Here is a 121,896-nt window from a genome sequence, read left to right as displayed (position 1 = left end):
ACTGAACGTACTACAAACCCTGAATAAAGGGAGCTCCAAGGGTTTGCAATTTCCCAGAACCTGGTCCCAGCCAGCCTCCCCAGCCATCCTAGATTCTCCATCTGCAAGGAAGGTCCAATCGTGTTTCAATCACTGCCCAATGACCCTCAGTGCAACCCTGTGATCCTTCCCCCCCCAACTCAGGAGTCCCCTTCACTCTGCCTATACTGTACTGTCTCATTACAGCTTTGACCAATGGCTGGAAGGCCTTGACACCAGAGCTTTCTATTTGTCCGCCCTGTGAGTGTGGTCCGAGGGCCCTTTGTGCCTAACGAGCAGCTTCGGATTCCACTTTGATTTGGGACTTCTACCAAAGCAGCTCCGGGTCTCGATTTGGCACTAATCACTGGGCCATACGTGGCCTTTGTGCCCTCTTTATGTGCTTGTGGCACAGGATAGACTCCACCTCAGTCAGTGTATGACCACTGTAGCTCACCCAACTAGGCCAGGGTGGCCTGTCACAAGTGAGGGAGCAGTGAGAAATCCCAGTTTCCTTCGGAGCTAAACTTCCCAGATAAAGGGAGTGAAGCTGCCCTGTGCATTAGGCTCATCGGCCTTCTAACATCCTGATGCGGAGCAAAGTCAGCAGAGCCAAGAAAACACTCTGCATAGGAACTAGAACAATGGAAATGGAAAGAATGACATACCAAAAAATTAAAAGTGCATGTAACAAGATTACAGAGATCCAGTGAGATTCGAAGGAAGAGACATTCCCAATCCCACCACTTCATGGAGTCGGGAGGCCCACAGGTATCATATGCTGCACATGGGTTTGGATTTTCTTAGTGTATCAATCAATGCTCATTTTTTTCCTCTTAAAACAAAACAAAACAAAAACCCACCGCTATATTTCATATGGGATAGCTCTTTGGGAAGGGAAGCAGGAAGGACACATGGGATACCACAGTGATATAAAAAACAGAAAACATCAATAAAAAAGAAAAAAAATGAACTATTTCTTCAAAACATCAGGGTTGGTTTTAGTTGTATCACTGCTAATCGAATTCAACAATTCCAGAAAGATTTATTAGAGGCACATTATGCATAAAGAACTGCCTTAAACATCAGGGACCGTTCTCTTGCTCAATCTTGACATCCTTCCAGTGGCCTGGGAAGGTACAAATGGGAAATTCCCATGATTCCAAATTCAATTACCCGGCATCCAAATGCCCTCATTCCTGTTATATTTGCTTGTGCAAATACTGTAGATTAGTCAATTTGTCCTCATGCTATTGAAATTATATGTTCTTTATTACTTAGTGGGGTTGTTTTTTTTTTTTTTTGTCGTTTAGAATCCCACCCACATTATTAAGGTTTTCCTGCCTAGTAAGTCATTCAACAAGCATTTATCGAGTGCTTACTGTTTTCCAAACTGGATTTGGAATACAAATACAAGTAGATGAAAAAAAAAATTTTTTTTGGCCAATCAACAAACATTGTGCCAGGCACTGGGTTTATAAAGAATGGGTTAAATACAGTTCCTGCCCTTAAGGAATTTACATTCCAAAGGGGAAGACAATATAAAAAATATTCATCAAACATAGATATAGTGTCAACAGAAGGTCATTTCCAGAGGGAAGACAATGGAAAGGAGCTAATGGGAGGGCCTGAGAAATCCTCCTACAAGAGGGGATTTGACCAGAGGAAGGAAACCAAGGAAATAAGAAGGCAGAGGTAGAGGGAGATTATTCCAGGAAAAGGTGCAGTGTAGATAGTTCAATAAAGATAGATAGCACTTATATAGTGCTGTCAGGTTTGCTTAATATCTTACAAATATGTTCTCATTTGATTTTTACAACAACGTAGATATTATTATTTCCATTTTACAGATGATTTGCCCAGGGTCAGACAGATGTATTTGAACTCAAGACTTTCTGACTAAAGTTCTATATGAGGATGGTTTTACTTCTTGGTTTGGTGCTCTGCATAGTGTTATGACATTTCAAGAGTCCTGGGTCCAGGACTAAAGGCTTTTGATGGTGGCTGTCATTTTGGACTGAGGAGATTCATTCCTTTTTGTATTTATGTGTTAGGGTTCCTACACCTGTCTCTTCCTACAGCTGCCTAGATCCTGGGAATCTGGCCTCCCTAGAACCTCTCCCCCAGAAACCATGGGATTTCCCCAGCCACACCTTGGATTCCTACGAAGCAGCCATTTCCATCAGGTGGGGAGTTCCCCAAAATGATAGGTATGTAGCTTTCTTCCTACGCCTTCCCCTAAAGCTATAGACTCTGCACATCCAGGACCACATCTGGCTCCATGTTCTTACACACACCTGCACAGACCATTTGGCAACCTCGGCTTCCTCTTTTTCTTTTCAGTCCTGGGATGGACTTAATTGTTTTTCTTTGCTTTAGTTTTTTTTTTCTTTTCACACAATCTATCATCCTCCCCATTGTCTCTCCCTTCTCTTTCCCTATTTCCCTCTCCTCTCCTCTTCTTTCTCCTCTTTCTCCCACATATCTCTCTTCTCAATGGTATACTGAAACCAACTCCTACCAGTTATTGTTAAATCTTTATTATGGGCATTTACACCTTGGAAACTAATACTACAAATTACAGCTTTATTCTTTTTGCTCTTGCTTATTTTTCCATAGAAAGTAATGGAAGAAAATTTTAATAATGCAGATTAATCTTTAAAAGTCTATCTTGTTTACTTATTTTTCCTGGAGAACCAGATGTTAAACATTTACCAGCATAATCATCTCTACTCTGCATTTCCAGCTCTTTCTCTTCTCAGGTATCCCTCTTTTCTTCCTTGCTATTCCTCTTCCAGGACCTCCCCATCTCCCACTTCTAGGCATTTTCCTTGGGTCTTCCAAATCCTGGCTTGTTCTCACCCCCTTTCCTCCTCTTCCTCATTTCCTTGGTTTTCTCTAAGACTCAGAACAAATTCTGCCTTCCGTGCCAACCCTCCCCCACCCAGTGCCCTCTCCTTTCCTTGCTGTTGTTAACTCTTCATCAGCCCATTCGGTGTTTTCTTGGTAAAGATGCTGTGGGGTTGGCCATTTCCTTCTCCCACTCATTTCACAGAGGAGAAAACCAAGGCAAACTGGGTTAAGTGACTCGCCCAAGATCACACAGCTAGCACGTGTCTGAGGCTGGATTTGAACTCAGGGACGTGAATCTTTCTGATTCCAGACCTGGCACTCTGTGCACTATAGCACCCCCAGCTGCTCCCTTTTCTTTGTGTTTTATAATTATTTTCCCACCAAGATTTTCTCCCATTTATACTCCTGGGTTATATGTATAAAATTGTTTGCCTATTGTTTCCCCACTTTGGCATGTCTATCCCTTGAAAGCAGGAATTGTATTTTTCTTTCTTTGTATTCTCAGCACTTAGGCATCTAATAAATGCTTGTTGATTATCCATGGATTGTTGCTACATAAATGGCTCTACAAACTTCACAGTTTGCAGTCATTACGTCACGCATTATACTAATACATCTGTCAATCATTTTACATATATGTATATATGTCAGTCATTATGACTATTACTTCTCAGATAAGAGATCAGTGAAGGTGGGGCACATATGGTAAGAGTACAGGAACTTGGACTAGATGCCTCTCAGGTCCCTTTCCATTCTATGTTGTGATAATAGGAAAATTCAAGTTAAACTATGTGAAATCAATTTCCTCTTGTGTCATATAAAGTTCTTAACAGCAGATGGCGCTTTCTTACCATAAATGAATTGTTGAATTTTGAAAGCCATCTAAGAACTTGCTAAAGTATTTTCATAAATTAAACTTCTTGAATAAAAAAATGTGCTTTTTCAGCATTAGGAAGAGAGATGGATTGTTTTATATTTTTTAATTTATTCTAGATCTAGGATCTCAGCTCAAGGGTTTGTGGACCGAAGATTGCTTGGAGGGCACTGAGGGGGAAAAAAAAAAATATATATATATACATATATATATATATATATATATATATATATATGTATGGGAAGGTAGGTAGTGCAGTGGATAGAGCACTGACTCTAGAGTCAGGAGGACTTGAGTTCAAATTCAGCCTCAGTCATTTAATAGCTGTGTGACTCTGAGCAAGCAAGTCTCTTAAGCCTGACTATTAAGGGAAGAAGGGAGGGAGGGAGGGAGAGAAGAGAAAAGAAATAAAATTATTTACCCAGTATTAGTCAGAATCAGTTTTCTGACTCTAAGAGAGTCCATTAAGCTCAGTCTAGTCCATTAAGCTGCCTCTAGAATTATACTGACAATAACCAATAGTGACTAGTGAGTACAATCGTATCTTGTTGACTTTCAACTCATCTTCACAAAAATGGATGCAAACTCTTTATTAATGTGGATGCGATTCTTCAGAAATTCAAATATTATCATTATGAACCAGAAAAACTAAATGGCCTACCGCAGCACCGGGGAAGGCAATAAAAGGAAATCTGAACAGTCTTCTCCCATATATACCCACTTCCTTTTTTGGTTTTTGGAGAGTAAGAAGAGAAAATGAGAGGAAAATAGTGGAGGTAGCCTGCCCCCCATGGTCTGCATCCACTCAAAACTGGGAGACTGAAATTAAAGGCACCAAAGGAACACGTGCATCACTTCGCTCTACCTCAAGTCAAACCCATGAGGATTGGACTGAGAACTAGTCTCAAAGTCAAGAACACCCAAATCATCTCCTGTTTCAGCCATAGCTAGTTGTGTGATTCTGGGCAAACCACTTAAATTGCCAGTGATCCATGCCGAAACTTCTTAAAATTGTGAGTTGCACCCTGTAACGGAATGTGGGGGTCTTGAAAATTTTGGCAACAGTAAAATTTTTAGTATCAAATACTCAGAAAAGAGCTAATTCTTTATGTAAAAATAAACAAGCACATCCATCTGGTTAATACACAAATTTGCTTTCACCTTTAATAAATAGGTAAAATTATGTGGATACCAAAAAAACTGTTTTAAAAAATTCTTTAGGATTTATTATCAGTAAATGTTTTATTTGTATACCAATTTTATATGCTTATATAACCAAGTTCACATAAAATTTTCCAGGAAAAAAGAGCTGTGAATAGAAACAATTTTAAAAACCCTGCTCTAGGTAATTTTCTCATTTGATAAACTGCTAAATTGGAAGAGAGCACTTCCTATCTTTACCATCAAAATCACAGCTCGGATTCTTATTCCTAAAGTTTAATGGAGCTAGCTGGGGATCTGTTTAGTTGACATTAATAAAGGCATTATTGTATAAGCTCATCTGGGGAGGAAACATTTCTCAAAAGTCCTGACTTTTGTCCAGCCAAGGTACTTCCATGATACTGAGAGAGTGGGGCTGACTAATTAGTGCCTCTCTGCCTCACTTAAATGCAATTCATTTGAATGTCACGACATAGTCCTATGATGTCTCTGGTTCTCTTAGAAAACAAAGAACAAACAACAAACAATATTTCTATAATCAACTGGAATCTATTAAAGTAGCAGAAAAAAAGCCAGAAGCAATTTATAGAGATTTCCCTCCCATACTTAAAACTGCAAAAAGATTTGACAAAGAATAATATTCTAGGCCACTAGAGAAGATGGTCAATCAAAAATAGGCAAAGAATGTAAGGAAGAGGGTTATTTAAAAATCAGATCCAGACATTAATTTAAAAAAAAAAGTTTCCTTTCTTCCATACACAAAATTTGCAGAGGCTCAGCTGTGGCTCGGGAGGCTGGGTCCTTTGAATATGGAGAGAGGTATTAGAAGAAATCCCACTTCTCTCCCCCAACCAGGGAATGGGATAGACGTGGTCTTGGACCCTCCTCCCCTCTTAGGCTGTTGGCTTTAAAAATGGAAACAATAAAATTTTTCTTCAATGGTTGTCCGGAGAAAAATGTTTTATAAACTCTGCAGAAGTTTACAAATGTGAGTTAGCAAAATCATCTTTAGGCCATATCCTGGTAAATCACTGATGTCTGTCTCTGGTTCTTCATCTGTAAAATGGAGATAACTAGAGCTCCTCCCTACCTCACGGGATCAAAACAGGCAAAAAGTATAAAAATGGTAATTATTAGCAGATAGCAATTCAATTTGGATCACCGAAATGAGGGGGCTCCCTCAATCAATTCGGGTTGATACTTTTTCTGTAATTTATGATTTTGGACATTGAGAGGTGATTTGTCCAGGCTCACGCAGGCAGGCTATGTCAGAGGCTGGACGTGAATCCAGGTCTTCCTGGCTTTAAGAACTGTGTGCTACTTCTTGACTGTTACTATTAGTGTCTTCAAAGTTCAGAAAGGACAGGAGATGGATGGATTTAGTTCGAGTTTTTGTCTCCAGCAACTGAATGGGAAGGGAGAAGACTCTAGAGACAACCAGACAAGGCAGGAGGTTGAGCAGGGGTGATGAGAGAGAGAAGAGATGGGGAGAAGGGATAAAAGGAGGAAGAGGGATGGAAGAGATGGAGGAGGGAATGGAGGGAAGAGGGATGGAGAGGAAGGATGGCAGGAGGAAGAGGGATGGAAGAGATGGAGGAGGGATGGAGGGAGGAGGGATGAAAGGAGGAAGAGGGATGGAAGAGATGGAGGAGGGAATGGAGGGAAGAGGGATGGAGAGGAAGGATGGCAGGAGGAAGAGGGATGGAAGAGATGGAGGAGGGATGGAGGGAGGGGGGATGAAAGGAGGAAGAGGGATGGAAGAGATGGAGGAGGGATGGAGGGAGGAGGGATGAAAGGAGGAAGAGGGATGGAAGAGATGGAGGAGGGATGGAGGGAGGAGGGATGAAAGGAGGAAGAGGGATGGAAGAGATGGAGGAGGGATGGAGGGAGGAGGGATGAAAGGAGGAAGAGGGATGGAAGAGATGGAGGAGGGATGGAGGGAAGAGGGATGGAGAGGAAGGATGGCAGGAGGAAGAGGGATGGAAGAGATGGAGGAGGGATGGAGGGAGGAGGGATGAAAGGAGGAAGAGGGATGGAAGAGATGGTGGGGAAAAGGGGAGAAGGGAGAAGGGGGAGCAGGAGCAGTGTGGTGTAAATGAGAACAGCTCTGGATTTGGAGTTAGGGAACCCGCGGTTGAACACTGGCTCTGATATTTACCTGAGCTCTTCTAGTTGGAGACTTTCCCTCTCTGGGCCTCAGTTTCCCCGTCTGTAACGGAAGATGCTGGGGCCTATTTCAAGCCCCTCCCTCATGGACACGTTCCCTTTAAAAAAGAATCGATCGCCGATCGCGTGGATCACAACAACTCCCGCTTCCCCTCCCGCCTTCCCCGCGCTTCTTGGCGCGGGCTACCGCGGGGTCCTAGCGCCGCAGCAGCCGCCCGGAGGGAAGATCCCCAGCCAATCGCGGCCCTGAGGGAAGCCTCTGACGCCATAGGCCGGAAGCGAAGGCGGCCAATGGAGTCAGGATGCGATCGGGGCTCGCCTCTCCAGGGCTGGAGCGCGGGGGGTTTGACTGGGCCGCCGTCGTTGTTGTGACGGCCCCACGCCGCGGTCGCGGCCAAACGGTTCCGGGACCCGCACGGTTCCGCCCGCCGTGCCCGCCCCCTCTCCCGGTCCTCCCCTGTCCTCCCCTCCCCCGCCCGGCGCTGGCGCTGCCGCGTCCCCATGGCCTTCGCCCCGGTAAGGACGGACCTACAGGGCGGGGGGAAGGGGCGGAGCCCGGGCGGGAGGGGGTGGAGGGATGGGCGGGGGGCGGAGCGGATTCGGGGCTCCGAAGCAACAGCCCAGCCCCGGCCCAGACAGGAGGGGAAACTGAGGCCTGGAGTCAGAGGCCCCCTGCCCTGTCCCGCTCCCTGGACTGGGGAGGAAACTGAGGCACAATCGGCCTGGCGGCGCCCCCCGGGATGTACCGTAAGCTGCGGCGAAGCCAGGGCCGGGAAGGAGTCGGAGGGGTCGGCAAGTCTGCCCAGCCCGAGCTTACAGGGAGGAAACTGAGGCACGGGAAGGCCAGGAAAGGCCTCTATCCCGGGAGCCAGAAGAGAAGTCCAGTCTTCTGAGGAAACTGGGACTCTGGAAGTCAGCACTTATTAAACACCTACTAAGTACCCAGCACTGGGCTAAACTGAGACCCTGGAAGTCAGCACTTATTAAACACCTACTAAGTACCCAGCACTAGGCTAAACAGTGGGGATACAAAGAAAGGCTCTCAAGGAACTTAAAATCTAATCGGGGAGGTAATAAAGGGAACAAGCGTGGAAAACCACTGCCAAGGGGGAAAGGGAATAAGCATGCACCCAGACCCTGTTAATTAGCCCGCCCTTTGCCAATGGATAGTCAGCTTATCAATTGTTTGACTTTTGTTCTCCTAGAGAGTCACGTGGTCAGAGAGGTGATGTCATGACGTGCCAGTGAATTGCATTTAAGTGAGGATGGTCTGTGCAACCTTGCCTCATTGTCCCCCCCAGAGCAGCTGGGGCCAGTGGCCAGATACAGATCAGGATGACTGGAGATGTCCTTGGATGAAATAGGAGGCAATTAGCAGAGGAAAAATAGAATTAAGAGGGGTAGGAAGCTTTCCTTTAGAACAAGGGTGTAAGGAACATGCAGCTGCGGACTGTGCTAGGCCCTAGAAATCATTTGCGAGAGCAACCATAGGAGATGATGAGCCAAAAGCTAAGTACCACTGCTTGAATTCTATAAGTTGATATTTTTGTATGGTCCGTGAATGACATTATAAATATCCAAATGTCCCTTGACAGAAAGAAAAAAAAAAAGGTTCCCCATCCCTGCTTTAGAAGGTGGGATTTCAGCTGTCCAAGAAGCTGAGATTCCAAATCTCTTTCAGACCTCTATTTTGGCTGGACATCAGGTCCAGAGCCTGCCCATTGTTTCAGTCTCAGAATCATCTGCTAATGGATACTTGCCTGAACCTACAAGGAACCAAATAGAATTAGATGATTTAGAGCTAGAAAGAAACTAGAGAGTTCTAGTCCCATTCTCTCATTTTACAGATGAGGAAACTGAGGCTAGAGATGGAAGTACTCTGCCCAGTGTGCTTTACTGAGTTAGTGGCAAAGCCCAGATATGAATGCAGTGCTCCGCTTACTGGCTTCTTCACCGGAAAGATGTATTGAATGTTGTCACTTTTGTTAGAATGTAAGCTTCTTGTGAGCAGAGACTTTGTATCCCAGCCTGTAACACAATCATTGACACAGATAGTAAGTGTTTAATAAATGCTTGTTGAATGACCAAAAAAAATCTTCCTAGTAATTGTACACGTACTCCAGCTCCAACCATGGACAGTAGCTATCCCCCTCTGACTCCAAGCCTGTTCCTTAGAGCTTGTCTCAGCTCTGAAGCATCCTCCTAGTACCAGCTCAGGCTGAGCCTAGACTCACATAGCTTCAAGGGAACTTAGCTATCATTTGGTCCAAGGATTCTTAACCATCTGTGGTCCACAGACTCTCAAGGAATCTATGAATAGATTTCAAGGGACTCTTGAACACGGATAGGAAAAAAAAATACATCTTCATTTTCACCAACTTCTATCTGCCTTTCATTGAATTATTTAAAAACATAGTTTTTAGGAGATATGCAGAAACATCACCAGATTTTGCCAAAAGGTCCCTGCCACAAATTGTTGGTTTGGTTGAACCCCCTCATTTTATACTATGTACTGAGGCTTATTTTGAAGGAAATGCTTGATGAACATTATACTTTGTGAGTTGGCATTTACACACTTGAGAGATTGAGTGCTCCAAGAGGTTCTCAGCATTAGGAGTCCTCAGCCCTTCAGATCCTGTTGTAAAAGAAAAATAAGTTGTGGGTGGGAATTTTGTTTGTTTGTTTGTGATTGAGAAAATTTATATTAAAATCTTATATTGTGACCTTTGGCTAGGTAGGACACTTCACTAGAACTCAGATTCCTCATTTGTACAGTTAAAGGTGGAGTCAGTAAGTCCTGGGTTCAAAATGAACCTCAAAACACTTAATAACTCAGGGACCTTGGGGAAATCACTTTAACACCATTTGCCTCAGTTTCCTCATCTGTAAAGAAAATAAACTGGAGAAGGCAATGGCCAACTGTGCTAGTATCTGTCAAGAAAACCCCAAAAGGAGTCACAAAAAGTAATACACGACTGAAAAAACAACTAAACAAAACTATAGGTGTGGTCTGGGGGGGGGGGGGGCTTTAGGGTTTCTTTCCATTCTTAAATCAATAAGGTTACTGTTAATTAACTTCACCGCTAAGAGCTGAAAAAGATCTAAAAGGCCATCCACACAGGCTGAATTTGAACATAGAACTTCCGAATTTCAAAGCCCAGAGCCCTATACCATTTCACCCTGGGGAAGGTAAAAGAGAACTTAACTGGATTCCCTTCTTACCTCCAGTTTTCCCAAGGGGAGCTTTAAATGAGAAAACCTGGGGTGTGGAAGTGGCTCATTTATTGACCTTATAAGGCTCTCGTGGCTTTGTAAACTGTAGGACTTTGGGGCTCTCCATTTCCTGGCAGTTTATTAAATGTCTGAGTAGATGAATGAAAGTGAATTTCATTTCCTGAATGAAACTGAGTCCCCTTTGAATATCTGGTCCCCTCCTTCCAGGAGGATCCGATTTTGGAGCGTTATTTCAAAGGCCACAAAGCTGCAGTGACCAGTGTGGATTTCAGCCCCAATGCCAAACGACTTGGTAAGTTTTGATGTACCCCCTCCCCCGGTTTTTGGTGGTTTTTTTTTTTTTTTTTTTTTTTTTTTTTTTTTTTTAAACCTTTATACAAACGGAGAGGAAGTTTAGTGTAAAGGAAAAAGCTAAGAATAGGCAGTCAAGAAAAGAGGGGCTTAAAATGTTGGTCTCACACACTCACTAGTTGAATGACTTGGAGCAAGATTCTAGGCTTCCTTGTGCCTCAGTTTCCTCATCCCTTTTTAAACAGGGACATTGGATCTGATGGGAAAGCTGCTTCCAGTTCCAACTAGGTTTTGTGGCACACTTCCTCGGACCTTAGCCTCTTTTTGCCTCCGAGCCTCAACTACTTAATCCGAAAAATGATGGGTTTGAACTGGATTTAGACTCTAAAGCGGTGATCCTTTAAGAACCACCAATTTGAGCTCCTCGAACTTGAACTTGACCCAATTGGAAGATTCAGTCCGAGAGTGGGATGGACAACGGGAGCCCGGGAGTGGGGCGGACAACGGGAGCCCGGGAGTGGGGCGGACAACGGGAGCCTGATCTTGGGGTGGGGGGGTAAGGAAGGGTACTCCCCTCCCGGGCTGCGGGGGCGGGGGAGGGGGGGAGAGGGTTTTCGGAATGGGGCGGGCCTTTGCCTGGCGAAGATGGAGGGGTGTGCTCCCTCCCCTCCCCGCACCGCTGGAATCTCGCCTGGAGCCCGGGCCGGGGGCCCCGCCCGGGGAGGGCCGGAGGAGGGCTCGGGGAGGGGTCAGGCTCGGGAAGAAGGCGGGTTTCTGTGTCCTGTGCGCGCCTGCGTGTGTGCAAGTGTGCGTGTCTGAGTAAGTGTGACCCGAAGTTGCCAGGCGCGCAGGAGGAAGTAGTGAGCCCCGGGGAGTTTGGGCTCGGGGCTCCCGCCGCGCGTGGGGCGGCCCCCAGCCCCTCCTAGCCGCGGCGCAAACTTTTCGGCGGCCGCGGGGGGAGCGAGCGGCGGACCGGACTTGGGCAGCCTGGGCGCGCGCTGCCGACCATGAAGGTGCGCATCCCAGCCAGGTGGAGTTGGCTCTGCAGGGGCTGCGTGCTGCTGGGCGCCCTCGTGCTGGCCTACACGGTCGTGGCGCTGTCCGTGGCCTCGCTCCGCGCCCCTGCGGGAGACTTCTTCACCTCGGGCAGGTGGGAGAGGGGCGTTCCTGGGCGCGGGGAGAAGGCAGAGGACTTGGCCCAGCCCCTGTACGCGAAGCCCCCGCCGGACCCCGGGGCGCTGGGGGAGTGGGGAGAGGCGAGCCACCTCCAGCTCCAGGGGGAGGAGGAGAAGCAGGCCGAGGAGCTCCTCGAAAGGTATGCCATTAACATCTACCTGAGCGACAGAATCTCCTTGCACCGGCACATCCGGGACGATCGCATGTATGAGTGCCGGCTCAAGACCTACGACTACCGCCGGCTGCCCACCACCTCGGTCATCATCGCCTTCTACAACGAAGCCTGGTCCACTTTGCTGCGGACCATCCACAGCGTCCTGGAGACTTCCCCCGCGGTCCTCCTGAAGGAGATTATCCTGGTTGATGACTTAAGCGATAAAGTTTATTTGAAAGCTCAGCTGGAAACCTACATCAGCAATCTGCAAAGAGTGCGCCTGATTAGAACCAAGAAGCGGGAGGGGCTGGTCCGAGCCCGGCTCATCGGAGCCACTTTTGCCACGGGGGAGGTGCTCACGTTCCTAGACTGCCACTGTGAGTGTAACTCGGGCTGGCTGGAGCCGCTGTTGGAGAGAATTAGTCAGGAGGAGTCCGTGATCATTTGTCCCGTCATAGACACGATTGATTGGAATACTTTTGACTTTTACATGCAGGAGGGGGAGCCTGTAATTGGGGGGTTTGATTGGCACTTAACATTCCAGTGGCAAGCAGTTCCTGAGCACGAAAGGAGAAGGTGGAAATCCAGAATTGACCCCATCAGATCCCCCGTGATGGCAGGAGGGCTATTTGCTGTCAGTAAAAAGTATTTTGAATACCTGGGCACTTACGACACAGGGATGGAAGTATGGGGTGGTGAGAATTTGGAGTTGTCCTTCAGGGTATGGCAGTGTGGAGGGGCCCTAGAGATCCATCCCTGTTCCCACGTAGGGCACGTCTTCCCCAAAAGAGCCCCCTACGCGAGGCCCAATTTCCGTCAGAACACAGTTCGGGCCGCAGAGGTGTGGATGGATGAATATAAAGAGCACTTCTACAATCGCAACCCTTTAGCGAGGAAGGAAACTTACGGTGATGTGTCTGAAAGAAAATTATTGAGAAAACGGTTGAATTGCAAGAGTTTTGACTGGTATTTGAAAAATGTATTTCCTGCATTACGAGTGCCAGAGGATCGACCTGGCTGGCACGGGGCTATTCGCAGCGCTGGAATCTCTTCAGAGTGTCTCGATTACAAATCTCCAGAACGGGATCCCACGGGAGCTCATCTGTCTCTGTTCGGATGTCACGGGCAAGGAGGCAATCAGTTTTTCGAGTATACCTTAAAGAAAGAGTTCCGCTTCAGTGTCCAGACTGAATTATGTATGGTGGTCCCCAGACAGAAGAATTATGTTGGAATGCAGTACTGTCCTAAACAGGGGTTCCCTGTTCCTGAAGAGATTATTTGGCATTTTAAAGAAGATGGAACAATTTATCATCCTCAATCTGGCATGTGTCTGAGCGCTTACCGGACATCGGAGGGTCGGCCTGATGTCCAAATGAGAACTTGTAACACTGTTGATAAAAACCAAATTTGGAGGTTTGAGAAGTAGAAGGGACACAGGCACGCTTGTGTTTAAAATTTATGGTTGCCTGAAGCAGCCTCGCTGAAGATTGTATTTTGTTAAACAGTTATTCAGATGTTGACGGAGATCATTCCAGAAAATTTGTTTCATGATCTTGTTTGTCTAATACACTGAAATTGGTGGGGGGCCCAAAACCACTTTTCATATAATAGATGCCTTATGAACTGAATTCACTTTCTAAGCCCAACTTGACCCTTCTTTCCCTCCTCTTTGGATGAATTCTTTATATAGGGAGAGAACCTCAGAGGCTTTAAATTCCTAACTTACAATTCAAGAAATCAAGAATCAGCACTATGAGATGTGGCTTGTAGTAATGCATAAATTACTGACAGTTGAAGATTATATGCAGTGTGATTACACTAAAACTGCCCTGGTAAATATAAGACTTATTTCATCTATCAGTTTGAGTTTTAGACTTGGGTTTTTAAAAAAAATCAAGTGGAAGAGTGTACCATTAGCTTTTGTTTGAGTATTTAACCATAGTTCTAAAGCATTTGGATAAATTGGTTTTGAAATTATACAATTTAATGCTTAGTCATTTCTAGAAATAGGTGTCTGAATGAAACGGAAAGGTATCTTCTTTTTTTGAGACACCACATTTACTTGGTACCTCTTGTTCCGGCTTGATAAGCAATCCTGATAAATTCCTTTATACACGTGTACACATAATCATTCCCTTGATGCAATTCTTTCATTTCATAGAGGAGAGTCAAGGGGGTTGTTCTCCTTCCCCCCCCCCCTTTTTTTTTTTGGTTAATGTTTAATCATTTAAAGTAAACACAGTGGAAATGTCCCTGAACCTAAGTCCAACAATATTTACTGTGTGAATTTGAAAGTAAATACAATTTGACCAGAAGCACTCTTAAATCCTTATGGTTGTCAGTTAGGAAAATGAACTATTTCTTAGCACTGCAATCTTCAAATTAATTTTCATCTTTCCTGACATATATATGTGTCGCTGAGCGACATCTCTTATCTATGAAGCTTGAAAAAGATTGTGTTTGTTTATAAATATTAAATGAGCTGAGCTCAGTTAAACTTATGTGTTGGTTGGGGAAATGAATGTTAGCTGTAGTTATTCAATCACTATGTTTATGTGGTTTTTAATAACTGTTGAACAAACTTTTTAAAAAATTTCTAAAGTAATCTTTTGGATAAAGAATAAGAAGTGTTTCCTGAATTAAATTAGTTGAGAAACAATGCAGCATTGAAAATTATATTTTCACTATTAAAGAAACTTGGTCTATTTTTATTTGTCTTGTTTCTTTTTATGAGACTATAAACAGGATGAAAATAAGTTCCTAATTTATAAAGTATCAGTGTTAGACACAATTTTTAAACTTGAGGTTTATATTTCTCTTTAAATAAAAAAAAAGTTTACCCAGAAAGAGTCTATTCACTTTGTGTTGGCAAAGTAAGACTCTTCAATGATGAAGATGAGAACATTGTATGATCTTTATTTGTTGGGTATTGTTATTAATACAAATTTGTTGTCTTGGGTTGCAGTTTTGAATAATTTATGAAAGAATGTTGAAGTGTTTTACTCTATTATAAAAGGTGAATAAATGGCTTTCTGATCAGTTAAAATATGGAAACATTTTTTTTCAAATAGTTTTAAAAGTGGTATTGGAGGACCCCTAGGTGATGTAGTGGATAGAGCACCAGCCCTGAAGTCAGGAGGATCTGAGTTCAAATCTGGCTCAGACTTAATATTTCCTAGCTGTGTGACCCTGGGAAAGTCACTCAATCCCAATTACCTCAGGGGGAAAAAAGTGATACTGGAGGAATATGAAATAAATAGTATAGTTTTTTGTTTGTTTGTTTGTTTGTTTTGGTGGGAGGTGGTAACAGATACAATTGTTTTGATTTCTTCTCAGAGGATCACTTGTTGCTGAGAGCCATTATTGATAATGGACAATTTTGCTTCTCTTATTCCTTCAATAACTAAGTATTAAGTGCTTGTCATGTACCAGTGACATGCTAAGCACTGGGGATACAAGAAGAAGAAAAAGACAGCCTTTGCCCTCAGAGAGCTTATAATCTAATGAAGGAGACTGATTTTTGCCTCTTTATATCCCCAATGTTTAGCACAGTGCCTGACACATAGTAAGTGCTTAATAAATGTCTATTGGATGAATTCATTCTTTCATTTCATGTGACTTAGATTGATAGAATTAAACTTCAGTGGTTGTGACATGAATACCATTGAATTTGTTGTTCCCCCCTTCTCTATGACTTCTTCATAGCATTTACAGAAAGAAGCAATATAGTGTAGTGGAAAGAATGTTGGAGAGGTTTGGATTCTGCTAATTAGCTCTGTGACCATAGGCAAATCACTAAGCTTCCTTATCAGTAAAATGGGGGGGTGATTTACATGCAAACATCTTCCTCCTCTGCTGCTTGTAGGGTCTAAATGAGAGATGTAGTTTGCTAGCAAACCTTCAAATGCTTTAGAAATATCATAGGGAAGTTGATTGGTCATATCAAATATACTTTATATGTATTTACAGTTGACTGTGTTAACCTCTTTCTTATCCTGATTTCTTTAAATGAAAAACTAAATTCATTTTTTCTAGTACTATGATCTGTTAAAATTTTACCAAAAACTATTTTTTTGAGAACCTCTCATTGAAAACTATGTAGGTAAAGGTGGGGAAATTACCATTAAGGTTGGAAAGTTATGTTTAATTCTCAAAATAACTGCGTGAGATTTTGAATACAAGTAATTGTTTTCTGATCTATTGAGGCTTCCCTTTAGAGTGGATATAAAAGAAATGTGACTTTCTGAAATACTGTAGTAATTTCAATTGGCACTGCTACAGTTGGATCAGAGGGAATGGTTTTTAAAATGGAAAAGCTAGAGAGATCCTAGTTCAGAGAAAACTGAATCCTATTCTAGGATAAGAACTAAGAACTTTCCTGAATCCTTCCATCCCTGCTAGCTAGTATCTTAAATGTGCTCTCCCTTTATCTACACCAGGTACCTCCACTTTCTTTCCTTATATTCTCCTCTTAACCCCTTACAGTCTGGCTTCTGACATCAGCATTCCACCTAAACTGCCTTCTCCAAAGTTTTCAGTTATCTCAATTACCAAATCACATTCTCATCCTTCTTGATCTCTGTAGGTTTGAGCATGGTGATTATCCCTCTTCTTGATACTGTCTTATTTCTAGATGTTTTGAGACACATCTATCCTGGTTCTCCTTTTACCTGTCTGTTAACTGTCTTCTTTGCTGGGTCTCCATCTAGATCATATCACTAACCATAGATGTCCCACAGGGCTCCATCCATCTATACTATTTCATTTAGTCATCTCATCAACTCCCATGGATTCTGTTATCTCTGATTGATATTGATGATTCTCAATCTCCTTATCTAGCTCTAACCCCTTCCTTACTTCTACTTGTCACCAAGTACCTACACCATATCATGAAATGGATATCACATAGAAATCTCAAACCCGCCATATTCAAAACTGACCTTTTTATCTTTCTCCCTAGACCCTCTCCTTTTCCTAATTTCCTTATTCCAGCTGAGGGTACCACCTTCCCTTCCATCTCCTAGCTCTCAATCCAGGTGTTTTCCTTGAATTCTCATTTGCTCTCACCCCCCCCAATATCTAATCTCTTACCAGTGTTTGTTGGTATTAATTTCATAATATTTTTCCATATGTCCCTTTTTCTTCTTTACTGATCATTACTATACCTTGGTATAAGCCCTTATCATCTTACTTCTGTATTGACTGAGTAGGCTAGTGCTTAGTCTCCCTGCTTCAAATCTTCCCTATTACAGGCCATCCTTCACTCAGCTTAAATTAACCTTATTAAACTACAAGTCTGACCACACCATTGCCTCTATTCAGTAAATTTACGTGGCTCTCTGTTTTCCCCATGGTCAAATAAAGAATTCTCTTTGGGCTTTTTTAAGGCCATCATTTAGTCAAGTCACATGAACCCTTCCCTTCCACTCCCCAACCCTTTACAACCTCTTGACACTGGCCCCTTGCTGGTCTTCAAAGACAGTGCTCCATTTTTTGACTCCAATTTTACCTTGTTATCCATCCCCCATGCCTGGAACTATCTCCCTCCTCATCTCTGCCTCCTGGCTCCATCCCAGTCCTCCTTAATCTTCATGCCCTCTGTGATTATCTTTGATTGCTCATGTATGTACCTTGCTGTGTACACTGTTATTTGGATGCTTCTTGGAAGCAAGAATTGAGTTGGACCTTTGTATGCTAGCACTTAGCATTTGCCTGGCACATGGTCATTGCTGTTTACTGACTAGAGAAGTGACATGGTTGGACTAGTGCTTTAGAAAAATTAATTTGAGAGATAAATGGAGGAAGGACTGGATTGGGGAGAGACTTGAATTAGGAACATCAACTAACAGGATGTTGCAATAACCTAGGTATCAGAGGAGAAAAGAAGTGTATACAGTGAAGATACTAGGGAAAAGGTGAGAAGACCTACAAATTAATGATCTTGATGACAGTGGTTAGTAGAATTCTAGAGTAGATTGTTCAATACATGGCTTGTGAGCATTTTAAGTTAGGAAGTTAGGTTAAAAGAAAATCAACTTCAGAAGTAGAATTTATTATTATAGCTTTTTATTTACAAGATATATATATATATCCATGCAGTTATTTTGCTGTACAAAAAGAATCAGACTTTGAAATAGTGTACAATTAACTTGTGAAGGAAATAAAAAATGCAGATGGGCAAAAAAAAAATAAAAATAGAGGAAATGGGAATTCTATGTAATGGTTCATACACATTTCCCAGAGTTCTTTTGCTGGTTGTAGCTAGTTCAATTCATTACCGCTCTATTGAAATTGATTTGGTTCATCTCATTGTTGGAGAGGGCCTCCATCAGAATTGATCATCATATAGTATTATTGTTGAAGTATATAATGATCTCCTGGTCCTCATTTCACTCAGCATCAGTTCATGTAAGTCTCTCCAGGACTTTCTGAAGTCATCCTGTTGGTCATTTTTTACGGAACACTAATATTCCATAACATTCAAATACCACAATTTATTCAGCCAATCTTCAGTTGATGGGCTTCCACTCAGTTTCTAGTTTCTGGCCACTACAAAGAGGGCTGCCACAAATATTCTTGCACATAAAGGTCCCTTTCTCTTATTTAAAATCTCTTTGGGATATAAGCCCAGCAATTACACTGCTGGATCAAAGGGTATGCACAGTTTGATAATTTTTGGGGCCTAGTTCCAAATCACTCTCCAGAATGGCTGGATGGGATTCTACCATCCACAATTCTACCAACAATGTATCAGTGTCCCAGTTTTCCCACATCCTCTCTGACATTCCACATTATCTTTTCTTTTCATTCTAGTCAATCTGACAGGTGTGTAGTGGTATCTCAGAGTTGTCTTAATTTGCTTTTCTCTGATTAATAATGACTTGGAGCATCCTTTGATATAGCTAGAAATAGTTTCAATTTCTTCATTTGAGAATTGTCTGTTCATGTCCTTTGACCATTTTTCAATTGGAGAATGGCTTGATTTCTTATAAATTAGAGACAGTTCTCTATATAGTATGGAAGTAAGGCCTTTATTAGAACCTTTGACTGTAAAAATGTTTCCCCAGTTTTTTGTTTCCCTTCGAATCTTGTCTGCATTAGTTTTGTTTGTACAAACATTTTTCAATTTGATATAATCAAAATTTTCTATTTTGTGATCAATAATGATCTCTATCTTCTTTGGTCATAAATTCCTTCTTCCACAGGTCTGAGAAGTAAACTATCCTATGTTCTTCTAATTTATTTTTAATCTCATTCTTTATGCCTAGATGATGAATCCATTTTGACTTTATCTTAGTATACGGCATTAAGTGTGGGTCAGTGCCTAGTTTCTGCCATACTAGTTTCCAATTTTCCCAGCAGTTTTGCCAAACAGTGAGTTCTTATCCCAAAAGCTGGGGTCTTTGGGTTTGTCAAACACTAGATTATTAAAATTATTGACTATTTTGTCCTTTGAATCTAACCTATTCCATTGATCAACTAGTCTATTTCTTAGCCAATACCAAATGGTTTTGATAACCACTGCTTTATAATATAATTTTAGATTAGAAGTAGAATTTAAGGAAGCCTTTCCAGGGTATTTTCTGCAATGAAAATTAAAGGTTTTGGTTGACTAGAAATCCAGCAGGACTAATTTAAAAATTCAGTTAAAATGGAAATATCTTCTAAATACCTGTTAATTATGTGAAATCACCAAATAAATCTAGTAAGTAAATAAGTACTTTGTGGTGGATGTTTGCTCCAAGAAGGCCCCTTTTCCTCCTGCACAGGTGACTCAGGGCAAATTCACAAAAGGGAAATCTTTCTTGACAAGAGGGATTTTGAAAGGCAAACCCCAAACTGCTCAGTTGAGAAGCTCTTCCATCATTAAAGGAATTCCTACATAATACATATAATCACTACTCCCTTTATTTGACCTTTCATCTCCAAAAAGATCCATCCGATGATGAATGACACAAAGCTGCTGACGTTTTAAATTATGTGTCGGTATTTATCTAGGGTGGGGTTCAAGTAGAAATACGTAAAAGCAAACTATAAGCTGGCCCAGCATTGTACTGACATCAGTAATTAAATAACCTTTTCTCATGTGGGCTTTGGTGGGGAAGGACACTGAAGAAACAAAGAACTAAATTGTATGTGACTTGCTATTACTTTATAAGACTGAGATGAAATAGGAACCCAAAAAATCCCAGCCTCACTCCAGGAGATAATAGCATCTCATGTATCAATCAACTGGACCAACTTTTTCTTTGCTGTATTGTCATTTTATGTTTCCCTTGTGCCTGATGATATTCCTAAGCCTGGAGCTGGACGATGAGGCCCAGAGAGATGAAGGAACTTGCTTAAGTTCAAATAGTTGATAAGGGACTTGGCTGGGTCTGAGCAGAAAACTTGCTATTATGAGCTTCCTCTGGGTAGGCCAGTCCTGACTGCTGCACTTATTGTGTCCGCCTTTCATGGGCACCTATTGCTGAGTGAAAGCTAAATCACTGAATTCGGTAGCCAGTATTTATAGGAAAACTAATCAAAAAGCACCAGGTCGAGCACTATGAGGGGAAGTACATAAAAGATAGGAGAGAATCATAGAATCTCAGGGCTACAAGAGACCTCAAAGAACATCCAGTTAGATGTAGGTTTTTGTCTTCTGGTCTTTAAGAAATTGACATGGTTAAACAAGATACCAGAACCAAAAGAATGAATATAATGGCCATCCTGAGTTTTTCTGTTTAACAAAGTCAATTCAGCAAGCATATCTGAGGCTCCCCTCTATCCAGACAAAGGAGATAGAAAGATGAAAATGCAATCCAAAGAGCCATTTAGCTAATATTAGCCATATTTAGATACTTAGCTATCAAATGATTGATTGTTTTGGTTCCAACAACTTTTGAAGACCATTTCCTAAGGTGTGAAGAGCTATGCAAATAGAGGGGGGGAAATAATGTGCTTATGAGAGCCGATATCATTTAGTAGTATTATCAAAAAGTCATCTAGAGGCACAAAAGGTCTCCATTTAATTCAGATCTAGAGATAGAAACTTCATGGCTGTTTAATAGAGCTAGGCAAGAGCACTTCTTAAACTTCCTTCAATGTTCAAAAAGCCTGTGGTTTTATCAGGAACAATGTCCCCCTTTTCTAGTGGGGATCACAGCTCCTTTCTGCCTCAAAAAAAGAGTTTTGTAAGCTATTCTAGCCATTCTATTTGTACAGTGTATTTTTTAAAGGGGAACATGGGGAAAGAGATTACCAAGGAAATTAGAGGAGGAATATTTAACCAACTTAAGCCAACAAATATTTATAAACTTGGAAAATCCCTTTAATGTTAGTTCTCATAAAAACAAATGTACTAAAATATAAATAGTTTTAATGTATTTGTTAAGGATTCTTTGAGGCTGACTATAGTTCATCTCCCCTCTGATGTTCCTTTAAGCAGCAGGATCATAGACTTGGGACCTGGAAGAGATCCCCTCCAACTAACTCCCTCATTGTACAAGTGTCCCAGAAAGTTAAGGGATTTCATCTGGGTTCTAGTTCTTTGACTCTGAATCTAGACGTCTGTCCCCTTTACTGTCACACTATTTGTTTATCTAATTTGAAGATAATACAACTACATGGGATTTTTAAAAAGTTCTTTCAAATAACACTGACTCCTCCATTGGTGAGAATTCTTAAATTCACATGCAAGTAAAAATGATAATATTTTTCAAATTCAGAGATAGAAGCTATGCTTTTGTCTGACACGAACCTTTGTTTGACTATTGATTGTACCCAAAGACCTTGGCTCAGAAGCCTCAGTGCTGCTGTCTGTTGGATGCTCCCTGGGTTACTTACCCTTCTCTAATCATGAAACATTTATTGGTTCTCAGTGGATAGAATGTCTAGGACTTGTGCCAATGGGGTTACAAATAGTAACAGTTCTCATTTATATAATGTTTTAAGGTTTTCAAAGTGTCTTGCATTCTTCTCCCTTCTCCTTCCCTCCCTAGATTAGAGTTAAAGTATGAGGTCTTCCTTAGAATCATTGCTTCCTCTGAGACATTCTGTGACTGTGAACAAACTGATGAACCTGAAGTAAATAAGACTATAAGATCTAACCAGCATGGGTGAAGAGTTTCCTGGATAGAGGCTTCCTATATGGATTTTTAAAAAAAAGTGGTCTGGACTTAAAAAAGAAAAAGAAAAATTACAAATGAAAAAAATTAAGATTTCAAAAGTCAAGTAGCTTATTCACTAGTCATAAAATTAGTAGTGTCATAGACAGGTCTTGAGCCCAGGCTTCTAAGACCAAACCACTATATTATATTGCCCCTAAGGAACTATAAAGATGGCAGTTTGATGTTGAAGGTCTCCTTTTTATTATTATTATTATTATTATTATTATTATTATTATTATTATTATTATTATTATTTTGTTAATTCTTCAGTGTGTGTGGCTTTATCCACCTCTAGCCTTTACTTTTACCTTATTTGATATAACACATTGTAATGAAATTCAGACATTTTATTATTTTTTTCCTAAGTACAATTAACTATTGTAAACCCAGATAGTTTTGCTTTAACAAAATAATGATTATTTTTTTCTGTTCTTGATAGCCAGTGCCTCTTGGGATACCTTTCTCATGCTATGGGATTTCAAGCCACAGCCCAAAGCTTTCCGCTATGTGGGTCACAAGGATGTTGTGACCAGTGTACAGTTTTCGCCACTTGGAAACTTAGTGGCATCTGCCTCACGAGACAGGACTGTTAGATTATGGATTCCTGATAGGTAAGTATAATTGACTGAAACTTATGTTTTCTGAATTTGAAATGTAAAAAGAAAAGGGGTATTTGGCTGTGGAGAGCTTTGTCTGGGGATCAGTTATATATTATATAATAATAATAAATAGCTAACAATTATATGGCTCTTACTATATGTCCAATATTGTGCTAAGTGCTTTATAAATATCTCTTTTGATTTTTACAACTATTCTGAGAGGTAGATGCTATTATTATCCCCATTTCACAGATGAGAAAACTGAGGCAAAAAAAATTGGTTCTCTGAGGCTGGGTTTGAACTCAAGTCTTCCTGATAATAGATCTGGTGGTCTATCTACATCTAGCTACCACATTAATCCATATGATCACACAAAAAAAATATTAAAATCTTTGTAATAGAATTGATACTTATACATTTCCTAGAGCCTCCAAATTGTTGAGTCTCCTAATCATCTATACTAGACTTAGTTTCAGTATATAAAAGCATTCAAGCCTTCTAAAAGTCCCCTTGTCCTAACTTGCTTAGCTGAAAATTTTGCCCTTTTGTAGCTATTGCCAGAAAATTGGAGGCATTTGTCAATAGCTCTCTTTTTCTCCTATTATTCAGCTCAGATCACTCAAATGTCTTTCTCTTTCATGGGGTCCTTCATCCCTGTTTCATGTAATGAGGTGGCCCTCCTCCTTGCCAAGGTAAACCTCTCTACATGCAGTAATGATCCCATTATTCATTCATTTTTCTCCAGTAGGATGTTCCCTGTCTAATTATCATGCTTTTATTTATCTTCAGTCTCTCCAAACCCATTGACTATTTCTTTGACACCCATAAACATTCTCATGTCCTAAGTTCTTTAATTGCCTAATACAATGACTTTTTCATTTTCATTTAATTTTATTCTTCCACTTAACAAGTCTTATTTTCCTTCCCTTCCAGCTCTCACCCACTGAGAAAAAGGGGGAAAAAAAAGTACAAAACCCTTGTCACAAATATTTATAATCAAACAAAACACATTTTTGCATTGGAATGACCTTTTCTTTATTCTTATCATTTTTTAAACTCTGTCAACTTTGACCCTATTGATCATTCCTTTCTCCTTAAGCTTTTGATGCCACTTATTTGACCACACCAATCTCATTCTCCTTTGCTGGATCATAACCACTAATTGGGGTATCCCCCAAAGTTGTGTCTTTGTCCTTCTCTTCCTCTGTATTCTTTCCCTTTATAATCTCATCAGCTCTCATAGTTCAATTGTCATTTTTTTAAGCTAGTTTGCTAGTTGGTTGAGCATAAGGTAGTATTTCCAAGTCAAATTAATTTGCATTTCTCTGATGACTAGAGTTTGGATACATTTTTGAGTAAAATCTATTCTTATCTATTATCTATTCTTTACTATTGCATATAGACTAAAGACCTGTATTAAGTACACTCTGAATCATGAGCATAAGGTCAGAGAGCCAGAGTCCTCTAATCCTTTCAATATTTCACCTACATTATTGTGTTCAATTCTCCGTGTCACATTTCAGGAAGGACTCTGAGATATTAAGAGGTTTCAGACATGGACAATTGAGACAGCCATGCTTTGTTGTAAAGAATTTTAAAAAGAAAGAAGAAAAAATTAGTAAAACTTATCAGTACATTGGAAAAATGTAACACTGTATATGCAACGTTCTATACCTGTAGATATCATCCAGTCTTGGGTGAGGAGTGGAAGGAAGTGTCTTCTTATATCCAGGAAAGATCACTTTCAGCAGGACAGTCAGGGAGATTTGATAGAAAGCATCCAAATTGGGTCTTGAAGGAAGTAAAAAAAAAAAAAAAAACTTCAACAAATAGTGATAAAAATTGACTCTCTTCCAAGCAGAGGAGGAAGTATGTGAGCAAAAGGCCAAGAGCTAGGAGAGGGTATGGTGAGAACACAGCATAGAGAGGAATCCTCTTTGTTGGGACATGCACTACAGCAGGGAAAGCCACCTGAGATGTGGCTGAATAAGTAAGCTGATTGCTAGGGGAGGAGTTGAAATGTTTTTATGGAGGAATTGGGAGCTAGTGAGGGTTTGTTTTTTTGTTTTGTTTTGTTTTGTTTTTTAAATAGCAAAGCAACTTTCTTGTAGTGATTAGCCAGATTATGGGAGAAGCAATGTGAAGAGGTTGTAGTTTGGAGACAGGACCACTAACTAAAGGTTATTATCATATTCTAGGTGGGAAGAGTTAAAATTAAATGGTGGTTACTGTGGGAATATAGTGGAAAGGCTAGGTATAAAAATATTGTGGAGCTAGGAAGGGCAGCTTTTAGCAATGAACTACATATTTGTGGTGAGGGACAGGGAAGATCCAAGATAGTGCCAAGAGCGATGTTAGAGGTACCATTCACAGAGAAAGAAACGTTTGGGGGAAATGATGTTGATTTTGAAGTATTAAGCTATCCAGATGATACCAAGCAGTCAGTTGGAAATAGCAGAAAATTGAAACTATGGGAACAGATGAGATCATTAAGAAAGAGAATATAGATAAAGAAAAGAAGAGAGAGTCCAGTGAAGAAACTTGTCGGACATGTAGAAAAGGGAGACCACAAAATGGTTAATTATTAGTAGGAGGAAAATCATGAGAACTGTATCTTGGAGAGGGTATCAAGTTGGAAGAGGTGATCAAAGTAAAGACAAGACAGTGAAGTTAAAATCAAGGACAGGGGGAAAAAAACCTACACTCAGATTTGGCAATTGGGAAATTTTTAATTACTTGGGGATAACAGTTCCTTTTTTAAGTTTTAAATTTGTTTTTAACATTCATTTAAAAATTTTTTCTCTCTCTAGAGTCTTTTAAATCATGAGTCTTTTAAAATTGTTTTGGATCATTACGTTGCTGGAAATAGTTATTCCATCAGTCATATGTCACAATTCGTTCAATCATTCCCCAATTGGTAGACATCTTTCAACTTCCAATTCTTTGTCACAATAAAAAGAGCCATTACAAATAGTTTTTTGTACATATAGTCCTTTTTATTTTTAGAGAGAGCATTTTCCATAAGAGAGAGGGAGTAGACTCTCCAGGACTGAGAGGATACTGAGAAATTAGAGACACTGAATACAATACAGTATTTTTCTTTCCAAGAATTTGTCAATGAAGAGGAGGAGAATGAGGATGAGGTAATAATCAGTATAGGAGGTAGAAAGCTTGGGTTCCTTTTTGAGGACTCTTGGGGGGGGAATTGTAGAAGAAGATATAGATATTTACAGACCTCAGTATATAGAATGGAAAAATACCCAGTAGAGAAGGAAGTTGAAATTTGTGGGATCTTTGGATCATGGAGAGAAGAGGAGAGGAAAAAAAGATAAGGGTATGGATAGAAGGGTTTACTCTCACATATTATAAGATTATCTCTTCCTTTGAAATTGGAGAGAAGTTTTTTAAAATAAATGTCATCTATTCAATGTCATCCCAATTGAATTACTAAAAATTATCTTCCTGAGTTAAAAAAATTAAGAAGAAAATTCATTTGAAAAAGCAAAAGGTCAGGAACTTCAAAGAAACCAGGAAGGAAAGAAGAAAAGGAAATAGATGCAGCAGTATCAAACTTTAAACTATATTATAAAGGAGAATATTGTTAAGGATATTTTAAATTCTAATCTTCATGTTTCAATAAAACCTATGTATCTAAGAATAGAAGGAATGCAAACACTTAGAAGGGAAAAACTTTCACAGATAATCTCTCAAACCGGATGTGATTGGTTTGGAATACTGGTATAATGTAGGAAATGATAGGCTGGTTGATTTAGAAAAACATGGAAAACTTGGACTATCCATCTTCCAAGAAACATCTGAGGAAATAAGAAGGAAATAAGCATAGTATGGTATATTTGTATATATGTGTGTGTATATGTTTATTTTTATTTACATATAATGTATAATATATAGCCACACTTAATTGTGACCGTTAGGGTAGAGGAAAAAGAAAAAAATAAAGTAAAAACTTCACAGCAGAGAACAAAAGAACAATAAGGAAGCAAAGAAAAGCTGGACAGCTTTGAAAACGATAGTATTTATTGTATAGGTTTTCTTGAAATGGAAATTTTATATTTAATCCTTTTCTTATTGTTGCTGTGTACATGACGATTGTTTTTCTCATTTTGTATTTAAGTTTAAAATAAAAAACAATTATTGGAAAAAAGTTGGAAGGAAGGAAAGAAGAACACTGAGGGGATTAGTGGAAGAGGGGACTTATACTCAAGTTGGACAGTCTTAATAATATGAATGAAAACATATTAAGTGTGCTCCAAGCTGGGGACTCACAGAGAAAAAGAAGTCAGTCCTTTCTCACATGGTATTTGGGGAACAAGCTTCTACAGGAAGATTCAGCTGCAGGACAGGTGAAGACCCTTGGATGTTCTAAGTGTGATGCAGCAGCATCTTTAGAGAGGGAAGGAGGAACTCATGGAGTTGGGGCCTTGAGTTCAAAACCATTATAATGGAGAGTGTAGAGATAGTCAAGAAAAGAAGAGTGAAAGAGGGAAGAGTAAAGATGGTTCTAAGGTTTGGGATCCTTTTAATAGAAAAACCACTACTTCTGTCAAAATAAGGAAGGGAGGAGGAGAAAGGAGCTTTGAGGGAAAGATGAATCAAGTGGAGGTTCGAGGCAAAGGTAGTGTGGCCAGCATATCCGGGAGGTGTGGGGAGAAATTGGGACTGGAGATGTAAATTTGGCAGGCAGGTATATCAAGGTAATAATTGAAGTCATAGGGATGATTGAGATTACTAAAGAGAGAGGAGAGTGGCCCTGGATACAACTTCTTTATGAGGAGATGTCAGTATGATCTATGCAGTTACAGACCTCAGTAAGGGGAGGAGATGAAGGAAGACCTGAGAGCCATATACTAACTCCTTGAAAAAAGGATAGAGAGAGACCAAAAATATTATATTGTGGTACCAGGGATATGGAATCTTACTTTTTCAAGCTATTTTCTGACCATTCCCACATGCTTTATCATCAGTCTCTGAAATTTTTATCATTATATGGATTTCTTATAACATGTATATTTGTCAGGGTGCAAAGGATCCATGATGTTGTCATAAGGGTTTTCCAGTGTTGAGACATCCTGCATCAGTGCAGAACACACACCTAACATTTTATATTTATTGAAATTTAACAGAGAATTGAAATAGTTTGCCATTTCTATCAGGGAGTATTACTCTAGAGGAGGGTTCTTCAGTTTTTTGTATTGTGGCACCTTTGTTATTCTCTTGTGAAATTGTCAGATTCCTTCTCAGTCATACATATACATATATATATATATATATATATATATATATATATATATATATATATATATCTTTTCCCTTCCCCTCCTGAGGCTGGGGTTAAGTGACTTGCCCAGGGTCACACAGCTAGGAAGTGTTATCAATCATATTTTTAAATGCAAAAAATGAAATACATAGAATGGCAAAGGAAACCTATTACATTGAAATAAAGATGTCCTTTTATCCTTTGTCCAAGTTCATGATCCCTTGACATCTCCCCATGGGCCTCTTGGGGGACTGTGGACCCCAAGTTAAGAAGCCTTATTCTAAAGGTATGATTAACTTGGATTCCTCGGCCTAGTTTGGAATCCTGATTTGCCACTTGTAATTGATGTGATCTTAGCTAAATTATCTAAATCTCTTAGGGCATTAGGTTCTTTATCTTCAAAATAAGACAACCTGACTAAAAACTTGCTGAGTTCTTTTTCCCAGTCTTAGCTCCTGTGAATTAGATGTTGGAGCCCTAAATGTTTCCAGCACTCAGACAATAAGTAGGGCACAGTGACCGGGGCATGTCTAACATTGGCCAAATTTACCCTACAACAGGAAATTTAAAGGAGTTATAAAAAGCAGAACTATTGTGTTTTCAGAGGAAAGAGGCAGAGGGTGTGGTACATATGGGGTTGGCAGACAAGGCAGGGAGAGGAAGCTAGGGAGCAACTTGATCCTTCCCTCAGATAGTTCCCAAGTTTGTAGGGCCAAGTTCTAGTTAGCTCTCAAGGTGGGGAGAGTGCCCTGGCCCTGGCCTAGAAAGCCATTCCTCCTAGGGCTGACAGCTTTAGCTTAAATGCCATCTTGGAAGAGAGGGAGGCAGCTCAGGAATCAGTGGCTGACTAGAACCTTTGGCCCCTATGTGCCTTCTTGAGAACACTTCTGCCTTCCTGACTCTGGAGACTTAAATTTTCTCTCACATGTTGCCCAGACATTGTGAAGGAATACCAAGGATCTCAGGGGCTGCCCGGGGGAAACGGAAACATTCAAACTTGGGTGTTCCCTGCCATTGGAGCCAGAATAGGCCTATGGCAAAATCTTATTGCTGATGTTTTCTGCCTGTCTGACCTTGGACAAGTCTCATCTATAAAATGAGGAGATTAAACTAGAAGGCCTCTGATGTGGGATGGGACCTACTTCTAATAGGGCAAGAGAAGACACTTAGCCTCTGACCTGAGCCCCTCCTGGAGGGCTATCTCTTCTCCCTTCATCCTTTGTTTTTTCCTCAAAGCTTTGTCCTCTCCAGCTGTTTAAACTTTTCAACAAGGTTGAGGTGTATGTATGGGGTAACCTTGGGGTCAGGGAGTCCCTAAAAGAATGGAAGTGCACCTGTCCCTACTTAGCTCCTTATACTAAGTCATGAAACCTGAGACCAGTGCTTTGGAAGGGCTGATGCTCCACACCCCTAAAGGATGTTGCATTTCAACAACTTGTCTGAAAGAGCATCAGGGCACGCATCAGGAATCCTGGGTTCTAGGCCCTGCTCTGACACTGAGAAAAGGAGAGAGCTGGACAAGATTCTCTCTAATGTTCCTTCTGGCTCTAGCAGTCTGTGAATCTATATGGTTTGGGCCTTAATACAACTTTTATCTACTTACAGATTTTTTGATAGTTTTATTTTTCAAGTAATCTGACAATACACAGTAAAAATTACGAAAATAATCTGGCCTTTAACCCAATACCTCCATTGTTATTACTACATCTTGACACATTTTATCAAAAACAACCAAAAAATCTAGGATATTCCATAGCAGTTTTATATATCATAGCAGAGGAATTAAATGTCTAATGGCCAAACTAAATACATAGAAATACATCATATCAGGGAATTAACATAAAATAATATTTTAATTCATTTTAAATGGACAACTATGATGTATACAATGAAAGCTGGAGAGACCTCCATGTAATAATGCCAAGGGAAAATAGCCCAACTATAATTCTGGAAGAACCAGGAAATGAGAATAAATGGACTGAATTTCTGGCGGGCCTTTGAAGGAGTAACTGAAATAGCGTTACAGTTCTTTGGGAGCCAAAGCTGCATAGTGCAGTGAAAAAACTAATTAGGTTCAAAGTCAAAAAATGTTGGCTCCTATCCCAGTTTTCCCCCATTGTACTTGTGTGGCATCAGCTTCCCTGGCCCTTAAATTTCTCATTTCAAATAAATGAGGGAGCTTGGACAGAATGGCCTCTCAAGTCCCTTCCAGCTCCAAACTTTTTTTTTTTTTTTTTTTTTTTTTTTTTAGCTCCAAACTTTTGATCCTATGATAAGTTTAAATGTAAATAGTTTTTAAGCAAGTTACTGTGTTAAAACATTGAAAACCCCCCCCCAAAAAAAAAAAAAAACTTAGCCTCATTTTCCATAAGAGTTGAACAAATCTCTTGGATCTAGGGCTTTTTTTGAAAATGAGAATTGAGCTAGATGATCTTTTTCTCTTGTAGGTCCTTCTCTAGAATATCTTACTGTTTGCTGTAAATTAACAGTTCCCCCCTCTTTATTTTTCTTCAACTCCCAGTAATCAAGTTTCTTGAATTCTAGATGTGAAGAGACACCTCAACTTAGCACATAGTTGTTCTTAAGAATTCATTTAAATAGGAAGCTAAACAGCACTATTCCTTCGGGCAAGGGGGGTTATGGGTGAGCAGCTTTCACAACTGTAGTCTCATGGATGGATCCTGAAGTCTGTGCCATTCCAGGTTTAGTGTTGACCTCTCTCTTAACACCCCTTCCCCAAGCTTTTCAGGCCATAACTCCTGGAGACATATGTAGTGCTCATCCCAAGTAACAAAATTCATAGTTAAAGCTCTGCCAACTGCTTAGCTACGTGACCATGGGGAGGTCATCTAACTTCTCTGAACATCATTTTTTTCATCTCACAATATTGTAGCAAAGAAAGTGTTTTCTCAATTGGAAAGGGTTTTATAATTGTGATCTAATATCATTATTACAACATTAGCATGATTTAAATTCATTATACTTCAAGAACATCTGGAGCTTGTATTGTGCTTGTTGTATCAAACCTCAGAACATTGCATAGCCTTCTCGAAGAGATTTCCGGAGAGTTTGGCCTGACTGTTAACACAGAAAAGACCAAGTAGATGATAAATGTTTGTTGTCCAAATGACATCATGCACTTGGTTGAGCAGCCTGTAGACACATGCACAGACACATACATATTTGGAACTAAGTTCTCAGACCCAGAATTGAACAGAAGGAAAACCAGTTAGACTGACTTCAAAAAATTGTAGATTCCAAACTTTTCATGTTTTAGGGCAATGAAACACATTATTACAACAGTCTCTGAAGAAATCAAAAGAAAGATCACATAGAGGTCATGAGTGGGTATTTCCAGGCTGCAGCATAAAACCAGTGAGAAACTTTGAGGAAGAAATGTAGAAAAAGATAATGGCCAGGAGCTATATGTGAGAACAGAAGATTAGCTGATCCTGTATGGGAAGGAACGGTGATGGATGGCTAGCCAGGGTACGCCACTGGCACTTTTATCCTGTCAGTAGGAAGTGAAGGCCTCTGGCACATTGGGGAAACTTGGTAGTACCCTGGATAAGAATTATCAGGAATGAAGGGACCACCAAAAAGTATTTCCAAATTAAAACAATCATAGACCTCTTTGAGTATGAACCTCTGTACTAAATATATCAAGTAGCTAAATGACTATTCTGAGTGTCCACAGTAATTTATAAGCATGAAAATAGTGCTAACGGTGGTATTCATGTGATTTACATAGGTAACTCAGGAAACTGAGGCAGACGGGAAGTTAAGTGATTGGCTAAGTGCTCGAGGCCAAATTTGAACTGAGTCATCAGCTTGCTGTTATATGATTTTATAATTACAAATCAAAACAAATTGAGGCTTATACAGGACCGGAGTTGAATCATTCTAATTTATTAATGCCTGAAACTTTTGGCATGGCATTAATAAATTCTGTTTCCTGACCAGTTTCCTGTAAGGTATCACTAATGCTAACACTACTATCTGAACAGAACATTTTCTAAATCTCAGTTATTATTGAGATAAGAATGCTTGGGAAAGGTTAGGACTTCTCAAAACTCCTTCCCAGTATTCTGGGCTTCCTTATGGCCACAATTTCTGGCCCTTATAACTTCTCCCATTTCTTTCTTCCCTTCCTTCATCTGTCTTGAAACAAAGAAAGCCACAGCAACAAATCTATGTTATTAAAAAAGGAATAGGGACCAGACTTACCATGATTTTACTGGTCCAGGAATATCTCCTGAGTAAGGAACCAAGCAAACTTGCCTGTGACTCCTCTGCAATTTATATAGCTTTAGGCCATGGCCTAGGTCTCTCTGAAGTTAAATAACTGATCCAGAGTCTCACAGCCAGTATGTATCAGAGGCAGATCTTCAATTCAGCTTTTTCAGAGTGCAAGTCCAGCTCTTGGTATCCATAAGAAGGAAATGGTATTAAAAGCATTTTTCTTTTATTTCATCTACGGGATTAGGAATAGGGATAGTAGGTAAGAAAGAATGTGTTTGCTAGGCCTTGATTAATGCTGATTAGTATTTGCAGATGTGATAACTCGAATAAACAAATTTTCTAGGAAAATACAGTAGAGTATGAAGATGCTATGGACAGGACTCCTATTCTTTTTGAGTGCATACACATAAGTGTGCACACATACTCCAAATCTTGTCTGTATTTTCATAAAACTTTTATAACCCCCAGTTTAAGAACATCAAAATCTTTCTATTGTTCTCATCAGTTATAGTTTTAAATGCCTCCTCACCAGCCTCAGAATCTCAGGGTAAATGCACAATATCTGGCAGAAAGCCATTAAAAATATTATTTTTCTCCATTTCTGGTTTAAAACAAAAATAGCTTAATGCATGGGTGGGGAGGGAAAAACCACTTTGGCTGTTTCTATTAACAAAGCAAATTTTAAACTACAGTGTCATGGAGAGTACAGATGTAAAAAGATCTTTTTAATTCTGTGATTTTAAGTCTCCTTTAAAAACACATTTAAATCAGTTTGTTACCTCTGAATGATGCCTAAGTTAATATATTCTAACAGCCTCTGTGGGAAATATGTAACCTCTGTGTTTTCAGGAAAGGGAAATCTTCCGAATTCAAGGCACATACTGCCCCTGTCCGAAGTGTAGATTTCTCCTGTGATGGCCAGTTTCTCGCTACAGCTTCTGAGGACAAATCCATCAAAGTTTGGAATATGTATCGGCAGCGCTTCCTGTATTCCTTATACCGACATACCCACTGGGTATGTTGCGCCAAGTAAGTTTAAAAGGAGTTGGAGTAAACTTACATATAATACTTCCTCATGTAAGTCAAATCTTCCAGCAGGACCTATATTTCAGAATCTCTTTACATGTTTTTAATGCATGAATAACAAAAATTAGCAAGGAAAAAAACCTTTTTATCAGACCATCTAATCCTTTTAAAAATAAATAAATTCTGTCAACAAGAGGCAGTGTGACATCCTCATAGTCGGGAAGTTCTGTCTTCAAGAAGTCCCTCTAAGCCTATCCTGGCTTCATGATCCTGGGCAAGTCACCTCCCCTCTCAATGCCCTGGACAAGTAGCTTTTTAAGACTAAAAGTTGCCAAGCAGGTGTCAGCCTGCAAGAAATATGCCAAAAAACTCTATGGAAAATTTCAAATTTACAAAACTGTTAAGTTACAGGAAGTTACTTGATTTGCATAACCTTAAAAGAACTTATAGTGTGGGGTCCATCATATTAATGGTGGCAACACTAGTACAATGTGATTTCTTCGTTCAGATTCATGTTTGTATTATAAACATTGATCTTGGAGTGAGGAAAGGAATGAAAAGCTAAATGAATGTTGGGGATGATCCTTGGAGGACCTCTCGGAGGTCCTCTGCAGGCATCATCTGGTTGAGGGTGTCCACATCATAATACTAAGTGTGTTACCTTCTTCATATTTTCTCGATGGATGAGTGAATGACAACAGGGACAGATAGGTAGGTAGGTAGAAAGAAAGAAAAGAAAAGAAAAGAAAAAGAAAGAAAGAAAGAAAGAAAGAAAGAAAGAAAGAAAGAAAGAAAGAAAGAAAGAAAGAAAGAAAGAAAGAAAGAAAGAAAAGAAAGAAAGAAAGAAAGAAAGAAAGAAAGAAAGAAAGAAAGAAAGAAAGAAAAAGAAAGAGGAAGGAAAGAAAGAGAGAAAGAAAAGAGAGAAAAAAGAGAAAGAAAGAATTAGAGATTAAGGTGATAGAGATACAATAGATGTGATAAGTAGAAAGAGAAGCATAACTGAGAGATAAAAGAAATAAAAGTGATAGGAGTAAATAAAGAGATGACAGATAAGCAGATGGATGGATGGATAGATGACAAAAATAAATAGATATTGAGGTGTTAGACAGTTGGATAGAAGTGATAGAACTTGTTAGATAAATCTAGAGATAGATGAATGGATGAATAGAGATAGAAGAATAGATAAAGCCTTTATTGAATACAAATATTAGCAAAAAAAGAAATTGTCTACCCCTGTAGCTTTTTATGAGAGAAGATGACATTTCAAAAGATGCTGGAAATTTGGGTAGAGAGAGGAGAGCAGCCCAGAGAACATAGAGAAGTTCAGAGAACAAGTAATGGAGCCAAGAGAGAAATGAGCATGTTTGACCCAGGTGCTTCCTTTAAAAGAGATCCTAGATAGAAATTCACATGCCAGTCAGAGGAAGGGCAGCAGAAGTCTGGACATCTTCAGGGTGAGAAGGCTCTGAGTGGGAAGGTCTGAAAAGTCAGGAGAAGAAATGAATTTACTGAAATAAAGTATTCACTAAATAAGTGAATAAATACATCTAAATAAAGGAGTCAAGAATTGCTGGAATGATGTAAATATTTTAAAATTGGCAAAGTAAAGGCAATGAAAGGAAATTACTAAGCAAAGAGGCTCTTGAGACTTGTTTTTAAAAACTAAAAGTGGAGAGTCGAGACAGAGATAGTCACGTACATGCTAGAGAGTCCCCAATTTATTAAAAGGGACATTAAAAGATTAGAAAACTTTTACTTTTATTGTTTGAATTTTATTGTCATAGAAAAAAAAAATCCCAGGAGCCTTATTTCCCACCTGCTAAAATGGAAGTTGCATCACTTTAAACAGGAGTTGTTCTAAATTAGCTATCTTTTCCACTACACAGATTATAGCTAGTATCAAATCAGACATGATTAGAGATTCCCATTGCCCTGTCACTTCCTTCCCTTTGCTCTCAGGATATGAGAGAAGGTCATTTTAGGCGGGTAGGGATTGAAGAGTAGCCCTTTGAGGCCCACATTTTGACAATTATACGATTGATTTTAATAATTAGCATCCTTTCTTTGACTCTAGTCCCAGAGATAAGTGTAGATATCTTGTTACAAAACAAATTTATTCCATACTATATGTAATGTTGTTATCCCTTAAATGTAAAATAAAGTTACTAACTATTCTGTCAGCTCAGCTTGGCTTAAATCTCCTTTCTGTTCATGGAAGGGAATTTACGGAAATACTTTGAAGATAGGCCCCCTCTGCAAAAGTTAATGAATAAGTCTTCTGTACATGTGGCTTTCTTTCTTAACAATGCCTTTAGATTCAGTGCAGATTATTTTCTGGTTTTTTAATTGCAGAAGATTTTTTTTAAATAAAAGGTAAGTTTTAACTTGCATTGGAACATTATTATGTAGGTTTGTGGTAACATTTTATTTTTAGCATGCATAGTTGAATGTACTTGATTTTATTCATTCTCCCTATTGTTTTGAGTCAAGACACTTAATTCAATAAATATTATATGTCAACTATGTGCTAGGGATTAGAGATGCAAAGAAAATGATAAAATGGCCCCTATCTTTAGGGAACTTATATACTAGTAGGGGGATATAGCACATATTACAAATAAGTGTTTTATGAAAAAATTAAAGGGGGGAAACACTGACAAGTAGAAAGATCTTGCACAGGCTTCATGAAAGAGGCACCTGAACTAGGTCATGAAGGAAAATCTAGTTTCAGAGAGAGAGAGATGAAGAGGAAACTCTTTCCGGGCACAAATGCCAGAGTGTAGATGGCAATTGAGAAATGAATTCACTGGTAACTCAGTGTAGCTAGGACAAAGAATTCATAGTCTCAGTATGACACAAAACTAGAAAGAGACATGGAAACCAGGTCAGAAAGGGCCTTAAATGCCATGCTAAGGTATTCTATTTTATTCTCAAGGCAGTGAGGAGCAATTTTGAGGAGGGATGACATCTAGTCTGTCTTGGGCAGTAGGTAAATGAGTTTTTTAATTTTAAGGCAATGAAGTGCAGATGGCGTCTAGCCTTGAAGACCCACTCAGTTAAGTCCTTCTGCTTTTTCACCACCTGCCTAACTTTCTAAGCTCTGGAATAAAAGACCACCCATTGCTGAGATGATATGTGTGAACTGAGCTGGTGCTTCCAATTGAATGGCCAAATTATTAGGAGACTGTGATAGTCATCCCAAGATGTGAGGAGGACTTGGCTTAGAGTGATAATCCTTGAGTGGAGAGAAAAGGCTGGATGGGAGAGAGGCTATGGAAATTAAATTTTCAAATCTTGGCAACTGATCAAATCAGGGAAGGGACAAGGAGGAAGGCTCTGAGGTTATGACCCTGGGTGACTGGAAAGATGACTTTATCCTTGACCTAACTTTTGAGAAGGAGCAATCTCAGGAGGAAAGGGAATGAGTCCTATTTTAGATGTATTTGATTTGATGTTTCTTTGAGGTATCCAACAGCCAGTTGATATGTGGCTAAAATTAAAGAGAGAGATTAAGGATGGACACACAAATTTGGGAATCGTCTGCAGTTAATAATTGAAATATGGCATTTGAAGAGCTGTTGAGCTGTCTAAAAGAGTGTTTGTAGAGAGAAGAGAATAGCATCAGGTTGGCTCTTTTGATGGCCACATCTCCTGACTGAATCTTCTTGAGCTTTCATTCCCCTCCCCCCCAATCTTCTCCAAAGCATCGTCTTCTTGGAGAGCCTCGCTGTCCCTGGGTCGTCCCCTTCCACTTTGGTCTTGGCACAGGTCATCCACAACGTCCCTTAAGAGCACATCTCTCTGAGGGAGGGATGCTGAAGTTCAGTGATAGATAGAAAGATTCAATCAGGAGGTATTGCTGCCAAAAAAGCTAACCTATTGTAGAAAGTAGCTGCTTGTGTTCCAGGAAATGATGGTCTTTATCCACAGGTGCCGTCAATTCAGTTGTTTTGTAGTTGCTTTTCTTGGCTGAGATACTGGAGTGATTTGCCATTTCCTTCTCCAATTAATTTTACAGATGGGGAAACCGAGGCAAACGGGATTAAGTGACTTGTCCAGAGTCCTAGGAAGGTCTGAGGCTGCCTTTGAACAGGTCCAGTCCTCTATCTACTCTGCCACCTTGCTGCCCTTCTGAATTATAATAATAATAGCTAGCATGGGTCCTTTAAAGTTGGCAGAGCATCTCAGAAATGTTGTCTCATTTGGTCCTTACCATCCTGGGAGGTGGATGCTGTTCTCATCCACATCTAGAGAGGAAGCTGAGGCAGAAGCGGTGGTCTGCACAGGGTTATGCATCTGGGTAGGATGTGTCCGGGGTAGGAGTTGAACTTGGGGCTTTCTGACTGCAGATCCAGCCCTCTGACTCACCAGCTTGCTCCCAGCAAGAGAGAGCTTATTCAGATCAGAGGAATGAGGAGCCCCTGGGGAATGGCTCCTGAGGAGGTTTACTGTCTTAGAGCCTGTGGTCGGGACCCGAGGGAGAAACTGCTGAGATCCAAGGCATCTCGCTAGGGCCTAAATCCTGGCCTACAAAGTAAAGTGCTTCAGGGCCAAGCGGGCTGTCGTGGCCCCCGAGCTCCCCACTGCAGCGTGGGCATCCGAAGAGAGGCAGCCTTGGGAACGGAGCTGCCCTCGACAAAAATGGGCTCTGAGGAGAGATGTGGACCTCTTTTCTTAAATTGGAACCACTCAGGGCCCCCAGGTCTCACAGCTGGTGTCTAAGGCCAGATTTGAGGGAAGGCCTCCTGAGTGCAGGACTCTGTGCGCCATGGCGCCACCTGGCGGCCGTGCGAACATCAATGTGAACACTGACCCCGCAGGGAGAAGGCAGGAGGCTCCTGGTCTGAGGTGGGGCCTGCTGAGCACTGGCTGCTAATGAGACTTTAACCAGAGGCTTAAAAACCAGGTACAGAGAGCACCACGCTAGAGACAGACAAGCTCTGGAGGAGCAGTGCATTGACCAGAGACGGTCCCAGAATGGGGCTGGTCGTCAAAGTGTGCACTGAGTGCGGCCCAAGGTCACACATCAAGGCAGCACGTCCACGGCCTGCTGTAGTTTGTGAAGCACTTTACAGATCTGATCCTTACTCCAACTCTTAAAGGGAAGCATGATTATTTTCCTCACTTGTTAACAGAGAAATTCACACAGTCAGTGTGTGAGGCTGGGTTTGAAGTGAGGTCTTCCTGACTCTGGCTCCAGCCTTCTCTTTTCTCCATCCAGTCTTATTCCTTTATTTTGCACATGTAGAAACTGAGCAATTACCCAAGCTCACAGGGCTAGCAGTATCTAAAGTCTTCCTGACTGGAGTCCAGATCTCCCTCACTCTGTGCAGCCTGCCACACTGCAGAGCCGGGAGGTACCCTAGAGACCCAAATGCAACGAGAGGAGTTGGTACCGTCATTGGGACTTGGTACATCACATAATATGAGAAATATGGCTTCTTATTCAGAAGTGACCTATTCGATGAGGATTGTAGGCTAATCTGTTAAAAGGAAGAACAGTAGATATAATGCTCTATAAGACCCTAGATTGAGAGGGAGACAGGACCCTAGAAGTCATCAAGTCCATTCTTCATTATACAAATGAGGAAACTGAGGGACAGAGATAGAGGATCTTTATGATAGAGGATCAATTCCAATGCCACTTCTGCCTCTTCTGTGTCCCTAACATTTAGGTGTAAGAGTCCACTTCATCAGTACAAAGCAAAGCATAGCTGGAGAATAATTAGTGTAAAAAGGGGCTGGGAATTCTAGTGGACTTTGAGCACCATGTAAATCAGCAGTGTAATGTAGCAGCCTATTGGATTCTTAGGCAACATTCAGAGAACTGTGGTCCCAGGACTCCAGAGCCAACAGAGTTACCCTGCTTTGGCCCCCTCTGAGTGCAACATTTTTAGGAAGAACTTTGATGAACAAGGGAGTACCCTGAAGATGATTGTAGAATGATAAATTTAAAAGTGGAAGAAACCTTAACGATCCCGGGATCATAGATTAAGATCTGGGATGCATTGTATTAGTCATGTGGTTCAAACCCTTCTTTTTTCAGATGAGAACATAGAGATCCAGAGAGATAAATGTCTTATGCAATATCATACAGAAACAGGTGGCAGAGTCGAGACAGCCCAAATTCCTCTTCCCTGACTCCCAATCTAGCCTTCTTCCCATTGCTCTCTGTTTCTTTGAGACCATTACATAGAAGCATCATTTGAAGGAACTTGGGGTGGTTAGAAGAAGCAAGGTAAGGGGAGCACGAGTTTCCTTCAAGCATTTGAAGAGCTGTTCTGTAGAAGGTGAAGATGGCTTGTAATTATTGTGCTCAGTCCCAGAGGAGAGAACTCCTGGTAGGTGAAAGTTGAGAGAGGGATGTTGAGGCTCAGTCTAAGGAAAACTGTCTCCCAAGTAGAATCGGCTGCCATAGGAGGAGGTCTAGTAGAAGGAGTTTTTCTGAGGTTTAAATTATCCTCTGAGGGCCCTATTTCTGCCAACAATGTGACTTGGTGGTTAAAAAAAATTTCCTTTTCTGTCTGTATGAAGAAGGTGATAGTGCCCAAACTGACAAAGTTCCCTGTGACTACATACCTAACTCCAGAACTACCAAATCTAAGTTCAGTCCTGGCATGACGTTTGAGGGAAGTGATTGGCAAATTTGAGCACATCTAGAGGAGGGTAACCTAGAAGACAAAGGGCCTGGAAGCTGTGCCCCATATGTCTCTTGACAAATGGTTGAAGGAATGGAGATATTTTGATTGAGAAGAGTAGAATGGTTCTGATAATTGTCTTCATGAAACTGAAGCTCTTATTCGGCTCTAGACTTAGCAGTGGGTAGAGTGCCAGGTCCGGAGTCAAGAAGACTCAAGTTCCACTCCAACCTCAGACACATAGTAGCTGTATGATCTTGGGCAAGTCATGTAATCTCTGCTTCAGCTTCCACATCTGTGAAATGAGGACAATACTAGCATTTGTCTTTCAGAATTATTGTAGGGATCAAATGAGATAATTGTAAAGCATTTAGTACAATGACTGACACATAATAAGTGCTATATAAATGTTAGCTATAATAATAACAAGAATAATTACAATAATTTTTATGATTGATTGAATGATACCACAGAGCTACCAAGGGGAAATCTAGTAGTTAATTTTTCACCCAGAACAGTTTCAAAAGGTCTAACTGGACTCCTATTGAGCTTTCTTCTCTTTTCCCCTCTCCTCCTCTCTCCCCCCACCAAAGATCCTTTGTTATATTGTTTTAAGTAATTAAACCTAAACACTGGAAAACAGTATGTAGTTAACCCAAGACAATAACTTAATAAAGAAATACTCTCCAATCAATATGAACTAATTGGAAAACTCAAAAATAATTTGGAAGAAATCAAATTTAGATTAACATCTTTCACCAAATACCACAGTTAAGTCCCAAATGGAAGTATGATCTAAATTTAATAGGTCAAATCATTTTTAAAAATTAGTTTTGCATTCGTGATGAGAATGGAAGAGGTACTTTTTATAACTGTGGCTAGAGGGGAAATCATTTTAAATTTTAAAATTTTCTCTTTTGTTTTCATCACCTTTATTTTTTAACATATTCTCCTGTCACTCCCAAAGCATTCCTTATCCTGAAGAATGAGAGAGAGAGAGAGAGAGAGAGAGAGAGAGAGAGAGAGAGAGAGAGAGAGAGAGAGAGAGAGAGAGAGAGAGAGAGAGAGAGAGAGAAACCAACAAAGACACACACAGTTCAGGGAGAACAGTTCAGGAAAAAACTCAAATTATATCAACCAAAGTAGATGCAGAGTTTCACATACAAGAAATGAAGGACATATAACTGAAGAAGTGATTAGTCATATGGTAAATGTTTGAGCAAAGATATAGGGGCAGAAAGTTAAAAGCAAAAAGAGGTGGATTATTTTTTACAGAACTACTGATTGTGGTTACTAGCCTCCCAATTATAATTTGCTTTGGAGATGATTCTGTCAAAATCATTTCATATAATTATTTAATTTGGAAAGTTTTAATCTAAAAATAGTTCATAATTATGTAGTAAGATTTTTTTAAATAGATAATAAAATTATATAATAGTATATAATAAAATTAACAGCACAATTCCAATATTGTCCTGCTTATCTCTGTCTCTTTCTTGACTTCCTTCTTTTTATCTTTCTTAACATCCTTTTGCTTTCATTTTTCTGCTTGATAAACGTTTTATTAATGCTCTTTCTTTTCCTTTATTATTTTCCCTCCCTCAAAATAGGACAAATGCCCTCCCTTCTAAAAAATAAGTGTAATCAGGGAAAATCAATCCATATTTTCACCCTGTTTGCATCTTTAGTCCTTCATCTTTTTCAAGAGGTAGAAAATGTGATTCATCATCAATTTTTTAGACTTATTTTTGTTCTTGCCATGAATCATTACTATTATTTAAGTCTTTTAAGATCATTTTCCTTTATAATGCCATAGAATGTATAAATTGTTTTCTTGATTCTGCCTTCTTTACTCTGCATCAGTTCACACAAATTTTCCCAGTCTTCTCAGAATCCATCCATTTCATTGTTTCTAATGGCATAGAATTTTACATTGTATTTATATGCCATAATTTGGTTGGTTATTCTCTTAGTTGATAGGTATTCCTTTTGTTTCCAGTTCTTTGTTGCTACAAAAAATGCTGCCATAAATATTTTTCTACAAATGGTTCCTTTCTGTCTTTGATCTCTTTGAGATATAAGGCTCAAAGTACTATCATAATTTGGAGGATATGAATAATTTTATAGATTTGGGAATATAGTCTTTAATTATTTTCTGAAATGGTTTGACCAATTAACATATTCCCAATAATGGATTAGTGTGCTTTTCTTCTCATAGCTTTTTGAAAAATGGCAACTTTCCTGCTTCTTAGCTTTGCAAATCTGATGGGTATACAGTATGAATGGAGTGGTTTTAATTTGCATTTTTCTTACTAGTGATTTGGAGCTTTTTTTAAAACCAGAATTACCTATTCATATCTTTTGATTGTCTTTTGAGGAATGGTCTTTTTCCTTATATATTTGAATCAGTTCCTTAGATATCTTATGTATTAGATTTTTATGAGAAGTTTTCTATTTATTTATTTTTTTTTATTCATTTTTCCAAATTATCCCCTCCCTTCCTCCACTCCCTCCCCCCGATGGCAGGTAATCCCATACATTTTACATGTGTTACAATATAACCTAGATACAATATATGTGTGTAAATACCTTTTTCTTGTTACACATTAATTATTAGCTTCCGAAGGTATAAGTAACCTGGGTAGATAGACAGTAGTGCTAGCAATTTACATTCGCTTCCCAGTGTTCCTTCTCTGGGTATAGTTATTTCTGTCCATCATTGATCAACTGGAAGTGAGTTGGATCTTCTTTATGTTGAAGATTTCCACTTCCATCAGAATACATCCTCATACAGTATTGTTGTTGAAGTGTATAGTGATCTTCTGGTTCTGCTCATTTCACTCAGCAACAGTTGATTTAAGTCTCTCCAAGCCTCTCTGTATTCCTCCTGCTGGTCATTTCTTACAGAGCAATAATATTCCATAACCTTCATATACCACAATTTACCCAGCCATTCTCCAATTGATGGACATCCATTCAACTTCCAGTTTCTAGCTACAACAAAAAGAGCTGCCACAAACATTTTGGCACATACAGGTCCCTTTCCCCTCATCAGTATTTCTTTGGGATATAATCCCAATAAAAGCAATGCTGGGTCAAAGGGTATGCACAGTTTGACAACTTTTTGGGCATAGTTCCAAATTGCTCTCCAGAATGGCTGGATTCTTTCACAACTCCACCAACAATGTATCAGTGTCTCAGTTTTCCCACATCCCCTCCAACATTCATCATTATTTGTTCCTGTCATCTTAGCCAATCTGACAGGTGTGTAGTGGTATCTCAGAGTTGTTTTAATTTGCATTTCTCTGATCAGTAGTGATTTGGAACACTCTTTCATATGAGTAGATATAATTTCAATTTCATCATCTGAGAATTGTCTGTTCGTATCCTTTGACCATTTATCAATTGGAGAATGGTTTGGTTTCCTATAAATCAGGGTCAGTTCTCATTTTGGAAATGAGACCTTTGTCAGAACCTTTACTTTTAAAAATAGTTTCCCAATTTGTTACTTCCCTTCTAATCTTGTTTGCATTAGTATTGTTTGTACAGAAACTTTTTAGTTTGATGTAATCAAACTCTTCTATTTTGTGATCAATAATGATCTCTAGTTCTCCTCTGGTCATAAATTCCTTCCTCCTCCACAAGTCTGAGAGGTAGACTATCCTCTGTTCCTCTAATCTATTTATGATCTCATTCTTTATGCCTAAATCATGGACTCATTTTGATCTTATCTTGGTATATGGTGTTAAGTGTGGGTCCATATCTAATTTCTGCCATACTAATTTCCAGTTTTCCCAACAGTTTCTTCCGAATAATGAATTTTTGTCCCTAATGTTGGTATCTTTGGGTTTGTCAAAGATTAGATTGCTATAGATGTACCCTTTTTTCCTTTGTATCTAATCTGTTCCACTGATCTACCGTTCTATTTCTTAGCCAGTACCAAATGGTTTTGGTGACTGCTGCTATATAATATAGCTTTAGATCAGGTACACTTAGACCACCTTCCTCTGAGTTTTTTTTTCATTAGTTCCCTTGCAATTCTCGACCTTTTATTCTTCCATATGAATTTTGTTGTTATTTTTTCTAGGTCATTAAAATAGTTTCTTGGGAGTCTGATTGGTATAGCACTAAATAAATAGATTAGTTTGGGGAGTATTGTCATCTTTATTATATTCGCTCGGCCTATCCAAGAGCACTGAATGTCTTTCCAATTATTTAAATCTGACTTTATTTTTGTGGCAAGTGTTTTGTAATTTTTCTCATATAATTCCTGACTTTTCTTTGGTAGATGGATTCCCAAATACTTTATACTCTCAACATTTGTTTGGAATGGAATTTCTCTTTGTATCTATGAGAAGGTTTCTACAAGGAATTCTTCCCTGTTAAATTATTCGCTTGTACTGTGCAAAGCCTATTTCAGTTTGATGTAATCACAATTGTCTATCATATTTCCTGTGATTCTCTTTATCCTTTGGTCAAGAACTGTTCTTCCCACCATGGTTATGAAAGGTATCATTTTCACTGTTCCTTTTATTTGTTTATTATATAGCCTTTTACATCTAGGTCATATATCTGTTTGGAGCTGACCTTGGTATATGATTTGAAATATTTGGCTAAACTGCATTTGTGTCCAACCACTGGCCAATTTGGCTAGCACTTTTTGTCAAGGAGTGAGTTATTGCCTTCATAGTTTTTGGATCATTGGATTTATTGAACACTATACTACTAAGTATGGTTTTGCATTTTGTGTACCCAATTGATAATTAATCATTTTTTTTCTGTTTTTTTACCAATTCTAAAAAATTTTAAGGTTATGGCTTTTTAGTGTAATGTAAAATTTGATCTTGCTAGACCACCTTGTCTATTCTCCCAGCTTTTTCTCTCCATTATTTCCCTTAAGATTTTTGAGATTCATATAGTCAAGAATACGTCATTTTGGTTGAATTTTGATAACTTTTTTTCTAACTAATCCTTTGGTAATTTAATTAACATGGCTCTGAATAGGAATTTTATTTATTTAATATTCTCTTTTTGTTTATATTTCTATGGCTCAATCACAAGCAATATCTCCCCAATTATTTAGGTTTATATTTCTGTAAAGTCTATTTTGTATGTGTAGTTATACAATTCTCTCTTGTAAGTATATTCTTATAATATATATTTTGGTATGTGGATTCCGTTAAATCCTATGGTGATTTTGATTGGAATTTCTTTTTAAAACTCTTCCTGTTAGGTTTTGTTGTTAAAATATAAAAATTATATGGATGGGTGTGTTCTATATCCTTCCACTTTGTTGACATAACTATTTCAATTAATTTTTGGTGGGAACCTTCAGCATTCTTTGAGTAGATCATTCTATCATCTGCAAAAATTACTATTTCATTTTTTCTTGGACTACTCTCATTTCCCTCAGTTTATTTATTTTTCTTAGTATAGGTAATCATAGGAAGTAAAAATGGTATCAGTGGACATTGTTGTTTTAACCTCTATTTTTTTTTCCTAATTTTTTTTTGGTATGTGAAAAAATTATAGTTAAATGATTTACATAGGGTCACACAGCTGGAAGGCTTTACCCCTATTCTAATGGGAAAGACCTAATAGCTTTTAGTTTTAGATAGAAATGATTCCTAATGTTAAGGAATAGTTCATTGATTCTTATCCTTGTTATTTTTAACATAGAAGGTGGTGTATTTTGTCTTTTTCTGTATCTGTTGAGAAAATCAATGTGATTTTCATTGTTTTTTTATTAATATCATCAGTTATGTTTATTGTTTTCCTAATATTAAACCAACCCTGTATTCTTTTTTTTATAAAAAATTTTTTGACAGTATATATGCATGAGTAATTTTTTTATAACATTATCCCTTCTATTCATTTTTCCAAATTATCCCCTCCCTCCCTCTACTTCCTCCCCTAGATGACAGGCAATCCCATACATTTTACATGTGTTACAGTATAACCTCTAGATACAATATATGTGTGTAAATCCCATTTTCTTGTTGCACATTAAGTATTAGATTCCGAAGGTGTAAGTAACCTGGGTAGATAGACAGTATTGCTAACAATTTACATTCACTTCCCAGTGTTCCTTCTCTGGGTGTAGTTGTTTCTGTCCATCATTGATCAACTGGAAGTGAGTTGGATCTTCTTTATGTTGAAGATATCCACTTCCCTCAGAATACATCTTCATACAACATTGAAGTGTATGTACAGAGATCTTCTGGTTCTATTGATATCACTCAGCATCAGTTGATTTAAGTCTCTCCAGGCCTCTCTGTATTCCTCCTGCTGGTCATTTCTTACAGAGCAATAATATTCCATAACCTTCATATACCATAGTTTACCCAACCATTCTCCAATTGATGGGCATCCATTCATCTTCCAGTTTCTAGACACTACGAAAAGGGCTGCCACAAACATTTTGGCACATACAGGTCCCTTTCCCCTCATCAGTATTTCTTTGGGATCTAAGCCCAATAGCAGCGATGCTGGATCAAAAGCTATGCACAGTTTGATAACTTTTGGGGCATAGTTCCAAATTGCTCTCCAGAATGGCTGGATTCTTTCACAACTCCACCAACAATGTATCAGTGTCTCAGTTTTCCCACATCCCCTCCAACATTCATCATTATTTGTTCCTGTCATCTTAGCCAATCTGACAGGTGTGTAGTGGTATCTCAGAGTTGTCTTAATTTGCATTTCTCTGATCAGTAGTGATTTGGAACACTCTTTCATATGAGTGGATATAGTTTGAATTTCATCATCTGAGAATTGTCTGTTCATATCCTTTGACCTTTTATCAATTGGAGAAAGGTTTGATTTCTTATAAATTAGGGTCAGTTATATATTTTGGAAATGAGACCTTTATCAGAACCTTTAACTATAAAAATATTTTCCCAATTTGTTACTTCCCTTCTAATCGTGTTTGCATTAGTATTGTTTGTACAGAAACTTTTTAGTTTGATATAATCAAAATCTTCTATTTTGTGATCAGTAATGATCTCTAGTTCTCCTCTGGTCATAAATTCCTTCCTCCTCCACAGGACTATTCTCTGTTCCTCTAATCTATTTATGATCTCATTCTTTATGCCTAAATCATGGACCCCTTTTGATCTTATCTTGGTATATGGTGTTAAGTGTGGATCCATATCTAATTTCTGCCATACTAATTTCCAGTTTTCCCAACAATTTTTTTCAAATAATGAATTTTTATCCCTAATGTTGGTATCTTTGGGTTTGTCAAAGACTAGATTGCTATAGATGTACCCTTTTTTATCCTTTGTACCTAATCTGTTCCACTGATGGACTGGTCTATTTCTTAGCCAGTACCAAATGGTTTTGGTGACTGCTGCTATATAATATAGTTTTAGATCAGGCACACCTAGACCACCTTCATCTGACTTTTTTTTCATTAGTTCCGTTGCAATTTTCGACCTTTTATTCTTCCATATGAATTTTGTTGTTATTTTTTCTAGGTCATTAAAATAGTTCCTTGGGAGTCTGATTGGTAAAGCACTAAATAATTAGATTAGTTTGGGGAGTCTTGTCATCTTGATTTATCCAAGAGCACTGAATGTCTTTCCAATTATTTAAATCTGACTTTATTTTTGTGGCAAATGTTTCGTAATTTTGCTCATATAATTCCTGACTATTCTTTGGTACATGGATTCCCAAATATTTTATACTCTCAACATTTGTTTGGAATGGAATTTCTCTTTGTATCTCTTGCTGTTGCATTTTGTTGGTGATATATAAGAATACTGAGGATTTATGTGGATTTATTTTGTATCCTGCCACTTTGCTAAAATTTTGAATTATTTCTAATAGCTTTTTAGCAGAGTCTTTGGCCAACCCTGTATTCTTGGTACAAATCTGACCTTGTTATAGTGTATAGCCTTTTGGCTATGCTGCTGTAGCCTCTTTACTAAAATCTTTTCCCATTATTTTTGCATACATATTATTTAGAAATATTGTTTTTAGTTTTTTTCCCCTCTACTTTATCTCTTCCTGTTTCAGATATTAGGATTACAAAAGGAATTTGATAGGATCCTTGATTTTCCCATTTTTGAAAATAATTTATATAATATTAGAATTTTTATTTGAATATTTAATAGAATTCTCTCATAAATTCATCCAATACTTCCCCCCCTTCAAATTGTCTCTAGTTTTGTCAGCATATGTTTGGACAAACTAGTAGCTAATTTCCTTCATTTCTTATGAAGTTTTTTCATCTTTCATATTGGCAATTTGATTTTTCTTTCTTTTTAAAGTCAAATAAGCTAAAGGTTTATTTATTTTTATTTGTTCAAAAAACTATCTCCTAAATTTGTTGATCAGTTTAGAGATTGCTTTAAAATTTTATGTTTTATTCTTAGACTTTTTATTTTTTTGTAATTAGTTATGGGTTTTTTATTAGTGCCTTTGGGTTTGTTTGTTTTTTGTTCCATTTCATTTCCAATTTATTGCTCTGTATCTTCTTTTTGTTGAATAAAGTGTTGTATTTAAACACATGGATGTTCTCCTAAGGATTTTCTTTAGCATTTTTCTGCATGATTTTTTTTTTCGTAAGTACCACCTGCTTACTAGCACCTTCCTTCTTGTGCTTTCCAGATTTTCAGCTGATGGAAGACTAATAGTATCATGTAGTGAGGATAAGACTGTTAAAATCTGGGATACAACAAATAAACTGTGCATTAATAGCTTTACAGACTCTGAAGGGTAAGTCAAGCCATTCTGGGACATGTGGGTGCTTGTGCTTTATTAAAGAAGACTTTTGCTCTTCTATTATTGCAATCTTTTACTTCATGAAAATGACAGTGCCTGACATCTGATTCATTTTTCCTGATAGGTTTGCAAACTTTGTGTCTTTTAACCCCAGTGGCACGTGCATAGCTTCAGCAGGTTCTGATCATACAGTGAAACTCTGGGATATAAGAGTAAACAAGTTACTTCAGAATTACCAAGGTGACTAACGCATACTAAAGCATAGCCATTCAAGTCTCTTTTAGAATCTTCCATAAGCCTTTGAACCTCTTTGTGCATAGCCTGATCCTTTTAGTGAGTCTCCACACTGGTACCAGCCAGCCTTTGTATTAGTCTGAGAAAGTCCCTGGGCTTTCTTTACAGTCTATCAGGAATGTAAACAGAGAGCCATTTCTGTTGATTTTCTTTTTCAGGTAACTAAGTGAACATTGAACTATTTTCTTTCACTTTTTAGCTGGCCAGAAAAGATAATGTATCTTTATTCCTATTATGAATAGACTTTTTAAAAAAAAGTTTCTAAGAGGTAAGGAACAGATTTCTGTTGCTCTGGCTCCATCTGTTACTGATAAGATGAGGTAACTGCCAATGGTGGGAAACCTGGGAGTTCTAGAAAATAGAGAAAAGATAATTCCCTTCACTGAAAACCAAATCCTAGGTTTTAAGTTTTCCACAGGTGAACTTTAGAAAACAGGGTCCATGTCTGAATTAATGAAAGGCTTCAGATTTATTCTGTACCAAGCACTGTGCTATACCCTGGGGATGTACACACAAAATTGTCTAATACAAGGCTTTCTTTTCCCCTTCATAATAAGCACTTAATAAATAGTTATTAGCTGGATGAATGAGTCCTATTCTTTGGGAATGCTGCAAGGTCTGGTTCTTAAACCACAAATAGAACCTTATAGAAAATAATTTTCTACGACTCTAGCCTGAATTTAAGGCAGAAGTCCATTGATTTTTTTTTCAATGTTACATCAAGTGTATTTTTCCATTTCTTTAAGACAGTTCTCATCAACTACTTAATTGTATTTGATGTCTTACTTTTCTCCTCTTACTAATTAAATTAGTTTTTAAAATTTGAGCTAAGATATGTTTCTGTGTGTATGTGTGTGTGTGTATTCCAAGCTAGTAATAATTACTTGACAGAGACTGGATATGTGTCCAGTAACTTGATAATTACAAAGTGAAATACATTAATCTTCTATGACACACTCTTTTTTTCCAAATATTCTTGTCTAACTGGCCAGAACCACATTTCCTTGATGTCAAAACATTCACTCAAGCCAGTTGTCAAGATATGTTCACCTATTTATTTTAATAACCAACTTATTTTAATTTTTAATAGAATTAATTTTGTTGAGTCAATCTACAACAAAATAACCTCTTTTAAATTGAAATTTTTACCTACACTTGAGGTAGGTAAATCTTAGAACCAATCTAAAGTATGTCGAAATATAATGATGTCTGAATGTCCCTTTTTTTCCTCATGTAAATCAGTTCACAGTGGTGGAGTCAACTGTTTGTCATTCCATCCTTCGGGTAATTATCTCATCACTGCCTCATCTGATGGCACCCTTAAGATCTTGGATCTAGTAGAAGGAAGACTCATATATACGCTTCAAGGACACACGGTACTGGCAGTGACATTTTACATTTTTAAATAGATACATTTCGTTAAATCCTGACGATATTATGTCTTATCGTCCATTTCATTGCAGAGTGTTTTGCTGCTGTTATTAACAAAGTTGCTTTTATGTGATTAGTACAATATTTCCAGTTGAACAACTCCTTATACGTGATTTGTCACTGGATATTCTTGGTGTTCCATATTTATTAGCTACTCAATTAACCCTTTCTTATATTCAAGGCTATATAAATAAATTAGACATGTCCTATTTTTCAAGGAAAAGTCTTGAATAATTTCTTAAGTGCATAATTTACGTAATTTTCTCTGGAGCTTTCTTTATGTACTTGAGATTGTCTTTTTCTAAAATATACATTTACAGATTAGATCTCAAAGGGAAAAAGAGCTTGTTCTGTTATCAGATGGCATGTACTTTTCCTGACTTGCTTTCTACTTTGCTCACAGCAGCTGGTGAGTCAGGGAGTACAGGTGGTATTGTTCCCATTTCATAGATAAAGGAACTCAGGCTTCATGAAGTCAAGTGACATGTTTGCAGTCATTTAATGTCTGAGATTCAAATTTGCATCTCCTGACTTTGAGCCCAGCACGATTTCTGGCATGCCACATTTAAAAAGCAGAAATAGACTATAAGTTATTTTTGGTTTGTTTGTTTTGTGAGGTCATTGCCTTGCCCAGGGTCACACAGCAAGTAAGTTAAGTGTCTGATGAGAGATTTGAACTCGTATTTCCCTGACCCCAGGTTTACCTACTGTGCTATCTAGCTGCCTGATTAAGGTTTTTGTTTTTGTTTTTTAATTCTAGTAATATGTCTTCAACTGATAAGTATAAGCCATAAAAAAAGGAAGTGATTGAAAGGCAATAACATAATTAGTAGCCAACAGACCGAGCTAGACGTATGAAAGAAAATTATATGTTCTGTGTTTTAGGCAAAAGCCTTCCAGAAACAATGTTGTTATTAACTTAGATTAACCTAATTCTAAACATTTCTGTTAGAGAGAAATCCAAAGATAGGCAGATTTACTTTGATAATTCTCAAACAAATCATTTTAGAATGAGTGTCCTCAAATAAGATTAAATAAGGACAGACAAAAGATTAATTTAGCATGTTATTGGGTCTTAGAGCACATTTACCTTTAGTCATTTATTCCTCATTTGACCATCTTTGGCCTTCTAAAGATTCCTGTTCTATTGAATCAGAAGTGGTATCCAAGAAATAAGAATCAAGGCTTTTTCCTTCAGAGTGAAGAGACTCCATATGTTTCCACAGCTGAATAAAAAGAAATGTAATAGGTTTGTGAAAGAAGTACATAGGGCACATTCAACATAAATTTTTTTTTCCAAATAATTGTTCTTAACTATGGTTGCTGAAATTTTTTTAATATGTGGCTTTATTAGTAAGTTGAAGATACAAAGGGACAGCAGGAATTCAGGTCCATATGCTTCATCCCTTCTAGTGTCACTGAGTATCTCCTCAAGGCTCACTGAATGGCTTCAGTGCTAGCTGCCAAGAGCAGGATGGGAAGTGAAAGGAGAACCTTCTACCCAACCTACCTTTTGGGGAATCTTCTCATATGAGGTGGAATGAATGAGGTCAAACTATGTGAACAGTCTGAGGGACGCTCTGTGTGGCTGCTCCAGGCATGCTGACCAAGCTGGCTTTGATGCTTTCTAGCAGATGAACCATGGGCAGTTCACAAAGACTCAGTTTCCTTATCTTTAAAATGGGCCTAATATTATGCCACACATTTCACAAAGTTATTTTGAAGTGCTATGAAAACCTTAAAATGTTATATAAACATGAACTATTGTTATTGTTAAAATTTACCAATACCATTCCACTTAAAGAGATCATTATTTATATAAAAGAAAAAAAAATTCTGATTTCTTATGGAACAGGTTACTCAGTTTAATTTTAGAAGCTTGGCTATAAAAACAGATAGTACATGAGATTTCCAAAATTCAAGAGTTTAGTCTTGATATTTTATTGAAATATGTTTAGCAGAATTGCATATGTTTAACCTATATTAGATTGCTTGCTGTCTTGGGAAGGGGTGAGAAGGGAGAGTCTTGGGAAGGGGTGAGAGGGGAGGGAGGGGGAAAAATTTGGAACATAAGGTTTTGCAAAGATAAATGTTGAAAACTATGCATGTATTTGGAAAAATCAAATACTATTTAAAAAATCTTCACAAGAAAAAGTTTAGTTTTGAATTGAGGAATACTTTATTTGACAAATATAGGATCTTGCAAAGTCTTTTAAAGGGTAGATGGTATTTTTTCCAGTAGTATTTTATTTTTCTAAATACATATAAAGATGGTTTTCATCATTCATTTTTGTAAAATTTTGTTCTAAATTTTTCTCCTTCTTCCCTTACTCTCCCTCCCTAAGACAGCAAGCAATCGGATGGGGGTTCAATATGTGCAGTCCTTTTAAACATATTTCCATATTTGTCATGTTGTACAAGAAAAATCAGACTAAAAGGGGAAAAAACCATGAGAAAGAGAAAAACAAACAAATAGATCAAAATACTATGCTTTAATCCACGTTCAGTCTCCATAGTTCTCTCTCTGGATGTGATCAGCATTTTCTATCTTATGTCTATTGGAACTGTAAAGGCTAGATTCATATTTTATTTACAGATATTATTTTGGAAGTGAGACATCATTGCTTTTTATTTTGACTCAAAAGTTGCTTTAAAAACAGGTAATTCCTTGATTCTATAGGGAGTAATCACTTTTGCCAGGAAAACTTTTTTCAGGCTTTGGTAATATACGTATCTATGTATATCTTTATAGTCCTGAAATTGGACCAGATAGTTTCTGAGGTCCTTTCCACTCTGTGATTGAGGCTATAACCTTTTCATCTTCCTAAAGTTATTTGCATTGGTCTCTCCCATCTCTCTGAGAAGAGCTTCCATTTCCCAGCAGGTTGTAAATGCAGCAGCCATTTGTGGACTCAAGTCCAGAAGATTTGATCTGCTGTGGTTTTCTGACTTGAGTGAGTTCATCCCTCCTTTGACATCTTGGTAGCCTTTTACTCCTAGATGTTCACCATGTTGGTTCTGGACTTGATGTAGAAACCCACTTGAGTGTTATCATCCCTAATCAGTTCAGCATTCCTGAGTTCAAAATGATCCACCCGTTTCAGTCTTTCCAGCCACAGGATTGTACCACAGGTTTCCATTTTCCCCCTAAAAGAATGCTTGCTAATAGAACTACATCTTTAATTTGCAGGGCCTAAAGAATTATATCAGAGTGAAGTAAAGAACATTGTATTATTGAAGAAAAAATGACTGGGGGCAACTGACTAGGCAGGTGATCTGTTCCCAGGATTCAATTCCTTCCACATCTGGATCTGTAGTTTCTCTGGATACAGCTGTTGCCATAGGTTTTTGTTTTTTGTTTTTTGAGGGGTTTTTTGTTTTTTTTTTTAAAAGGTGGTTATTGCTGATAGAGATTGTCTTTTTAAGTGAGAAATTGTCTATATTTGATTTAGAAGTGAACTTAAAAGGAAACTGAAATTGGAAAAACAGAAGGCAAACATACTCTTTTAGGTCAAGTTGTCCTTGCAAAGGTAAATGCCGCTTGTATTTCAGTGTGAAATGAGCATCAGAATGATGGCCATAAAGTCTAAAGTACTTTTAATTTTTTCACTTTATTAATGGGAGAAGCAGACAGAAAAACCCAAGGGAAGACTTTGAAGTAGGAAATGACTTATGTTCATATGTTGGCATCCCAGCTCATTCCTTGAAAGGTCTGCTGCTGATAAGAATATTTCCGAGAGCAGATCTCTGAAAAGACTTGGTTAAAGATAAAAGAATTATGATACATTTTCTCATATTATTTTCTTGTTATAATTTATAATTGGTTCAGTATTATTTTAACCTTATCCACTGTCAGCAGTTGATGCTCAACCAGGAGTCTAAATTTTAGAGTCTGATTTCTATAAAGTGAGATGAAAAATAGACTGTAGTTACTCTCTGTAATCTTGTTTATCCTAGAGCATCACTGATCATATATTATTTTCCCCTTCTTGTGTTCTCTCGTTCCATAGGGACCCGTCTTTGCCGTTTCCTTTTCAAAAGGTGGCCAACAGTTCACATCTGGAGGTGCTGATGCTCAGGTTTGTGAGCTCCCCCAATTCTCTGACCTCAACTGAGTTTGACACTGCTGTCATGCTATACATTTCTGCCATTTGAAGCAGTTAGGTGGTTCAGACATGAGATGGTCTCAGGCATTTACTAAATGTATGACCCTGGAGAAATGATTTAACCTCTATTTACCTAAATTCATTCATCTGTAAAATGGGGATAGTAATATAATAGCACCTTCCTCCTAGGGTTGCTGGACAGATAAAATGAAATTATATCTATAAAACTTAGCCTAATGCATGGCATACAGTAGGTGCTTAATAAATGCCAGCTCTTCTTCTTCCTTGAGAGTAGATTTGACTACTGGCAATAGCCAAAAGCTATTCACAGATGAATAAGATGGGTGATCAAGCTCAGTGATATATTTGAGGTCAGAAATGTGACATCCAATAGATCTCTCTCTTTTATTTATTTAGTTTTTTGTTGAGCATAAACTGGCCTTAGTAGCAATTTCCCTGAAATGCTATTTCCAAATAGAGATTAAGAACCAGATGTAATGTTCAGAGGCCTAGAATTTGAGGCCTGAATCTCATACCAGATGTGATGTTCAAAGACCTAGAATTTGAGGCCTACATCTCATACTTCCTAGCTGAGTGGTTGCGACCTCTCACCTCCCTGCTAAGGTTTTGTTCTCTACGTAGTGAGGGGGGTGAACCCAATGGCCTCATTGGTGCTTCCCAGCTGCACTGTTCTGTGATTCTGTGGCATTCTGAGCATCAGCAGCAATGGCAGAATCACCCTCTGTGTTTTGAGGAATGCCATAAGTTCATTTGTATAAGCTGTACTCTACTTAATCAGTCAAAATATACCTTGTATTTGTATAGTATTTCATAGTGTTCAAATTGGAGTCCAGTTGTCTATTAGGAAGTCGCCATAATGTACCAGAATCTTATAAGACTAATTAGACATTGAGATTTCTTTTAAGATCAGATACATTTTAAATTTCTATCCTGAAAACATTAACTATCTTTATTATTCACTTTTATATAGATTTTATTGTGGAAGACAAATTTTGATGAAGTGAATTATAAAGATCTTCTGAAAAAAAACATCAAACGATTACATTTTGATGCCCCACCTCATCTTCTTGATATTTACCCAAGAACTTCTCATCACCATGAAAAAAAAATGGATTCAATTGAGGTGAGTAGATTAAGTCCATCAGTCCTAAGGTCTGCCAACTTCTTTCTGTTCCCAGTCCATCTCCATGTTTTCATCTGTCCCCTCCTTCCTGTTTCCGAGGAAGAAGCAAGCATCCCTGCTCCTTTGTAATGAGAACCCTCATGGACATCCTTAATCGCAGCCTCTCATGTTCATTGGAATTATTCAGCACGTCTCCTGCCTCTCTTTCGTATATTCACTTTCTCCCTTTCCCTTGGTGGCTTTGGTTTTTTAAGACTTCTTTCCTTTCTTTGCTTCTGAATCCACATGTGTATTTTTCCTCAGAGTGCCTCTTGGTACAACTATAATAGGAACTTGAGGAGCTACAAAGAAGTGCACTATCCCTGTTGGCTGTCACTTCATGTTATTCCTTTCCACTGCATACTCTGAGTCATTTAGACTTTTTTGCTACTTTCTATAATTTGTTTTCCACTTTGATCACTTTTTTTTTTTTTTTTTTTTTTTTTTTTTTTTTTTTGCGGGAGGTGGGGGGAGGTGAGGCAGTTGGGGTTATGTGACTTCCCCAGGATCACATAGCTAGTAAGTGTGAAGTCTGAGGCCAGATGTGAACTCAGGCCTTCCTGACTCTAAGTTCCATGGTCCATCCACTGCATCCCCTCTCTGTCCCCCTCCTTGGCCACTCTTGAAAAGGGCCTCCTTAACTTCCTCATCACCAACTCCATTTGCCTTTTCTGAAAATTAATCTCCATTGACCTCTGCATTTGGTACAGTTGATGGCTGCATTCTTTTGTAACTCTTTCTTCACTTGGGTTCCATGACAAAATCCTTATGGTTCTTACAAGCAGATTGCTTTAGCAATTCTCTAGGAGAGATATTAGCAAAGGTTAAGAACTGAGTACCTCCTTTACAGTAAGTATAGAGAGCAGGAAGATTCGTTCAGTATATAGTAAATATCTACAATGCTTACAAGTAAGTATTATGAAAACCATCATGCTGGGCACTTGGATTACAGACAGAAACAGAGGAACACAAAAATGGTTAAGATTCAGATCTTTAGAAGAAAAAGCAGAGGGTCTTAAGGAATTCATTTCCATTTTCTGCATTATCAGTGTTATCCGGAATTAGATATCTTGGGGGAACAAAATAGAAGAGCTTCAGTTTCAATAGAAAAGAATAAATAAACAGAAAGAAATTCTGACTTATGTCAGGAGATTGAAAAGTGGAATGTCATACATAGAAGAAAGGGAGGAAGGTGTCACTGAGCATGTGGAGTTGATGAGCAAATATAGGACTGTTCTTGCATCCCAGGAAGCCAGGTGCTCTGAAGCAACAGCAGCTGCTGCTTATATTCTGATAAGCTGGGTGCATAGTTGCCACCAGGTTAGCAACAGGGTACTGGGTATGGAGACTTACTTTGAGGATAAGGAAGGCAGCTTTCTGCCAACCTAACAAAATTAAGAGATAGCCTCATTGGTGCTTCCCAGCTGCACTGCTCTGTGATTCTGTGGCATTCTGAGCATCAGCAGCAATGGCAGAATCACCCTCTGTGCTTTCCCAGGGTATGGATTAGCACATGCCGATGAATCTCTCAACACTAAAGATTCCAAATCCTTCCACAAAAATACTGAAGACTTTTGGGACACAGAGGGTATTAGCATCATGGCTGTAAACTGGATGAAAGAGAATAAGAAGAGAGAGGCAGCTTTAGCAAGTGATGGCTGATGAAGAAAGATGTTAGCTGAGAATGGGGTTTGGGTTTCTGGATCATGGTTTAAAATAGATTCTCATGCTTCTTGTTGTCATGGACCGCTTGGTAATCTGATGAAGCCTTGCTCAGCATCATGTTTTTAAATGCATAAAATGAAATACTTACAAGTACACATGAAGCCAATTGTGTTGAAATAGTTATAAACATATATTTGCAGATGCATATACATGTACATTTATGTGTGTGTATGTATATTTAAAAAAAATTTAAACAGGTTCATGTTTGCCATGATAAGATCTCCTGATCTAAAATATAGGAATGATAGGCCCATGACCAGATATGGAATGCACCTTTATAAAGGCTGATAAGAATGTATTCCTGTAAATCTAATAAAAAGGGGGCTTTAAATTTAAAAAAAAAGTCAAGGGAAAAATTGCCAACATTTATCCACCAAGTTAAATACAACAGAAAGTATTTAGAAAGAAAACAAGTTGAAACATTTGGAAATTTAGAAGAGGAAAAATCCAAGAAAGGAATAGGGTATAATAAAACCCTTGGTCTCAAATATTTATATGCAAATTATCCATAAACTAGAGATTCTGATTCAATATGAGAAAATCTAGAAATCAGAGTATCAAAGCAGAGAGGTGGATATTTGAGTGAAGACTAACAGAAAATATAATATAAACCAGGGCTTCTTAAAACTTTTTTCCACTCACAATCTCTTTTTGCCTGAGAAATTTTTATGCAACCTTAAGATACATATATGTATATGTATACAAAAGAATTATGCAAATCAAACATTTACTAATAATAAATCATAAAGAAATTTTTCTTTTCCAAATGTATGTAAAAATAATTTCCAACTTTCGTTTTTGTAAGACTTTGTGTTCCAAATTTTTCTCCCTCCTTTCCTTAATTCTCTCCTCTCCAAAACAGAAAGTAATCTGACATAGGTTAAATATGTGCAATAGGAAATTTATTTTAAAACAATTTTTGGTATACATATAATTTTGTCATTTTTTAAAGATAAAAGCAAATTTTCATATTAATGTAATAGATGTACTTATTTACCTATTCATGAAGAAATAAATCTTGGTGAAACATTTGATGTTGCTGGATGTAGAGCATGCAGAAACCTTTTACTGTTGCTAAATTTTTCATGACCCCCACATTCAATTGCAAAACTCCATATGGGCTCACAACTCACATTTTCAGAAGCTTTGCTATAGACCACTTAGACAGATGGGAGCAATAGATGAGGAGTTTGGGAAACATCCCAAGTCTGACAAGAATTAGTTTATATAGGTAATAAGATGGAATTTATTAGTAGGCTTTATAGCCAAGGATATTAGTGGAGTCAACAGTGATATGTGGCAGCTAATAAAAATGATTGTGATTCTGGACTGCATTTGAAGATTCATACAGTCTTAGAACAAGTTGGTCATGTCCCTGCTATTCTCTCTCCTGGTCAGATCACATTTAAAGTTGCATATCCAGTTCTGGGCTCATTTTAGCAAAGCTTTGACACAACTGGAGAAAATGCAATGGGCAGCATGATAGTAAAGGCACATGAGATCAGCCAAAGGAACTGGAGAAATTTAACGGAAGAAGAGAGACTTGGAAGGCACATGAAACCAACTTCAGTTATTTAAAGGGCTATTGGGTCAAGAGGGATAGGGCTTTCTTTCTGCTTGATTCCCAGAAGGCAGAGCTGAAACCATGAGTAAAAGTTTCAGAAAGGAAAATTTAAGAACTTATTTCCCAATGAGTAGAACTGTCCAAAAGTGGAGAAGGGCTATCCCAGTAGGGAGGGAGTCCCCTTCAGTGGAGGGCTGCCATCACAGGCTGGATGGTCAAATGAGTTATGGAGTCCTTGGCATATTTGCCAAGAGGCCTCCACATCCTCTGCCAGCCTTTCTATGTCTAAGTTTCTGTAATTCTGCAAAAGTGCAGGAAAATAATTTCTCCAATTAGAATTAGTTAAATAATGTGTATCCAGAGGTCATTTCTGTTAAATAAAAGAAAGGATCAGCCTCTAAATTTACCAATCTAATAAGATGCAGGAGCGAGAGTATCTAGTCTGTCCCCTCCAATTCCTTTCAGCCATCTGTGTGCTTCCTGTTTTCAGTAGCATGATAAGTCTCTTCCATTGATTTTGTTCCTAGTTTCATTTGATAAGTGAAAGGGATAGCATACCCATGACATGTGATTCCTTAAGGGGCATCCTTAGTACATTGTAATAATATAGGCGTTTGGCAGAATTACATGGAGTTTTTCTCTTGATTGCCTTTTTGGTTAAATGCCTTTTAATTTTGTTCTTTGTATGAGTTTAAAATGTAATTTCGAAGCTTTTTAGTATACAACTCAACACTTAAGCAGCATTTTAAAAATTTAACATGATAAATAGATCATTTTAATGTTTAAAAGTTAATAACTCAGGATAGTAGCAGGCATTTATATGGCATAAAAGGTTTACAAAATGCTTTGAAAATATGAATTAATTTTATTCTCACAAAAGTCCTCGGGGATGCTTTTATTAGTTGTTATCCCCATTTTATAGATAAGAAAGCTGAGACCGAGAGAGGTTCTGTGACTTGCTCAGGATCATGCAGCTGATAAATGTTTGAGGCTGGATTTGATTCTAGGACTTTCCGATTCCTTTTCCAAAAATCTACTGTTCCTTTGGTCAATAAGTCAGTAAACATTTATTAACTATCTACTCTGTCAGGTACTAAACTTAACTTTGAGGTTTTTAGAAGCACAAAGGCAAAACCAAAAATCTTTGTCCTCAAGGAATCTTAGATCCATAATATAATTTGAGGAGAGCCCTGAGAGCTAGGAGGATCACTTCCTAGAGAACATAGCATCTGAGTTAAGCCTTGAAGGAAATAAAGGCTTCTAAGAGCTGAAGGTAAGAAGGGAATGGGCAGTTGAAACATGGGATAACCCACTCAAAGGCATGGAGGTGGGAGATGATCTGGAAACAAACAGCAAATAAGCCACATTGGCTGCAGTGTAGAAATCACAAATTTATGTGAAATAAATCCCGTAAAAGAAGTTGGAGCCAGATTATGAAGGTTTTCAGAAGTCACATTAAGCAGTTTCTATTTTAGTCTGAGAGACTAAAAGGAAGCTACAGAAGATTTTTAAGCAGGGCAGTGATCTGATCAAACCTGTGTTTATATAGAAAAATATTTTATAATATTGTTTGGAAAACCTTATTTATTAAAAATGTTTGAACCAAACTGTATATGGCTAGACATTGTCTGATTTAAAATCTAGGTTTAATAATATTAATAGATAAGTTTTTCCTTACAATAGAATTTTTCCCAACAATCTTTTAAAATTTCTTTACAATTATCAACACAATTTATATGTAAAATCCTTGATATAAATTTGAGAATTTATTATTAAAATATGCTTAAGGCTTGTATTAGGTATATCTGGAAACTAGTTATAAATAAGTAAATAGATATTCTAGTTCTTAGAGAAAAAATATATCTATATGTATATATAGTTCTTAGAGAAAACAATCTCTAATCTTGCTGTTTTCTCAGAGTTTATCATTCCATTAAAATTTCTGACTTTTACTATTTCTCTCATCCATGTCCTTTTCTGGACAATATCTATTATTGCCTATACTTTTAATCCCTCCTTCCTTCCATCCAACCACATTTTAGTACCTGATTTCACTAAGACTAATGGTAAATGGTGGTCCTACTAATTCAGGTAAAAACCAAGAAGGATCCCTAGCAAAGGACCCAAGCATGTTAGGTCATGGGTCAAGTGACACAGCCTGACTGAGAAACTGAAAACTCAAAAGCTCCCAGAGATAGAGGAGTCTAGGCCCTCCGTCGTCTTTATCCCTCACACACTTAAAAGGCACTCCAAACAACTCTGAACCATGAGTGTTATGGCTAGGAACTCCTGCTGGTGTCCTGCTGCTTGATACCTCAGTTTACCTCCCTGTAAAAATCTGCTGGAGCCTGCGTCAGTCGACTTGACAGCAAAGCTTAAAGGACTAGCACTTGGCATCAACTGGCGCGTAAAAAGCTGCTGAAGCAAAAGGCATCTGAGCCTCCATCTGTCGGTTTTCTTTCTTAAGCTCTACTTAAAATAAAATGAAGGTGTTAAGTTGGGGGAAAAGAGTACCCCATTTCTGCATGATGAGCATCTAAGTAAATGAAAAAAGTCCCAAAGTGCTCCTCTGAATACAGACTGATGTGATTTTCAAGGGGATTGATGTGAGGTCCTAACAGACCCTGAAAGCAGGCTGGCTGCTGCTGGTGTTAATAACATCCATCCCCTTCGCATAGATCTTTTAATATTTGCAGAGCACTTTACATGTGTTATCCTATTTGATCCTTATAACATCCCTGTGAGATACATTATTATCCCCATTTTAGGGCTATGGAAACTGAGATTGATGTAAGTGACTTGCCCAGGGGCACACAGCTAAGTGTCTGAAGTGGGATTTGAACTCAGGCCTTCACTAGTCTAGTAAAAGAAAAAGCTTTGAAAAGACCTAGTGGGAGTCAAAGTAGATAGCATGTTCATTTAGGGTTACTTTGAATTTAACTTTTGGTGGTTTATTATTTTAATTTTTTCATGGGAGTAGAGGGAGAGAGAGGGAGACAGGAAGCATAGTATGACTTCACATTGGTGCTTTCTGCGCAGGCTTCAGGTCAAACAATCCTATAGCAAACTTGCAACATGTTTCAGTGGAAATTAAATTCTGGAGACTTGGATAGTTTCAAGTTATGTTTTTTACTTTTGAGAAATTTGAGATTTAGTGTATTTTCTGAATCAGAACTTATTGATGGAATTGAATGAATATAAGAACAAGGGATACAGGGGAAAGGCAATTGTACATTATTGGCTTATCTGATGAACTTTCTGGCAGTAATCTGGGAATCTCTTAACACATTTAGCAGCTTATTTTCCAGCAGGATGGTTGACATTTTACTGTGTATTTTCTTTGAGACTTATTTGGAATTTATGTAATGATCTTAATCTTTCAGTTGGAAATCATTTGGCCTCTTTAAAAACTCTCTCTCCCCTTTCTCCTCATCCCCCAGTTCACTAAATACTGATGTTTCTTTGGTTCAGGGATGGTGAGTCCTAGCCAAACCCCATCACCACCTGATTGGAGAATGAAGTGCCTTTTTTCTAAATGGGCAGAGCTAGCAGCAGCAGGACTGCTTTGTAAACAGAGAAAGGAGACAACGTGAGCGGATGTATTAAGTGTAAAAGCTCAGGTTCAGGCACTAGCGTGGATAACATTTCCTTGTTGTGAGCCTAACTCAGACCTAAAAATTTGGCGCGGTTCAGAGCCTGTCTTACTGAATGCATTTGGCCTAAGCACCCTGCTTCCTGTAATGAAAACAACTTTCATTGAGTGGTAAGAAGTCCTAGAGGAAAAGAAATTTTAAAGATCCTGTACATTCAGTCAAGAACTGACTTCCACTCTGTCCTCCCTGGTACTGGACACAGGGTAGAAGGTGGATCTGGGTTTTCTTGACTTCAGAACCAGAGGTTCTCTTAAGTTTCCTCTTTAATTTTAAGTTTTAAGTTTCCTCTTAAATTTGGTGTGTTCTAGAGCAAGGCTTCTTAGACTTTTTCCACTTGTGACCCCTTTTTACCCAAGAGATTTTTATGTGACTCTGGATATGTAAGTGTATAAAAGATATACAAATCAAACATTTACTGATAATCATAATTTCATGACCCCCACTTTCAGCTACAAGATCCCATATGGGGTCACAATCCACAGTTTAAGAAGTTTGGTTCTGGAGGAGGTGACTTTAAGAGAAAGATTCAAAATCATTAATTCTCTAAGAAGAATCTATTCATAAAATGTTTTGGTTTTTTTTTCAGTGCTTTGGGGATTGGCAGTTGCCATACTTGATGTATTAAATCTAGATTGTTCTCCCAGGAAATTAAGAAAGCTAAGAGGGAAACACCATAACTAACTAACTAACTGTGATGCTGTTTTATGGGTGTTTAATTGATTCCTCAGGAGGAATCAGTTTATTTTCTAAGTAAGGAATTTGAATAGTCATTTCCATTTCTTTGGAGATTGATCATAAAGATAGTTTTTCCTTTTTAGCTTAGCATCCTCCTCAGAACATCCTAAGTAAGTGGTACTAACCAAGTTTCTTAGCATTATTACTTTTGTACTTAGTTACAGGAATGAGTAATGTGAATTATTAGTGCTCCTAGAAATTAGCTAGAAATGTTGCTTCTGTTTGTTGTCTTTTGAAAAGGAAGTTGAAATTCTTAGTTGTTTTTTTTTTTTTATTGCAGAGATTAAACATTGCATTGGCATGTGCAATAATCGTTTTTACATATACAACTCTAGGAAACGTCAGTTAATTCATTGTATTTAGAGTATGGATGTTTTTCAAATCCACCTCTCCAATGTTAGCTATTTGTAAGTGCGGGTGACTGGTTGTCCTTATATAATCTTATCTCCATGGATGAACAATTCCTGGAGTACACTAGATGGCAGCAGATAAAAGAAAATCAAGTTTCTGCTCTGGTCTCTGAACTTGGGGGAAGACTGGCCTCCTTTCATTTCAGCTTCTTTCTCTTCCTAGAGTGAACTTGGGGCTTATTCAAAGCTACTTGGCAGGAATGAGCCTGGGGTTGCATTCACCTCGGTGAAATCATGAAATCCTCGATGGCAGAATTGTACTGAGGTTGTAGTGGTCCCACTCATTTCTTGCCCATAGATCTGTAGATCCAATCATTCGCCAGATCTAGACTGGTCAGGACCAGGTAATGATGATTAACAATAAATTTGTCAGTGGGACAAGAGTCTCAGGGAGAGGGGGATGCACCAACTCCACTACATTTGGGGCTGGAGTTAGAGAAATGTTCTTACTGTTTATAGAATCATGGTTACAGTTACCTAGCAACTAAAGTGTCTTTAAAATGAACTTATTTTTAATTCAGCATGCATTACTAAGATTGTAATAAGCACATGGCACATATTTTGGTGGATCTGTGAACTCATCGATATGTGAGGACTGTAGCCCATCCATAGAATCTTATTCTGTATGACTGGTCCATAGTCTCCCTCCCATAATTTTTTCCCTGTGGGGCCACCCAATGTGCTGAGGGCCTCCGTATCTCTTAACATTTTGTGAACTCCAGTGGAGAACAAAGACCACCTATCATTTTTATCCCTGGTTCACTATATGGCTAGTCTGCCATTGGGATGAGAAGAGAAGGATTGAAATTGATGATCTCTGAGGTCCAATCCAACCCTATGTAACTCTCTGACCCTGTGACCTCTAAATGCTTTTTCTACCTTGCCTTTCACCTTTTCATAGAGTTTTATTAGAGGTTAATGATATGGTGGTGTGAATTATCCCCCTAAAGATGATCAGGCACTGCTGTGCACATGCAGTATCAATATAAAAATGCCATCCATCTGGAAATTTAGTCTTTCCCTTCAAATCATTTTTATGGTATATAGCCAGATGTTAGGGGTACTGAACTGCCTTTAACCTCTCTCCTTTGACCTATCCACTTTGAACGTCATCCAGGCCTTCATCCAGCACAAAAAGAATAGAATCTTAGTGATGAAGGTGAGAGAACTGGAAAGGAGATGTCAACAAACAGGAAAAAATGGGAGATGCTGACTAGGCTCAGCTCCCTCTGGCTCCCCTCCCCACAATCCTCTGCCCTGAAAGTTATCAGAAGATCCCAGGTGTCCAGCCAGAGGGACTTTGGATAAGGAAACATGCCCAGGGAAAGGATTTGCCCAAAATCACGAAGGATGTGGAATGTGGCTCCACATCTAATGCATGTGCCCTCCTCACCCCTCAGAAAATCAACAGTGTACAATTTAAAGTCCTACTGTAGTTTTTAATTTTTTTTTTCTTTTCTTTTTTCCCTTTTTTCTCTTTTGGAGAAATAAAGGCCTACTCAAAACCAAATCTGAAAACTTCTGACAAATTTTATTTTTTTATGAGATGAAAGTCTGAATGTCATGCATTTAAAAATGTAATATCTCTTCCAGAAAACACTAACATTAAGCTTTTTTTTTTTTTTTTTTTTTTACATACAGATTAATCCCAAGCTTGAAGTAGTGAATTTACAGACCTCTGACCCCCTTGTTGTGGATATTCTTTCATCTGAATCTCCAAATACAATGGTAAGTTTGCTGTGGAATGTGCATGAAAACCCTGATTTAAAAGAAGTAAATGAATTTCTATTTTATGAAGGAGAGTAACAGGTAGGACATGATTGCTCGCCTTTTAGAAGAGAGATTTTGTCTTAGGAAAGCTTGTTTTTAATTACCACAAGAGGGAGGCATATTAGCTAAATGTTGTTGCCAAAGCCCAATTCTGTTAACCTTGAAGCCCTAGTCCTGGGTCTCATCATTATCTATGAAGGAACCACTGAGGTGGCTGACCAGCAGCTGCCCCCTAACAGATGGCTTCCTTTGTGAGTCGCCTTCTCTCCAAGCTTCCAGCCTCATTCTTGGGCCCTCCTTCCTTCCAGGGCTACGCTCTATGTAACGCTGATAGGCCCCAAATCCAGCTGCATTTCCCTCCCTTGCTATTTAACTCAGAATACCAATACCCAGACCCAAAAGTTCCACTTCCTCCTCAATGGTGATTTATTTATTTGTTTTGTAAATCTTATGGCTTTTGGATCCATTTAATCCTCACGGGGCAAAACTAACCACTTAGACCACTGAGGCTCTTAAGTCTTTGCTAATGCAAAGCAAGCCTTGATTGCTGCGTGTCAGCTTTGATCAGATATCTATAAGGTAATGCCTTTTTAAAAAATATTAATTCTTCCACATTATTAGTTCGGGGTCAGCAACACAAGTATAGACATTGTCATATGAACAGTGACAGCTAGGTGACTCAATGGACAGGATGCCAAACCTGGAGTCACAAAAAGCCAAGCACAAATCTGGCTGCAGATATTAGATGCATGATCCTAGGTGAGTCACGTCACTTCTGTCTGTTTCCTCTACTGTAAAATGGAGACAATATTAGCATCTGCCTCACAGGATCAGATGAGATGGTACTTGTCAAGTGCCTAGCACAGTTCCCTGGCACATAATAGGTACTTAATAAATGTTTATTCCCTTCTCTGCCTTCCTGCAGCCACCATCTATCTACTCATTAAGACTGTTGTCAGATGGAAGGAATTTAGGATGAAACAGGTCCATTAGATCAAGTTGGGCTTATAAAGGGGTGGCACAAGGGAGCTTAGTTCCCATAGTACTTAAAGGGCTCCATTCGAAGTCCTTGACAGGAGCTAGCGGCCCAGCTGGATATTCCATTCCGTCTCCTTTATTTTATGCATCACCTAGACTAGAGAAATGATTCCCCGTGTCTAGAATCTCAGAATAACAAGGGTACTGAAGGGGGTCATGTGGTCTGGGCCCTCTCGGGTTTGATAAAGAGCATTATGATTTATCTTAAGTACTTCCCCTTCAACAACACTTTGACGAGGTAGTTTGGGCATTTGAAAGATGAGGAAATAGGAACTTATCCAGAGACACACAGAACATGCTAGAGCCAGTGCTCACAAGAGTGTTCATTTCTGGCAAGAATTACACTGTGAGCTCTTTGGGAACAGGGACTATCTTTTGCCTTTCTTTGAATCCCCAGCACTTAGCACAGTGCTTGGTACATAATAGGTGCATAACCAGTGTTTATTGAATGATTGAATTAGTAATTTATGATATTTAAAAAGAGGAGACATGTTATTAGCATCTCAGAGCAATTTTCTCCCTATTATTAATTCTAATAAGGCTTCTCTCCGCTATCCCTCATACAGCATTTTTTAGTGGCAGATGGATGCAGGGAGATCAGTCCCTTTCCCTCCATTAAAGTGGTCTTTAGACATAACAAATAAACAAACAAATGTAATATGCCCCTGGCCTCGAGGATGCACAAAGACAACCAAAGGTCCTTGAACTAAAAGCTGAGACGTGCTGCTTTGAGATGGGGCTTTTCAATAATCAAGTGTAATAGCAGCATAAAAAAATATAGCTGGACCAAATGGCCTAAGGGACAGAGGTCCTTTATTAACCATATAGGACAGAGATAGAGGTTTGCTGGTAGTAGTCAGGTAGCTGAATCTCTCAGAAGGGTGTAAGCTCCTTCTACGCCTGCCTTTTGTATGCTCTGTGCCTTTTGTATGAGAGAGACAGAGACTGAGAAAACATTGGAGAACATTGATTAATCACCTGGCTTTGTGCAAGCCCTGGATGCTAAGCACTGAGAATGCATATAAAAGAAAGTCAGACAGTCCCTGCTTCAAGAAGTGTAGATTCTTACCAGAGAAGACTGCACTGAGAGGAGGAGGGGGAGGAATCAGAGTCATTGGAGGAATCGGTATGGTGGTCTTCTAGTCTCCACAAGGAATCATCCACCAGAGCCAGGGGAGCTTGCAGTGGAGGCCTTAGTAGGCCCTTTAAAAATGCTTGCTGTATTGAAATGATCACTTAACTTAAGCTGGGTTGGGTAATAACAGATTTCTCTCTAGAAGATGTCATTAAAAAACATGCCCCCTATTGATAGAGCTTTTTATGACATCAAAATATTTTGTAGACATCATCTCCTCATATCCTCAGACCAACACTGTGAGGCAGGTAGCTTGAGAATCATGGTCCTTATTTTCAGAGAGGTTAAGTGTCTTGCTTAAAATTATATATGAAGTAAGCAACAGAATAGGGATTCCCATCTAGCCCTTTTCTTGCTCCTCATAGAACAGATCCAGATGGCCTAAATTATGCTTCCCGGGGCAAAGTTACAAATATGCTACCCAGTGAAAAACACTGAATATCCCTAGTGTATGCAGGGAGCAAAATAATTGGGAAGTTCTAAACAAGGCCCACCCACCACTGGGTCAAATTATTTGGTCAACATCAGGTCCAGAAAAACTATAAATTGGTTTTGGATTGAGCCTAGATCATACATTCTTAATTAAGACTTATATGGGTAAATTATGTACTGCAATCTTATAAATAGCTATTTGCCCTTAGGAAACGAGTAAAGAATGCTGATTTCGTTTATTTTACGATTTACTCTCTCCCTGGAGGTATGAAACCTCATTTAAAAATAATTTAGGTCCCTGTAAAGTTTCAGTATTTGTTTTCTAAGCTGCTTTACTTTAAACATTCAGCATGTGCACAAATTCTTTAAGTATTGGTTTGAAAAATTAAATGAAATTACTTGAAACTGGTAGACCATCCATTACTCTCTGTTAATCAGTACTTTTAAATTTATCTCTAATTTTTTTAAAGGGCAGCTTTCTCTTTCTCCCTTCCTCCAACAAGCCATTCTTTCCTCTCTTCCCCTCCCCCCAGCACTACCACTACCATCTATTGTAAAGGGAAGTTATTTATGCTTTGGCATTTTTTAGTGTTAAGTTTGCATGTGACTGTAACCTAATTATACAGGGAAATGTAGGAGGTCAAAAAGGGCAATGTTTATATGACTTTTTGTAGGGGAAAAGGTTTCCTGAGAAATATAGCTCATCAGAGTAGGATTTTAAAAAGGATTTACTGTCAGATCTTAATTGGTTAGACTTTTTTGAGGGATAAGATCATGTCTGTCTCTTCTTTGTTACAATGGTTTAGAAACAGTTTTCCTGAATTTCCTCTTTGATCACCTGATTTGATGTTATTTCCGGACTGGTCTTAGATTAAACTACAATTGACTGCAATTTTTCTCTCTCCTTAAGTATACCCATATGGTGTTTTTTTTTTTTTTTTAAAGAAAGTGGAAATAACAGTGCTTGGTATCTCTCTAGATCTGGGAGAAGAATAAAGTCAGCCACTTAAAGTGATTTACCTAAACCTTAGCTCAGACCATGTCACTGTCCTCTTCTGTAAACTCCAGTAACTCCCTTTTTGCCTCTGGGACAGAATAGAAAGCCCTTCCTAGCCTGGCTAGCCTCATCCTGCCTGTCAGGTCTGCCTTTGTATTTCCTTTCTTCCTACACTCCAGACTCTTGCCAAGCCACATCACGCTTCTTGCTGTTCTCACACACAACACTCCATCTATCTCCTCTGCCCTGACCCCAGCTGTCCCCCATGTCTGGAATGTACCTTATGTGTGTGTGTGTGTGTGTGTGTCTCTCTCTCTCTCTCTCTCTCTCTGCCCTTTTTTTTCTTTACAACTAAATTCTACAGCCATCCCCCATCTTTCCTGCTGTCTGGTGCCTTCCCTTCCTCCCATTGCTATTTTTTAAAAGTGATAATATAGGAATATATTGTTTATCTCCAGTAGAATATCAGCTCTTTGAGGGCAAGGACATTCTCATTTTCATCTTTGAATTCCTGGCATCTCACAAAGCACTTGGCTCATAGTATAAAGGATTTTCTGTTTGGTGAGAATTTGACTATAAGAACCTGGAAATGTTTAGTGTAAAGAAAAAGCTTAGGAGGAATTTGATTTGTTTTCCAGTCATTTTTCAGTCATATCTGACTCTTTATGACTCCGTATGAGGTTTTCTTGGCAAAGACACTGGACTAATTTGTCGTTTTTTCCTCCAGTTCATTTTACAGATGAGGAAACTGAGGCAAACAGGTTCAAATGTAGCTCCTATCTCTTACTAGCTGTGTAGGAAGAACACAAGCAAGTTGAGTGATCTCTTTGGATATCAGTTTCCTCTTCTGTCAGTTGAACACATTGGGCTGAAAAAAGCCTTGGTTTCCAACTCCAAATCTACGATCCTCTGAACCAGGATTGCCAAGATCAAAAAAAAAAAAAAATAACCCTGTAAAGTTGTCCTAGAACCCAGCTGCTGAGTCCTGTATGGCAGGGCCAGCCCAGCTGCTCAGATACCAGCTGGTTGGCCACAGTTCTCTCTGCAGCGGTCACTCCAAGATGCCCATCATCTGGCCTCTACCCAGAGGCGCCCCACCCACTTGGGTGATAATCCATCCCTGGGTAACTAAAAACACTTTCAAAAGAATGATTCTTTCAATTTCTTATATACTTATTTAATTTTTAAAATTTTAGATAATTAATTTTTCATTCTAACCTTAGCAAGACAGGGTACTTTGTCATTATTCATTAAGTATGTGATAATTTCTGAATCAAAAGAGAACATCCTTTTGCTCTGCCACTTTGACCTGTTCTTGCAGGACTCATATCAAAACTGTTCTGTATGCATTAAAACTTTGTTCTTTAGATGATCTTAAAATTGCAAGTGCAATTCATTCAGTCTGTAACAAAGTCCAAAAATCAACCTATGATCACATTGAATTTTAATAATCTATATTTTAAAAATTATATAATTAACCTTTTAAATGAATTTTTGGGGGTTCATGCTTCTGAAGTTATCAAAGCTTACACTGCATTAAGATTTCTGGGACCTTCAGTAATCTGTCCTGGCCAATATATACTGAGTCAGTAATCGCCATCATTCTGGACTTGGTGATTCTATTATTAATATAAATAATAATGATGAAATTTCAGGTTCAGACAAAAGAAACAACACATTAGCTTTTTGCCTAGCATGTCCCAGGTTGCTTCATTAGATTATAAGTCTGTGAGGGCAGGGTCTGTCTTTTGCCTCTTTTTATATTCCCAGCACTTAGCACAGTGTCTGGCACATAGTGGATTCTTAATAAGTGTTTATTGACTGATTGATTGTTGCTTGGGAAACAAGACAAGCATGACACATGGGGGATTAGTCAGAAGATACTAAGAGAGTACCTAACTTTTCTTGATGAACTCGGGTCACCTGAGCAAGATGAACTTCTTGGTTGAGGAGTAGAAGAACTGGTGAGTGTGATTTCTAAGGGATGTTTGAAAGAACAAAGAACTGAGAGAGGTTTTAAAGGCTTGGAGAAGGACACACACCCATCCTGATTCTCAGAACAGTAAGAGAACCATCTGCAAATGTTGATCCAATGGGCTGGCTTTGGATTCCTGAGAAAATTCTAAAATAGATACTTAAAGAGATGGTTAATAACATCTAGAAAAGAAAGCTATGATTCCAAAGATCTAGCAGAGCAGGCCGGATTGAACTTCTTTCCTTTTTTCTTTTTTCCTTTCTTTTTTTTTTCTTTGACAAAGTTATTAGATGAATGTATCCAACTAGATTTCAGCAAAACATTTCATGAAATGTCTCACACCATTTTTGTGGAAAAGATGGAGAAATGTAGACTGGAGGGTAACACAGTTAGATGAATTTGAGGCTAGTTGAATGGTTGGATATCAGAAAGTCCTTACCAGGTCCTTGTCAGTTGACATTGTCAAGGTCTCTAGAGGAGTGCCTTAGTGATCTGTGCTAGGCCTGTGCTGCGTAACACTTTTTTTTTTTTAGTCAGTGATTCACATACAGGCACAGATGTTCCTGAAGCCAGGATGGGTAATTGGCAAACTATGAGACAGGATCTGCAAAGTTCTAGAGCATGAGTGTGATTAGAAGCAGATGGAATTGAGAAGAAATATCAGCTCTTACTCTGAAGTTCAGATAGTTCCATGGGAAAGGTGTCTCACTTGTTCTTTTTGATTCCAGAAGGCAGAACCAGGACAATGGGTGGATATTGCAAAGAGGTAAATATAGGATTGTTTGAGGAAGAAATTCCTTAATAGGAGGGAGTCTTCTTGAGTATAGGTGGGACCGAGTGCCTGCTGAGGTCCCTTCCACTTCAGATCTGCACTTCTCATTGGAACAGGCTTCATTTTTGAATTTCACCAGAAGCTGCTCATTGCCAAGTAGCCATATCTTTCCCATCCTACTCTTGTCCAGTTAGCTTTTTTTAAAATTTAAGTTAAGGTTAGAATGTAAAAAAAAAATTACTTTTAAATTTCATCTTTTAAATTCAGCCCATTATTCCCACCTGTTAGGATTGTTCTGCTCCTAATTCCATTATCTCATCTCTTTATGATCCATCCTACCTCATTTTTTGACATCTGCAAATTATATAAGCATGCCGTCTATGCCCTAATGCAAGTCATTGACAAAAATATTAAACTGGACCAGGCCCTTAACCTTAGTTAGTAGGGTAATAAAGAATGTAGACACAAAAAAGAAGCTAATTACTCAATTGATTATGATTTTGTAAAATCACATTTTACAAAATTACTCTTTTAAGATTAAGAATATGAGATAAACCAGTCATCCTGGATTGAAAATGCATTCTTTCCCAAATTCCTGAATATCTATCCTGATAATATACCTAAGGAATGAAGTATTGATGACTAGCACTCATTTAAAGTTCAGCTTCATGTACTTAAAATATTCTAGTGTTCATTTATTTACTCCCATAGTTGCAAAGTCATATAATCAAAGCTAAGCCAAGACATTTGACATACCACTAACATAGTTTGTGTAATACGTGGCATCTTTCATTAAAACAAAACTATTGAGGTAAATTTTGGTTTGATTAATGCCACTGTTACAGCTTAAATACAAAATTATTTTCTTTTTTATGTTGAATATTAACATGATTTTAAAATCCTCAGGAGTCATAAATGATGCAACTTATTAATTTTCCCTTGAAGGCCAAATATATTGCTAAATCTTTATTTATTAAAAACTTTCCCAGTATTTGTCTTATTACTTAGCAAAATTAAACTCATGATTTTTATAACAGTGGAGGAGAATTTTATATGTTGAAACTTTGAGTACTCTTTTCAGAAAACTTATTATATACCTGAGCTTTCAAAGCTTTTTCTGCTCACAATTTTCCCCCCAGATCTCCAAATGCATATAAAATAGATATACAGATCAAACATTTACTGATAGTAAATCATTTCATGACCCCCACTTTCAGTTACATGACCCCAAATGGAGTCACAACCCACAGTTTAAGAAGTTTTGTTGCATACTATGCAACACTGCCTCTATGCATATATTTTATAACAAGTAAAAATGGCTATTTCAGGGCAAATGATTGTGTTAAACAAGCTAGGTGTTTTAAGTTTTAACTTTAAATCTTGGGTCTCAAATTAGTCAATCATTGATCAGATACTTGAAGGCCTACTAATATGTCCTAAGTGTCTTCAAGGAGTTTTGTTTGAAATAAATTGTGAAATTTAATAATATATGAGAAAAGGCAAAGCAGTGACCTTTTAGCCAGTAATTGCCAAATGAATGGTACAACCCATAAGTGCTGTGGGTTGAGAGAAGGGGGGAAAAAATCTCTATCCCATAGTAGATTAAATTGTTTTTTGTCCTTTGTTCTTGAAGAGGACCTTATAACATCAGGGAGTTGATACCATGACATGCAAGTGAATTGGATTGAAGTGAGGGAAGGCTGTGCAAGCTCACCAGAGCCATCTAAGTCCAGTGGCAAGATATAGATCAAAACAACTGGATTTGATTTTGGATGAATTCCTGGAGGAAAGGATTTGAACTGGTCTAGAATGAATAAGGGCCTGGGTAAAAGAACCAAAGGAAGGAGAATATGGGGAAAGTTTCAGGGAGAAGTCCTTGCCCATAATATTTCTTCATTGATAAATGCTGGAGACAAGCCACCATAGAAATAAAAATATTAACAAACTAGATTGCACCAGGGCCTGATCTCTTTCCTAAGCTAAGTTCATACCTAGTCTGTCCAGACCTACAAGGAAACCAGGGAACATGTGCTTGGAAGCAATTTTTTGGGAGCCCTTTCTATCATTCTCTAACAGGAGGGTTGGGTGTAGTGCTGTTTGGTTCATTTTCTGTAGCTGGATTCATTTTTTTTCTGGCCAACATACTATTTAAATCATGGCTGCAAGCAGCATTTGGCTCAGTGGGGAATCTCAAAGAAGATAGAGAATTTGTTCTCTTCTTTGAGAGTGCAAAAGATGTTATAGATATACTCCAGGATTCAAAAATTCATTGCTTTCCCCCCGTAATTGGAAAAGCCATTTAAAACCATTCTCTTCACTGTTGACTATGGTTTAGGTTTTCAGCTATCAAGAACATGCCGATGGTTTCAAGGTTTGTCTTTTCCCCATTATTGGAAAGGGAAGATTCCTTGCTTCTGGGGAGGTTTTCTGAGGCTGTGCACTAGCCGAAAAATATTGATTTATTGACAAAATAGATATGTAGACAAAGCAAACTTACAAATACAAAGAGAATATTTCAGTGGCTATTGTGGCTGTTGTGGCAACAGGATATCCTGGTTACTAGACAACATTGCATAACTAGTCCTGAGCTATTCCAGTTCTCGACTGCTTATGTAAGCAGAGATTTGGAAAGACTTACTTGAAAGAACATAGTGTATACAAACTTAAATGTCCCAAAATTAAAATTTATAACCTTGAAAATAAAAATAAAATGGTATTTATTGTCCCCAAATGCTCTCAGCTTCCTTTTCTCATGCATTAAAGTCAATGAGAACTATTGTTCACACCCCCAGCAATTTTCATAGGATTGTGAGGTTTAAATTTAAAATTTTAAATACAAAAAAACGATTCAGAAGTCAGGTTCTATGGTGATACATTTTTTGTTTAAATTGCCATAAATAGAATGAGATACTAAAAGTCACCTGTTGGTTTATCATTTATGTGACAAATGAACACAGTGGGAAGGTACCAAAGTCAGAGTTTCAGGATCTGAGTTCAGATTCCTGCTCTACCTTTCTCCACCTGTGTGATTATCTCTTTAGGGTAGAACCCTAGAACCTCAGTGGCCCCTTCTATCTCTGCATCTTTGATCTATGAAGTATAATAACAAGGCTATATCTTGATATTACTTCAGAGCCCACTTTACCATCTTTATGGTTATTTTGCTATCTTATGTATATTATTTTTACATTATTTTATTGTTACTTTTCAATATCTGCTAAACAGAGTGTACAGTTTTCTCTTCACCACCACCCTGTCAAGTCTTTAAGAGGAATTAACACTGAATATAGGAGCAATAGAGCTGGAACAAGTCTCAGACATGATATGGCCCCTGCTCCTTCATTTTATGGCCAAAGCCATTGTGGTCCTGGTCATAAGATCAAGAGTGAGACTGGAAAGGCAACTTAGATCATTTAAGCCAAGGCTTCTTAAACTTTTTCCACTCCCAACCCTGGGAAATTTCTATACAAGCCCAGATGTATAGGTATATAAAATAGGTATACAAATAAAATATTTCCTGATAGTAAATTATTTTTTAAAATTTTACTTTAAAACAATTCTTTGGTATACATAAAATTTTACCACTTATTAAAGATGAAAACACATTTGCAAACTAATGAGATGGATGTACTTGTTTGTTTTTACAAAAAGAATTAAATCTTGGCAAAATATTTAATAACTTTTTCTGTTGCTAGATTAAGTGAATGACCAGTGGTCACATAATTTGTTACTGACAGAACTGGGATTGGAGCCCGTGACTGCTTTTTGCCCAATATCTTTCTACTACCTCATGATTCTTATGATGGAATAAAATCAACTAGTTTCAGTATTAAATCAGCTGAAACAAAATGGACTATCAGAATGAAATCAGGATTATTCATATCAGTTTTAAATAGTGGTTTTTTGTTTCTCATTTCTGAAGTGGTTTAAATTTTTTAAATTTTAATTAAATTTTTTTTAAATCAATAAGCTTTTTTTTTTTTTAATGGCTTACAATTCAAGCTTTATTGATGCTTTTTTGTTTTTACATCATGGTGAGATAAGAACTCACCCTTGCCCCAAAATGAGAAAAGTTTTAAGTGAGGCCTACTGCCAAAGTGACCTTGTGTGACATTCATTCAGCATCTGTAATGTCCTACCTCTCAACCAAAAGGAGGAAAGTGCATTTCATCATCTGTTTTCTAGACAGAACAAAAATTTGTCATTACAGTTTCTAGGGATTTTGGTTTTCTTTTCAAAGTCTTTTTGCATTATTGTAGCCATTGTATATATTTTCCTGGTTTCCTTACTTCGTTCTGCATCAGTTCATATAAGTCTAACCATAGCTCTCTGAGTTCTTATATTCCTTGTTTCTATAACATGTTGCATTTTTATTCATAAATCATTCCCTAATCAATGGGCATCTGTTTTGTAGTAGACAGAATTAGGATTTATAATTAGAAGTCCTGAGTTTGAATCCAGTCTCAGAGACGTACTAGCTATGTGATGTTAAGCATGTCATTTAACTGCTGTTTGCCTCAATTTCCTCATCTGTAAAATGAGCTATTTTGGTTTCTCAATTGTGTCCAACTTTTCATGACCCCATTTGGAATTTTTTTGGCAAAGAAATTGGAGTAGTATGTCATTTCCTTCTCTAGCTCATTTTACAGATGAGGAAACTAAAACTAAAAGCTGTTAAATGTGTGTCATATATACTTGTGTGTGCACGCACACACATATGCACACATGTTATAAAAGCTTTTTTATAAGAACTTTCTGGAGAAGAGAGGGATCTATTCAGAAATGAAGATTATATAAATATAAGAAACATCAATAATTTCTAAAATGCATTTTAATTTTTCCCAAACCTCTAGAAACATCTTCCTCCTCTATCTCCAAGTTGAATTTTTGTATGCGAGCAACCTGAACTGTTTTGAGATTCAAAAACAAAAATTAATGAAAATTGAACTTCTGAAGTACTATATATATGAGAAACAGGGATTTACGACAGACATTTCAGGAGAAAATTGTACCTTGCAATTTAAGGGAGAGATTTGCTGTTTGGATTTTAAGATAAAAATCTGGAAATGAAGAAAATTTAAGAGGGGAGCCAACTGTGAACCTAATGACACCTTAAAATGACCAAATCTTCAAGGTCAAAGAGCAGCCCAACCCACACTTGAGCAGGCATTCCCCCCAAACCAGAGGTATTTAACTTTTCTTATATGGTGGACCCCTTTGGCCACTAGTGAAACTGCCTTCTCAGAGTAACATTTTTACATGTATTAAATATATAGGATTTCAAAGGAAACCAATTTATACTGAAGTACAATTATCTGCATGCTCAAAAAAACAAACAAACAAACAAAAAACAAATCCAGCTTCATGATTTTCCCAAGCCTCTACCTGAAGAATTCTAGTGATAAGAGAGAGTTCACTGTCTTCCCCAAGACACTCTGAAATAGCTTTGATTATTAGGAAGTTTTTCCTTAATATCTTTGATATTTACTTTACCTGTGCATAATTCAGTATGATGAAAATTTCCCCAAAAGAGATGGTATATTTTAAAGCAATAGTGTAATATTTATTATAAATAAAAATTTGAAAATTAAATATTTATTACGTACTTATTTAGTAAGCATTAGGCTAGGTCCTTAGGATCCAAATGTACAAATTAAAGTTACAACAATTTTCAGTTATAAAAATCAAGATTATAACAATGGTCCAGGCACCTTCTGTTTATGTATCCTGAGATATTTTGTTTGCATTCACTTGGTTGAGTGGGGAAAAAAAGACAATTTTTACCAGAAACTTTGCTAATTCATTAACTGGCATTTTATAGAACAATTTTACTCATTCGTACTTAAGGCACTGAAAGTATCTTATTTGTTTGAAGTTGCCAACAGAAGTGACTTAGGATCTATACTTTTTTCAGATGTATGGTTTTCCAAAGAAATCAGTGTTCACAAAGGAAATGTTTAAAAACCTGTTCTTTGTGGGCCAAATTAAGTAATTCCTTTTTAGTGTTTCCTTTAGAAAATTAGCACATTTCTGGGAATTGGGGGCGTAAACGTTCCAGGTATCACTGCTGCCTCCCAACTTCCTGAGATACTGTACTCTCAAACTGTGTGACCTCGTGCCTGTAGGAGTAATGTTGTCCCAGGGCTGGGAAGCCAAGCCATATCCCCCGTTCTCACAGCTGATACTGAGGCATGCAGAAAATGCCCAACAGCTATCAGCCCACACATCCAGTAACAACTGGTTCCTTCCTCTTCCTGTGGAAGAGCAACATCCTCTGAGATGAGAAGAAATGTACCCTGTGGAATGCAGGAGCAGCCGTGAGCTTTCACACAGGAAATTACTACTGTAGCTCTCACAGAAAACGGCTTCTGTCACTTGGACTGTCAGCCCATCACGAGCTTCCTGCTGACCCAGAAGATGGTTTACTACTGATCTAAATGCCATTCAAGGGTCTCTTAGGGTTTTGTGGCAAGCCTTGAACTTAGCTTCTGTAGATATATAACTACCTGGTTTTGAATTTTTCAATGAAGCCAGTTGGGCTTTTAAATCTCATTTTCTGACACTTAATATTTATACTTGGTAGCAGTGGTGAGCAAGTCTGCATTTTTAAATACTCTGATTTTGAAGGCAGCCCGTTGAGTTTCAGGCACTTAGGTCATATGAAATGCAGAGGGCACGTTTTAGAAGTTATTTCAAAAAAAAAAAGTGACATGGTGTTGGTGAAACTGGCTGTTAAGGCTGAAATCTTGTCCTTCCTTGGCGCCTAACGTCCTTGAATTTATGGTGCTATTACTTTCAAAATGGTCTGGTTGTTCTTCCATATGCTGCAACCATATTGGCTGTTGCATAAATGAAAGTTTTCTTCCTCCAAAAAAAAATCTTCTAAAATCTCCAAATTTAAATTCCTATTGAAGGAACAGTTGTCTGATTTGAACTTTTATTCTTCCTGCCCCTAGCCTGAATTTTTGCTTTGGATTGAGATAGTCTGTCTATATACAAGTGGTATGTCTGGTTGGGTTCCCAATTGTTGTCAAACTCCAACAAGTTTGTTGAATTGTCCTCCCCTCCCCAACAAAAACCTTTCAATTTTCATATTTCAGTGATCACATCCAGTGGCTTTTTTCTCGTGCCTGATCCTCCCTCTTCAGTATTGACATTGCTGATTCTACCTCATCCCTCTTTCTTGATAACTCTCACCTCCATGGGTTTCTACATTTCCCTCTCCCAGTTCCCTTAGTCTTTACCAAAAATTCTCAAGTTTCTCCTGATGGTGCTTTTTCCTCCTCCTATCTCCCAAATACCAAGATTCTACTCTTAGTTCTCTTTCTTCTTTCTACTCTTGGCATGTGTATCTGTTTCCATGACTTGTGGTCACCCCACTTTTTTCCCTTGGACTCCAGTTCCATATTTCCAGCTGCCTTCTGAACATCTTCACCTGAATAGCCTGTCATTACCTCAAATTTTACATGACTAAAATGGAATTAGTCAACTTCCCCCAACAAAACCTGTTCTCCTTAAAAACCTCACTATTTCTTCTGTATGGCACCACCACCCTCCCCGTCACTCAGGCTAGAAACCTGAGTCACCTTTGGGGCTTTCTGCTTCCTCACTCCCCATATTCAATCAGTTCCAAGACCTTTTCTTCCTTGATAATATCTCACATATACTTCCTCTCTGCTTACACTACCCTCATTATCTCTTGCCTACACTGTTATAATAAGCCCTCTTTCCCTCACCTAAATAATGAAATAATCTTCCTTATCTTAGCCCCCTACTCAATAAACCATGATGGTTTCCTCTTACATCTAGGATCTTATATAAGCTCTGATTGACAAGCTAGATTCTATCTACCTTTCTAGCTTCCTTTAATAAATTTTTTTCAATGAATTAGAAATCTATTTTCTTCTCCTTTTACCTCAAACCTCTCTCCCTCCCCAATGACCACTGTGGAAAAAAAAAGAAAAACCAAACCCTTGTAACAGATATACCTATTCAAGCAAAATAAATTCCCAATTTAAGCCACCTCCAAAATATCTAAGTCTCATTCTATACCCTGAGTTGTCCTTCTTATACTTTACTTCCGTCTGTAAATTCTGTTGCTTTTCTTTGCTTCTTCACCATCTTGCATCCCCCAGGCCAGGAATGTACTCACTTCTCCTTTCTCTCTCTGAATCCCTTGTTTTCTTCAAGGATCTCTTTAGATAAGTGCCACCTTATAGAAGAATCTTTCTTGGTGTCCCCATTGGATTCTCTGAGCCCTCCTCCCTAAAACAATTTTGCATATATTTTGCATATATTCCAAATGCATAGATTTCCATGTTATTTCCTGATAAATTCCTTGAAGTTTGGGTAATTTTTTTTTTTACTTTTGTTTTTGTAACCCAGAAATTACCATAGCTCCTCCTATATGGTAAGTGCTTAATTTTTCTTTTTTTGTTTGTTTGATTGTTTGATTGACATGGCATGGTTCCCCATTGTGTGGCAAATAAAATCCAGATGTGACTGGCCTTTCCTGTCTTTTTTTTTTCTATATTCTTCCTTGTTCTTTACTTTCCAATCAAATTGAATTATCAGTGTTGCCCAAATCTTGTCCTTCCCTTTCCACCTATGTGAATTCATGTAGACTCTACTTCCTTCCCAGGTTCAGCTGGTTAAGCCCTTTTTTTTCTTTGGAGACCAAGATGTGTTTTTCTCTTCTCCATAAAGTTTTCCCTGATCCTCACAACTTAAAGTAATCTCCCCCCACCCCTTCAGATTCCCTAACAGCATTTTATCTGGATCTTTCTTTTGCTCTCATCACATCCTCATTCGAATCATCCTTATTTGGCCATGTGCCTTAAACTGCCTGAGTCCTTTAAGAGCAAAGAGTAGTGAATATATGCTTATTTCAGTGAATTGAATTGCAAGGAAGGTTGCTGTAATCTGGTCAGCCTTATTTAGCATTGGCTATTGGTTTGGGAGTTTGTTTGGGGCTTCCCCTCCCCCTCCATCAATGAAGTAGAATAATCCAAAAGGTTTGGCCCAGATCTCTGATATTAAAAGGGTAAAATGTGTACCAAGGACTTAGCATTGCGGAACAGGAACTCGGAAGTGAGCCCTGTAGCCAGAGCGTGTAAATAACTGTCTGCGGAGCCATCTTCTGGGTTTCACACCTGTTCCCAAGGAATAAGTCCTCATTCCGTGACTGGTAGCCATTTGTCAGCAAAAACCCTTCTGCCTAATGCAGCAAAGGCATGTCAAAGCTAATTGAGTCTAAGATATTCCACTCTCTGATTGCTTCCTCTCCAGAAGGTTTGTCATATGGAGGGCTCTTCATGTTTCTGTCAAGCTCAATTGTGTGGATTTTGCTTCCTGGCATGAATCAATCTATCATTTAAAACTATCCTTTTAAATCTGTTGCAGAATATAAAGTAACCTTATCAACAAGTATTTATGATTGATTAATAGCAGTACCCTCCTTAGTTTATTGGGATGGGAGAAGGATCTAAAGGGAGGCTTGTTTTTTCTTCCAGAATATAGACTCCAATGCACCCTGAAATAAGAAAGGATCAAAGGCTTCATAAGATGTCATTAGGGGCGACCTGCCTTGGTTGTTGTTCAGTATTTGTTTTTCAGTCTCCAACTCTTCATGATCCCATTTGAGGTTTTCTTGGCAAAGATGTAAGAGTGCCTTGCCATTTCCTTCTTCAGTTCATTGTACAGATGAGGAAACTGAGGCAAACAAGGTTAAGTGTCTTGGACAGGATTGCACAGATTGCATATGTCAAGGACAGATTTGAATACAGAAAGATGAGTTCCTGACTCCAGGTCTGGCGCCATATCTGCTGTGCTACCTCCTTTGGAACAATGCAGATTCAATATAAGATACACCCTCAATTTGGTTGCACTGTTAGTCCTATTTTACCATTGACATTCCTAGTGATATTGAGGATCCATTCCCAAAGAAAGCAGTTAAAAGTGTATGGGGGGAAATGGCCATGGGCAGCTTCATGGGACATTCCTTATTGCTAGTGACTTTGTAGCCATTTTACTACTTGGAGTCCTTTTTCCCAAGCCTAGGCTATTTCCTCTGGTGAAACCCCTCTAACTGTCATTTCCCATGTAGGAATAGCAACCACCCGTGGGAATATACTGAATCTATACTTAAACTCTTCAAGATCAGTTCATTTCCTTCTTTTGGACATAGAGATGACCTGCAAATACTAGTTCTTTCTTACACTATTAATAGAACTAAGTTGTAATACTACTACCCAACTATGTTAGCCTAAACTGGAAAGGCTGGAAGCTGTAGGTTTCAGGTCCAGTAGAACACTTCAGTGTCCAACTTTCTAATCATTTCTGATGTTTGAAAAGGTGCTGAGTGTGTATCCCTCAACAAGCAATCAGACAAGCATCATGCTCAGCAAAATTATAGATTTAAAGGTTTGCGTGTTCAGAGAGAACCTAGTCTGAGTGAGAGTTTTGGAATTCTTAATAGCCATCTTAATATGGGAACCACTGTGTCCATAAAGAAAAACCAAAACGTACGTTAGGGAGCTGACTAAACGTGTAAAGAGCTTAGCAAAGGAATAGGATGTCCACTTTAAAACATTCTGTAGTTTCTTTGTTCTATTTCAGTTCACAGTGAAAATGTGTTTCATTGAGAAAAAAAGATTGCTAATTTTAGATTTTTAGATATTTGTAAATTGTTAAGAGAATGTAAAAAGAAAAAGGTTTTTTCCTTTAAAAAAAATAACTTTATAATAATAACAGCCTCCCACCACCAAAAAAAAAAAAAAAAAAAAAAAAAAAGAAAGAAAAGAAAAGAAAAGAAAACCCACAAGCGCTTATTAAATACCTACTGTATGCCAGGCATTATGCTCTGTGCTAGAGATAGTGACAAAGATGAAACAATTCCTGCCTTCAAGAAACTTATATCTGACTGGGGGACAGAGTATTGGGGGAGTCTGGTAATCAGTGAAATAATGGGGGGAAATTCCTAGCAAATAAATCTGCTTAGAAAAGAATAAATGGCCAACAACAATAATGATAACTAACAATAATATAACCCTTGAAGATTTACAAAGAACTTTACAAAAATAACTAAATGGTGGCATCGTGCACAAAGCACTGGACCCGGAATCAAGAAGACTTATCTTCCTGAGCTCAAATCCAGTCTCAGACATTTCCTAGCTGTGTGACCCTGGGCAAGTCACTTAATCCTGTTTGCCACTTGTTTCTTCACTTATAAAATGAGCTGGAGAAGGAAATGGCAGGCCATTCCACTATCTTTGCCAAGAAAACCCCAAATTGGTTCACAAGGAATCAAACACAACTGAAAACATCTGAACTCCATAGCCCCGCGGATAAAATACTGGGCCTGGAATCAGTGAGGCCTGAGTTCAAATTTGACCTCAGACACTAGCTTTGTGACTCCTGAGCAAATCCCTTTAACCATTCTGTCTCACTTTTCTCATCGTAAAATAGGGCTCATACCAATAACACATCTCTGCATCTCAGGGTGGTTTGGGGAACCAAATGAGATAATATTCATAAAGTGTTTTACATGCCAGCTATCATCATGTGATATACCTTGTGCTATCTTAATGCACTAGAATAGGGAACATAAAGAGAAAAGCAAATCAAACATCATTTTCTGTGAATTAATTTGAAACTAAACAAGACTCACAGCTGTAAAATATTTTATCGCTAGCATTTTAGTCAGGTTTGAAATTGTGTTTACTTCTGCTATTAAGTGTCATGAATACTTTTATGTCCATGTTGGCTGGATTAATGATGGCTCTAAGATTTAAACATCTGTCAATCAGGGATCTGGGGATATTTCCCTTTCCTCCTGTTATTCCACCCTCCCCATCCTGTGTCTGGCCACCAATTTTTTTCTGTAAAGCTTTAGCATCTTGCAATGGTGTTTAGGTCAATTCAATAGGTCATTGAAGACAGCTGTGTTGGAAATGTTGGAATTGTCTCTTTGTAGATTAGGAGTTTGGGGCCTGAATATTTCTGCTACTCTCTTTATCACATGTTGATGTTTTCCTCCCATTTAGAACTGATATAAATGTGCCAGTTTATCTTCCTAGTATTTATATCCTGAAAGTACAAGATAAAATTTAGACTTTTTGTGTGTGTAGAAATCTAGGAAAAGATTCCTAACTGGAAGATTTCAGGTGTATACCCAAAGTCAATCAATCAGTGAATATTTATTAAGCACCTATTATGTACCATTCTCTTCCCTTATAGTGGATATCACTCCACAGTTTTTCTTGTTTTCATTTCCTCTAGGAATCTGAAGGGATGTGATGTCCTCGTAGAGCTGGCATTAGAATTAGAACAGTCTAAATGGGGAAATGATCATCCTGCCCATGGCTCCAGGTAGCAGGGGAGGGAAATAGCCTAGCATGGTGGCTGAGGGTCAATCAGACTCCTTATTCAAGAACCAAATAATGACAAAGGAAGTAATATGGTCTCTGCAGGCAAGCCAGAGAGAGACAGTATGAGTTTCATGCCGATGGTCGAGAAAGTTACAGAGATGGGTGTATGAGAAAGCACCTATTAATTGTTTACGATGTGCCAAGGATTGGGCTAAGTGCTAGGTTACAGCCACAAATTGGAAGACGTCTCCTATATAATACATGAAAGTGGTCAGGGAGGAGGGTACTGTGGTCTAGTCACAAGTAGAGCCCTGGAAGAGGAGAAGAGGGGGAATAAATTGGTATAATACCCTTTCTAGGATCAGCCCTGGAATTGGTATAAATTGGTGGGGGCGGTAGTCCTCAGGGGCAAGGGGCTTGTAGAGCAATGGTTAGTGAAGCATGTCTGGAGCCAGGCCAAGCTACCAATAATGGGCAACTGAAACATTCACCAATCATGACAGTAGAACTCTCAGGGCAGACATTCTAGGAATGAAAAAACAATGGCTCTTGAGTCAGAGAATCTGTATTTAATTTCTACCTCTAACATTTATTTCTAGTGAGATTTTAGCTTTTCTGGAACTGTTTCCTCATTTATAAAATAGATGGTCTTTGGGGGTTATCTTCTAAATCTAGATCTGAAATTGTATGGTCAGTTGTAAATAAAGGTTTAAAGTCCTCCCTGTCCATTGCATGCAGGGTGATAGCCAGCAAAGAGAGAAAGGAAGGAATGATAGAATTGATGTCAGAAAACTTGGCCGTAAAACCTAATTCCTTTGTGACCACTGGCAAGAATCTGTCTCTCAGCCTCAGTGCCCTTACCTATAAAGTGGGTACAACAATACCTTAAATGCTTTTCTGGCAGGCTTGTTACAAAAAAGCTCTTTATGAGCCTTAAGATATTATACAAATGATAATAATTATTATTGGTTATATCTAGTAATTTACAGTATCTTAGAAGTCAAAGTCTATAATGATCTTGAAAGAACATTGGAAAAAAGGGTTGCCACATATGCTATTATTTCTCAATACCTTTGAGCAGAGAATTCATGAACATAACCATTATATCAGCAATTTGGGAAGAAATGCCCATGAAATACCCAGGACTTTACCAGCAGAATCACAGAAATCTAAGCCCTTAATAATTAGAAATCTGTAGAACAGCAAGTATTTTCTTTCTTTATTTTAATGGTAGAAGAAATAGCAGAAATCCAAGCAATTAGGGCTCTGAATTTTTAAAGGTGAGAAATTTCTCACCAAACATTACTCGAATAGAAGGACTTAGGAAGGGTAGTGCTCAAACACTTAAATAAATTACAAAAATATTTTTGTAGACACATGAACTAAAAATAACAAAGTGAGCTCCCCAGTAAAAGAGGTGAAGGAATTTGATAAAGGCTGGCCTTTAATTTGTCTGAAAATAGCAGCAAGCAGGAAGCTCTTAAATGGGATAACATGAAACTTCTAAAGCATTTCCACTGTTCACGACTTCACTAAAGAAGCCTATTTCAAACTATACAAACATTCATTAAAAAAATGTTACAGTCACAAAATTAACCTTCACATTGGATTTCAGCCTTGATTCAAATACCATGAGGCTTTACCAGATAAACAAAAAGGTTCAATCCAACTACTATATATAGGCCCTGTGCTAGGTTCTTAATCAACTCAAAAATTGTATGAAATTAACTCTGCTCTCAGGTGTTCTCCTGAGGTTGAAGACAGAGGTTTTCCAATACATGTCCAAATAAGTTGATCCGAGGCAGCTACTTGGTGCAGTGGATAGAGCATCAGCCCTGAAGTCAGGAAGACCTGAGTTCAAATCCGACCTCAGACACTGAATACTTCCTGGCTGTATGACCCTGGGCAAGTCACTTAACCCCAATTGCCTCAGCAAAAACAAAACAGAAACACACACACACACACACACACACACACACACACACACACACACACACACACACACAAATAAGTTAATCCAAAGCATGTTTAAGAAGAAGAGGATTCTGATAACTAAAGAGATCACAAGAGGTCTTGGGTACCAAGCAATGCTTTGAGGCAGAGGGGAGAGAGAGATGGAAGTGATACATTTGAACTTTGGGGGCCAATTGTGAATTGGAATTCATGGGACCCAGATCCTAGTCCTGGCCTGCCACATACACTGGCCACATGACTGTAAGCCCATGGTAACCAATATCAGTTTCCCCATTTATAAAATGGAAACAATCACATTTATCCTAACTCTTTAAAAGAGTTGTTGTGACAGTCAGATGGAATGTGTTATATAACCTAAGTGATCAAATGTATTTTTATTCCTTTTTTAGTCAGCAAGCATTTATTAAGCACTTCTTGTATTCCAGGTACTAGGCTAAGTGTATCATGATGAGAATACAGACCATGCTCCAAAATCATTATGATACATTTCCATCATGTTTCCATCTTTGCCCAAATAGATCACTGATCCCAATGAGTTTTGGACTTGATTGGCCATTTGTGGTCCCATGTGATCTGAATTGTCCATCTTTGTCCGTTGTCCTTGCTGTGTGTCCCACTCTGCATCCCTTCTGATGATAAGCTATTTGATCTCTCAGTAAGATATTGTGGCCATCATTCTTTCTGTTTAGTAAATACTAGATGACCACTAGCTTCTGCTCTTTGCTGTGGCCCAACATGCTGATATCTACATTATTTTTGATTGCACTGTATAAATGCTGCCCAAACAGTTCTGCCCTGGTCTTCACTGTCACTCTTTGTCATTCAGCTCTATAGGGTTGTAACAGTGAAAGCTGATCCAGGCAGCATTGTGCTTTCTGGTCCATCTGTGGTTTTAACTTGCCAAAGCTGCTTCCTCAACCTCCAGGCCATCTCTATACATTATGCCTTGTGGGCAAAATATTCTTTATGCATTTGTTTTATCAGGGCTCGTCTCTAAACAAAAAATCAGTAAATACCAGAAGCGCCTGGGATTTTCCTTGGAGCTCCCAGGTGATACTGGTGAATGCAACAAACTCATCTGTATGTAGAAAGTGTGAATACATACATTACTCGCTATCAACCATGGCTCCATTTTTTTCCAGTCAAAGTGACAGAACAGTACCACGAGAAAGCTGAGAATAGTTTTGGAGTAACTATGGTTCCCTCTTTCTCTACAACCAAGGGCAGAATGCACAGAACTCACAATGAAAAAGACAGACTCCTACAAAGATCTGCTCTTGGCCAGCATATCTGGAGAGCTGACATTTTGGATTAGATTTCAGCAGACTTAGGAAGCTTAGTGAAGAAGCTGCCATGTGACAAGCAGGTTAGAGGAGAACACTCAAGTATCTCTGATCATGGGCATCTGCCTGTACATTGTCTAAATGGGCACACCCACCTCATTGACTCAACTCCATTCCACAGCCGTCCTGAGGATACCAAGACAAACCTAAAAAAGTCTCTACCACATATTGCCGAAGGAAATCACAAAACCAGATCAATTCATTCTAATTCAGATTGTTAGCAAGGGAGGGAGGTAGCACAATGGGTACACCACCAGGCCTGGATTCAGAAAGAATTCTGTTCAGATCCAGTCTCAGACACTTTCTAGCTGTGTGACCCTCAGCAAGTCACTTAACCCTTTGCTTCAGTTTCCTGATCTGTAAAGTGAGCTGGAGAAAAAAATGGCAAACCCCTCCATTATCTTGGCCAAGATCACCCCAAATGGGGTTAAAAAGAATTGGATATGACTGAAACAAATGAACACCAGTTCTTTATCAGGAATGAGGTAACAGACTCTGGTATTGATGAATACGTCACATTTTTTCCCTTGCAAAGCTGTATTCATTCTTCGTATTCAAAGGAGTAGTTTTGTACCCTCCATGTTCAAAGTTGTGGAAAAATAATGTGTACATATAGTACATGGGGGCAATTAGGTGTCACAGTGGATAGAACACCAGGCCTGGAGGCAGGAAGATCTAACCAGCCTCAAATCCAGCCTAATGCTAATTAGCTGTGTGACCTTGGATAAGTCACCCTGTTTGCCTCAATAAAATCCTCTGTAAAATGAGCTGAAGCAGGAAATGGCAATATCTCTATCAAGAAAATCCCAAATGAGTCACAAACTGTAGCAACTAAACCATAATAATGACTGATTGATGGATATAATAAATAAGGAGATATAAAAATCTGGAATAAAGGATATAATACAAAATACATATGTATAATTTAACAAGAAGATTGGCTCATGGTGTGGCAAGAACAGGGAATGATCACTGCTCAGTCCAAATATTCCAATGGTATTTTCATGATGATGAGAAAAAAAATGAGGTAGGCCCCCAGCATTGTGGGTGGACTGACTCCTTTTGATGAACTTGGTATCCCCATGGACAAGAATTCATAGAGAATTAATGATTGTAATTGTCTCCATTCATTTGAAGTATGATAAGCATTTTCTCTTGGATCTGCTTCATAACTCAGTTATCAATAGAGTGAGGAAGTCAGAACCTTTTCCAAATGAGCAAAGTCAAATATTAATCATTTGGCATAGGGTTTTTTTTTGTTTTTTATTAATTTTATAATTTTAACTTTTTTGACAGTATATATGCATGAGTAATTTTTTTTTACATTATCCCTTGTATTCATTTTTCCAAATTATCCCCTCCCTCCCTCTACTCTCTCCCCTTGATGACAGGCAATCCCATACATATTAAATGTGTTACAGTATAACCTAGATACAATATATGTGTGTAAATACCATTTTCCTTTTGCACGTTAAGTATTAGATTCCGAAGATGTAAGTAACCTGGGTAGATAGACAGTAGTGCTAACAGTTTACATTCACTTCCCAGTGTTCCTTCTCTGGGTGTAGTTATTTCTGTCCATCATTGATCACCTGGAAGTGAGTTGGATCTTCTTTATGTTGAAGATTTCCACTTCCCTCAGAATACATCCTCATACAACATTGAAGTGTACAGCGATCTTTTGGTTCTGTTCATTTCACTCAGCATCAGTTGATGTAAGTCTCTCCAAGCCTCTCTGCATTCCTCCTGCTGGTCATTTCTTACAGAGCAATAATATTTCATAACCTTCATATACCATAATTTACCCAACCATTCTCCAACTGATGGACATCCATTCATTTTCCAGTTTCTAGCCACTACAAAGAGGGCTGCCACAAACATTTTGGCACATACAGGTCCCTTTCCTTTCTTTAGTATTTCTTTGGGATATAAGCCCAATAGCAGCAATGCTGGATCAAAGGGTATGCACAGTTTGATAACTTTTGGGGCATAGTTGAGTTGGATCTTCTTTATGTTGAAGATATCCACTTCCATCAGAATACATCTTCATACAGTATTGTTGTTGAAGTGTACAGCGATCTTCTGGTTCTATTCATTTCACTCAGCATCAGTTGATGTAAGTCTCTCCAGGCCTCTCTGTATTCCTCCTGCTGGTCATTTCTTACAGAGCAATAATATTCCATAACCTTCATATACCATAATTTACCCAACCATTCTCCAATTGATGGACATCCATTCATTTTCCAGTTTCTAGCTACAACAAAAAGAGCTTTGGCATAGGTTTTTAATTGAATTATCTAAAGTTTTTTTTTTTGTTTTTTTTGTTTTTTTTTGTAAGGGTACCCTACTATTATATTGAATTTGTTGAATGGGGGGAAAAAAGGGAAAATATGCCATAACTAAAGTAGAAGCATTTGAAGGTAGGTCAGCTGGCTGGCTGGGAGGTAGCTAACAAAGTGATACTGGGAAGCAGTTATGTAAGAATCGTAGAATCACAGAATAAAACATTCGGAAGAGACATCAGAGGGCAACTAGCTTAACTGGTACCAGATCCAGAGAACCTTTCACAACAGCCCCTAGAAGGGCTGTTTTGTCAGCTAATGTCAAAGGTCCTGCGGCTTCCATTCCACCTTTAGACAGCTCTTGTGGTTAGAAAGGTTTTCTTCATTTCAAGCCTAAATCTGCCTCCTTGAGGCTTCCACCCATTTCTACCAGCTCTGTTTCCTGAGCGCAAGCAGAGCACATCTCATCCCTTTACTACAGTACAGCAATCCGGTATTTGAAGGCAGCTGGGATATCCTTTGGAGTTGTCACTTCTCCAAGTTAAATATCCTTAGTTCCTTCTACTGATCCTCCTTTGGCCTGTTTTCCATTTTTCTCACCATGCTGTGGACCCGATCCAGCTTGTCTGGGTTCTCATAAATATGGCATCCCAAAGTGAATCCATGTGATGTGATTAGAGCAGAATATAGTAGTAAAGCTGTATTTATCTCTTCATGTTCTGAACTCCATGCCTTGCCATGGAACCTATGGTAGCTTTATGATAGGCTTTTTTCTTTTTCTTTTCCTCTTTTTTCTGCCAAGTTATCTTAACTTTACAATTCACAAAAATCCCCAAATATTTTTTCTCCCAGGAATTTTTTTCTAGTTATATCTTCTACATTCTGTACTCTTTAAGGCTGTTTTTTTTAAAAACTCATAACTATTAAAATTCACTGAAATTGATTTGGCCCATAGTTCTACTATGTCAAGATTTTTGGATATAGTCTTTCTCTGTTTTATGTCATCTTCAAATCTTATAAGCATGCAGGCCTCTATCAAAGTAACTGATGGAAATGTCAAATAGCCTAAGACCAAGGTCAGATCCCTAAGGATGCTCCAATAGAAGCCTTCTGAACTTCTAACATTAAACATTGGTGCCTATTCTTTGGGGCTGCTCATTTAGCTAACTTTGAATTTGCCCAGTTGTACTGTTATCTAGCCCCTATTTCCATCCACTACACAGCCATCAAAGTTACTTTCCTAAAATACATGTCTGACTATGTCATCTCCCTACTCAATAAATTCTAGTGGTTCCCTAGTATGTCAGTTATAAATTCTAACATCCAAATTTCTCCATCGCCTGACCCTAACTCTCCAATCTCCTTGTATGTTATTCCCCTTCTTGTACCCCAAAGTCCAGCCATAGTGCCCAATCAACTGTTACCAACATATGGTGTCTCACTTCCTATGTCCTCACATTCCCACTGGCTAATTGCCCTTGCTTGGAATGCCCTCTTTCATCATTTCTACCTTTTATCATTTGTGCCCATGTTATCTCCCCTATGGTAATATGTAATCTCCTTGAAAGCAGTAATTTTCACTTTTGTGAAAAAAATCTTCAAGGCGTATCACATTGCCTGGCACATAGTGCTTAATAAAGCTCTTTGCTTGCTTAATTTTTAAAATAAGTTTTTATTGATGTCTTTTGCTTTTAACATTATGGTTTTCCCCAATATCCCTCCCCTTCCATCTTTAAGAGAACCATTTATTTCTAAAAGAACCACATACAATAATATTTTTTAAAGAAATAGAAGAGAAAAAGTCAGCAATCAAAACATTCAAAAAGTTCTAAAAACGTGTACATCATTCAACAGCTGTGGGCTTCCTGTCTCCATGAAGGGGGCATTTTGGGAGTATCTCAAAATTCTTCTATTTGTTTTTTCTTTATCATTTTGTGGAATTCACTTTTTTTCCCCTGTGTACTTATTCTTTTCATACATATTGTACTCTTTGTATTCATTGGCTCTGCCTACTTCACTTTGTATCAGTTCTTCGAGATCTTTTCATGCTTCTCTGTATTTATCACATTTCTTAGAGTGCAGTAATATCACATCACATTCACATACCATGCTCCCTGTCGATGGGCGTCTACTTTGTTTTGAGTTCTATCACAAGAAGTGCTACTACTGAAGATCTTTATTGTGTATAAGGACTTTCTTCTTATCAAGGTTTTCTTGGAGGAAAAGCCCAGTAATGAATGAAGTCTGTGCTTCAAAGGCTGTGGATATTTTAATCTCTTTATTTACATCATTCCAAGATGCCATTCAAAATGGTTGTAATGATTCACAGCTCTATCAACAGTGCAGCAGTGTGCTTATATCCCCACAATCCTTCCAGCATTAACTGTTCCCATTTTTCATCATCTTTACCAGTTTTCAGAAGAGGGAAAACTCAAGGTTTTTTGATTTGTATTTCTCTTGTTAGTATTTCACTAATTGATTTTTAAGTAAAGTACGCCTTTCTAAAGCCACATTCTAGATATCAATTTCATACCATCAAATCTCAAGTGGTACACATGATATATGCCTCTTTATATTAATATTGCTAGTTCATTCTGTATATTTTCATTGGCCTTTTCACTTCTGTGACACATATGAGGTCATGGTTATTACTATTCTTTTTTTTCATATCATCTCTGGAATTAATTATCCTCTTCTATTCTCAAGAGGCATTGTGTATGGTGAAAATTAATCTCCCCTGGGTGGATGCCCTTCAGTTAGGAATGATTGAGTAAATTGTGGTATATGAATGTAATAGAATATTATTGTTTTATGGGAAGTAATGAGCAAGCAGATTTCAGAAAAGCCTGGAAAGATTTACATGAACTGATGCTGAACTAAGTGAGCAAAACTAAGAGAACATTTCATAGTAACAAGATTAAATGATGATTAGTTGTAATAGACTTGGCTCTTTTCAACAATGAGATGATTCAAGGCCGTTCCAGTAGACTTGTGATGGAAAATGCCATCCATATCCAAAGAAAGAACTATGAAGAGTGAATGTAGATCAAAGCATAGTATTTTTGCCCTTTTTTGTTGTTGTTGCTGTTGTTGTTACTTTTTTTTCCCTTTCTCATGTTTTTTTTCCCCTTTTGATTTCTTTTGGTTTGTTTGTTTTTGTTTTTGTTTTTGCTCAGCATGATAAATATAGAAATATGTTTAGAAGAATTGCATATATTTAACCTAAAAAAAATCAGTCTCTTTTAGAATATAATCTCCTTGAAATCAAGAATTGTTTAGACTTTTGCTTTGTAACCCTGGGACTTAGCACAATTTTCATCCCATAGTCAGGTCTTAAATGCTTTTAGTGGATGGTTTACATTCTAGGCAGTTGTCTTAAGTCCTAAAAATAAAAATAGAAAAGTGAGACAGACTATGTTCTCCAGGAGCCACATTTTAGTAGAAAGAGTAATGTACTTAGATTTTGAGGCCCTAAGTTAGAATTCTGGCTCTGCTGCAAATATGGTCTTGGATAAGCTACTTAACCTCTTTAGTCTTCAGTGTTTTCATCTGTAAAATGAAGGGATTGGTCTAAATGACCCCTCAGATCCCTTCTAGCCCTAAATCTATTTCTGTGATTTCTCTTGTATTTCTATGATATATATGGTATGTGTGTGAACAATGTTCACCCTTCCTTTCCTTTTCCATACAAATTTATCATAGATTTTCTCTAGCATTCAGACAGTTCTGTTTTCCCTGACTTTCATTACGTTCAGTCCATCCAACCCATTATCTTTTTTTTTTTGAGAAATATGAATCCAGTTCTCAAACACCAGAGAGTTTGTCAGTTTCATTTTCCAAATTATGAATTATTTTTTGAGAGCCTTTAACATTTTCATTTTGTTTTCTTTGATCACAAATGTGATGAGATTATATATTTATAATACAAATCTCAGAGTATAATTGTCAAAATAACAATATTTAACTCTCAGTCATACATTTTGATCTAATAACAATTGCACTAAGATGACCTCTAGGATTACTTCCTACCTCCTTTTTTTTTCATCATCAGGGATAATCTTAAATAGGAGTCTTTTCTCTCTATCCACTTTATCCTCTGTTGATTGTGAACTATACTAGAAGTAGAAGGAAGTAAATGTGTCCTTTCCCATTATTCCTCCATAGCCTCTGGTACTAGTATTGACTTAATAAGACTTAAGTGTGGGAATTCTCTCACCCTGATAAAATTATTTTATTCTTTATCATTTTGTTGCTGGTGTTAGTCATTTTCAGTCATGTCTAACTCTTTGTGACCCCATTTGGGATTTTCTTATCAGAATGGTTTGCCATTTCTTTCTCCAGATCATTGTATATTTGAATAAACTGAAGCAAACAGAGTAGAGTGACTTGCCCAGTGTCATACAGTCTGATACCAGATTTGAACTCCAGAAGAAAAATCTTCCTAACTCCAGGCCCAGCACTCTATCCACTGTACCACCTAGTTGCCCAAGTTACCCACTTGGGGAGAAGGGTTTCAGAAGAAAAGAGGGTGATACATGAAAGACTCAAATCTTCCCCTTAAGGAATTAGCTATCTGCCTTCTACTAAACTATGTAAAAAATAGAAAGTAAGAGAAAATATGTATGTAGACTTGGGTCATTTATTGGGTCTGGTATTCCCTGCCCAGCTATGTATTCAGAATTAATGAGACTCAAGAGATTATGACAAAGATAAAGGCCTTCAATGGATTTGTGATCCCAGGAGCATTTTTGAAGAGGAATGAATTAATCACCCAGATATGCTAGGAGGCAGGATTTCTGGAGAGTCCAAGTATTCTGGCCTCTTCCCCAGCCCCACAAAAATAATATGATTTCACAAGGGTTTTGAGGGTAAAGAAGCAAAGACAAATAGCTAACCTTATTCCCAGACCCTGAGGGCTATTTTAGAAAGACACCATTGCTTCCTGGGCAAAATATAAAAACAAAGAATAAAAGTAAAATGCCTTTCTCAAATTTATGTAAATGAACCAACATAATTTATTAATTTTCTCTTGTTTCTGTACAATAAAGACTCCATTCGGTAAGCATATATCAGCATACCATCATCTTGTTAAAAGTCTGAAATGGAAATTGTGAGCCAGCAAAGTGATCCATTCCCAGGAAGGCCGTGGGAGCTATTCCATAGTGCTTCCCCCTTTCCCTAGCTTATCCAGGTTAGCTTCAACTAACCACTGATTTCTGACCTCAGGAAAGAATTGGAAATTTAGGAAAAGATCCAGCAGTTCAGCAGAACTATGAGTCACTGCTGAAAACAAGCCATTCCCACCATCCTGGGATTCCCAGATGAACTAAAAGGTCAGCCTGGATGGTAGTCTGATAGCAAATGCTTATCAGCTCAGAAGCATTCAGCTGCCAATTCCTGTTCCAAGAGTTTACATGCAAAAGAAATTATTCTATGATGATTTTACACTGGGTTTATTTTGTTTCATTTTGTTGTTTTGGGTTTTTTTACTCAGAAGAGTAGTCGAGTTATAATTGTTTGTTGTTCAGTCATTTCAGTCATATCCAACACTTACTGACCCCATTTGGGTTTTTTGGCAAAGACACTGACAATGGTTTGCCATTTGCTTCTCCAATTCATTTTACAGATGAGGAAATGGAGGCAAATAGAATTAAGTGACTTGCCTGGGATCACACAGCTAGTCGCAGTCTGAGGCCACATTTGAACTCAGGGAGATGAATCTTCCAAACTCCAAGCCTAGTGCTTGGTGCACAGTGGCACCCCTAGGTGCCCATTGTAATCATGCATTTCATAAATAGTCTGATAACAGTGGAATTGGCCACTTGTCAATTTGGTCTGTGCCAAACCAATTTCTCTTAAATGTAGATCTGACTGGGTCATTCCCTTATTCCAGAGGCTCCCCATCACCTCCTGGGTCAAATCTAAACTTTTCGATTTTGCTTTTAAAGCTCTTCATGACCTAACTCCAGCCTAACTTTCCAACCTCATCTATCACTTGCCCTACTATACTTGGCAGTCCAGCCAAATTCAGATTATTTCATTCATGTCTCTGTAATACCTAGAGCAGCACCTCCAACAGAGTAGATGCTTGTTCACTGATCATATGTCATATGTAGTCCGCCAGCTCTTGTCTCCGTGCCCACCATGTAAATCCTCCTCACTTCTACCTCTAGTCCCCTCTCTTCCTTCAAAATGCAGCTCAAGCTTCCCCTTCTAAAGGCTGAACCTCCCCTGATCCCATCCACTGCTAATGCTCTCCCTAACTAGCCTGTACATAACCACCTGGTAATTTTCTTAACTTACTGTCTTTATATTTGAAATTTATATACTTAGATATGACCTTGTGCTCTCCCCTGTTCAGATGTAAACTGCTTGAGAAGAGGGAATATTCATTCCTTGCATTTGTATCCCTGATCTGTCTGGTACTTGCTAGGCTAATAAGTGCTCTTTGATTGATTGGCCAAAGGGAAATGGCTGCTGCTTTCCTGGCACTGGGCACTATTGGCAAAGGGAGAGCTTAAGGCCCACTGACTTTCTTGCTCTCTTCCTTGCATACCAAGAGCTCCCCTGCTGAACTTCAAATCCGACTCCAGCACATAGGAAGCAAGAAATGGAAAGAGAAAATCACCTGGACTTAAAGCAATCTCTCTTTCCTCCGAATCCCACTAGACTGCGTTTATACCTTCTCTTTATAGTTTCTTCCTTATAATCCTAATTTTTTGTTTGCTTATTTTATCTCTTCTGCCAAAATGTAAATTCTTAGAGGGCAAGGACTAGAATATCATTCCAGTTCAACTTTTTAATTGATACCTGTATTGTGTCTTATATAAAGAAGTTTAACAAATAATTATTAAATTAAATTATTAAATGTTAGAATATGCAAAGGCATATAAATATATATAATTATATGCATATAATTATATATATATATACGCAGACATACATATGTATCTACACACATATGTTTATATATATGCATACAGATACATAACTTTCCATATAACTGTTCTTTTATAATCCTATGTATTTTATTTTATACATTATTCTGAGACTAAATTTCACCAAACTGCCAAAAATACAAAGATACAAAAAAGATTAAGAATCTCTGAAGGGAAAAAATGTGCTGATAAATGTGGAAATATGTTTAGAAGAATTGAACATGTTTAACCCATATTAGATTGTTTGCTGCCTAGGGGAGGGAGGGAGAGAGAGAGAGAAACTTGGAACATGGGGTTTTACAGGGATAGATGTTGAAGACTATTTTTGCATGTGTTTTGAAAATAAAAGGCTTTTCCCCCCTGAGGCAATTGGGGTTAAGTGACTTGCCCAGGGTCACACAGTTAGGAAGTATGTGTCTAAGATCAGATTTGAACTCAGGTCCTCCTGACTTCAGGGCTGGTACTCTATCTACTGTACCATCTAGCTGCCCTGTAAAGGGATATTTTTAAAAAGAAAGAGAGAGAATATGGAGCCTCACTTGCTATTCTATCACAATTTTTCTAATTTATTTTGTATAATTTTTTTTTTTAACAAAGGAACTTGCTCAGTCTTTTTCCATTCTTTTGTATTTTTGCAGGAAAAACATTCAAATTGGGAAAACACCTTTCCAAATTTTAACTCTGATACTCCTGAAAAAAATAAAAAAGAAATGTGTTTGCTTCTTTTTTTAGGCTGTCCAATACTTTTTCCTCTTTTTAAATTCATGTATAAAAGTGAATAATCTTCCCGTTGATAATTCTTATCCTAATCTCTTCTCCAGTTGTATTTTTTTTATGTTTTTGTGTGTTATATTTACTTATACATGTATCATAGCCCTTCACTAGGCCTCATATTGTATGATGGCAAATCCTCTATGATCCCTGATCTTTGTATAACTCCACCATTGATCTGTACATAGGAATTGCTTGCATGTTTTTTGGGTCAATGTTGACATAGGGGCTGTAGCCATATTTTTACTAGTTTCAAAATCTGGTTCTATTAGAAAAGATAGATGAAAGCTCTTTATTTACCTACTTTCCTTGCATCATTTTCCTTCCTTAGATAACTTGAGTTTGAGTAGCCCTGCTTTTTCTTCCTTGACTGATTCTGTTCTTTTGTTTTGAAGTAAGGTTATATGTATATGTACGTACACATGTGTGTGCACATATATGTTCTGAGTCTTATAGGAAGATGGCCCACAGTCAGATAACCTGGTTTACCCATATTCAGATCTGTAATGCTCCAGTCACAACCCATCCATGATGCCCAATCTCAGTAACTCTGAACCAAGTCCTTCCATTTGTCCTAAGAGATCTACCCAACATACTAGGAGACCCCTTTGCTTTATCTTGGCAATGTACAAATAATGTCAGATGTCCAAGCTGTCCATTCCTTATCTTTCAGTCGTGTGATGGGTGACCAGTCCAATTACTTTTTTCCCCCATTGGTACATTTCTTTGATAACATTCCTTAATAGCAGCAAGCTTCTGAGTGCTTACTCTGTGTCACCTACTCTGCTAGACCCTGAGGTTACAAAAGTAAAATCCTCTCTGCCCTAGAGGAACTTAAGAATTATTAGGGACAAACAACAAGCATGTAGTAAGTAAATATAAAACACATATCACATAATTGGGAGAAGAGTAATGACTGGAGGAATTGGGAAAAGGCCATTTTGTCAATTGAGCGGAGACTTGAAGAGAGCTAGGAATTCTCATAGTGTGGGGGTAAGGAGGGAAAGTGTCCTAAGTTAAGTTAAAGTGGTAGAAGAGAATGACAAGCAACTTCAAGAGATCACTTAACTGGAAAACAGAAAGCGGGATAGGGAGTCAAAAATTCGTCTGGAAAGAGGGAAGCAGATAGAGAAAGACTTTCAATATAAAAGTTTCCTTTTTATTCCTTTTTATACTAGAGGTAATAATAAAGAACAATCCAGGAGAGTGACAGTTTGGCAGCTCTGTGAGACACAGATAGGAGACATGGGTGACTTGAGGCAGGGGCCCGAATTTGCAAGGCACATGTGGGGAGGTTGTGGAAGTAGGCTCAACAAGACTCAGCAGCTCGCCAGCTAGAAAAAGAGTGACATTGTTTATATCACCTCTCCTCAAGGTTCCTTATTTATAATATGCTCCACCCTTTCACACCCACCATGCACCTCTCCATTGCTTTGGGGGTGATCATATATGATCACATGAGCCATAAAATCCATCCCCCTCACACTTTTTAAAAAAGTGATAATATATGGGAAGCCAGGTGGCGAAGTGGATAGAGCACCAGCCCTAAAGTCAAGAGGACCTGAGTTTAAATCTTTCTAGCTGTGTGACAAGTCACTTAACCCAATTGCCTCAGGAAAAACAAACAAACAAAAAAACAACAACAACAAAACATGATAATACTGAATAAGCATGATCAGAAAACTCAAGAATGTGTAGGGATTTTTTATCCTATAAGGGTTGGTGTGGGACTTCTTTGACTCACTCATCCTCTCACATTCTTATCTCCCAGAAGCCCCAACATGCATGGGGAAGACCAATGCATCCTGTACTCATGGGATACAGTTTGTCATTTTGAATGTGTATCTCTTTATCCCTTCATACCTTCTCATATTACCTTTTATTAGAGATGCATTTATGTTTACTTCCCTGCTTATTATTGAATTCCTTGCCATCACCTCTATAACTAAATATCCATTGTGGCCACATCCTTTTATTTAAGAAAATTCCCAGTTTTCCTAGCTTAGAGAATGAAATTTTCAATTTTAAATGCTTGGAGTTTTTATGTGGTTTAAGTGATAGAAGAAGAGTGTCCAAAAAGCTTTAATTATTCCGTTCATCCATAGCTTATTGGGACCATTGTTTTGCTTCCCAATTTTTTCAAGAAATTTTTTAACTTATTTTGGCCATATATTGGATTTACTGCCTTATAAGGTGATAGAGTTAGGTTCATGGGAAGATTTAAAACTTTGCTTTTAATTGAAGCATTACTGGCTAGAAAAGCCATTTCTGTGAATGTGTTTTAAATTCACTTTGACTGCTATCAGACATACTTCAAGAGATATTGTATGTTGGAGGTGGAATCAATATAGTCTGTTAGGCAAAAATACACTACTTAGGTAGGCTGACTGGCCTTTGAGTCTAGAAGTTCTGGGTTCAGGTCCTACAGGCTGAGTACCACACATCTCTTTTTAGGAGTATTTAGGCAGAGAAGTCATAATCAGAAATCCATTTTTATGAAGATTTTTTTAAAATGTATGAAAGCTACCTTCCTTTTTAAAATCAGAACTAAACTGGATTTAACCTATTCTTTTTAATAGCAAAACATTGAATTTCCTCAGACAAATGTAGTCACAGTGAAGTTTATGTTAAAAATGTCAGGACTGATGGAATTTCTTCAGTAAGCCCTGAATTGTTGTCCCTTTTCTTATAATTGTCATTCCCACAATTCCCTGGTAGGTGAAGGTGATTTGATTGGTATTTTATATCTGCAGTAGATACGAACTTAAAATCTTTTATTAATTAAGTTTACATGTAAGAAGTTCCTGAAGATTTTGGAAATTATGAATCTTTCTTTCTTTCCCGTTATGCCAAAGGGAATTCTGGCTGCTAATGAAACTCCTCCCGATGATAGCAGCCCCCACTTCTTGAATCCTGCATTAGCCTCTTCTTCAACAACAAGCTCCACAATAAGCTTGGAGAAGAAACCGGAAGACAAGGGAGACAGCCCTTTCACTACTGCTGAGGGCCAGAAGAGTGTCCCACTGGCTGTGACTGATGCCCTGGAACACATCATGGAACAGCTGAACGTCTTAACCCAGGTGAGCAAACACAGACTGACAGAACATTTGTGGGGTGGTCATCAGCCAGACCAGGCCTAAAAAGAGCCAGGGCTCAGACTCACTAGAACTAAAGCAAAGTTCTCCTGCTCTAGTCAAACCTGCGATAAAAAGTCCCCCTGTTCAGAGAATTGCCAGGGAACTGGGGCTCCCCCATTCTCCTCTTCCTTCTCTTTGAATAGTCAGTGTTTCTCATCTTAGCCCAGGGCTGACTCTTCCTGCCAGGCTCACAGCCCTTCCCCTCCTTTTCTTCCATGAATCTTTAGTCTCTCCTCCTTGCTGACTCCTTCTTCATTCTCCTTTCAGACCTGCTCAGGTCTCTTACAAAGCACCTGCACTTGTTGGGGAGCTTTTCCTTGGGGCATATTGCAAGCATCTCACTCTCTATCTCTGCCCCTTCTCACCACCTGCTCCAGCCAGACCTGCATAGGTACGTGAACCCCATGGCCCATACTTCTGTCCTCTTGCCCTCGTCCAGGGCACATTCTTTCTTCTGCTCATTCAAGGCCTATTTTCAGTCTGTTCCAGACAAGGAGCAGCAGGAAGACACTCCTTCCTTAAGTAGGCCCTGAAACCTCACAAAGCTATTCCTCCCCCAGCATCCTCAGGGCCCCTCATCTTATCCCTTGCACACAGTAGGCACTAGATAAATGCTTGTTAAATAAGAGAATCATTGCACTGCTTAGCTAATAAGTGCAATACAGATAAGGATTTCTTTGATGCCCTGTGACCAGAAGGGAGCAGCACAGACCCTTAAACAAAGAATAGAATATTGTGCCATATATTTGGTCTTGTTCCTAAGAGCATCGATTTTTGATTCAGGGACTTTTGTTTGCAGCATTTTCCTATTAGCTCATTGTTTTTGTATGCATGGTTGTGACAGCAAGCTTTTAGGTCTTGGGAACTTAGAAAAATAACTGTCTATGATTAATTATGATCTCTGTTTAAAATACATTATGCTAATGTCATGCTCATTTCTGTGGCTACTTCAGCATATACCTCATATTATCTTAAACCTTCACTCCCCTCCCACATTTCTCTTCTCCTTATCCCCTTGACCTTTTTGGTTTTAATTCTTTGGATGTAACCTGTAGATTTTGAGGAAGAAAATCCCTCTGATGTAGATTCGAACACTGCTTGACAATTTTGAGTCTCAGAGAGTGGGCTGGAACAGGAAGATATCAATTCCTTGCCCAGGGTCACACCGTCACGTCTGTGTCAGAGGGGAAACTTGAATCTAGGTCTTCCTGAGTCCAAAATCCCCTACATCACATTGTCCCTCACCTTTTTTGTAGGATACTTGGATGCAGGAAGGGTAAAGTCTTCAATTAATGCACCTATAGAATCTTGCTTTTGAGAATTGTGCTCAGGATCAGGAAGTCTGGGTTGCAGTCCTGCCTTGGCCCATCTGGGCATCAGACCCTGAACAGGTCCTATCACCAGTCCTCTGAGACTCTCAAGTGAAGAGCGGGTGTCCCCTGGACTTGGCAGGGGAAGTGTCCTGCTCTCTGGAATCCCAGCCCTTCCATCTCCTCAGGGTTTTCTTTGTGGAGCCCTATGTGGGTTCTGTGGGCCTGGTGAAGCCCAGAAGGCTGGAGAACAGCTGGTTTGTCCACCAGCATAGGTTTGCTCTGTGTCACAACATCCGATTCCCATGCTCATCATCTCTGTGGCCAGACTTCCATAAGCCACGGGGCATTTCCCCCTCTCAGAGGCCATTTCCTGGCAAAAGCCTCTCAGTCGGCTTGAGGTTTGATGCTCACTTCCCTCCTGGCCCCCAACTTCCTCTTGTTATCAAGTGGCTTTTCCCTTGCTCGTCTTTCCCAGTGCCGCTCCTTGAGGTGAGGGATGATTCCTCCTCTTTCCCACTTTGTCACCGTCTGGACCACAACCTCTAAGTCAACTCAACTTCTTCCTAATTTTTTTAAACTAAATCTCTAGTTGTTGGGGTGGGGGACTTGGTTGATGAGGAAGAGTCAGAGTAGGGAGGGTTAAGAGCTGAATCCTCACCCAGCTTATTTTTCAGCAAGTCCATGCTTCACTAGGCCATCCTCCTCCTGAATAAATACATTCTGATTCATTTTCTTTCAGATGACTCATGGCTTCCTGGCTAACTCAGACCTGGGCGGTTTGTAACTGTTTTTGAATTGGGAATCAATTAAAATTCAATTATTTACATTTTTAAAATGGGAAGTTGTGTATAGCAAGGTGCCCTGATCTTAAAACTCTTGAGAGTCTCAGAAGGAACTTTTAAATGCCAGTGATTTAGAAATGTGGATCATAAAATGGAAAATTCATATTGGTGTGAATTAAATCCTAGAACTGAAGTTGCCTGCTTGTTGGAACCTTTTAGTTCCTCAAATCCACCATTTTGGAAGGAGATTCCTGCCCACACATTGGCTTTATGTTATTTTAAGCTGCCTATCCATATGCACTTTAAGATGGGATGAATGGGATGATTTAAGCTGTGTCTTGCCATTGGATTGGAGATGGACAAGCATGGGGACAAATCAAGGTTTTAGCCTCCTCAATTGCAATCACCTCAAGCATCTATCAGATTGTCAGTAGAATGGGTTCAAAATAAAAACTGAAAGTCAGGAGAATCTAATTTCCTCACCCTTTCCACTCTTCCTAGTTCAGGAATTTGTAGTCTTTGGATCCCAGAAGGATTCTATGCATAAATTTTATGGGGTCTGTGCACTTGTATAGCGAGGGGGGAAATTCATCATTATTTTCATTTACCTAGCCAAAATTTAGCATTTCCTTCATTTATTTAAAAACATAATTCTTAGAAGGGGCCTGTAAGTTTCCAGAGGTCCATGACACTAAAAAGGTGAAGAAACACGTGGAAGAAGATCCCTTATTCCTTAAAAGCTTCATATTTTTCCTCCTCTCCCAGACATCTGCTGGAATTGTTCAGACCGGCATGCACTTTAACTTTACTTGATTAGCACCTGGAGTTCTTATATTTACTGTCTTATGAACTTGTTTTAAAAATATTTTGGTAGCTATTTCAGTAGAATAGATTCCCTTTGTAATCAATCCTTTATATTTTATTTTATTTTATGCTTTTAAAAATATTATTCTGCTGGACACTTAACCCCAATTGCCTTAGCAATAAATAAATAAATATTATTCTGAGAGGTCATCTATAAGCATCTAAAATGACTGTCCTACAGGATCAGTGATCCCATAAAGGTTAAGAACCTGTCTCCCAAGTTCTGGTGTTCTGTGCCCTCGTGGCAAATATAATGAATCTCATGATTGTAATCATGACTTGTCCATTTCATTGTCCTCTTTTTTTGTAGACCGTATCTATTCTGGAACAGCGACTAACATTGACAGAGGATAAATTGAAAGACTGCCTAGAAAATCAACAGAAGATTTTTAACAGAGAACAGAGAAGTTGAAGAAAAAGTTTGAATAGACTGAATGCCAATGAATGCCTGTTTATAGGATCTTAGAAAGGTAATAGGTGACACTTCCTGTACTTCAACAACAAGCAGACCATTACAGCATTTCTTAAGTCTGAGCACCAGAGTAAAATCAAATAAAAAAACCCAAAAACTCATATACAAGGACTAACATAAACATTTACAGGGATGGCATTCAAGACCAATTGAAAATAATGACATTTGGAATTTTTTGTTTCTATTTAGTTATATAGTTGTAGCTTCTCTGTGGTGTGTGTAAGTGGATATGAATTTCCCCCTGTAGTAATCAAAATGACAGTTCTCATTTAGCGGCTAGATCCTGCCATGTTAAGAGCCCACTCTTGGAATGTAAATTAGTCACATCACATTAGATGTAACTCCTTTAAGCATAGAATGGGGTTCTTTAGAGAGCAGAGCTTACAAAAGGACTTATATTGGCCTCCACAAATACGTTAACAAATCCAGGGAGTAGGTTACTTACCTGACCACTCTCAATTCCATTGAGACTTTTACTAAAAAATAAAGCTTCCTTTCTTAATAATGCCTTGAAAAAACAAAAAGTCTAAAAAGGATAAGATTTTCCCCAATAAGTTAACATATTAGGTGTATACATGACTTTTGACTGACAAAATGATGCACAATGGAGTTTTTTGGTTTTTGTTTTTGCTTTGTTTTTGTTTTTTTTTTCCCCATTTATTTTCCACTGTATTGCTGGCAGTCAGCTCCCTCCCTCCAAGGGGAAATAGCTGTCATTAAGGACAGTGAATAGATACAGAAACATGGAAGCACTTAATTTCTTTCCTTTGAAAGATGAATACACTGCACCAATGCCTGGAAGCAAGGGTTCTTAAAGATTATGTTAATGTGATTTCAGGATGCTCAAGAGCCAAAAAGGAGCAAGAGGGATAAAACACATTGCAATATTACTGGTTAAGAAGGGTGACTTCTGGCTCCTGAATAGTAAAGCCCTTTTTAAAAAAAAAAAAAAAAAAATTTAACCTGCCTCATCATCTAACAATTTTGTCACAAATGGTGGTTGAAAAACATAATAAAAATGAACTGAGCCTTACTAAAGAATCTTGATTTCAGATTGAGTTTTGTTTTGTTTTATCTTTTTTTTCTTAAAACAAGGTTGAAGATAAAAGTAAAGAAAACCAAGCAAATTATTTAAGCACATGAGATTTTACAGTCATATGTTAGCTTGTGTATTTGGTCACGGTTATCTGATGACTGTCGTTAACTATATGTATGTAATCTATATGTTCTATTAACTGGTATCAAGATCAAAGGGAGCACTAAAGAAAAAAATCAATTCTTATTTACAGTGCCTGCAGGTGATTAGTGAAAGGGGACTAGATTATTTTTTAAAATGAAACCCTTTGTTGGGAGTGTACATATATACATATATGTATATATTTAATATTCTTACACCTTAATTTTACTTTATCTATGAGGTCAGAAATTACATTTTTGGTCATCTCTTCATGGGGTATATCAGACATGGTTTATAGACATTTCCAAATGCTTACAAAGATTTAATGGCATTTTAAAAATAATTTCCTTGAGAAAACCAAATCTCTGTTTAACTTCTCCATTCTGTTCTTCAAATAATAAAGACTATTTCTATAACAATTTTGTCCATGTTTTTTATATTTTTTTAATGAGTAAGATCTGGAAAAACTAGACCTCCTGACTTCTGTAGCCACCATTTTTTAATATGAATTTATAGAATCATCCATTCTGATTTTTCTAAATGTTGTCAAAATAATGATATGAAATAAAAATGTTTTGAAGAAATTTCAATATTGACATTTAAAATTTTTCTTATAAGATGAAAATCTTGATGAAATTCTCCTAAGTCTTGATGAATTTCAAAAAGTCCTGTGGTCACATGGTGTGATAGAAAGGGCACTCACTGACACTGGAGCTAAAGGTCCTCAGTTCAGATTTGAACTCATTTATTACCTCTATATTCTTGAAAGATCACTTCCCTTTATGGAGTTTCCTAATCTGTAACAAGAAGGTAATGAACTAGATGTCTGTTGAGTCCTCTCTAGATGTTGTAACCTTCTTTCCCACTTAAAAAACCTGAATACATTTCCTTTTTCTTTTTTTAAAATCAATTTTATTTTTTCAATTTTGAATTATCTCCCTTTCCCTCCCCACCCATTAAAAAAGCAAGAAAGGGGGCAGCTAGGTGGCGCAGTGGATAGAGCACCAGCCCTGAATTCAGGAGGACCCGAGTTCAAATCTGGTCTCAGACACTTAACACTTCCTAGCTGTGTGACCCTGGGCAAGTCACTTAACCCCAGCCTAAGGAAAAAGAAAAAGAAAGCAAGAAAAACAAAACCCATTTCAAATATGTATAATCATGCAAAACAAATTCCCACATTGGCCATGTAAGAAAGAAAGTGTGTGTGTATGTGTGTGTGTGTGTGTGTGTGTGTGTGTGTGTGTGTGTGTGTGAGAGAGAGAGAGAGACAGAGAGACAGAGACAGAGAGAGGAGAAAAAATAACATAGGCTTCATTCTGCAATTTTTTATCCATCATTTCTTTCTAAAAGTAGTCTATTTCACCATGAGTTACTTTGAATTATGATTGGTCATTATATTGATCAGAGTTTTTAAGTATTTCATAGTTGTTCATCTTTATTGTCATTATTGTATAAATTGTTCTTTTGGTTCCGCTTACTTCCCTTTGCATCAGTTCATGCAAGTCTTCCTACATTTCTCTGAAACCATCCTCTTCATCATTTTTTTATAGCACGATAAAATTCCATCACATTTTTCTGCCACAATTTGTTCTGCCATTCCCCAGTTGATGGACATCCTCTCAGTTTCCCATACTTTGCTACCACAAAAAGAGCTGCTATGAGTGTTGTTCCTCTTTGATGTTTTTGTGAGTGTAGACTAGTATCCTGTATCATTTTCAGATACCTAAGGATGGAGACAATGATGCCCATGCAGATGAGTCACTGTTGCTTTCTCCCTCAGGTGGAGAATCTCCCAGTTATTTTCAAAAAGTAAAGAAAAGAGGGAAATAAGCATACTTTCACCTAATCTTGAGCTGCCAGCACTGCCATATTTGGGTCTCTCATCGCTTCCTGTGTAGAGTGGCAGCAAGGAGTGGGGTTAGCATACATCACCAATCTTTTAAATGGGAAACAGATCCATGAAAATAGAAATGAACTCAGTTGATCCAAGGATGAGGGCTAAGGGACCCAAGCCAGTAGTGTTAACTCCCTTGTCACTATTTAACTTTCCTGTTCGCTACAATCATAATGTTTTCCCAATTGTTCATGATGAGGAATGTCAAATCCCTCTTTCCCAGAGATAGCCAGCTTGGGTACAATGGAAAGCTCCCCAGCTCTGGTCTCTTAAGGTCTTGGCATTCACATTCTCCCTCTTGACACTTCCCACCTGACCTTGGACAAATCACTCCAAATACTTCTGTATCTATAAAATTGGGAGATTGGACTAGACAGCCTCCGATGTTTCTTTCAGCTGAGGATTAAGATCTCTTATGAATATTACCCAACTCTTTAAGTATTTTTTTCTCTAGAAAGCAATAAAAAAAAAATTACAGGACTCTTTCAAGGGGCTGGCATTGGAATGAGTATACTTTAATCCATGCTAAACATCTCTAGTTCTTTAAACTGACCTTCAGATGTTTTGAATCCCTTCACCATCCAGACTGCCTTCCTCCCCATAGGCTGCACCTCCCCAAAGTTCCTTTTAAAAGCTGGCACCCAGAACAGAACACAATACTCCAGGTGTGGTCTGGCCAGCACAGAATACAGTGGGGCTATTGTATTCCTTGTTCTAAACTTTAATGCAACCTAAGATTGCATTAGCTTGCTTTTTTTTTTTTTCCTGACAACCACATCATAATGTTGATTCATTCTGGGCTTGGAATCAACTAAAGGCCCTGGGTATTTTTCATGGAAATTTTTATCTAGTCACATCTTCCCAACACCATCCTCCTGTCCCTCCCCTGGTGCTAGTATTTTTAACCCAAGTTTAAAACTTATACATTTCCCTTTCTAAATGCCCATTTCCTATATTGAACCCATTATTAGAGTTTGTGAAGATATTTTTATATCGATTCTGTCATCCACTATATTCATTATTCCTCCCAGATTTGTGTCATTCACAAACTTGATGAAGTCTTTCACAACTAGCTCTTTATTTTAATTTATAGAATAAAAACAAGCATTTCCATAGTAAATAATAACAAAGATGATTGTATACAAAACTGTTAATCTACTATGCACAATTTACTATTCCTTTGAAATTTACAAAATTATTTTTTTTTCTCAACAACTAACTCTTAATGATTACTGTACACCTTTCCAAAGGCTAACTTTAAAACATAAATGTCACACTAGTGGCATATTTTTTCCTCTTTTTTGAAAAATCTGGATCATTCGCCATCTCTGGTCCAACAACTGCTTTCCCCTTTTCCAGTATTCCTGAAAGATGACCTGTAGCAAGCAATTAAATAAGTTCTTCGAGGCCTCTGTGGGGTAATTTAACCAGGCCAGGAGACATAAACTCATTGAAAGCAATTACTTCCTTTCTCCATAAAAGATCTCCTGACTTCAGATAATATGCAAGTGGCCTCCGCTTCTTGAAAACTAACCAAAAGAAGTACAAATTCTACCAAAAAAAAAAAAAAAAAAAAAAAAAAGGATTTTTAATTTTGACTTAGCATTAGATTATGGGCTCTTTCTTTAGAAACCAACCCATCAAAATGGAGGAGATTGGGTATTAGTATTGATTTTTTTTTTTAAACATGGCAACTGCTAAAATGGTCTCCAAATACACAAATGAACCTGGTTACTTCTCGGGGTGGACATTTCTTCCAATAATCAGATCACAAGCCATTCATTCCTGGGCATCCTATGAGACTCTTGTACTACCATAAAGTCATTACACAGGGTCATCCAATGTGCCAGAGGCTTTTCTCTTTCTCTCTTGATATTATAAGGATATCAATGGAAGACCTGAGCTATCCATCAGTTAAGCCTTATTTTTCCCACAAAATGATCCCATCTTCCTTTTCTCTTCATTGTTCTGTGATGACATCCTTTACTCAAAGGATATCATCTTTTTCACTTTTTTTTCATATGGACAGCACTTAGCATAGTGCCTAGAACATTGTAGGTGTTTAATAAGTGCTTACTGACTCATGTTCAGTTTTTTGGAAATTGTTTTGTTTCTAGTCTCAATTATGGTTGATTACTGGCAATAAAAGTATGGGTCTTTGTTTTAGAGAGAAACTTAGAATCAGCCAAAAAAAAAAAAAAAATTAAAGCCCACAATTTCCTGAAAGCAATTTCACTTGCTTTCTATCTCCAGTTCTACTGTGGGCTCAACCCACTGCAGTAACTTGCAAAGACAGGAGAGACAGACAAATAGATAGATACATGACTGAGAAAAAGGTAGCTGAAGACAGTCACAGATAGATTATTAAGAAAAAGATGGCTAAAGACAGACATAGAAAGACAGACAGACAGATAGATACATAGATGAGTGATTAAGAAAAAATGGAAGAATAGAGATGATAGAGAAAGAGATGGATGAATAGATGATAAATAGAATACATGTGTATATACATAAATATTGATGGACAAATTATGTATAGGTTACACTTTCAACTATATATCATAAGATGAACAACACTTTCTTCTGCTGCTTAAGGTTTTTCCAATGTATATAGTTAAGCCAGACTCTTTTGAGGGATCATGGTTTTAATTTAAGAAGATCTGCAATGTTCCAAAGTGTTGATGTAACCTGTGTAATATGATCATTAAACACTTAATATCTGGAAGAGCTCACCATCGATACAGAAACTTCCTTGACTTAAACTCTATGCTGGGACTCCCTATTTTATGCCTTGTCTGTTTTCAATAATCACAGTATCACAAACAAGGTTATTCTCTATTGTTATATATTTAGAAAAGGCTAATATAAGGACAGCCTTCAGGGTAACATTTTGCTCTACCCAATCAAATGTTGTTGTTGTTTTTTTAATAGCAATAAATAAAACCAAAGCCGGATATTGCATTGTTCATCTTTTGGTCAATTGTGTTAGTAATGCCTTAGCTTACTGTGGAATGTCATAAAAAAATTCCATAGCTATTATGAAATATCACTTGTCTTCTAAGATTTTTATGAAAGGTATTGACAATGTATGTGTAAATTGTACACATAAAAATTTGTGTGTGTGTATGTGCAGCAAAGTAGAACAGTGGATAGACTGCTAGGTGTGGAGTTAGGAAGACTTGAGTTCAAATTGGACCTCAGACATTCCCTAGCTATGTAATTTTGGGCAAATCATTTAACTCAGTTTCCTCATCTGTAAAATGAACTGAAGAAAGAAATAACAAAACACTCCAACATTTTAAACATACACACACACATACACATGACAGTAATTTGGATTAATTAATTAATGTTCTCTAATCATTTTAAAAATTTTAATTGAATTAAATACAAAATAAAAAAGAACAATAAAAAAGAAAGAAAAGGAAAGACTTTCAAAAATAAAATAATAAGGACTAAGATTTTTATCTCCATTTCTTTATTTTGCCCTCCCTCAGACACTTTGAGAATCAAGCCCTAAGCAACCTCAAAATCGTGTCACCTCCAACTAGATCTCCTCTATATTTACCTCTGCCCTAACCCAGCTTTCTTATCTTTATTATTTTCTTCTTCCACTTTCTTCTCCACTTCCTTTCAAGAGTTACATCTGCAACTGTGATATAATAAAATGCCTTACATGGTGGCTCTATTGCCCTGGAAGGTAAAAATTTGGCATCTTCCATCTCCTCCTTGTACTCTTTCCAGTTTCATTCTTAAGGATCTTAAGAATGATTTTGCCTAGTTGAGTCGCTCACCAAACTTTTATTTATTTTTTTAAACTGATTGATCCTTCCTTCCTTCTTGCTGAATGCCTTAAGGAACTTTAAAGTCCTTCTTGGCAAGTGACACTGACTTGAGCAAACTAGTTTTTGCCCTTTTCTGTAACATCTTTCTGCTTGACAAATAAATCAAGGGCTTGCTGATGATAGACTATTTTTAGGCTCTTGTTTTGGCAAGTGATCTGCACCAGTTAAATTTCTATATGAAGTTATTGTAATTGGCATTAATGACCTTTTCTCCAAACCTTTCCCATTTTCTGCATTATTTAATAATTCTTATTTTTTTTTTATTACAGACCACTTTTTCTTCATTTTTATGCTTTCTTCTAGCTTTATATTTGGATTTTCTCTACCAAGTTGATCGTCTAATTTGTGAATAATTTCCGGGAAGAATAAGAAATGGATAAACATATATTAAGCATTGTGATGAGCACTGTTCAAATATTATTTTATTTGATTCTCACAAAACAGTCAGAAATAGGTAATGTTATTATCCCTTCTTTTACAGATAAGGAAACAGACAAACAGAAGTTAAATAACTTGTTCAGGATCACATTTCTAAATTGTTTTTCAGCTTTGTGCTTTTCTTTTAATCTTGGTTGCATTGGTTTTGTTTGTACAAAAGTTTTTAATACAATCAAAATTATTTTGTATTTTGTAATGTTCTCTCTCTCTTGTTTGATAAAGAATTTTTCCACTTAAGTCTGTCAGGTGGTCTATTCCTTGTTCTAATTTGCTTATACATAAATCATATACCCATTTAGACCTGATCTTGGTATACAGTGTAAGATGTTGGTCTATACCTGGTTTATGTCCTATTGTTTTCCAATTTTTCCAGGAGTATTTGTCAAATAATGAGCTCTTGTTCAAAAAACTGTAGTCTTTGGGTTTGTCAGACACTAGGTTACTTTTGTCATTGACTACTATGTCTTGTGTATGTAATCTATTCTAGTGATATACCTCTCTACTTTTCAGCTAATACCAGATAGTTTTGATGGTTATTGCTATATAATACAGTTTGAGATCTAGTACTGCTAGGCCACCTTCCTTTATTTTTGCTTTATTAATTCCCTCGATACTCTTGACCTTTTTGTTCTTCTAGATGCATTTTGTTATTTTTTTCTAGCTCTATCCAATTTTTTTCTCTCTCAAAGAATGTATTCATAATTTATAGGTATGAGATCACTGTATTGTTTTGACCTTTTTAGTTCCTTAATCCTCAGAGATTTTTGACAACATTTTTCACTAGATTTAACCATTCTAACCTGGGCATAGAAAGTTTATAGAAGTGATTTTTTTTCTTCTGAATGAATAAATGGCCATGAAGATCATGAAAGTTTTTGCAATAAGATCTATTGAAGAAGGTAAAGAAATATGTAAAGCTTGATATAGTCCTTCAAACTAAGCCAATAAATACTTAAATATATTACTTTAATCTATATACTCCCATACTTTAGTCAGTCTGCATTAATTACCCTTGGATTTTTAAATACATGTGGCATTTGCCCATGTATATGCCTTTGTAGTACTGTATCTGTCCTTTACTTCATAGAATATCCTCCTTTGCCTCATTACTTCTGGAGATCCTGCCCATCTCTTCAAACCTTACTCAGATACTACTTTCATGAAGTCTTCCCTAGCCTCTTCATCAATAAGACCTCTCAGAGCCCTTTGGGCAGCTAGAGGGGACAGTGGATAGAGCACTAAGCTTGGAATCAAGAAGAATCATCTTCCTGAGTTCAATTCTGGTCCCATATACCTTCTAGCTGAGCGACCTGGGCAAGTCACTTAACCCAGGTTGCCTCAGTTTCCTCATCAATACAACGAGCTGGAGAAGGAAATGGCAAACCACGCCAGTAAGAAATCTCCAAATTGGACTATGAAGAATTTGATGTGATTAAACTTTCTAAACATGGACAACTTTTAGAGTCATTCCTCACTCATGCGTATTAATAAGCATTTATCAATGTTGGAATTTACTTCTAAGTGCCAGACATTATGCTGGATTTACAAAGACAGAAATGACAAACATTGCCCCAAAAACTTTCCTTCTTGGGGATCCAGACCACTTTGTTGAACCAATGAATGAAAAACTGCATCTTAAAACATCATAGAAATGGGAATGTAGTGAGAGGTTCAGAGGAAGAGAATGGCAGATGACTCCTTCTCCCTTCGTTGCCTTTCGTATCATCATCCAACTTCTGGAGATGTTGCCCATGTTCTTGCCAATGCCAAAATCCTCTGCTTGTGCCCTACCCCTTATTGCCTTCTGTCAGTCAGTAAACATTTAGTAAGCACCTACTGTGTGCCAGCCACTGTGCTATGTGCTGCCTTTAAATCATCCAGAAAATATTCAGAATCTCTTCCTATAGTATGAGAGTGGGATTCAAATACAAAGAGAATTTGGAGTCAAAAGCTCTGAGAGTACAACTTAATTCTAAGACACTTAACTCACCTTAAATTTTCTTATTGCTTTGCTTTTTTATAAGTGAGCAAGTTGGACTAGATCAATGCTTAGTCTTTTTTTTTTGTTTGTCAGGAACTTGTTTGGCAATCTTTTGAAACAATGCTTTAAAATACATTAAATAAGTAAAATAGGAAAGTAATTCTATAGAAATACAGTTCAAAAATATTTTTACAAGCAAGTTTAGAGGCAGCTGGATAGCCCAGTGGATAGAACACCAGCCCTGGAGTCAGAAGTTTCTGAGTTCAAATCCAGCCTCAGACACTTGGCACTTATTAGCAGGGTGAGCCTAGGCAAGTCACTTAACCCTGACTGCCTCACCCAAAATAAATTAATCAATTAAAAAGGCAAGTTCACAGGAGAATATTGAAACAACTGGTAATACATGAAAGTATTGAAATATTTACTATTCTATATGAAATGAGATGTGAGGAATGCAAAGAACCATGGAAAGATGTACATTAACTGATGCAGAGAGAAGTCAGTAAGTAGAGCCAAGAAAATAAACTATATAGTGACTATAACACAGAAAAAAAAGTCAAAATAAATATTGCAAAATAATAAAAGACAAGTAGAGCTCTAAAGAAGGAATATATTGAGACATTTCTTCCCTGCCCCTTTGCAGGAAGTGAGAGATCCATAAGCATGATACATTACACACATTTTTAGATTTTTTTCAATGTATTGATTATTTATGCTTATATTTCCTCTTCTTTTTCTTATTTTGCCTTTTTAAAAATATTATTTGTCATATGTTACAGTTCTCAGGGAGGGAAGAAGAGCAGGGATACTAGGGGAAGTTATGATGATAGAAGAAAGCAAAAGATATTAATTGAAATTTATTTTTTAAAATGTTTACAGGGCCCCAGTTTAAGAATCAGTGGATTAGATGATGGCTGAAGATCCTGCCATTTTCTGATTTTCTGATCCCTCTGAGATTCTCTTGGTGAATCTTGTCCAAGAAAGTAACCATTGGCTCAGGACCCGAGCTGGGTTCAAATTTCAGTTCTGATACTTATAAACTGTGTGACCTCAGATAGGCATTTCAAGACTCTGTTCTTAAGTGTTCTCATATTATATCAAAAAGAAAGAGAGACACTGACAGACAAAGACACAGAGAAGATACAGAAAGAAACAGAGGCAGAAAGTGAGGGAGACAGAGAGAGAAAGAGACGGAGACAGAAAGAGAGTCAGAGAGAGACAGGGAAAGACAGAAACAGGCAAAGACAGAGAGATAGAGAAAGAACATCAGAGAGGCAGAGACATAGACAAAAAGAGAGGAATTGAAAGAGAGAGAGAGAGATTAGAGGGGGGAGACAGATGGAGAGGGAGAGAGAAGAAGAAAAGAAGAAAGGAAGAAGAAAAAGAGGAGGAGGAGGAGGAGGGAGAGGGAGAGGGAGAAGCTAAGTGGTACAGTGGATAGAGCACTGGCCTTAGAGTCAGATAGTGTGAGTCACATTTGTAAAATAACTGGGAAAGGCAAGGATAAGAAAGAAACGGCAGGACACAACTGAAAGGATTCAACAAGGTGGTTCAAAGGACAGAATCCTGGAGCTCCACTCCAGTCAGGAAGATCTGACTTCAAATGCAGCCTCAGACACTTGACAGCTTTGTAACTCTGAACAAGTCATTTAATTTCAGCTCTGTCTCAGTTTCCTTATCTGTAAAATGGGGATGACAATAGCACTTACCTCCTAAGACTGTTGTGATCAAATGAAATAATGTTTGTAAAGTCCTTTGCAAATCTTAAGGAGCTATATAAATGGTGATTGTTATTATTGTTATCATTACATCATCATCATTATTATTACTTAGATCTAGAAAAGACCTTAGAAATCATCTCATCCCTGGGTAAAGATGGCACAGTGGATAGAACATCAGTCCTGGAGAAATTGAGTTGAAATGTGATAAGAAAGGAAAGAAAGAAAGAGAGAGAGAGAGAGAGAGAGAGAGAGAGAGAGAGAGAGAGAGAGAGAGAGAGAAGGAAAAAAGAAAGAAAGAAAAAGAAAGAAAGAAAGAAAGGAAAAGAAAGAAGGAAGGAAAAGAAAGAAAGAAAGAAAGAAAGGAATGAAGGAAGGAAGAAAGAAAGAAAAAAGAGAAAAGAAAAAAATCATCTCATCCAATCCCTTATCCTATTTGCCTAGAACCCAAATTCTCCTTGATTATTGACCATTTTAGAAAGCCAGCAAGTGTGTGTTTTGGTGGTGATGGTGGTGGTTAATGTCTCTGAAATCTAAGGTAATCTTGATTCATCACAAAGAAACTTAACATTTCCTTTTTGCAGTATGGTATAAAATTTGACTTCCCAATTCTCTTAAGTGTGTACCTCAATAGAGGAGTTGTTCATGTCAGGGAAGATCAATGGTTACGTTTGAGGATTAGTCATCCATCACTAGGTAAAACCCTAAGGCTTCCCAGATATTGATCAACTTTCCCAAGTAGAGGTTACTGTCATACAATTACAAGTATCTCATGAACAGATTTAATAAGCAAAACAGCAAGAAGGTCCATGGATGCATTCAGACGTAGAACTATCCCAAATCAACCAATATATTCTCTGCAACAAATTTTTTTCTGGATGATCTGTGTCCCCTTGGTTTCAGCAAGTCAAAAGGTTCTCAATTTCATGCACTAGAGCATTTTAGAATGGACATTGCCTTAAGAACATGGTGTAGTTGTTAAATTGTCTTCTGTAAGATGTTCGTGCCTAAACTGGGCAGTATGATTTTACAAACAGAAAAAAATAAAATAAAATAACATTTTTATGACTTTCCAAGAGGCAGAGATTAATTGGAGGAGAAAAAAATCCACAGTGCTTCTTACTCTTCAGCATCACCAAATTACCAACTACCTCAATTTCTGTGAATCCAGTCTCAAAAAAAAAAAAAAAAAAAAAGAAAAGAAAAGAAAAACAAAATCGAGTCTGTTTATTTCAAGAGAATATAGAACAGGATCTAGTTAGAATCTGACCAACTGAATCACTAGGGACTTCTTAGACAGGAAATAAAAATCTCCAAATTAAATCAAATCTACTATGACCAGCCCATTTCTGTGAGAGTTTGAAAAAAGTGAAAGCCAGACTAGAGGTGTTAAATGATGTGTTTTTACTTTCTCTTCGATAGAAACCTTTTTAATCTAACCATGTGCTGCTAGTAGATATGGCAGGTAGACATTATTGCAGTTAGTTTGACACATCCTTTCAATTTATCATCACAGCCTTAATCCTTTCAGCAGCTTTCCATATGGGATGAGATGAAGTCCTGCCGATGGAAATTTACACAGTAGCATCTTAGACACCTTGCAAAATCAAAAACTATTTTGTGATCCAAAAATTCTCCCTTTTCTGTTTATGCTTTACACCTGGGATTCTTAACTTTTTGTGTTTAATAGACCCTATCGTGGACCCCTCCTCACAATCAGGTGTGTGGGGTAGCCAGAACAATAGATAGACCCCTGGAATCAGAAGATCCTGAATTCAAATTGGGACCTAAGACACTTAACACTAGCTGGGCAAGTCACCTAACCCAATTGCCTCACCAAATAGTAGTAGTAGTAGTAGTAGTAGTAGTAGTAGTAGTAGTAGTAGTAGTAGTAGTAGTAGTAGTAGAAGTAATGTTTGTTTTCTTTATCATAATAGAAAAAAATGATAAATTTCAGATAGTAAAAACAAAGATGTATTTTTCCCTGTCCAAGTTCAAAGACCCCAAGTTAGATTCTTGTCAAACTTGTCAAACTAAATAATCAACAATCAACCAGCATTTATTAAGTTCTTACTATATGTCAATGGGCTAAGCTATTATAAACAGCTAACAAGATAGATGAGAAGTGAGACAGGTATTTAATTCTTTCTCTTTCCTCAAACGAAGTCAAGTCTCCTCCTTTTCTTCTCTTGCCCTTCCTGGTACTTGGAAAGGATTCTGGCTAGGGAGTCCCACCCCAGACACCTGTGCAATCTGCTTGAGCCTCAGTTTTCCAACACTGTAAAATGGAAACTGATGGTGTTGAATGACTTCTACAGTTGGACTACCTTCAACTCTCTGTCACTGAACTTTACAGATCTGTTTTTCCCCAACATGGCCTAGATAAATCAGGAAAAAAAAAAAAAAAAAGACCAAATTGGTTAGGCTAGAGACTATAGGGATTTGTGATCTGAAGTGGCCCAATGAAGTGACCCTACTAGCAAGGCAGGTGGGGGGTGGGTGGGAAGGGCTTCAGGCTACTCAGGCAATTTTGGGGTCCTTTTGTGTTTCTCAATTCTAATGAAACTCTACCTCCACCTCAGGTTGTTTCCTTCCCTTAATCCCTGGAGGAAATCCCTCCGCTTTTCAGAGAGATAAAAAAAAAAGTCAGAACAAAGAGAAAGTAGCAGGAACTGCTGGGGCCCTACGCTATAGAATTTCACTGAAGCTTTTCCAAGCCCTGATGATGGAACCCAAGGGCTTAGCGTGTTTATTCCTACACCTGTATTGAATATCAAGGTCTGCGAGAAGATTAATGATTTAGAAGCTGTCTGTTCTAGCAGGGGGGCTATTGTTTATTAGCGTTCTGACTGCAATTGGGTCGGAGAGAAAATGATGTGAAAGTTCAGACCTGTTAAAACCTCTGTTTGCTCCAGCTCAGGCAGGTAAGAAGTAGAATCATTTAAGTGGAAGAAAGCCCGCTCCCCCAGCCCCTGCTACCTGTAAGACACACAAGCCTATTCTTTTGCTCCCTTCCTATTCTCTCTCTCTCTCTCTCTCTCTCTCTCTCTCTCTCTCTCTCTCTCTCTCTCTCTCTCTCTCTCTCTCTCTCTCTCTCTCTCTCCTCACTCTCCCTCTCTCTCCTCTCTCTCTCCTCTCTCTCTCCTCTCTCTCCTCTCTCTTGCTCTCTCTTGTTTCCCTGCTTTTATTCTTTTCCACTAGCTTCCCTTTTCTCCAATTTTTTTATCCTTCCTTCTCTTTCCCTAACATATATATATGTATGTATGTATATATGTATGTATGTATATATCCTCTCCCTCCTTCCCTCCTCCCCTCCCTCCCTCTCTCTTCCTCCTCCTTCCCTCCTTCCTTCTCTTTCTCTCTCTTTCCCCCCTCCCTCTCTCCCTTCCTCCCTCTCTCCTTTCCTCTCTTTTTCCCTCTCTCCTTCCCTCTCTCCTCTTTCTTCTCTCCCTCCCTTCCTCTGCCCATCTCTCTCTTTCTCTCTCTCTCCTCTTGCTGCCTCCCCACGGTCACCTCCTCTCCCTTCCTCTTTCCCTCTTGTTCCCCCTTCTGTCTCTCTCCCTTTCCTTTCCTTCTTTACCTTCCTCCCCTCCTACTGCATCTCTCTGTTCTCATGCACACAGATTTCTGAAAAGGAAACATTAAAGAACTAATCCTCAGGTGGGAAAAGGATAAAATGCTTGCAATAGAAATCCCTCCTGTGTGAGAGAGAGTATATCTGTTTCCAACCCTGCAATCATTTACAGTTTCATTCATTCAACTGCATTTCTTTTGTCACCATAAACTAAGTGCTTGGGGACAAAAGGCCCAGGGTGTAATTTAAAAGCAGATGTCAGGTGATAAAAATAAATATACCTATAAAAGAAGGGAAAGACCTTGGGGGGGACTTGGGGGTGGCGGTATCTGATTTTGTTGTTTGCAATATAAAGTGTGTTTATTCAAGGAAATTGCTCTGTTTATTCCTAAAGGCATTTTGGAATCTGCAATGGGAAGTAATTAAAACTAGTAAATGTACACAACTGGAGATGATAAAATCCTATAACTGTTTATTCACAAGTAACTGAAGCATTTTGTGCCATAGAACCAAACACCCTGGATGTTGCCTTTCCTCTCTTTTTCCACAGCCTTTCTGGAAGATTATTACCTATTGGTAAGATTTGGGCTGTAAGTCTATCATATAGGAGAAGAAAAAGGTTTTATCTCTATATCATTTTGTGTGAGTTGTATGATAAATGGACCTCAGTTTCTTTGAGAACATAATCCTTTAAATACTTCCCAGATCTGATACATATTTTCTGATACATAGAAAATATTATGTTGATTGGAGCAGCTAGGTTGGGCAGTGAATGGTCCCTGAAGACAAGAGGACCTGAGTTTAAATTTAATTCAGATGCTTATTAAATGTGTATGATCCTCACTGAGCAAGAGAAGAAAGGAAGGAAGGAAGGAAGGAAGGAAGGAAGGAAGGAAGGAAGGAAGGAAGGAAGGAAGGAAGGAAGGAAGGAAGGAGGAAGGAAGGAAGGAAGGAAGGAAGGAAGGAAGGAAGGAAGGAAGGAAGGAAGGAAGGAAGGAAGGAAGGAAGGAAGGAAGGAGGAAGGAAGGAAGGAAGGAAGGAAGGAAGGAAGGAAGGAAGGAAGGAAGGAAGGAAGGGAGGGAGGGAGGGAGGAAGGAAGGAAGGAAGGGAGGGAGGAAGGAAGGAAGGAAGGAAGGAAGGAAGGAAGGAAGGAAGGAAGGAAGGAAGGAAGGAAGGAAGGAAGGAAGGGAGGAGAGAGGGAGGGAGGGAGGGAGGGAGGGAAGGGAGGGAGGGAGGGAGGGAGGGAGGGAGGGAAAGAAGGAAGGAAGGAAGGAAGGAAGGAAGGGAGGAAGGAAGGAAGGGAGGAAGGAAGGAAGGAAGGAAGGAAGGAAGGAAGGAAGGAAGGAAGGAAGGAAGGAAGGAAGGAAGGAAGGAAGGAAGGAAGGGAGGGAGGGAGGGAGGAAGGGAGGGAGGGAGGGAGGGAGGGAGGGAGAAAATATAATGAAGGTAGTAGAGAAGAGAACCCGGTTTCATTCAGTAATTCTAATAATAATGAGTTATCATATTGCCTGTTGAAGTTTACAAAGTGCTTCACATACATGATCATACGTTTGAATTTTCAAACAAACTTGTGAGATTATAACTTTCTCATAATTACTTAGCTAGTAAAAGTCAGTGATAGGCTTTGAACCCAGAACTTCCCTGACTTTTCAGGTGTCACATTCTGTTGACTATTTCATAGCATTTCTTTAGTTTTTGATTTTGAGGGAAACGTGGGAGGTGGGCTAGAACTGTGATATTCCTGGTATAGGAAACACCCTGTGATGAATTTCCCTCTATCAATATAATTGATAAACAAAAAACACTTATTACATATCTAGCGTGTGCCAGACAATATGCTAAGTGCTAGAAATACAAAAAGAAGGGAAAAAGTCCTCAAGAAACATAGATATACAAAGCAAACTACATATATGGTAAGTGGTCAAAAAACCACTTGACCTGGAATGAGAGGACACTTGGGTTTGTTGAATCCTATTCCTGACACTTAATAGCTACGTGACTGTGGGCAAACCCCTTCTGAGTAGCCATTTCCTCATCTACAGATTCATCCATGAAGCTCTTCTGAGTCACAAATGAGATGATGTGTATAAATTAGTCTAGAGCCAGATTGTCAAAGACTTTGAAGATCAAACTGATTGAAGAAACCATGTTTTATTCTAGAAACATTAGAAAACCATCAAAGACTTTTGAGTAGGAGAATTAGCAAGATCAAATATGCTTTAGGAAAGTAATTTTGGAAAACATGAAAGATGGATTGGAGAGGGGGTAAACTATCAACAAAGAGACAATTAGGAAGGAGGCTACTGAACTAAACCAAGCAAGAAAAGTTTTAAAAAAAACCCTGAAGTAAGGTGGTGATCATGAAAATGAAGAAGAAACTGATATAACAGATTTTGTAAAGGGAAAATTGACAAATATTGGAAACTCATTGGAAAATGGAGGGCGAGAAAGGGAAGAATCCAGGATGACTCCAAGGTTATGGACCTGGGTCTCCTCTACAGTAACAGAGAAGTTTAGAGGTGTGGAAAGTTAAGATATGGGAGAATAATGACTTTTGCTTTTAACAAGTTAATTTTAAGGTTCCTACTGAAAATCCGGGCAGTAAGATTAGAGTTCAGGAGCAAGATTAAGTTCTAAGATATATAGATGTGGGAGTCATCTTCATGGAAAGGCTAATTGAGCCAATCACAAATGATGAATCCATACATCTTAAGTATTTTATTATTTATTTTTTATTTTTTTAAAGGAAATAAATTTTTTTATTAATTTTTATAATTATAACATTTTCTTTGACAGTACATATGCATAGGTATTTTTTTTTTTTTTACAACATTATCCCTTGTACTCCCTTTTGTTCCGAATTTTTCCCCTCCTTCTCTCCACCCCCTCCCCTAGACGGCAGGCATTCCCATACATATTAAATATCTTATAGTATATCCTAGGTACAATATATGTGTGCAGAACCGAATTTTGTTGTTGTTGTTGTTGCAAAGGAAGGATTGTATTCGGAAGGTAAAAATAATCTGGGAAGAAAAAACAAAAGAAAACAAACAAAAAAAATGCTCACAGTTTACACTCATTTCCCAGTGTTCCTTTTCTGGATGTAGCGGATTCTGTCCATCATTGGTCAATTGGAATTGGATTAGCTCTTCTCTATGTTGAAGATATCCACTTCCATCAACATACATCCTCGTACAGTATCATTGTTGAAGTGTATAGT

General features: G+C 38.1%; 2 protein-coding genes across 5 annotated transcripts; both read left to right on the top strand.

The window, feature by feature from the left end:
• Positions 1-7,362: 7,362 nt before the first annotated feature.
• Positions 7,363-105,090, top strand: POC1B (POC1 centriolar protein B). 4 transcript variants are annotated; one of them, XM_074271111.1, is made up of 13 exons: positions 7,363-7,588; positions 10,514-10,598; positions 22,518-22,689; positions 33,047-33,226; positions 48,472-48,579; positions 48,710-48,825; positions 50,122-50,255; positions 54,321-54,389; positions 55,408-55,560; positions 65,328-65,414; positions 100,337-100,561; positions 102,671-102,707; positions 103,888-104,148. In XM_074271111.1, the coding sequence occupies exons 1-13, from the start codon at positions 7,574-7,576 to the stop codon at positions 103,929-103,931; spliced, it is 1,425 nt and encodes a 474-aa protein (XP_074127212.1). In that variant the 5' UTR covers positions 7,363-7,573; the 3' UTR covers positions 103,932-104,148. The 4 variants fall into 4 exon arrangements, with proteins under 4 accessions (XP_074127212.1, XP_074127211.1, XP_074127214.1 ...); XM_074271110.1 differs by lacking the exon at positions 102,671-102,707 and having other exon boundaries at positions 103,888-105,090; XM_074271113.1 differs by lacking the exons at positions 7,363-7,588; positions 102,671-102,707 and adding an exon at positions 7,687-7,819 and having other exon boundaries at positions 103,888-105,090.
• GALNT4 (polypeptide N-acetylgalactosaminyltransferase 4) lies at positions 11,361-14,973 on the top strand. The gene has a single exon (XM_074271109.1). The coding sequence runs from the start codon at positions 11,605-11,607 to the stop codon at positions 13,351-13,353; it is 1,749 nt and encodes a 582-aa protein (XP_074127210.1). The 5' UTR covers positions 11,361-11,604; the 3' UTR covers positions 13,354-14,973.
• Positions 105,091-121,896: the final 16,806 nt, after the last annotated feature.

The sequence above is a fragment of the Sminthopsis crassicaudata genome, chromosome 5 (assembly GCF_048593235.1).
Source record: "Sminthopsis crassicaudata isolate SCR6 chromosome 5, ASM4859323v1, whole genome shotgun sequence".
Classification (NCBI taxonomy): domain Eukaryota; kingdom Metazoa; phylum Chordata; class Mammalia; order Dasyuromorphia; family Dasyuridae; genus Sminthopsis; species Sminthopsis crassicaudata.
This window is presented reverse-complemented; position numbering and strand designations above follow the sequence as displayed.

Excerpts from the sequence above, each read along its gene's own strand:
- POC1B (XM_074271110.1), top strand. Across the intron at positions 10,599-22,517 it reads CCCCAATGCCAAACGACTTG|CCAGTGCCTCTTGGGATACC; the intron begins GTAAGTTTTGAT and ends TGTTCTTGATAG. Across the intron at positions 48,826-50,121 it reads GTTACTTCAGAATTACCAAG|TTCACAGTGGTGGAGTCAAC; the intron begins GTGACTAACGCA and ends CATGTAAATCAG.
- GALNT4 (XM_074271109.1), top strand. The coding sequence starts at position 11,605 with ATGAAGGTGCGCATCCCAGCCAGGTGGAGTTGGCTCTGCAGGGGCTGC.